At 41.4% G+C, this 141,962-nt stretch overlaps 2 protein-coding genes across 2 annotated transcripts; both read left to right on the top strand.

Annotated features, from left to right (window-relative positions):
• The first annotated feature begins 21,577 nt into the window (after positions 1–21,577).
• On the top strand, positions 21,578–65,048 carry DSG3 (desmoglein 3). The gene is made up of 16 exons (XM_008261176.5): positions 21,578–21,845; positions 39,377–39,412; positions 39,927–40,058; positions 42,532–42,687; positions 43,126–43,270; positions 44,203–44,369; positions 45,316–45,444; positions 46,055–46,240; positions 49,311–49,582; positions 50,403–50,542; positions 51,588–51,815; positions 54,080–54,337; positions 58,785–58,924; positions 59,230–59,293; positions 60,824–61,065; positions 62,579–65,048. Exons 1-16 carry the CDS (start codon positions 21,798–21,800, stop codon positions 63,194–63,196), a joined length of 2,961 nt encoding a protein of 986 aa, XP_008259398.1. The 5' UTR covers positions 21,578–21,797; the 3' UTR covers positions 63,197–65,048.
• Positions 65,049–78,967: 13,919 nt separating this feature from the next.
• On the top strand, positions 78,968–141,663 carry DSG2 (desmoglein 2). The gene is made up of 15 exons (XM_008261177.5): positions 78,968–79,226; positions 102,525–102,560; positions 103,826–103,957; positions 106,290–106,451; positions 106,875–107,019; positions 107,843–108,009; positions 110,760–110,897; positions 111,009–111,194; positions 115,876–116,141; positions 120,534–120,676; positions 120,945–121,172; positions 131,400–131,627; positions 133,685–133,806; positions 135,055–135,390; positions 138,975–141,663. Exons 1-15 carry the CDS (start codon positions 79,182–79,184, stop codon positions 139,992–139,994), a joined length of 3,354 nt encoding a protein of 1,117 aa, XP_008259399.2. The 5' UTR covers positions 78,968–79,181; the 3' UTR covers positions 139,995–141,663.
• The last annotated feature ends 299 nt before the right edge of the window (positions 141,664–141,962 follow it).

The raw sequence follows: 141,962 nt of genomic DNA, 5'->3' as shown, positions 1-141,962 counted from the left end.
GCACCCCGGGTTTTAGTCCCCCTTGGGGCACCGATTCTGTCCTGGTTGCTCCTCTTCCAGTCCAGCTCTCTGCTGTGGCCCAGGAAGGCAGTGGAGGATGGCCCAAGTGCTTGGGCCCTGCACCCGCATAGGAGACCAGGAGGAAACACCTGGCTCCTGTCTTCGGATCGGCACAGCATGCCAGCCGTAGCGTCCATTTGGGGGGTGAACCAACGGAAAGGAAGACCTTTCTCTCTCTTTCTCTCTCACTAACTCTGCCTGTCAAAAAAAAAAAAAAAGTTGTACTTTTGAAATTTATATTTATTAAATAAAAGTTTTTTAAAAAAGGAAATTGAAGACTACCTGTATTTACTATTGTTGTCATAAAAGTTCAACCATGAGCCCTGAACAAGGTTTTCTTTTAAGGCCACACTTTGGTTACAAATCCATAGAGTGAATTTCTCTGTGATTAGTCAGATGACTGAGTTAAAGGGAAGAGAGGTGCTGAATGTGCACTTACTAGGGAAGCAGTGAATATACGTGATGACTGATGGTGAGGTGTGGGTGCAAAGGCACGGTGCACACATGCGACCAGCATCAGGATCTGATTCACAAAGTCTGTATTACGCATTTTTCAGGGAGGCACTGACTGGGTGGGGACTTTAGTATCAGTGAGATAGACATGAGCAACCAGGTGTGAGGAACGTGAAACTAGATACAGGTTGTGAAAATAGAATAAAATAACAAATATTTGTTATTATATATATAGCACTATGCTAGTTTCTCTTCAAATTCTTTTCTCATTTAGTCTATGTTATGATCTTTTTATAGATGAACAAAATTGAGGAAAAGAAAAAGTCCGTAAGAACCATTGTAACCCAGTTCCAATGCGCATATCCATCCATTTTTTTTTTAGCATTGTCACTATTTGTTTATGAGGCAAGTGCTAGGCAAAGAAAGATAATCTAGGGTTCTTAGCATTGAGACTCTCATCGTCAGATGCAGGAAGAAAACAACTAAAACACAGTTCTGTACAAGTACAGCAGGTGTGAGTGAGCATGCTGTGGCAGGAGAGAAGCGGCATCCAGCCTAGTGGAGCTGGGAAAGGCTCGGCAGATGAAATGACCTTTGAGCCAACCTGGAAGGAACCACAGGAAACAGTCTGATGACAAGGTGAGAGAGCCATTCCAGGTCAATAAAACAACGTGGAAGAGAGAAGGAGAGAGAGGAAAGGTGAAGCAGATTGGCTCCTCTGAAAACTGCTAAGGCTGAAAGAACGAAGGTAGACAATTACACAGACAAGGATTCAGAAGCCTGGATTGGGTGTGACATACTAATAGAATTCTGAAAGTCAAAAAGAACCACTAAAACATTAAAAAGGAACAGTGAATTTGAAATCACTTGGGAAGTTTGCAATAGCATGAGTATAATGGGGATGAAACTGCTGGTAGGGAGATCAGCAAGGCAGTTATTTTAATCAACCAAGGCAACCTGTGCATCTTGAAGCAAATGGAGGTAACCAGTTATGCCAGCTCTGTCCCAAAGATGGCACTGTAATCTAAGAACACCCAGTCCAGTAAACGCCCTCGGAGCTGCAGCGCTCTCCCTGTCCGACTCTGTGCCCACGGAGCTGTAAGCGGCCCTTCCCCTCAAGAATGCTTTATGCATTTATGAAGATTAGAAACAAAACTGAGAAATCACGATGCTAAGAATTCAAGCTAAAACTGATCTTCTGTATATAAAGAGAATCGAAAATGAATCCTCATGTGAATGGAAGGGGAAAGGGAATGGGAAAGGGGAGGGTTGCGGGTGGGAAGGACGTTATGGGGGGGAAGCCATTGTAATCCATAAGCCGTACTTTGGAAATTTATATTCATTAAATAAAAGTTAAAAAAAAAAAAAAAAAAAAAAAAAAAAAAAAAAAAGAATTCAAGCTAGTTTATTTTTGCTATTAGTGCAGCATTGATTATGTCCTAAAGTAAAATTAATGTGTGCTTATTGTAGAAAATACAAAAATTCAAAAATGGAAATCATGTACCATTACCCAGAGGCAGCTACGCCTAACACTGAGAGAGTTTTCCTCAGTTCACACTAACCCAGTTCTACTCTTCAACTAACAACAATGCCTGAGAAAAACCAATGTGTGGCTACTTTAGTCTTTCTCTACACTCTTATTCATTACACGCATTTTTTAAGTTGAGCTTAATATATTTAAAACTACCTGTCTACTTTTTAAGTTTAACATTTTTGGTAAAAAAAAAAAAAAACTTTTTTAAGCTATTTCATTCCATGAATGAACATCGAGGTTTCCCCCACTTTTAGATTCTAACTAATAATGTATTCAATATCAGCCTGATTTATGTGCGTCTGACGTGATTTCCATTGGGACTGAAATATCCCCGTCAAAGACTACATACACATGTAAGAACCTGTGAATGCAATAGATGGATCGAATAATTATGAAGCATATATATATATATATATATATGTAAGGATACCAGCATTATAGAAGAATCTTTAGAGGGATAAGCCCTGAGGCTGCAGCTTTGGTTGTCCCAGGTTGTTTTTGACAGCCGTAAAGCTTATGCCAATTTTGGACTGAAGACAATAACGTAATAATGTAATCCTAGAACTAAAGTCATAGAGTATAATTTTCTAACAAAACAGCATATCACATCTAATCAGGTGGACCATGAAAATCCTATCTCCATCCTCCAAAAGGCAGGAGGAACTCTGAACCATGATGCCACATCTCACCTCCCAGGCACTGTATGTGGGCTGACTGACAGTCAGGTTACACACCCATCTAGAAGGATCTTTCAATTCAAGTGTATGTTTTTATGTTTTAGAGGGAAAAAATAATATTCCCAGCAAAGACAGGACCAGTGCTGACATGATCATGGTAAATCCCATCGTGAGATGGCACTTGCCTTCAACCTTAATTTCGAAAGAGTGGAGGTTTCCACTGTTCAGAGTATAACAAACCACGACTATGCTTTCACAGCTTGTATCCACACTATTCATGTACTGGCCTGTTCCCCACTATTTTTCATTTCCACCCTTCTCCCTGCTTCCCTTCTGTTAGGGTTTTACATTGTCTGTCTCACCTACACTGAGACGCTGGCAGGAAAGCAGACATTATGACCCATGAGTTGAAAAATTATGGTACAGGGGCCCGGCGCTGTGGCATAGTAGGTAAAGCTGCCATCTGCAGTGCTGGCATCCCATATGGGCACCGGTTCAAGTCCTGGCTGCTCTACTTCCAATCCAGCTCTCCGCTATGGCCTGAGAAAGCAGTACAAGATGGCCCAAGTCCTTGGGACCCTGCACCCGCGTAGGGGACCAGAGGAAGCTCCTGGATCCTGGCTTCAGTTTGGCTCAGCTTCGGCCGTTGCAGCCATTTGGAAAGTGAACCAAAGGATGAAAGACATCTCTCTCTGTCTCTCCTTCTCTCTGTGTAACTCTGACTTTCAAATAAATAAATAAATCTTAAAAAAAAAAAAAGTATGGTACGGGTCGGTGCTGTGGTTTGGCAGATAAAGCTGCCACCTGTAGTGCCGGCATTCCATATGGGCACTCCTGGGAGTCCTGGCTGCTCCACTTCCAATTCAGCCCCTTGCTAGTGCGCCTGGGAAAGCAGCTGAAGATGGTTCAAGTGCTTGGGCCCCTGCACCCATGTAGGAGGCCCCAGCAAAAGCACCCGGCTCCTGGTTTCTGATCTGCCCAACTACAGATGCTGCGGTCATTTGGGGAGTGAACCAGCACATGGAAGATCACTGTCTCTCTGTCTCTCTTTCTTTCTCTACCTCTGCCTCTGCGTAACTCAGCATTTCAAATAAATTTAAAAATCTTTTAAAAAATACAAGAAAAAGAAAAAGTGGAATAACATGTTTTGTCTGTTGAACAGAGAAGATTGAAGGCTGTATATGTATGGGAACAATCAGCTTATATAGTCATCAGTTTCAGAATAATTACAAGTTGAGGTACAATTCCCCAAAATAAGTTTTTTCTGATGGCTCTTGAGTATTCACAGAATGGCATAATCACAGCATGGTTAGACATCCTCACCAAAGACTCCAGGAGCCTCCACTGATTGTTGAAATCCAACGGGACCGGGATATCAAGTCCCAAAGCAAGTGCTGTAGCAAGACAATTGGGGAAAGAAATAGAGAGGGCACATCAGGGCACATTGGGGCACTATGGGTTAAATCGCCACTTGCCACAATGGTTGCATCCCAAATTGGGGTGCCAGTTCAAGTCCCAACTGCTCCAATTCCCATTTATTTTCCTGCTAATGCCCCTGGGAAAGCAGCAGAAGATGGTCCAAGTGCTTGGGCCCCTGCCACCACATGGGAGACAGAGGACTTCCGGGTTCCGGACTTCAACCTGGTCCAGCCCCAACTGTTGTGGTCCTTTGAGGACTAAACCAGCAGATGGAAGATCTCTGTCTCTGTCTCTCCCTCTCTCTCTGTCACTTTGCCTTTTAAATAATAAAATAAATGTTTTTTTAAAAGATATTCTCGGGCCAGCACCGTGGCTCACCTGGTTAATCCTCCGCCTGCAGTGCCTGCCTCCCATATGGGCACTGAGTTCTAGTCCCGGTTGCTCCTCTTCCAGTCCAGCTCTCTGCTGTGGCCTGGGAGTGCAGTGGAGGATGGCCCAGGTGCTTGGGCCCCTGCACCCGCATTAGAGACCAGGAGGAAGCACCTGGCTCCGGGCTTCGGATTGGAGCATAGCTCCGGCCATAGCAGCCATTTAGGGGGTGAACCAACGGAAGGAAGACCTTTCTCTCTGTCTCTCTCTCTCACTGTCTAACTCTGTCAAATAAAAAAAAAAGGTATTCTCACTTTTCTACCCACCCCCAATTTCATAAAATGTATCCACTAGAACTAGTTATCTAAACAAATGAAGAGGGGCCGGCACTGTGGCATAGTGGGTTAAAGCCCTGGCCTGAAGCGCCAGTTCTAGTCCCGGCTGCTCCACTTCTGATCCAGCTCTTTGCTATGACATGGGAAAGCAGTATAAGATGGCCCAAGTCCTTGGGCCCCTGCACCCACATGGGAGACCAGGGAGAAGCACCTGGCTCCTGGCTTCGGATCAGCATAGCTCCAGCCGTTGCGGCCATCTGGGGAGTGAACCAATGGATGGAAGACCTTTCTCTCTCTCTCTGCCTCTCATCTCTGTGTAACTCTAACTTTCAAATAAATAAATAAATCTTAAAAAAAAAAAAAAGAAAGAAATGAAGAATGGGGCCAGTGTTGTGGCATAGCGGATAAAGCCTGTGCCTGTGAAGCTGGCTTCTCACTTGGGTGCTGGTTTGAGTCTTAGCTCCTCTGCTTCTGATACAGGTCCCTGCCAAAGGCCTGGGAAAGTCAGAAGGTGACGTTCCAAGTATCTGGGCCCCTGCCAACTGCATATGAGACCCATATAAAACTTCTGGCTTCAGCCTGGCCCAGCCTTGGCCATTGTGGCCATCTGGGGAGTGAACTAATGGATGAAAGACCTCTCTCTCTCTCTCTCTCTCTCTCTCTCTCTCTCTCTCCCCACCCCAACTCTTTCAAAATCAATAAACAAATCTTTCATTAGAAACAAATGAAAAATAAAGGAAAATCCTTTATCCTATTCTGGAAACCTGATATAGTTTAGTTCAGGATGTTGGTGCCTTCCGTCTCCAGCGTGAGAATCTGGAAGAGGAAGCAATTCTCTAGCAGGCCAAGAGGGAACAGGCCTCTCCCACCTCTCTCCAAGGCAACAGCAGTTCCTCTCTGCCCTGCACCACAGGCTATGTGGGCAACAAAACTCACATCTCACATTCCTTCCTCCACTCCCTTCCCTCCCCTAGAGAGTAAAAGGAGGAGAAAGGAAGAAGGCTCCAGAACATCGCATGGCATAAGAATTATGGTTTCCATGCAATGAAAGGTGGTGTTCTTTCTCTGAAGATGAGGGCGTGTTCAGTTCAATGCATGTTTTGGCAAAGCACTTGTCAAGCACCCTAAGCTAAGACAAGAAAATCATGTTGCTTAACAGGAAGAAGGCTGAGAAATGAAACATGAGTTGAAACCACCAAGTTCCATAATAGGCAAACTGGTTAGCAGTGAAGACTTGAGAGAGAAAACATACATCACTTTGTCAACTGGAAAATATCTGGTAAAGATAAAGAGATGCTTTATAATGGGCTTTGAAATTTGGAGCAATTGGTGATTCTTAAGAATGGGTGCATAATTAATTGACCATGCCTCTTGGATTTCCAGGATAGGTCCATGATTATTCTCATCATCACTTTTAGTCTTAAAATCACCTACCATCGCTCCTTTTATTTATTTATTTATTTTATTTTATTTTTTGACAGGCAGAGTGGACAGTGAGAGAGAGAGACAGAGAGAAAGGTCTTCCTTTGCCGTTGGTTCACCCTCCAATGGCCACTGCGGCCGGCGCACCGCGCTGATCCAATGGCAGGAGCCAGGTACTTATCCTGGTCTCCCATGGGGTGCAGGGCCCAAGCACTTGGGCCATCCTCCACTGCACTCCCGGGCCACAGCAGAGAGCTGGCCTGGAAGAGGGGCAACCGGGACAGAATCCGGCGCCCCGACCGGGACTAGAACCCCGTGTGCTGGCACCGCAAGGCAGAGGATTAGCCTAGTGAGCCGCGGCGCCGGCTTCCATTGCTCCTTTATGTACATGTTCTTGTTAGATCAAGTTGAGTTTTATAAAATAATGGGCTTTCATTTGTCAATTTCACAAGAACAATCAGTTATATATAAAATCTTTCACAGCATGGATTGAATTGGCTCCTTTCCTTCTATCCCTGTAGAGCATCTTGATCCCATATTATACCACTATATCACTTATCTTTGCATTTCTAGGTCCAGGATATGCCCAGTACATACTAGCCACTAAATACATGCTTGTGGAATGAACATTTGCTGATTGAATTATGCTTCTTCAACCACTTCTTAACATTGATGTCAAAATTATCTCTTACTATCTGTAGATTATGGCGAAATGTGTCTTTATAAAAGAGAAATCACAAAGAGACGTTACTAGCATGTCAGGGAAAGATGATCAGATGTTTCAATTTCTACCCACCAAGACTTGTCCCTATACTTCATTGCACTGAGCATTCTATTCATATTTGAGTCTAATTCTAGATAAATTACTTGATATCTGTTCACCTTACTTTGCTTCCTTATAAAATTGGAAAATTCGATAAACTCAATGTCCTTCAATACTTGGTCACATCACTAAAAATGTCATGAGGTCGTTTTAATATGCCTATCTGGATAAATATATTTAATGTAATTAAATAAAATATAAAAGGAAATAGCAAAATAAGTAAGGTCCTATGAAACTCTTGTTTCATTTCTACATGCTCGTATGTTTGTGTATCCGTGTATTGATTGATGACATACATTATGCTTTTGATCATGGCTACAGTAAAAGGAAATTTAAAAACCTCTAAACTAGTTCACCTCAAGTTTCCTGGGATATCAAGTGCTATGTTCTATAAATAAGTTGAAAGGGATATAGAAGAATTTTATTTCTGGGATGAGATAGCTCTTACTAACTTCCCCAATAGACATTGGATAGGATCCCAATGTAGAGCAAATGCCATGCATATGAAAGATATCTCAGTGCACTGGTAACACTCACATCACATAAAAATAAGCACATAAAAATAAGGTCCTTTATACAGAATTCCTCTTCTTGGAAAGCCCTGGAAAATACTGAACTTGTCAAATTGGAAGAATTTATAAAAATGAGTACTCAGTTATCTTCATCTACGACAGGCTAACTGTGGTTTTTTTAAGTAGACAGTTCATCTACTTGGAGAAAAATTTGTGGGTTGGAGTTGTATCATATTTCTGCAATTATTTAAATTAAACCTAGAAAACTCCACTCCTTTTTAAGATTCATTTTATTTATTTGAAAGACAGAGTTACATAGAGAGGTAGAGTCAGAGAGAGAGAGAGAGGTCTTCCTTCTGCTGGTTCACTCCCCAGATGGCCGCAATGGCTAGAGCTGAGCTGATTTGCTGACCCAAAGCCAGGAGCCAGGAGCTTCTTGGTCTCCCATGTGGGTGCCGGAGCCCAAGGACTTGGATCATCCTCCATTGCTTTGCCAGGCCATAGGAGAGAGCTGGATTGGAAGTAGAGCAACCAGGACTCAAACTGCCACCCATATGGGATGTCAGCACTACAGGCGGGGGCTTTAACCCACTATGCCACAGCAACAGCCCCACAAACTCCACTCTTGAGCATCTCTGCTTTGATCATTGACTTCAGAGTACTAAATAGGTTACATTTTGTAGAGATTTATAACTATGACCATGATTCAGTGGCAGTCTGTCACCAAAATCCAAAAACTGGGAATGGAGTTCTAGATGAGCCATGTGATAAAAGACCAGTCCCTTCTCTCTGAGCTTCGTGAGCATCACCTGTAAGAAATGACTTTCGTAGACAACATGGTCTCTGAGTATGAAATTCTTACCAGTTCTCACCTACTCCTATTTAACAAAATAAGCCCTATCAGACACTAAATCTTTCCTACAATGGTAGTGAGTTCAAGCATTCCATACTGTTGTTCAAGAGGAAACCAGTCCTGAAGGACCCCCATTTGTGAGTAAAGCCCTGGTATGTAACCTTAGGGTGTTTATGGTCAAAGGAGGAGGAGAGGGAGAGTGAGTGGAGCCCAATGACTGACAGCTTTTCTGAAAGGAGCTCTAGAATTCCCTGGGATTTTGTGATACCCTCACCACTTTCCCTATGTTACCCTTCTTGATTGGTTGAGAGTGAGGGGAACTGAACTCCAGCACTCCCACCTTGATTGAGATCAGGCTCCAGGGAATTGCCTCACATGCAACTCCCACATACAGTAGCTTGGTTTCTTCATGCTCTAGCATAGGGATCTTATTTAAACCTAAGTGAATATGAAACAGTTTAAGTGATCTTTTAGGAGTGAAAAAATTACTTGGGGACATTTTCTTTTTCAAATGAAACTACAAAACTACAGTTTCCTTTGACAATCAGATTAGTACAAACTTCGATCTACGTTCTGCCCAGAGACAGTGAAGAAGAAGGAAAAATGGGCAGGGAGGAATCAATTGCAAGGGGAAAAGAAAAATCTTAGAAAGAGAAGAGGAATAGTGTTTAGCTTAGTGGTGAAGACGATGCTTGGGATGCCCACATTCCATATCAGAGTTCAAGTCTCAGCTCTGTTCCCGATTCCAGTTCCCTGCTAATGTGTACCCTGAGAGGTGATAGGTGCTGGCTTAAGCACTTGGGGGTCCCTGCCACTCACATTGGAGACCCAGACTGAGTTCTAACTCCTGCCTTCAGCCTGGTCTAGTTATGATTATTGCAGGAGCATTTGGGGGGAACGAATCAGCTGATGGAAGATATCTCTCTCTCCTCTCCCCTCTCTTCTCACTCCCTTCTTCCCTCTTCTTTCTCCCTTTTCAAATAAACAAGAGTGTCAATTTGTTAAGTCAACAACAGGAGTCACTGTGCACTTACTCCTCATGTAGGATCTTTGTCCTTAGTGTGCTGTACATTGAGATTTAATGCTGTAACTAGTACTCAAACAGTATTTTTCACTTTATGTTTCTGTGTGGGAGAAAACTGTTGAAATCTTGACAATGTATGCTAAACTGATCTTCTGTATATAAAGAGAATCGAAAATGAATCTTGACATGAATGGAAGGGGAGAGGGAGTGGATAAGGGGAGGGTTGCGGGTTGGAGGGACGTTATGGGGGGGAAGCCATTGTAATCAATATTCTGTACTTTGGAAATTTATATTCATTAAATTTTAGTTAAAAAAATAAAAAAGAGACAGTTGGATAGACAGAAAGGTGAAAAATATCTGGAGCATCAGGAGGAAAGAGAGGGAAGGAGAGAAAATAAGAAACATAGAGAGCATCAGCAGCAACTAAAGAGACCACAGGGAAGACACACTCTGAAGGGCATTAGGAGCCCCTGCTCACCTTCCTGGAAGGATCTGTACACTCTGGACCCAGCCACACTCACCCAGACTTCCCCAGCTTCACCAGGAAGGCCAAGCAAGCTCCAGCAGAGATAGTCCTTGTTCTAGAGCAGACATTCCCCGATGTGGAGCTGATCAGCTAACTGGGAGACTTCTAAAGGTTCATGGAAAATAAAATTAAAAGGTAAGTTGGAAGTTGGTGATGTTTTTGGTGCAGTTGCCTGGGATACTCACATCCATATCAGAGTACCTGAGTTCACGGCCAGGCTCCACTCTCCTGCTAATACACAGCCTAGGAGAGAGCAGCTAGTGTCTCAAGCACTGGATTCCTGCCATGCACATGGAAAACATGGATTGAGTTCCTGGCTCCTAGCTTCAGGCTGTGACCGCTCCTTCAAATGCCCAGTTGTTGTGGGCATTTGGAAAGTCAACCAGCAAGTGGAAGACCTCTCTCTCTGTGTGTGTGTGTGTGTGTGTGTGTGCACCTCCAAATAAATAAAAATAAGCAATTTTTGAAAGATACGTCTATTTTGATGCATAAATATTTTGAAATACAAGCATACAGAGGAATTCAAAAAAGTTCATGGAAAATGTGTATTTTGAAAATTATACATTAATTTCAAGAAAAAATTTTGCAGCAAAATAAATATCTTTTAGCTCATTTTTCATGAACATTTTGATCTACCTCATAGCCACCTATTTTGATTGCTCCTAATTTGTACTCCAGTCTTATTTTATGTTTTGTTGTTTTCTGGAGTTTTTTCCCTCTGAAATCTTGACTTTTATTCTGAGTATGTCTCCCTTTACACTTGACTTGGATTTCTGAATACTAACTTCACAAAAATCTTTTCAGACACTGAAACTTGAGCACATCCTACAGGTGGACGTAGTATCTCAGATCTTGATCTTAGATTCTCTCCCAAATATCATAGTCCTGCTCTTTGATGAAAGATTGCCTCAGAAACATGATTCCGACCTTACATTTTGCTCAAAATCCACCACTTAAGTAAAAAAAAGAAATATTTAGTAAGCTAGGTATAGAGGGGAACTTCCTCTATTTGATTAAGAATATCTACCTAAAAAGTTTTATGGATCTAGATAACATCAGACTGGACACTAAGAAATTCTAAGCTTTCCAACCAAGATTAAGAATAAGGTAAGTGTGTTCCCCTCACCGATCCTTTTCAACACCACACTAGAAGTTCTAGATGATGCAATAAGAAGGGAAGAAAAATAATAGACTTGGAAGGAAAAAAAAAGCTATATTTGCTTGCAAATGGCATGAGTGTCTACATAGAAAATCTGAAAGAATCTAAAAAAAATGTATAGCAAGAGTGTGGGATACAAAATTAATATACACAAATGTGAAAAGTCAATAGCTTTCCTACACCAGCAATGAACAAGTGGAATGTGAAACTTAAAACACAATTATCATTGACATTAGAAACCTCCCAAATTAAGAACTTAGGTATATATCTAAAGGAAATATTGTTGTTTCAGGACTCTGGTTAGTTCTTGTGAGAGGATTGTTAAGAAAGAGCAACTATGGCCGGCGCTGCGGCTCACTAGGCTAATCCTCTGCCTTGCGGTGCCGGCACACCGGGTTCTAGTCCCGGTCGGGGACACACCGGATTCTGTCCCGCTTGCCCCTCTTCCAGGCCAGCTCTCTGCTGTGGCCCGGGAGTGCAGTGGAGGATGGCCCAAGTGCTTGGGCCCTGCACCCGCATGGGAGACCAGGAGGAAGTACCTGGCTCCTGCCATTGGATCAGCGTGGTGCGCTGGCTGCGGCAGCCATTGGAGGGTGAACCAACGGCAAAGGAAGACCTTTCTCTCTGTCTCTCTCTCTCACTGTCCACTCCGCCTGTCAAAAAAAAAAAGAAAGAAAGAAAGAAAGAAAGAAAAAAGAAAAAAAAAAAGAAAAAAGAAAGAGCAACCTGGCCTGGCCCCTTCCCCGTCTCTCTCTGGCTTCCTTTCATGGCGTGTGATCGCTCTTACATGCATGTGCTCTCATCACCCTGAAGCCACGTCCCAGGAAACCGTCACCATGAGTTAATGCTGACTCTGGCCTTGAACATCAAAAACTGTGAGCTGTGGCTGGCGTTTTGTGGCACAGCAGGTTAAGCCACTGACTACAATGCCAGCATTCCATATGGATGCAGGCTCAAATCCAGGTTGCTCCACTTCTGATCCAATTCCTCACAAATGCGCCTAGAAAGGCAGTAGAAGATGATTCAAGTGCTTGGGCCCCTGCCAACCAAGTGGATGGAGTTCTTGGTTCCCGGTTTCCTGAATGTCTTTTAAAAAAAGTTACTAATTTTTCCATGCATTATATAAAAATCAATCTTTAAGTTTCTAAGGAAAATATTACATGCAGATATGTGATAATAAATTCGAAAGCACTAGAAATATATGAATAATTTCCCAGCAAAGTACAAATTATCAAAATGTAGCTCATTCCCAAAATAAAAGGAAAACCTTGATAGACCAATTTGATAATTGAGGAGCTTCAGTATAATTAAATCTAGCAACTGGAGGTAAAATTTCATAAGATCAATACACTTCCTTCAGATGAAGTCTGACCAACCCAAATTAGTATAAATTGCATCACTTCAAGCTCTGAAGAATGAAAAGGTGTTTTTGAAAAACTGTCAATCTTGACATAATCTAACATTATGTCACTACATTGCACAAGTTAAGCAAAGATCCATGAAACTAGCCTTGTGTCTAACACATCAAAAATTAAGCCTAAACTGACTCATGCATTTGCTGTGCTAATGAGGAAGAAGACAAGGTGGAGTCCTCTCCACTTTTAATCTCTCTCTAGGTGTACCTTCCAGAAAAAGGCCAAATCTGTTGCGGTTGTGCCAGCCTTGGATCCAACAACATGAATTTGTGCTGCACAGAATGTGCTTTGAGAAACACACCTGTAGTTCAGACTACAGGAACCCATACAAATCTGGGGAGGTCTCAAGGAAGGAAAGTAAATTGGAACAATGTTCCAAAGAAGTTAATGAGAACAAGGTAGGAAAAAAAAAATCTATGGATTAAACAACATTTTGCCATAAGATTTATTAATAATCCAAGTACATAATGGATGCCAATCCTCATTTTAATATCAATTAATGATCATGCTTATTCAACCAAATGCCAAGTTGACATGTCCAAAACTGCAGAAAAAACATGCTCATGTGCTTCAGCTTCAAGTTCTGCGCTTTCCTGAGCACTAATAAAAAAAAAATAAATATTCCCATGAGGTGCAAATATCATTTTTGCCTTCTGAAAAATGGCAGCAAAAAAAATATACTTGAAATTTCTGTTCTGGAGCCAGGGTTGTGATACAGTGGGTTAAGCCTCTGCTTGCGGTGTTGGCATCCCATGTGGGCACCAGTTCCATTCCTGGCTGCTCTACTTTTGATCCAGCTCCCTACTTATACAGGGAAAGCAGCAGAGAATGCCCTGGGTCCTTGGGCCTTTGCACTCACGTGGGAGACCAGAGAAGTCTCCTGGCTCCTGGTTTTGGACTGGCCCAGCTCCAGCTGTTGTGGCCATTTAGGGAATGAACCAGCAGATGGAAGATCAGTCTCTCCCCCTCTCTCTCTGTAACTCTGCCTTTCAAATAAATAAAATAAAATTTTAAATAAGAAAAATTCTATTCTTTCTAATTAATCTTTTCACAAGTTTGACAGGGTATTAATAGTGCAGTACAAATTACAGCAACTCCAGGCTTGACAAAATTACTTGGAACTACTGATTATGCAAGTGCCAGCACAGGATCACTAGGTAATCCATGAATCCTTCCTAGAAAAATGCACTGACTCTGATGAACAAAGAATGACGAGCTTCTACTTCTCAGAAGCATACCCATCCTCACCATGCTAGAGCTCATGGTTCTGCATCACAGCCCTTCCTGAAATCCTTGCAGGTGCTTTCTTCTTACCATTCAGTGCTATTTCCAGGTGTTGTTCTCTTCTCAAAATGTCTTATTGTATTTATTTATTTGAGACCCATAGAGATAGATAATAATGATAGATAGATAGATAGATAGATAGACAGACAGACAGACAGACAATACAGATCAATCCAAAAGTAGGGGAAGTTCCCACCCTCTGGTTCAGCCCCCAAATGCCTGCACAAGTGGGCAGAGCTGAAGTCAGGAGCTGAGAAGTCAGATCTAGTTTCCCATGTGCAGAGTATGGAAATAGCACCGAACAATAAGAAAAAAAATGGTCTCCAAGTTTTCCAGGAATGGCAGAAGTTCAGGAACTATCACCTGCTGCCTCCAACGGTCTGCTTTAATCGGAAGCTGCAATCAGGAGACAGAGGTGGGACTCCAATCCAGGCACTCAGCTACAGGACAAGGGCATCTTAACCACTAGGTCCAAAGCACATCCCAGGATTCCTTCTTTCCCCAGACAGAATCTGCTTCCTACAGTGCTGTGTGGCCATTGCCGTGGGCAGCCATGGCTCCTGGCATGTGGCATGAGAGGCAGTGGAGAATTCCATGTATTGTTCCCTCCCATGAGTAGAGTGGTATTTTGAGATTTAAATTTTAACAATTATTTTTCAAAACATCCCCATCCTCAGGAATTACCAGGAATAAAACTGTTACAATTTGATTACTAGAGTAACAGAAGTCACATCTCTCACAACTGGAAAATACTTGAGTATTCTGTGAAATGTGCTCTTCATCATCAAAAGGGAGATTTAAAACGTGCAAATGAGAAGCAGTGTTGTAAATAAGTGAATTAACACTAATTTTACAGCCTGGCTCTCACATTTTTTCAGGTCATATCATCATCTCACCTGAGATGGTGGAAAGACTAAAATGGTGTTAGGTCCAGAAGAGATGCCAGAGACACCGGCTGGCATTGTGATGCAGCGAGTTAAGCCGTCACTTGCAACGCCAGCATCTTGTATCAGCATGCTGGTTGGATAGCCAGCTGCTTCACTTCTGATTCAACTCTCTGCTAATGTGCCTGGAAACACAGGGCATGATGGCCCAAGTGCTTGAGCTTCTGCCATCCACATGGGAGACCCTGATGGAAGTCTGGCTCCTGGTTTTGTTGCGTCCATTTGGGCCATGAACCAGTGGATAAAAGATCTCTCTTTCTATCCCTTTCTGTCTCTCCCTCTATCTTTTTGTCTCTCTGCTCTTCAAATAAAGAAATAAATGAATCTTTAAAAAAAAAATAGGACCAGGACCTGCTTAGTTCTGTGTCTGGATCCTTAAATTGATATACTTAGGATTGTAATCATATTTTCATTTCTTACAGTCTAATAAATTGTTAGCACTTAAACAACACTTAGATCTCAGAGCTAAAATATATTTTATGAGTACATGCTATTTTCTCATAAAAATGCAGAGGAGAATTATCTGAAACAAACTTTATGAGAAGGTAGGGAATGGGGAGGAATGACATCAATTAGTTGACAATTTATTGTCAGACTTTTGGATGATAATCTATTAAAAATTTGAACTGGATGTTCCCTTTGACCCTATAGAAAGATTTGTACATTTTTTTTTTTTTGACAGGCAGAGTGGACAGTGAGAGAGAGAGACAGAGAGAAAGGTCTTCCTTTTGCCGTTGGTTCACCCTCCAATGGCCGCCGCGGCCGGCGCGCTGCAGCCGGCACACCGCGCTGATCCGCAGGCAGGAGACAGGTGATTATCCTGGTCTCCCATGGGGTGCAGGGCCCAAGGACTTGGGCCATCCTCCACTGCACTCCCTGGCCACAGCAGAGAGCTGGCCTGGAAGAGGGGCAACTGGGACAGAATCCGGCGCCCCGACCGGGACTAGAACCCAGTGTGCCTGAGCCACTAGGTGGAGGATTAGCCTATTGAGCCGCGGCGCCGGCCTGTACACATTTCTTGATGATATTTTCGTTTATTCACTCTGCAAAATCCTGCAGATATTCTAGTTAAGTGGAATAGATACAATTCCTCTCTGATAGAGTTTGTAGTGGAGTGGCGGAGAAAGGTAATATAAGTAACCCAAGGTAAAAATAAATTACACCAGGTGTTCTAAAGCTGTATAAAGGAAACAAATTGGAGTGAGTAAAAGACAAACAACGGTAATGGGGATGAGGATGCACACGTGCGGGGGGAGGTAATAATGACCTCTCTAAGAAGTCCACATTAGCTACCACCTGGTGAACGGGAAGAAGCCAGCAAGTGTAGAGAGGAACTGAGTGAAGACTAGAGGCAGAAAGAGCCCAGGGTTTTGAAAGAACTAAAAAAGGTGCATGTGAGAGGCAGAGGGTGTGTGACGAGGCTGAAGAGGGAAACAGCACACGGATCATCAGGCAGTGCCCTGGAAGCCGTCGCAGGCAGTGTTGATTATGTTCCAAGTACACTGGAAGCCATGATCTTTTTAAAACAAGAAGCAGAAAAGGATCAAGTGCCCACATGTAAGACATTGCCTGGGCTTCGTGAGAGATGCTATGAATTTGGCTAGTAAGGAAGCTAAGAAAGAGAACTCTAAATGGATTCAGCACACTTTGTGTAAACAGATCCAGCTTTGTCACTTTTACCTCCAAGAAACCATAAGATCCAGACAAAATTTTTTCCCTAAAAGACTTTATTGAAGTGAGCATAAGGTTGGTCTAGAAAATTCCACATTCACACATTCCATGACCTTAAAAATTACTTCCTTTGGGCTGGCATTGTGGCATCGTGGATTAAGTCACTGCCTGTGATGCCAGCGTCCCGTATGAGTGCCAGTTTGAGACCCAGCTGCTCCACTTCCCATCCAGTTCCCTGCTAATGAGCCTAGGAAAGCAGTGGAAGATGGCCCAAGTGCTTGGGCCCCTGCACCTACATGGGAGACCTGGAAGAAGCTCCTAGCTTCGGATTGGCACAGCCCCAGATCTTGTGGTCATCTGGGGAGCGAACCAGGGGATGGAAGATCTCTCTCTCTCATTCTCTCTCTCTCTCTCTGACTTTCAAATAAATAAAAAATGTTTTAAAAAGAAAAAAAAATGCTTCCACAAATAAGCAATTATCCAGAGCAAAAAGAATTTGGCACTGGCCCAGAGCATAAGTAAAATTGTTCAAGGAGCACATGTTTACCTTTCTGAAGCTTGTGCCTGAATGAACATACCTCAGAAAGTACGCAACTCATTTTAAAGAAATAATTTCAGGACTTGCAGAAACATGGTGAACCATGTTACAAATCATCTAAAAGGAAATTGAGTCAATAGCTCCATTTTCACTAACTGTTAAAGTTACTTCTTTCCTGATGGAGAGTTATTACATTTTGGGACATCTCTGAATGTCTTTGATGGAAGAGATGTATGATTTTCATTACCGTTAATAACAAAAAGTGATGGATCACCACTTTTGCATAATTGTATGATTTTGGTGATGTTTGATTTGTAGAATTAATATCTCAAATCATGGATTTTTGGACATCCAGGAACAATTAAATATCAAAAGTAGTGATGTATGTGGCATATAACATATATGAGGCATGTTATGCATATAACATATATGACATACACAGTCCTAGTCAAAACAAACCAAAGCCAATGAAGGAAGGCTTGCCAGTGAAGGCAAAGTTTAATTAACATGCTCTACTTGGTAGACAAGAGGACTGCTGTAGGTAATGAGCGCTGGAAACAGCAGAGGAACCGCTGAAGTCACTGTCCATTCTTAAGTCTTCACTCCTTGTACCACGGTATAATTTGCAGCCAAGAAAGGCGTGATTTCTTCATCCTTTAAAGGCTGTGATGTGCTGTACCTATTTTCCAACTCTTATAGATTCAATACAGGGTACTAATTGAAACACAGTACACATATACAGTGGAGGTCCCTTTTAATGATTGTGATTATTATTGGTATGACTCTTGTTTTTATTTCAGTCTCTTGAGTAAGAGCCAGTTTCAAGTTGGGCTCTGGTTTCCAAAGCCATCATCCTGAGAACAATAACATAACCACTCACCAAAAACCAGTGGAAAAATCCTCCCTTCTTTCTTTGCCCCAGACATAAATGGACTAGCAAGTGAGCACATAACTTAGTCCCAAAGGCATTATGCAAATGTGCCCCCCAGCAGGGATAACTCCAGACCACCTTCCTACTGCTGTGGCAATGTGGCTGTGTGTGATCTTCAAAAAAAAAAAAAAGAAAGAAAAAAAGGAAATTTGGACCTAACGCACTATTAAGGGCACACAGAAGATTCGAGAGTCCTGTCTTTCTATGGAGTCCGACAAGAAATTTGGGATTGCTTCCTGCAACCTCCTTGACAGCAGCTGGAGCCAGCCTACCTCAAGCCAAGTACACTGTTTTAGTTTCCAATCAGAGGCATCCAGGCCTTTGTATACCACCCCACCAAGACCCCTTACAAATCTGAAGAATCAAAAAAGTCTTCAGCTTGTGTTCAGTTAAGGAAAGAGTGAAGATAATTACTATTCTTGAGCCCTGAGTTATTAAAATTATCAGCAAGTTGGAGTTTTTAAAAAGTAAATCAGAATAAAATAAGCCTATCTAGAGTTTAGTCCACAATGAAACAAAATGAGCCAACCTTCAACTATCATATTCCTCCGCTGTCATTGATTGAATCCCCTTTATCTTTTGCACAATAATCCTCTGAAGATATTTATTTTAATAACAAGTATACAAATTATCAATATTTAATATATGAAGATATTTATTAATTTATTAATATCTACAAGATATTAAATTATGGAAAAGAATTGAAAGTTTATTGTTTGTCTCTTATTTCCTGCTCCAAACTTTAGACTGTTATGTGATTCACAAAGGATTTTTTTCTCACATTGCTTTTAAATAACTTTTTTAAAAAATTATAAAATTAATGCATTCTCATCATAAAAAATAAAAAAGAATATAAACATTATGAAAGACATAAAGTATATCTGTAATGTTCTTATTAAAAAAAATGAGCTCTAGTATATTTTTGTGGTTTCTACTGGTCTTAAGCCATTCTTTTGTATTTTCTCTCAATACACTACTATGAGAAAAAGTTCAAATATACATCCATCTAATCCCTGACCTCTCACCACTGTTAATCAAATTAAAACACTAAATTTATAAAGGTCACTGACATTATGCTCACTGGATTTCACAGCATATAAATCCCTAATAAATTCAATAATCCCAGCTTCTATTCACTTTTGTTTGCTAACTCATCTTGCCACACAAAAACTGCTTCCAAACTCAGAAAAGACCTTGTCTACACCTCAGTTATTCCATATTGGAAAGGATTCAGTAGTAGTTCACCTTCTGATTCTAACCAAAAACTGTATAAGATATGATTTATGGAATTTAGCAGGAACTCTGCAAAAAATATTAAATGTGAATTTTGAATTTTTTTCCAAGTGGAAGCAAATTTTAAAGATTCACTATTTCTTTCTTAGGATCAACATCCAGCAGATTCATCATATACAGTGTTATCCAGGGGGTCAGTAAATATTTTTTTAAAGAACAAGATGGTGAATATTTTTGACTTCAAGGCCATATAGTCTTTGTCCATCTACTCTCTCCTTCTTAATTCTCCCATTGTAACCCAAAAGCAACCATTCACAATTCAAATGTGTGGGACTGTGTTCCAATAAAACTTATAAACACTTTAATTCAGAAAAAAAGAATTTTCTGGAGATGGAAGGTGATAATGGTTATGATTGTACAATAAGGTGAGTGTGTTTAATGCCATTGAACTATACACTTCAATATAATTAAAGTGGTATATTTTATGGTATGTGTATTTTAACCACAATTTAAAAAGAAGCAAAATTTTCCCTGTGAAACGTTCTTTGCAGCTCTGAGACTATGTAATCCCTTCTGCCTAAATACTCTGTGATCAAATGGTTTAAAACTAACAAGCTTCCAAAATCCGATGCACAAGTACTTCCAAAGATAAATCACAGCCGGCGCCACAGCTCATTAGGCTAATCCTCTGCCTTGCGGCGCCGGCACACCGGGTTCTAGTCCCGGTCGGGGCGCCGGATTCTGTCCTGGTTGCCCCTCTTCCAGGCCAGCTCTCTGCTGTGGCCCAGGAGTGCAGTGGAGGATGGCCCAGGTGCTTGGGCCCTGCACCCACATGGGAGACCAGGAGAAGCACCTGGCTCTTGCCTGCGGATCAGCACGGTGCGCCGGCCCAGTGTGCCGGCCGCGGCGGCCATTGGAGGGTGAACCAACCACAAAGGAAGACCTTTCTCTCTGTTTCTCTCTCTCACTGTCCACTCTGCCTGTCAAAAAATTAAAAAAATAATAATAATAAAAAAATAAAAGATAAATCACTCTCCCACCAAACCCTTCTATTGACATTCTGGAATTTTTAGAGTGCTTTTAACTTTAGTATTGGAAGTAAACCTAACTAGGGATCTGTGCTGTGGTCAGCAGGTTAAGCCATTGCTAGTGATGGCATCTCATATCGGTTCAAATCCGGTCTGCTTCGCTTCAATTCAGCTCCCTGCTAATGTGCCTGGGAAAGCAGCAGAAAGTGGCCCAAGTGCTTGGGGCCCTGCCACCCATCTGGGAGACCCAGATGGAGATTCTGGCTCCTGGCTTGGGCCTGGCTCAGCCCTGGCTATTATAACTATGTGGGACATGAACCAATGAATGGAAGACCTTTCTCTCTCTCTCTCTCTCTCTCTCTCTCTCTCTCTCTTTCTCTCTCCCCCTCCCTCCTCCCTCCCCACCCCTACATCTTCCTCTCCTTCTCTCTCCCTGTCTCTGTCTCTAACTTTCAAATAAAATGAATAAATCTCTTTTTAAAAAATAACATAAACCTAACCAAAATGGTGTTAGTAGTTTTTCCCCTATCCAGTAACTAGGGTTTAGGGTCCAAATGTTTGGGAGATTATGAAGGTATTTCAAAAGATTTTTGGAAAATGGAATTAAAAGATATGTTTAGTTTGCTGCCAAAATTTTTGAAATACATAAATTTTAATGACACATTTCCATTAACTTTTTGAATATTCTGCATATATAATTTGAAATTTTTTCACCAAAATAAACATCATTTAATTACATATTCTACAAGCTTTTTGAAGCACTTTTGTACAACTGATTGCTCTGAGAAAAATGTCTTGAGTAATTAAAAAAAAACATGAATATAACCTATCTTATTCATCAATGTAATTACTTTAAGTTAAAATTTAAAAACATACAATTGGGAAGATGTAACTTGAGCATAGTCAGATTTTATTTGGTGGTGCATTATTTTATTTATTTCAAATATCCAAATTGTTTACTGCAATTTTATTTCTAATTGTTTTTCTTTACAATCTGTGTTAATAACTGCCTGGTGTGATGTATTTTTATTTTTGTATTTGCAGTTGCTTTCAATAAAATACACTGTTCTTTAACACCTACATTTTGCATAACTTTAAATCTGCACACACATACTCAGGCTGAAAATAAATGTTCTTCCACAAGTTAGATTTGGGGGAATTTTATAGGCTTTGTTTTCTTTTTCAATTTTAATTGTAACCAAAAGAAACCAACCAGATTCTTTTTCAGTGTGGTCAGGACTAGTTTTTGCACTTCCACATTATGATTAAAGTGTTACTCATCTGGTACCTTCCCATTAAACTTTGTCTGTAGCCTGTGAACTTTTCATTCAGCTTCCAACAATGGAGTTCATTGCTTTAGGAATTGAGGTGTGTCTAAGTTTTTACCTGGGAGCAAAGTGATGCAAGCGTTTCTGGTGAGACCAATCCTCCCTGCAGGGTGGGGAGGAGCAGCCTAACAGTCATCTGTAGACTCCTGGGGAAGACTACAGTGAGGCCTCCGGACAGGCTTGGTTGAGACACCTTCTGCAGACGGTTGAGAGAACAGACACTGGGATTGCTCTTTGCTCACCAGGGAAACCAGAGAGGATGGCTTGGCTCTTCCCCAGAACCACAGGGGCTCTGGCCATTTTAATGGTAAGTCCCGTATTTTTCCAATAATTGCAAACTTTGTGTTTCCAGTTAGAGAATATTACACTTGATTGCTAACTCCCTATCATAAATGCTAGAGTGTACAGTAGAAGTAAACAATATGAGATCGTAAAGATTACCAGTTTCCTCCATTTGCTGTTCTTCTAACGTATTTTACATAGAAAAATAAACCACTGAGCAATGAATTTTTAAATAACCAGTTAGTATTTCTTTGTCTTACAAACTCAGTTATCCTAATCTCAGATATTTTCTACAGCACTTTCCTTTCCTTCAAAGTATTGCTTTTATTCATTTTCTTTCATGCAGACAAAAACACACAAGAGAAAGTCACTTCAGTGTTGCAAGGCTACATGTCTCTTAAGCATATGGCTAAGAACTCTGCATGCCTGGTCTTGACACCTGACTTGTTTTTAAACTACTCAAAAGCCATTGCAATGTTTCACTTTAATGAAGTTGAGAGGATTATTAAGCAAATTGTGTAGATGTTTAGTTATTATGTATAAAACATCCAGTCAGGAAATAAAAGTACATAAAACATTGTATAAGCCACTTTTTGGGGGAGTAATATTTGTGTTGGTTGGAAACATGTATGTAATGTTGGCTAAAAGAGAAGTAGAGTCTGAGAGCAAAGATTAGCCTTAACTATGTTGCTTTGGTAAAGAAAAAAACATATATTACAGTCTTGTCAGTTACATGAAGGTGTAAGATTAGCAATATGCCATAAATGAATGTCAAGTGAATATCAAAATGCTAATTCTCAGATTGTCAGTGATGAGTTTGGTTGGTCTAGGTCTCAGTTTACCTCATTTCCTCTTCTTGAAAGGTTGAGATAAGTGGACTTCAAGAAGTTACAGGGAGATGCACCTCAGGAAAGACCTTTCTTAAAAATTAGAATGGTCTGATGTTAGAATAGGGGGCTTTGCAGGCTAGAATTTCCCAGCCTTCTTTCTCAAGACAATGCTCAAGCAGAAAATGAGCGGCACCCCTTCTTACTACTCTGCTTCACTAGGACACTGTAACTGTCTTGGTTATATGATGGATTTATTGGACCTAAGAATGTTGCAAAGAGAAATGTGACAGGTGAAGACTACTAAACCTTTCCAGTGGGACATTTCTGGACTAAACGGCAAGTAGCCTGATAACACAGATATGCAAGCCAATAACCATCTTGGGAAGCTAAGGGATGGCTGGAGGTGTCAGAAAAGCAGTGCTAAAAGACATAGAATTGGACCAACACAACTTAACTTCCCTGCTTTATCAATCCCTTCTAATTACTCCTGTGACTCTAGAGTGACCATGCAGTCCTCCCATTAAATCCTCCTATTTCATCTTGTATCCTCAGTACCTACTATAATATCCTTCTTATAGTAGAAACACGATTATTCCAATGAATAAATGAATGATTGAATGAGCTGCTTTAAACTATAAAATTCCTCACAATCACCCTATAGTGCTAGTGACAGGGGAACTGTGACAGGAAAGGTATTTTCCTAATCCAAGAAAATTACACAGGGGGTCAGCGCCATGGCTCACTTGGTTAATCCTCTGCCTGCGGCACCAGCATCCCATATGGGAACCGGGTTCCAGTCCCAGTCGCTCCTCTTCCAGTCCAGCTCTCTGCTGTGGCGCGGGAAGGCAGTGGAGGATGGCCCAGGTGCTTGGGCTCCTGCACCCGCATAGGAGACCAGGAAGAAGCCCCTGGCTCCTGGCTTTGGATCAGTGCAGCGCCGGCCGTAGCAGCCATTTGGGGGGTGAACCAACAGAAGGAAGACCTTTCTCTCCTGTCTCTCTCTATATATCTATATCTCTACCTGTCAAATAAATAAAAAAAAGAAGAAAATTACACAGACACACAAACACACATATACATAAGCTACTTAAACAATATTGCTTCATACATAATTGTTAAACAAGATGACCTAGAACTGATCTATCCAATTTGGTAGCCACTGGGCACAAGTCGTTCTTAATCAATTGGTTTGAGATGAGATGAGCAATTAAGTATAACATCTATATCCCATTTTTGAAAACCTAAACAAAAGAATGTAAAATACATCATGAATGATGTTTATGTTAGTTAGATATTGAAATGATAGTATTGAGATATTGTTAAAATGAATTTTACCTCTTTATAACTTTTTTAATGTCACTGAAAAATTTTAGATAATATACATGGCTCACCTTTATGATTCTTGTTATATTTATATTAGACAATGCTGGTCTACTATTTATGCTGTTAGTGAAAGGTAGTTCCAGTCAGGAGTGAGGCAGGCAGATGAGGCACCATGAATTCAGTGAGAGCTGAGATTTGCTAAGGAGAGATAGGCCAAAGGGAGGTATCTCCAATTGTCAGACTAGCATTAGCAAAGGCAGGTGCAACCATGGCATTTGCCTGGGGGCTATGGACACACCGGTTTGACTGGAACGAAAGTTTGCATTAGAGAATCAGAGATGAATTGGAAAGGCAGACAAGGGTGAGACTAAAAAGTACATCCTGTGAAGGCTAACCGGATCCTTCTAGAAATGAGGAGCCACCCAGAGTGTTGAAATTGTGTGGTTATGGGGAAAATGCAATGGCTTTTAAAAACATTGTCAGGTAGGAATGTACACCTTTTGTTGTTGAAAGGTGGGGTCTGAAAGTTGGAAGACATGCTTAGAGGCTTTGAAATAATTCCACTATCCAATGACCACGCAAGGGTTGCCTAGCAAAGTCATAGACTTTGATCTATAGCTGCACTGTTGACTCACTCCAGGTCTTGCTGCCTCAGCTGTCAAGTAAGAATAACCATATCCCACCCCTCATCCAATGAAAATGTAGTAGTGAGAATAAAGCAGCATCGTGTACAAAGAAGCACTTTGAGAAATATAAAGTGTTTTATAGCATTCTAATTTGTATTAATTGCAAAATTTAATAATAGTGATGATTCTTAATAACTTCTTAACATTGGGTCTTATTGTTTCAAATAATCACCAACATAAGTTTTAAGTTAAGGAAAATCTACATTTTTCTTGAGCTAGAGGATATAAAAAAGAAGTTGTGAGATTTTTTTAAGTAGAGAGAAAAGTGAAAAGCTATATTATAAATGAATATAATAATGGGTATGGGGAAATAATATGTTTTCAAACTTGGAAATTCCTTCAAATTTTCAGCTGTCCTGTCTCCTAGATTAATTATTTAGGAGGAAGAGGAATGGGGAACACCTGACTATTCTTGAAGAAAATATGTAATATTCATCAGTTTCTTGTACTTGGTTGACCCATTTCACACAATACAAATAAGAAATTTGAGAAAAGGGTTTATGGGTGAAAATGCTTATCTTTGTGATTTAATCTTTAAAAATTTTCATCTTAAAAGGATACTACTGTATAATGTCTTCTAGTTTACAAAATACAAAACACTGCTTGTCATATAACATTATTACAAGCATTTGGATAATAAGCTATTTAAATTTGTGTTACCATATTATGTAAAAAATATTGATTACAAAATTAATAGAGATGTTTAAAATTCAAAGATTTTAAAGTGAAATTTTTAAAAAACAATTTGGTGGTAGTAGAAGAAAGAGAGTAGCTTTAATATTTATTTCTGATTTAGAACATGATCTAGATATAGAGGAACTATTTTCAACTATCTTCTAAGGAACATGCAAAAAGTGAGCATTTATAAAAGAATGTTAGCCGAAGTGTCCTAAATTTTTAATTAAAGGAAAATCTTCAAGCTATCCTTTCTCCACCAATGAAACCATCCAGTTTCTTGTGTGATTAAATACATGAAGACAAATTTCCTATTGAATCTCTCCAGAAGTTAAGATTCTGTATCAGAATTACCTTGCCAAGTGATTCTGCCCAGCCCTGCCTGACTCGGGCATAAATCAGGAAAGGCATAATTACTTCTACCAATTAGCACTCCTACTTGCTTAATACCTGAAACCGGTTTTCACCCGGAGCCAGAACAGTCCGTGTCCATGAGGATTCCTTCCAGTAAAGACTCAATCTGATAGCCTAAGGTGAGGGCTTGCTTTGGGAAGCTCCTTATAGACAATTGGTTAGTATCTACAATTATATGATGATAATGTGAATCCTACTAAAACACACATTTTTCTAGCAGGGCCACTGCGCGTCTGGCCAGAGAGTGTACTACACAACTCTAGGAGGTGCAGTCATTCAAACGACCATGTGAACAGTGCCCCCTGGAGTTGTGCAATGAGCAGCCTAAATAACTGTACACTCGAGCACTTTCTTTTCTTTCTAATGCTCAAGAAAAAGAGTTCTTATGTACCTTGAATTAAATAAGAAGTCAGTTCATATCAATCAAATTGGGCTTTTATGCTTTTTTTGTTGGCAGAAGTAATTAATATATTATTAAGCATTTACTATGGGTTAAGGCTCATTGAGGTGCTTTACACCTACTAATTTGTTTAATCATCATAACAAATCTGTAAGGTAAATTATCCCAATGTTACAGATTATTATCCCAACATTACAGACAAGGTCACTGAAGGATTAACTAACATTCCCAAGTTATATCAGTTGGTGCAGGACTGGGCCTGGGATTTAAGTTCAGGGATTCAGGAGACAGTGTCTAATTTTATTTAACTGTACTTGACCTCATGCATCCTACATTGCTTTTAAAATAGTGTTTCAGTATAAACAACAGTGTTTTTCTTAGAATATCTATCATTAAACAAACTTTGATTTTCTAAATTTAATTTACCCAAAAAAATCAGTTATTGAAAATAGCTGCTGTCCTAAATTAAATAATAATTCTAAAACATGTATCATTTTTATTCAATTGAGTTTACCTTGACGGATAAAATATTTATTAGAGTATGTTGGGGTTATTATATTTAAAATTTGAAATTTTATATATATTCCCTAGCTAAAATGATACGATTTACACTTTTTGCTTTTATACTGGTGCAAGAGTATACCCATACAACCATTCTGGTTTTCAGTTTCAGTACACTATTCAATAAATTACATGAGACATTTGACACTTCAATATAAAATGAGCTTTTTTTCCAAATGAATTTACCCAACTGTAGGCTAATGTAAGTGTTCTGAGCACATTAAGGTCAACAAGTCTAAGCTACGATGTCCAGTAGATTAGGTGTGTTAAATGTGTTTTTGACATGATATTTTCAATTTATGATGGATTTATTTATGATCACAGCCAATAAGAATCTGTATATAGAGAAAGCTATGAGATACCTGGAAAGATAAATATTCTTCTGAATTTTACATATACAGTCATTCATGAAACATGTTTTTTGAATAATCTCTAGGGTCTGACACATTCACAATCATTGTATATCAGCAATTATAGGAATAATAACACCAACCAATATATATTTTATACCATTTTCCCAAAAAATTAATAAATACAAATTAATGCTTATAGCTTAAAATAATTTCTTGGAATCACGTAATTTATTTTCCAGTTTTCCCAGAATGGAGTGATGTGACCCACTCTCAGCCCCATTCTAGAGATGGGAAGAGTAACCATGCACAGGTCCAAGCAAGGAATGGCTCCCTGAATCTAATCCAGTCTAATGGTCTGTCCTTCCCACACTAAAGTTTGAGGTAACTCTAAACAAAATCTTTGGCCAAACTCAGTTAAATAGAAAGTGTTACTACAAATGCTTTTTTAAAAATCTAGCCATTCATATCCTCAAATTATATGTGTTGCATATCTGGCATATTCAGAAGTACCCTTAATATACAATTATACTCATCTTCATTAGCAAATGTGTCATACAGATATCAAATTATTTCATATACTATTGCTCTAACTTAATAACCAATTTGCTTCTAGTAAAATATTTATAATTTCTATTTATGCCAAATTACTTGGACTGAACATTTGAAAAATTGTATAATGAAAATTCTAATAAGGAAAGAAGAAATTTTCAAGACAAAGAATACTTTTTCTACATTGGTATTTTCAAGTCAGGCCACAAAAACAAACAATTTAGTTGATTTAAATTGTTAGAAAGTAATTTAAATATTTATTGGATCAACTGAAGCACTCCAGAATGTATTCATATTTCAGAACAACATATTATACATGATAATTATATAATATCTATTTGTCAATTTAAATATAGTTTTAAAACATCAAATAATTATTTAGGAATTTAAAACAAGTAGTCATTTTATTAGTATTAATTAAAATGACATTTTATGTAAATATCCAGAGTATTGCATAATTCAGAAATGTTTCTTATCAACTACTCCGTATTCTCCGAAGCAAAAAAATATGTTTTCCCAATGTTTCTAAAATTAGCCAATAGTCTTGGTGGTCTGCCTGTAAAAGAAAGGATATGAAAGAGCAAAAACTAAGACTGAATACCTTCTCTAAGAGCCCTGATTCTATGAAAAAATTGAGCAACCAAGAAACACAGCTCTACAACGTTAATTCTCTAGTTTGAGGCTGGTCCTTCCTTTGCTTCCTGGGAAAATAAAAACCACGCTTTAACTATGAGAAGAATCATTCTCTGCGGGACTAGTACAAACATGATTCATGTTTTCGGGCTGACTCCTTCCAGTTTTCCCATAAAGGGGATCATCCCTGGCCCATCCCTCCCATCACGTGTGTCTGACTCGCTCTTCTGAACTGAGAAAGAGTTGTTCAATTACTGCATTGCTCTAGTCTTTTATCCTGAGTACTTCACAGTATTGCTTAATAAAGAGCAGGAATGCTGTAAAATTCACTCTGAGACATGTTATAGCCATGTTTAATTCTTTGTCACAATTCGACACACACTCTGAAATCGGGGTTTCAGCTGAAATGTCCGGAGCAGCCAGGGCTGATATCCTGTGTCTGACATGGACATCCCTTTAGTTTAGACTTGGATTTACCTATTCATTATAACGTCAGAAAATTACCAATGTAATAAATCTTCATTGTTTCAGGAGCAACCAGTCTTTGGCTCAGTAGCAATCTACGTTGATTTTCATACAACTGTCCTCCCATCACTAATTTTTCTATTGATTTGTGCTAGATATGGTTAGAATCCCGTGCAGTGGTAATACTCATGCTCTCTAGTCAGGCTTCAGAGATTCCAGTCCTGGCTCTACCAGGGCTGTTAAATGTGAGTAAAGCCAACGCCGGCCCTATGGAGCAGTAGGTTAATCCACCTGTGGCGCTGGCATCCCATATGGGCGCCAGTTCTAGTCCCTGCTGCTCCTCTTCCAATCCAGCTTTCTGCTATGGCCTGGGAAAGCAGTAGAAGGTGGCCCAAGTCCTCGGGCCCCTGCACCCATGTGGGAGTACCGGAGGAAGCTCCTGGCTCCTGGATTCGGATCAGCGCAGCTCCAGCCGTTGCAGCCATTTGGAGAGTGAACCAGTGGACAGAAGACCTTTCTTTCTGTTTCTCCCTCTCACTGGCTGTAACTCTACCTCTCAAATAAATTTTAAAAAAAATGTGGGTAAAGCCTTCACTATCTCATGTCAGCATTCTTTCATCCATAAAATAGGAATTATAATAGAATCTTCTTCAGCTGGCTATTGCCAATATTAAATAAGTATAAATCTCTATGAACAGCAACCAACACAAAAGTCATGTCATAAACACTAGCTACTGTTATTACTTTTCTGATGCTTTTTCTTCTGAAATATTTTTACATCAATTTATTACCAGATTCTTTTTGGATCTGATAATCAGTGGCTAAGCAAATAGTTATTAAACACCTGCTGAAGGACAGGTATTGAGAGGATTGCAAAAAAAAAAAGTATAAAAGCAGTGATTTGGAAAGTTCCCAATTTTCTTGGCTTAACACAGAAAATTTGTAATGGGCATATGCAATAAGAAATACTAAGTTACGGTAAACTAAATTTCACAGTGCAGAATGTGTATTGTACACACTCAGGAAAAGAGACGGTAGTAAAGGCAGTTTCATGGAGATCATTGGAATGTGAATGTGCCTGGGAAAGCAGCTGATGGTGGCCCAACTGCTTGGGCCCCTGCGCCCAGGTTGGAGATCTGGAAAAAGCTCATAACTGCTGGCTTCAGCCTGGCCCAGCCCTGGCCATTACAGCCATTTCATGAACGAATCAGTGGATAAAAAATTCTCTCTCTCTCTCTCTCTCTCTCCCCCTCCCTCTCTCTGTAACTCTAACTTTCAAATAAGTAAATTGTAAAGCAAAGCAAAGCAAAGCAAAGATGAATGATATTTCAGCACATGGTAGGAAGAATGCATTGCAGGTAGAAAACCAGATGAAAAGTCATGCAAATGAGTGCCTCATACATGCTTGAGAAATTGAAGACCCTCACCTCCCTCCCTGAATTCAATTTATTCTCTTTAACTTCTTGTACCAGTACAAAAATTAAGTTCAACCTTTTTTTAAAAGATGTATTTATTCATTTGAAAGGCAGAGTTATAGAGAGGCAGAGAGAGAGAGGGAAAGAGGTCTTCCATTTGCCGGTTCACTCCCCAGAAGGCTGCAATGCCAATCAGATCTGAAGCCAGGAACCAGGAGCTTCTTCCAGGTCTCCCACATGGGTGCAGGGGCCCAAGGACTTGGGCCATCTTATACTGTTTTCCCAGGCCATAGCAAAGAGCTGGATCGGAAATGGAGCAGCCGAGACTCCAATAGGCACTCATATTGGATTCTGGCACTGCAGCCAGTGGCTTTACCTGCTACACCACTGCGTTAGCCCCCAAGTTCAACTTTTAAATTGAAGTAATAAAGAAGAGAGTAACAGATCCTTGTTCCACAGCAAAAATGTTTGTGGTTCCAATAGCATATCCTCATCCTTTATTCTCCATTCTCTAAACGAGACTAGCTCCATTGCATTAGCCTCACTGTCATAAAGCGGAAAACAATGTCCTGTTATTGCATCTGAACAATACAGACTGCCCTTGTACAGTCAGTTGAGAGGTGATAGTTTCTATTAATCCCTGACAGCCACTTTCAGAAGAGTATCACAACGCTGCTCACTACTGTTTCCCCAAACAGTGGCTTCCATAGTTTCTGGCAACTGCTAGGGAATAGCCAGGTAAGAAACTTCTGGTTACTACAACCAGCTGTCAAGCATGGTTATACAGTCATTAGGTTTCTTTATAACATTAAAATTCTGCAGTCAGGGGGCCAGCGCTGTGGTGTAGCGGGTAAAGCCGCTGCCTGCAATGCTGGCATCCCATATGGACATCAGTTCAAGTCCCGGCTGCTCCATTTCCAATCGAGTTCTCTGCTGTGGCCTGGGAAAGCAGTAGAAGATAGCCCAAGTCCTTGGGCCCCTGCACCCACGTGGGAGACCCAAAGAAGCTCGTGGCTTCTGGCTTTGGATCGGCACAGCTCAGGCCTTTGCGGCCAGTTAGGGAGTGAACCAGCAGATAGAAGACCTCTCTCTCTGCCTCTCCTTCTCTCTCTGTGTAACTCTTACTTTTTTTTTTTTTTTTTTTTTTTTTTATGGCTTTCCACTGTAGTGGCTTAATTTAATATTAACATTTTTTTTTAATCTTTTATTTAATGAATATAAATTTCCAAAGTACGACTCATGGGTTACAATGGCTTTCCCCCCCATACCGTCCCTCCCACCCACAACCCTCCCCTTTCCCACTCCCTCTCCCCTTCCATTCACATCAAGATTCATTTTCGATTATCTTAATATACAGAAGATCAGCTTAGTATACCTTAAGTAAGGATTTCAACAGTTTGTTCCCACACAGAAACATAAAGTGAAAAATAATAGATGATTTTTTTTAAATGATGATGAAATCAGATCAGACCTATTGTCATGTTTAATCCCAGTGAGAGTCAAGTTGGGAATTGATAATTTCTTTTTTTTTTTTTTTTACAGAAGATCAGTTTAGTGTACATTAAGTAAAGATTTCAATCGTTTGCACCCCCATAGAAACACAAAGTGAAATATACTGTTTGAGTACTCGTTATAGCATTAAGCCTCAGTGTACAGCACATTAAGGACAGAGATCCTACATGAGGAGTAAGTGCACAGTGACTCCTGTTGTTGACTTTACAAATTGACACTCCTGTTTATGGCATCAATAATCTCCCTATGCACCAGTCATGAGTTTCCAAGGCTATGGAAGCCCCTTGAGTTCTCCGACTCTTATCTTGTTTAGACAAGGTCATAGTCAAAGTGGAGGTTCTCTCCTCCCTTCAGAGAAAGGCACCTCCCTCTTTGAAGACCTGTTCTTTCCACTGGGATCTCACTCACAGAGATCTTTTTGCCAGAGTGCCTTGGCTTTCCATGCCTGAAATACTCTCATGGGCTTTTCAGCCAGATCCGAGTGCCTTTAGGGCTGATTCTGAGGCCAGAGTGCTATTTAGGACATCCGCCATTCTATGAGTCTGCTGAGTATCTCACTTCCCATGTTGGATCACTCTCCCCTTTATTTATTCTATCGGTTAGTGTTAGCAGATACTAGACTTGTTTATGTGCTCCCTTTGACTCTTAGTCCTTTCATTATGATCAATTGTGAACTGAAGTTGATCACTTGGAATAGTGAGATGGCATTGGCACATGCCACCTTGATGGGATTGAATTGGAATCCCCTGGTATGTTTCCAACTCTACCAATTGGGGCAAGTCAGCCCGAGCATGCCCCAAATTATACATCTCTTCCCTCTCTTATTCCCACTTTTATGTTTAACAGGGATCACATTTCAGTTAATTTTCAACACTTAAGAATAACTGTGTGATAATTATAGAATGAAACCAGTCATATTAAGTAGAACAGACAAAAAAAAAAATACTATGAGGGATAATATATTAAGTTGTCCATTAGCAGTCAGGGCTATGCTGATCAAGTCACCATTTCCCATAGTGTCCATTTCACTTCAGGAGGTTTCCTTTTTGGTGTTCAGTCAGTTGTCACCGATCAGGGAGAACATATGGTATTTGTCCCTTTGGGACTGGCTTACTTCACTCAGCATGATGTGTTCCAGATTCCTCCATTTTGTTGCAAATGACTGGATTTCGTTGTTTCTTACTGCGGTATAGTATTCTAAAGAATACATATCCCATAATTTCTTTATCCAGTCAACCATTGATGGGCATTTAGGTTGGTTCCAGGTCTTGGCTATTGTGAATTGTGCTGCAATAAACATTAGGGTGCAGACCGCTTTTTTCTTTATCAATTTAAACTCCTTTGGGTAAATTCCAAGGAGTGGGATGGCTGGGTTGAACGGTAGGGTTATATTCAGGTTTCTGAGGAATCTCCAGACTGATTTCCATAGTGGCTTGACCAGTTTGCATTCCCACCAACAGTGGGTTAGTGTCCCTTTTTCCCCACATCCTCGCCAGCATCTGTTGTTGGTAGATTTCTGTATGTGAGCCATTCTAACCGGGGTGAGGTGAAACCTCATTGTGCTTTTGATTTGCATTTCCCTGATTGCTAGTGACCTTGAACATTTTTTCATGTGCCTGTTGGCCATTTGGATTTCCTCTTTTGAAAAATGTCTATTGAAGTCCTTGGCCCATCTCTTAAGTGGGTTGTTGGTTTTGTTTTTGTGGAGTTTCTTGATCTCTTTGTAGATTCTAGTTATTAACCCTTTATCTGTTGCATAGTTTGCAAATATTTTTTCCCATTCTGTTGGTTGTCTCTTCACTCTCCTGACTGTTTCTTTTGCAGTACAGAAACTTCTCAATTTGATGCAATCCCAATAGTTGATTTTGGCTTTGACTGTCTGTGCCTCCCGGGTCTTTTCCAGAAATTCTTTGCCTGTGCCAATATCTTGAAGGGTTTCTCCAATGTTCTCTAATAACTTAATGGTGTCAGGACGTAGATTTAGGTCTTTAATCCACGTTGAGTGGATTTTTGTGTAAGGTGTAAGGTAGGGGTCTTGCTTCATGCTTCTGCACGTGGAAATCCAGTTTTCCCAGCACCATTTATTGAATAGACTGTCCTTGCTCCAGGAATTAGTTTTAGATCCTTGATCAAATATAAGTTGGCTGTAGATGTTTGGGTTGATTTCTGGTGTTTCAATTCTGTTCCACTGGTCTATCCATCTGTTTCTGTACCAGTACCATGCTGTTTTGATTACAACTGCCCTGTAGTATGTCCTGAAGTCTGGTATTGTGATGCCTCCGGCTTTGTTTTTGTTGTACAAGATTGCTTTAGCTATTCGAGGTCTCTTGTGCCTCCATATTGTGGGGAGCAGCCCGGACTAGACTGAGTTACTGGAATTAAGACTTATTCTATGCATCTGCTCTCCCACAATATGGCGCTGGGAGAGAAGTAAACAGCTTCCGCACAGCTGCCTCCAGTTCAACCAATTAACTGTAGGACTTGCTCCTGATTGGAGGAGAGCAGCGTACTCGGCGTGTGGGCAGCCGAGTTGGGATTGGCGGAGGAGGACTATAAAGGAGGAGAGAGACGGCATGCACCAGGAACATCTATGGGGAACATCTAAGGGAACCCGTGCAGCCCCCGAGAGAACCGGCCGGCGGTGTGCCGCTCCCCTGCGGAAGTGGGGAATGCGGCCAGGGGGAACTGCCCTTCCACGGAGGTGGAAGGGATAGTAGCCAACCCGGGAAGAACCAGCAGCAAACCCGGGGAGGGCCGAGCAGACGAAAGAACAGCGCAGGGTCCTGTGTCGTTCCCCCACGAAGACGGGGAGCGACATAATGGTGCCGTGACTCGGATATGAAGCCTAGGCAGGGTTTAGTGTCGTTCCTCCACGAAGAGGGGGAGCGACACATATGAATTTCAGCATCATTTTTTCTAGATCTGCGAAGAATGTCTTTGGTATCTTGATTGGTATTGCATTGAATCTATAAATTGCTTTTGGGAGAATGGACATTTTGATGATGTTGATTCTTCCAATCCATGAGCATGGAAGATTTTTCCATTTCTTGGTATCCTCTTCTATTTCTTTCTTTAAGGTTTTATAATTTTCATCGTAGAGATCTTTAACGTCCTTGGTTAAGTTTATTCCAAGGTATTTGATTGTTTTTGTAGCTATTGTGAATGGGATTGATCTTAGCAGTTCTTTCTCAGTCATGGCATTGCTTGTGTATACAAAGGCTGTTGATTTTTGTGCATTGATTTTATATCCTGCCACTTTGCCAAACTCCTCTATGAGTTCCAATAGTCTCTTAGTAGAGTTCTTTGGATCCTCTAAGTACAGAATCATATCGTCTGCAAAGAGGGATAGTTTGACTTCTTCCTTCTTGATTTGTATTCCTTTGATTTCTTTTTCTTGTCTGATGGCTCTGGCTAAAACTTCCAGAACTATGTTAAATAGCAGTGGTGAGAGTGGGCATCCCTGCCTGGTGCCAGATTTCAGTGGAAATGATTCCAACTTTTCCCCATTCAATAGGATGCTGGCTGTGGGTTTTTTATAAATTGCTTTGATTATATTGAGGAATGTTCCTTCTATACCCAATTTGCTTAGAGTTTTCATCATGAAAGGGTGTTGAATTTTATCAAATGCTTTCTCTGCATCAATTGAGATAACCATATGGTTTTTCTTCTGCAGTCTGTTAATGTGGTGAATCACATTGATTGATTTGCGAATGTTGAACCATCCCTGCATACCAGGGATGAATCCCACTTGGTCTGGGTGGATGATTTTCCTGATGTGTTGTTGTATTCTATTGGCCAGAATTTTATTGAGGATTTTTGCATCTATGTTCATCAGGGATATCGGTCTGTAATTTTCTTTCAGTGCTGCATCTTTCTCTGGCTTAGGGATTAAGGTGATGCTGGCTTCATAGAAAGAATTTGGGAGGATTCCCTCTTCTTCGATTGTTCTGAATAGTTTGAAAAGAAATGGGATTAGTTCTTCTTTAAATGTCTGGTAGAATTCAGCAGTGAATCCATCTGGTCCTGGGCTTTTCTTTGTTGGGAGGGCCTTTATTACTGTTTCAATTTCTGTTTCAGTTATGGGTCTATTTAGGTTTTCGATGTCTTCATGGTTCAATTTAGGTAGGTTGCATGTGTCCAGGAATCTATCCATTTCTGATAGGTTTTCCTGTTTGCTGGCATACAGGTCCTTGTAGTAATTTCTGATGATTCTTTTTATTTCTGTGGTGTCTGTTGTTACGTTTCCTTTTTCATCTCTGATTTTATTGATTTGGGTCTTTTCTCTTCTTTTTTTAGTTAGTTGGGCCAATGGGGTGTCAATTTTGTTTATTTTTTCAAAAAACCAGCTTCTCGCTTGGCTGATTTTTTGTAATGTTTTTTTGGATTCAATCCTGTTAATTTCTTCTCTGGTTTTAATTATTTCTCTTCTCCTACTTGATTTGGGTTTGGTTTGCTGCAGTTTTTCTAGGTCCTTGAGGTGCGCTGAAAGCTCATTTATTTGGTACCTTTCCAATTTCTTGATATAGGCACCTATTGCTATAAATTTGCCTCTCAATACTGCTTTTGCTGTATCCCATAAGTTTTGATATGTTGTGTTGTTGTCTTCATTTACTTCCAGAAAGTTTTTGATTTCTCTTTTGATTTCTTGAATGACCCAGTGTTAATTCAGGAGCATGTTGTTCAGTCTCCATGTGTTTGCATACTTTCTGGGGTTTCCTGAGTTGCTAATTTCCAGCTTCATCCCGCTGTGGTCTGAGAAGCTGCATGGTATGATTCTAATTCTTTTAAATTTTCTGAGACTTGCTTTATGGCCTAGTATGTGATCAATCCTAGAGAAAGTTCCATGTGCTGCTGAGAAGAATGTGAAGTCTGTAGATGTAGGGTTGAAAGTTCTGTAGATATCTGTTAGATCCATTTGGGCAATAGTGTCAATTAAATCTGCTGTTTCCTTGTTGATCTTCTGTCCGGATGATCTGTCTATTTCTGAGAGTGGAGTATTGAAGTCCCCCAGTACTATTGTATTGGAATCTAAATCTCCCTTTAAGTCCCTTAACATATCTTTTAAATAGACCGGTGCCCTGTAATTAGGTGCATATACATTTATAATAGTTACATCTTCCTGTTGAATTGAACCCTTAATCATTATATAGTGTCCCTCTTTGTCTCTCTTAACAGTTTTTGTATTAAAGTTTATTTTGTCTGATATTAATATGGCTACACCTGCTTTTTTTTGGTTTCTGTTGGCATGGAATATCTTTTTCCAACCTTTCACTTTCAGTCTGCATGCCTCTTTGTTAGAGAGATGTGTTTCTTGTAGGCAACAAATAGTTGGGTTGTGTTCTGTGAGCCAGTCAGCCAAACGGTGTCTTTTAACTGAAGAATTCAGACCATTAATGTTCAATGTGACAATTGATATGTAGTGACTTTGCCCTGCCATTTTCCCGGAAATATTTTCTAGTATATGCTTTGAGCTTCCCATGCTCTTTTACTGGTAGGTGTTCTTCCTTTCCCTTCTTTCATATTGATGGCCGTGTTTCTGTGTTTCTGAGTGTAGCACATCTTTAAGTATCTTTTGCAGGGCCGGACGAGTGGCCACAAAGTCCTTCAATTTCTGTTTGCTATGAAAGGTCTTTATTTCACCTTCATTCACAAATGAGAGCTTGGCAGGATATAATATTCTGGGCTGGCAATTTTTCTCTCTTAGCACCTGTGCTATGTCTCGCCATTCCCTCCTGGCTTGTAGGGTTTCTGATGAGAAGTCAGCTGTGAGTCTGATTGGAGATCCTCTGAGAGTAATCTGACGTTTCTCTCTTGCACATTTTAGGATCTTTTCTTTATGTTTCACTGTGGTGAGTTTAATTACCACGTGTCGTGGTGAGGATCTCTTTTGGTCATGTTTATTGGGGGTTCTATGAGCTTCCTGTACTAGGATATCTCTGTCCTTCTCCAAACCTGGAAAGTTCTCTGCTAGTATCTCACTAAAAAGGCCTTCCAATCCTTTCTCTCTCTCCATGCCTTCAGGAACTCCTAGAACTCGAATGTTGGTTTTTTTAATAGTATCCTGTAGATTCCCAACAATATTTTTTAGGTTTCTAATTTCCTCTTCTTTTCTTTGGTTTGACTGTATGTTTTCCTGTGCTCTATCTTCTAAGTCCGATATTCTCTCTTCTGCTTCACCCATTCTGTTTTTAAGGCTTTCTAATGTGTTTGTCATTTGATCTATTGAGCTCTTCATTTCATTTTGATTTCTCTTGACTATTACACTTTCCTGTTCTACTAGTTTCTGAGTTTCATTTTGACTCTTCCTTAAAATTTCATTTTCACGAGAGAGATTTTCAATCTTGTCCGTTAAGGATTTCTGTAGTTCAAGGATTTGCTTTTGAAAACTTCTAAATGTTCTTATCATAAATTTTTTGAAATCCGTATCTTGCATTTCTTCTATCTCATCATCTTCATACTCTTGGCTTGGGGTGTTTTGCTTATTTGGAGGCATCATAGTGTCATCGTTGATCTTGCTCCCTCTATTTCTGTGTTTGTTACTCGGCATAGTTAATTCTTCTTGCGTCACTGTGCGTTTTTTTTTTTTTTTTTTTTTTTTTTTTTTTATACTGTGTCCCTGTTAAGTGGACTGCCTGCTGTTGGAGGAGCCTTGGAGGCTTGAGATGGGTGTGGCCTGAGAGCTCTGCCTGGTTCTTCCTGGTTAAGGGTGTGCAAAGGTGACACCCTCAGGTTATGCGTGGTAAATCTCTCTCTTTTTATTTATTTATTTATTTTATTTATTCAGGGGGTAAGTAACACCGCAGGGCAGGGCTGTGCAGCATTGATGGTATTTAGCTTCCAGTCTTTGGCTCCTCTGGACTCCCACTGGGTTGCCTAGGCTACTGAATTGTAGTGACTCAGTTCCTTAACTCTCCCCCATTGATATGTAAATCCAAAGAGGAGGCCTGCTCTTTGTCTCTTGGGAATTCTTCAAGTGTTGCAGCCTTCTAACCTTTGCAAGGTTAGGGGGAAGAGAAACCCTGAAGCTTTTTTTTTTCCTTCTTTCCGGTAGTGAGTTTGCTGCACTTTCCGGCCCCCCTCTAGATTCTGACCCCTGTTTCCCCACCAATGTCTCGGGTTATTGAGCTCACCTCCCCTTCCAGCGCCGATGTGTGGACTCGGAGTCCTGAGCGTCCCAAGTCTCCCCGCTGTTGTCTGTGTGGCGTGCACTCCCCTTGGAGCACTGTCGCGTAGACCCTGGGGCTTCTGCGGCTGGGTCCCGCAACTTGGCTTCCGCGCGGTGGGCGACCTTGTTCTCCCAGTAGGTCCTCCAATTCACGCCTGCTCCATCCAGAAGGGTTTCCCCTGCAATTTTTTGGTTCCATTTTCTGCGGCTACCGTAACTCCCCTTTTATTAAACTAAATTTTCCCGGACTATCGGTGTGCGCCCTCACTATTCCGCCATCTTGGCTCCGCCCCCTCTAATATTCTGTGTAACTCTTACTTTCAAATAAATAAATAAATATATTTTTTTTAATTCTAGTCAGATTCAAGAACTGGAAGTATTTATTTATCCTGACAGCAATAGTTCATTTCCTGGTAGGAACTGACTATTTAAACATTGCTTCTCCAAATGTACTTCTTTTAAAATACAAACTAACTGTAATATGAGTAGCAGATGTGATCATCTGGATAATTAGCTTTATGCCATTTCTTATTTGAAGAATTCACATTAATCTGACTTTATTTAAATGTCTACAGGTGGTTGTATTGGTTCATGGAGAACTGCGAATAGAGGTAAAGTATGAAAAAATCTTTTGTGATTAAAACAAGTAGTTTAGCTTAAAGATTAAAATTGTGTTTTGGAGAAATAAAAATTTAGTGTTTAAAATTGATTGCTAATGTAATTGTGAAAATATTTAAGATGAGATTCTAACAACTAACCCAGCAATATTCAAAAATTAGTCATCTATAAATGTCATTAATGTAATTTTATGTCCCATGGTTTTTTCTTAATAAATAAATCAATGGCCAAATTCTATGTGTCCAGAACAGTTAGATAGTGTGATATATATAAAGGAAGTATAAAATATGATTAAATGTTAATATTAAAATCATATAGCTTCATAATTGTTTTAGTTATTTAACATTTCTTTCTTTCTTTCTTGACAAAGTCAAGACATCATGTCAGACATCAGCAACAGTCTTAGATAGCTTGAGACATAAGGGGTTCCTCAACCTAGCTGTCCATAATCAGTAGTTAAAATAAAAATCGCCAACAATGTCCATATGGTATCCCTTTTGACATAAGATAAAAGGACAACATGAGGAAGATGGGGCAGCAACGCAGCAAGCCAGAAGAAGGTATAAACGTGAATGGGTGAAATTCGCAAAACCCTGCAGAGAAAGAGAAGACAACTCAAAAAGAAACCCCATTGCCAAGGTGAGTTGTATGGGCAAGGGCAATGTAGTTAGAATGAGTTTACAAGATGTTAATTAGAAGAACATGGCAATTCCAATGGGCAAAATGCATATTGAGGACTCTACGGAACAAATGAACTGGTATCTTCAAGAAATACTGTAACAATAATAACGCCCCCCACACACCCCACCCCCAGTATTACAGCTTAGCCAGTAAAGCCACTGCCAGCAATGCCAGCAATGCCAGCAACCCATATGGGCACCAGTTCATGTCCTGACTACTCCACTTTCAATCCAGTACCCTGCCAATGGCCTGAGAAAACCAGTGGCGGATGGCCCAGATGCTTGGTCTCCCACTTGGGAGACCCAGAAAGGCTCCTGGCTTTGGTCTGCCATTGTGGCCTTTTGGGGAGTGAACAAGCAGATAGAAGATCTCTCTCCTTCTCTTTTTCTGTAACTCTGACTTTCAAATAAGTAAATAAATATTTAAATATTAATAATAGGAAGGAGAGGGAGATAAACTTAGCTTCTAGAGTTATAAAAAAGAATTAAGTAACATATTGACCAACATTATTTATTTATCTTTCAACTTTATTATGGAAGCCTTATTTAGATCCAGATTATAAAATACAAATATATTATATATATATATATATAAAACATTGATGGCCGACGCCACAGCTCACTAGGCTAATCCTCCGCCTACGGCACTGGTACTCCAGGTTCTAGTCCCAGTTGGGGTGCTGGATTCTGTCCTTCTGTCCCAGTTGCTCCTCTTCTAGTCCAGCTTTCTGCTGTGGCCCAGGAAGGCAGTGGAGGATGGCCCAAGTGCTTGGGCCCTGCACTCACATGGGAGACCAGGAGGAGCATCTGGCTCCGGACTTCAGATCAGCACAACGTGCCATCCGCAGCGCGCCAGCCATATCGGCCATTTGGGGGATGAACCAATGGAAGGAAGACCTTTCTCTCGCTCTCTCTCACTGTCTAACTCTGCCTGTCAAAAAAAAAAAAAAAAAAGAAAATTGCTAAGACAATTAGAAAAATGGTTGATCATAAATACTGGATTGGCCAAAGTATTGATCATTGTTGAAGTTGGGTGATAAGATGTATCAGGTTTATTAAATTATTCTAACTTTGTATATATTTCACATTTTCCCTATTAAAAAGCTTAAAATTATAAAAAAAAAGCAATTCATTATAATATATACTTTGTCACTTACTATATAATCTCTTTCATTTTCCTCCCCATTTCTCCCTAAACTTAAATAAACATCTATTTTTAAAAAAAATTTAACTTTTAATTCCATTTTCCATGAACTTTTTGAAATACTCTCCTAGAGCTAGATCTTTATTTGATTTTGGTGAAAAATTTCTTGAAGTCAGGATTTTTTTACACTTAATGAAATCAGCTAGTACCAAAAGGACAAATGCCATCTGTTTCCCTTGATCTGTGGTAACTAATAGAGCACCGAAAAGGTAATCTATAGAAGTGAAATTGACACTATGAGATGCAATGATTTTGAATAGCCCTTGTCTGGACTATTGAGAAAAAGATTTTTTATACTATTTGTTGAACTCTTTTCTTAGTATAGAGTTAATCTTATGTGTATACAATTAATTGAATGTAGATCTTAGTAAAAATAATCAGAATGGGAATAGGAGAGGGAGGAGGAGGGGTGAGAGGGCAGATGGGAGGGTGGGTAGGATAGGAAGATTCACTATGTTCCTAAGGTAGTATTTATGAAATGCATGAAGTTTAAATACCTTAAATAAAAGGTTTCTGGGGGAAAGTATTAAATGTTTAAATTTTTAAACAGACCATGAATAAGATTTTTATTTATTTTATTTATTCGAGAAGCAGAGACACAGAGAGAGAGAGAGAGAGAGAGAATTCGCTCCTACTGTCAAACTCAAATGTCTGTAATGGGCAAGGCAGATCAAGCCAAAACCAGGAGCTACGAACTTGGTCTACGTCTCCCACTTGGGAGCCAAACTGCTTGAGCTGCCTCCCAGGGCGTGCAGTGGTGGGGAGGTGTAATAAGCAGTGGAGTAGGACTCACCCGGGCAGTAACTATGGGGTGGGAGCAACCCATGCAGCATGCTAAGTGCCAGGCTAACAGCTTGCCTCTCCCCACCTTTTTTCAAAAGTTGTTAGGTAAAGAAGGACCATTCTGAAGTAGACTTTTCAGTAGTAAGTGTTAAGTGTCCTTGACTTCCTCTCAACATTCTAACATCACCAGTGCAACCGTCCAAGCAAATATTTGAAAGCCAACATGATTAATGTATTAATCAGTTTATGAGAATCAACATAAGCAACAATTTGGATTTATTTCACATTCTTTGTGTCTTTTAAGATCAAAAAAAATAATAAAGTAAATGGCAGAAAGAGAATCAAATGAACAGATGAGTTTAGACTCTGGAAGTAGATAAAGGCAGGGCAGTGAAGAAAAGCAGAGTGGTGATCACCTTAACATTTTGGGTATTTTTGGCTACAGATTACTTCAGATTTCCAAGCAACTCAGAAGATTACCTACCGAATCTCTGGGGTAGGAATTGATCAGCCTCCTTTTGGAATCTTTGTGGTTGACCAAAACACTGGAGATATTAACATAACAGCCATAGTAGACAGAGAAGAAACCCCAAGCTTCCTGGTAAGTTTGGATCCTCAAAACTTGCCTACTCTTCTTATTCACACGGCTTTGGAAGGTGACACTCTTCTGTTGGTGATTTAGAGGAGAGATCACCACTGAAATTGATTCCTCAACAAATAACAAATAACCTGCACTTTATAATGGGTACACCTGCAGAAATCTCCTAGGAGTGTGTATGAGTGAAGGTGGAAGTCCAGCACCCAGCTTGCCCAGAGCTTTTCCTGCCATGACATCCACCAGCTGGAGGAAGGGGCTGCTTTCTCAGTTGGTCTGCCAGGAGTGGGCTCCTATTTCCACTTTGTCTACCATTTGGAGAAATATTTTTCTTCTTTGCATGAAAGTTCAGTACACGCCACCGAAGACCTTCATTCTACAAGTCTTAATAATACGCAATTTAAGCTTATAGAGCAATAATTGATACTTTCCTTTTATTCCTAGATCACCTGTCGTGCCCTAAATGTCCTGGGACAAGATGTAGAGAAGCCACTTATGTTAACAGTGAAAATTTTAGATGTTAATGATAATTCACCAGTATTTTCACAAAGAACATTCGAGGGTGAAATTGAAGAAAACAGTGCTTCAAGTAAGTCTCTTACCACATCTATCCCTTCCAATGTATCTATTTTTCAAATATGAGTATCACTGTAATGTATAATTCTTATAAACTAATTTCTCAGAGTTTCCTCAATAGCTTTGGAATAAAATCCATAAAGATAATCTAGCTCTGCTTTTCTAAAAATTTTAGTTGAGCTAATGATCCATTACAATTGTATTCCTAGGATTTAGTCCTCTAAGCTGAGCAATAGTATCTTATTCTATACATACATATGAGCATCAGGCAGTCACAGAGATAAACGGGGAAACCTTAGTAGCACAGATGTCTGAGGTGGGTTTTTTTTAGATTATAAAGGACAAAGAAATACTCATATTTCTTGGTTAATTGGGAACAGGAGAGAATTAGAAGAGCATTCATTAAGGGAAGAGATAAAGCCACAAAATAGCCTTGACTTCAAGAAAGTCAAGTCTTAGGAAGAACTAAGGATCTTTTAACAAATTTTTATTTGAGAGGCAGAGAGACAGAGAGAGGTAGACAGAGCTACCACCCCCTGGTTGATTCCCCAAATGGCTAGGGCCAGAGCTGGGAGGCAGGAGCTAAATCTGGGTTTCTGACATGGGCAACAGGAACCCAATTACCATTACAGGGTTTACATTAGCAAAAAACTGGAGTCAAGACCCAGGAGTTAAATTCAGCTATTCCGATGTGAGACATGGGTATATTAACCAGTAGATTAAATGCTTGTTCTATAACTGAGGATACTTATGGAAGACATCAAGGCTCTACTTAGTTGAGAGAGACAAAAAGAGAGAACACAAATGACATGTAGTTTGTGTTGAGCATGCAGACAGTTTTAATATGTTAAAAATAGGATCAATGTGAAACTGTGTTGAATATTTAATGTGAACATAAAGTCAATCTTTACATATTCTTTAATGAACATTTCTCTGTGTTCCTAGACTCATTGGTGATGATACTCAATGCCACAGATGCAGATGAGCCAAATCATTTGAACTCTAAAATTGCCTTCAAAATTGTCTCTCAGGAACCTGCAGGCGCACCCATGTTTCTCATAAGCAGAAACACTGGAGAAGTCAGAACTTTGACCAATTCTCTTGATCGCGAGGTAAATAAAAGCACTTGGGTGCATACCATAATAAAGAGCTTGATTGAAAGATATCCAAAAAAGGTGACTCCATTTGACCTAAGAATGAAAGGCGCAAAGAAAAGAGGCTTCCATACTCACCTAAGCCAATTTAAGGAAATTCTATGCATTCTGGAACGTGATTCAGGGAGATGAGATATGTATTTGGGTTCTTTGCGATCCGTTGTGTCTCAAACCTACAAGTGGATGTCACAATGGGAGAGTTAAAATGGCATTGGTTTAATGCAGATGGAGGATTTTTCCCTTTTTTGTTGCTTTCTTCCTTCTCTTCTTTCTCCCATCTCTTTGCCTTTCAGATAAAATTAAAATAAATAAAACACTTTAAATATAAAATAAAATATAACAGTTCAGTGACTAGCAGACAAATATTGAACTGTGACTAATCCTTCATATGGTGGAAGAAAATAAAACTTCTTAGAAGGAAAGCCAAAGCCTTCTTCACTTTTTACCCCTGCTTCCCAAACACTAAAGAAGCCCCTTCCTCTTTTCTCCCCAACATCGTCCACTACCACCATCTACCTCCACCACCAAAAACCACCCTGGCCAACTCCATACTATTTTTTGCACAAATGATTTTCCAAATAGATGAACAGGGAAGTTCCATAAGAGAGCTCTCCCCACATAACCATCCTACCATACTCATTGTCCACTTTTGTTTTGAATATCCTGTCTTGCCACAAGAAGATTACAAAAAAAAAAAAAATATTCTAGCACCTTCAAGACTTCCATCCAGTCATCCAGAGCCCCACAAATCTCCTCTAGGATGGACAGTCAACAATGCATGGGATCCTTCCCGGCAATGACCACGAACTTCAATGTTTTCACCTTCTTACCCACAGGAAGCAAAACATCGCCATTCCTATTCTTGGAAGATTAATTAATTTTTATTTATTCCCTCCAAATTTAGCAAATTAGCAGCTATCGTCTTGTTGTGACTGGTGCAGACAAAGATGGAGATGGACTATCCACTCAGTGTGAATGTACTATTAAAGTGAAGGATGTCAACGACAACTTCCCAACACTTAGAGACTCTCAGGTATACCCGCTGCTCCTTAAAAATCATTTTAAACATTTTGCCATCCTGATTCAATATTTGCCAGCTTACTGCCTTTAGTTTTCTATACCTTTCTTTTAAAATAACCGTTCATAAACTACAAGAATTCTGCAGTAGGCATTTAGTGCAGCAGCTAAAGACACCACTTGGGACACCTGTATCCCATGGCAGTGTCAACATCCCATATCATATGTCCCAACTATTCTGCCTCCTATCTAGTGTCTTGCTAATGTACACCCTGGGAGGCAGCAGATTATGGCCCAAGTACTTGGGTTACTACTATCCACATGGGAAATGCTCATTGAGTTCCTGACCTCCGGCTTCAGCTTGGTCCAGCCCTGGCTGTTGCAGGCGTTTGGAGAGTGAAGCAGCAGATGGAGGATTTCTCCCTTTTTTGTTGCTTTCTTCCTTCTCTCCTCTCTCTCATCTCTTTGCCTTTCAGATAAAATTAAAATAAATAAAACACTTTAAATATAAAATAAAATATATTAATTCAGTGACTAGCAAGAAAGCAACACATAATCTGGATAAGTAATGATTAATACCACTTATAAACCCTGCCATTGAGTCTTATATGCTGTCTCTCTTTCAGTATTCAGCAAGTATTCAGGAAAACACTCTAAGCTCTGAGTTGATTCGATTTCATGTAACAGACTGGGATGAAGAGTTCACAGATAATTGGCTTGCTGTCTATTTTTTTACCTCTGGAAATGAAGGGAATTGGTTTGAAATAGAAACTGATCCCAGAACTAATGAAGGCATCTTGAAGGTGGTGAAGGTAAGATCTGATTTCCCTTTATTGGTAAAAATAGTTAATAAAGCTATCGCTTCTACAATTAACTTTATTCATTGCATCATAATAGAAAACTAACAATTGAAAACTTTAAAAACACCTAAATGTATATATTTTTTAAATCATCACATAACCCTATTACCTAAACACAACATCTCTCAACATGTTGGTTTTTGAGGGTACTCCAAAGTTTATGAGTAAGTGCAATTAGAAGACAAGTTTGTTTGGCACTTTGAAACCTACACAGTTTTTTCATGATCTGTGTTTTCCATGAACTTTTTGAAGACCCCTTGTGTTCCCTCCCAGGCTATTGTATTTTCTCTAAATACAAAGACACTGATACATATGTGTTTATGGGTAGATGCATTTTAAACACAAGAAAGCAAGATAAAGTTCTCGACTTAATTTAATTCATTGTCTACTGTTGGATTGAAATTAGGAAAAGGTAAAAATAGATGGAATTACAGCTTGTGAATACATCAATCTGTTTTCAATGCATTAGCTACAATCATCAGAGAAAAATTATTGCAACTTTTCCTAAGAAAGAGGATTACACAAAATCTTCAAGAAAATTTTAAAAAATTAGCAAAGCTTCTTCCATTTAACATGCTTTGCTATGACTGATTTCTATCTGGAATTATGTAAGGATAGTTCTATTTGGATATGGCATGGACTAGAAGTAATCACTATTTGGAAACATTCCTTGATATGCGACTTCAGGCTATATAGGAGCTGCTTTCTTTAACTCTTTGAGTCCTATGTAAGCACAAACCCATAGCATTCCCTTAAAAGGAAACTTCTGAAAGCTGTGAAAACCATATTACTCTGCTTCTCAAGGGGATGGTACAAAAACACCTCCACTTGCAAAATTTTGTTCTGATCTCCCAGCAATGCCTTGGCATGAGATGTTTTCCTTCTGTCTTGGTGTCATTCAGTCTCCCAAACCAGAAACCTGGGTCTTATTCTTGAATTACAGCATTTCCAGACAACATACAGCCAGCCACAAAGTTCTGCTCTAGAAGTTACCTTTTTAAAAAAAAAAAAAAAAGAATTTATTTATTTATTTGAAAGGCAGAGTTACAGAGAGGCAGAGGCAGAGAGAGAGAAAGAGAGAGAGAGAGAGGTCTTCCATCTGCTGGTTCACTCCCTAGATGGCCACAACAGCTGAAGCTGCGCCGATCCAAAGCCAGGAGCCAGGAGTTCTTCTGGGTCTCCCATGCAGCTGCAGGGGCCCAAGGACTTGGGCCATCTTCCACTGCTTTCTCAGGCCATAGCAGAGAGCTATATCGGAAGTGGAGCAACTGGGACTCGAACCAGCAGCCATATGGGATGCCTGCACTGCGGTGGCTTTAACCGTTACGCCACAGCACTGGCCCCCATATTTTTCTTAAGAGATCATTTGGATCACTCATTCTTTCTCCTCTTTTAAATGCTCCCTGGCTTGGCCAGCACCGTGGCTCACTAGACCAATCCTCCGCCTGTGGTGCCGGCACTCTGGGTTCTAGTCCCGGTTGGGGTGCCAGTTCTGTCCCGGTTGCTCCTCTTCCAGTCCAGCTCTCTGCTGTGGCCCAGGAAGGCAGTGGAGGATGGCCCAAGTGCTTGGGCCCTGCACCCACATGGGAGACCAGGAGAGACACCTGGCTTCTGGCTTCGGATCGGCGCAGTGCGCCGGCTGTAGTGGCCACTTGGGGGGTGAACCAACGGAAGGAAGACCTTTCTCTCTCTCTCTCTCTCTCTCTCACTGTCTAACTCTGCCTGTCAAAAAAAAAAAAATGCTCCCTGGCTCTTCATTCACTGAGAAAGTGATCCTTAACCTTGACTGCCTTTTCGAGTAACTTGCAACTTTTCCTAGACAGTGAGAATGTAGGAACTGTTTACTTAGTGGATCTGTGTAGAAGCCCAGGCAGCAGTGGATCTTAAAGGCTCCTCAGTTGACTCAAGTATGCAGCCAAAGTTGATAACCACTTACTAGTTTAATTGACCCTCCTCACATTTGTGTTCAAGAGCATTGACTACCTGCAGTTAGCCCCCTACCATCTGTTACACCTCTGGGTATCTGCAACACTCAGCTCAGCTGAAAACCTCCCAGAAGTCTTTCCTAAGTCTTCCAAGTAGAACTTCACCTTGCTTTCACTGGAGAGTCTATCATCTTCTTTGTCTATCAAGTAACCCTTATATTGACATACTTGTTTACATATCTTCATCTACCTCTGCATTGGGAAATGCTTGAGCACATGAAACCAGTCTGCAAAGTTACCACTCAAGTCTATGTCTCTTACCTTAATTATCTTCAGTAATAAGCAAATGTATTCAAAATGAGCATTTCCTTATCCCTAAATGACTAGTGGATGAAAAGAGCTACCCTGGGATTCCCCAGGCCTTGATTTGGGCCACCTCAATGGAAGAGTCAAACAGTTACTACCCAGGACCACCTGAAAATAACTCCATGAGAACCTGGTGAACCACCCACCCATTGCTTTGCAGGGGTCTTTTTGCCCCCAAGGTTATTAACATAGTTTGCCTTTCTACCTGAGAATCTTAAGAGTTGGGAAAGATTTTTCACATGAGTCCAAGGAATATGACATGAATGAGCATGGCTGCCAGACACAGGAATAGCTTACATGATAGTTCAGTCCTCACAACAACCCAATAAGGGAAGATTTTCAGCATGAAAACTTGAGGTTCAGAGAAACTGAACATTGTTGCCTGAGTCATGCAGCAATTCAGCAATGCAAGCAGGATTTGAGCTATGTTACCATAACAAATTGGGATTCTTTCCATTGCCCCTCACAGCCTAAAGAAACTATAATGATTTGCTATTTTTAAAAGCACATACCTTGCTTTGTAAGTACATATCAGTTACCAAACTTACATGTCACAAGAATCCAATAGCTTTGTCTATCAATATCACACTGATTTCTGAAACCATTTTGCTGTGTAGAAATCAGCAAATCCATTCATAACACTTGGCATACAATTCTCTCATCCTCTACTGGATTTACCAGGTTGTATTTTTGAAACACTTCCTTATGTCTGATTTTATTTTTAACTCTAGGCTCTAGATTATGAACAAATACAAAACATGCAATTTAGTATTGGTGTCAGAAACAAAGCTGAATTTCACCAATCAGTAATCTCTCAATATCGAGTTCAGCAAGTCCCAGTCACAGTTCATGTAATAAATGTAAAAGAAGGAATCGCATTCCGTCCTACTTCCAAGACATTTACTGTGCAAAAAGGCATCAGTAATAAAAAATTGGTCAATTATGTCCTGGGGACATATGAAGCCATTGATGAAGACACTTGCAAAGCTGCCACATCCGTCAGGTAAGACTCTTGAGGTAACATCTTATCCCTTGATATATTTTTAATCTATAAATGATTATAACATCAGGCACGGACGAGTATGTGCTAAGAATAGAAATACAAAGGTGACAAAGAGAAGGACCCAACATAGCCAAATCATTAGAATACACTGTGCTGTGAGCAAACATAACCAAAGCATTGGTCAAAGCTAGAAACCAACAAAAGAATACCTTAGCTTCACAGGACTGTAGAACCATTTTTTCTGCCCAGGGTCATTTGGTTATTTATGACATATTTTGCAGATCATACAAAATCATTAACTTAAAAATTAGCCTACTATAGATTTATTGAATATCGAGCCTCACCTGCAGTTGCCCTGGCAGGGCCAAACCAAATGATTTTGTGGGCCTTATATGGCCCATGGGCCAGATGTTCCCCACCCCTGCAAGGGAGATCAAGAAAAATATTCACGAAAACTTCCAGCTGCGTCTAACAAAAGGGTAGAAGTTCACCAAAAGACCATGTTTTGTTCAGACAAAACAGCACATACAAAGACAAACACACCTAAAATATAATAGCACTGTGCAAATCATTGCTATATCAAAAAGAGAAAGGATACAAATATTTTATTGCACAGAGCAGAAAATTGAATAATCAAGCTAATACATACTTAAAGATTATGAAATACTGCTTATCAACGTTATGCTTTCTGTTACTTTTAATAACTCCATGTTTCTAGGTTTTACATTACGTTTAAATGCATTAAAGATAGAATGGGTCATTTTAATTCAATAAGTAATATTCCATATTTGAAAAAAATTATTTTTCTCTTGTGAAACAGATATGCTATGGGTCGTAATGATGGTGGTTTGCTAGTTGTTGATTCAAAAACTGCTCAAATCAGATTTGTCAAAAACATTGATCGGGATTCGACTTTCATAGTAAACAAGACAATCACTGCTGAGGTTCTGGCCATAGATGGTAAGAAAAATAAAGTGTTATTCTAACCGACATTCCCTTCTGAACAGATAATCATGATTATTTAACATATGAACTTTGTCACAAGCTGAAGATAATTATCTTTGGTACTTTGGATCTCAAGTCTAAGGCAGGTGAACCCAAGAGAGAAGACAGAACTCCAGCTTCTCAGATGAGTTTGCAATAGCAGCGCACTCTGTGTTCAATCTCTCTGATTTGCTGTGGCTGAGGCAGGAACTTCTTTTGACCCATAACAATTCCTGGCTTTGAGAGGTAGCTATAGATCGGTAGAGCAAGCCCAACAGGGAAGCTCAGCTCAAATGTAAGCTGCCTTCGTGACTACCTATAGAGATTTCATTTTATTTTCTCCTTGAACAAGACATTTTCCTCATCTGGAGGGTTATAAAATAATGTTCATTCAGTATGTTTCTTCCTCAAGTATAAAATTAATTTATGCTCAAGACAAGTAGACAAATACCAAAAAGGAACCAAAATAATCAACACCAAAATATTACCATTTGAGAAAACAACAAAAACCACTGAAAAATTCAATCCCCCACAGAGGTGCCTTTTTTGTTTTATTTTGTTTTAGTGTGTTTGATTGTCAGCATTTTTGATTTTTTCAATTAACTTTTATATCTTCAGAAATAAAAATAAGTAATCGTTTACTCTGAATACTTTGACTCAAGCTTTAGAAGCAAAAATTATTCATTCGTTGATTGCCAGTCAGCATAAAAATAAAAGCTTTCTTAAATGAATTGATTTCATTTATAATCAATGAATTAATCACCTTACAGATCTTAATTTCAAAATAACAGCCCATGCAATAAAAAAATACTGCTAGAATTACTAGCCAATTTGATCACATTTTATTTTTACAGTATGCAGAAACAGGATGGTACCTTTTTGTTTCTGAGAGTAACAAGTACAATTTTCTCATGAGAAGATGCACTGACTGGGTGGCATGACAGAGCCATATAAAAAATTGTCTTTTTCTATTGAACTTTGTTCTATGTATCTCTTTAACCCCAAAATGTTATTCTTACAGAAAACACAGGTAAAACTTGTACAGGCACCATATTTGTTGAAGTACCAGGTTTTAATGAAAATTGCCCAGCAGTTGTCCTTGAAAAAGAAAGAGTTTGTAGTTCCTCACCTTCCGTGATTGTCTCAGCGGGAACACTGGACAGGGATAAATATGCTGGCCCCTACACATTCTCACTGGAGGACCAACCTGTAAAGTTACCCGTTATGTGGCGCATCACAACACTCAACGGTGAGTTATTAGTACAGTTGCTCCCACCAATCAAAGTTGCTGCCTCTTTATATTCCCAGCGGGATAGGATAGCTCCTTTGAGGGCCAGGCATTTGGCACAGTGGTTAAGCCACTGCTGGGGATGCGTGCATTCCAAGTAGAAGTGCCTGAGTTCAAGTCCATCCTCCACTACCGATTCTAGTATCCAGGTAATGTACACCTTGTGAGACAGCAGCTGATGGTTCAAGTTCTTGGATTCCTCCCATCCACAAGGGAGACTTGGATTGAGTTCCAGGTTCCTGATATCATCCTGGCCCAGTTGCAGCTGTTGCATATGGGAAGTGAACCAGTAGATGGGAGATATCAGGGTTCACACTCATTCTCTCTCTCCCTCTCTCTCACTCTCTCTCTCCTTCTCTCTTTCTCTTCCCCTACCCCCAATGCCTTTCAAATAAATTAAAATTTTTTAAGAAGAGGTCATTTGAGGGGCTGGCACTGTGGCATAGCAGGTTAGACTAGTGGCCATAGTGCCAGCAGCCCATATGGGCACTGGTTTGAGTGTCGACTGCTCCACTTCTGATCCAGCTCTCTGCTATGGCCTGGGAAAGCAGTGGAAAATGATCTAAGTACTTGGGCTCCTGCACCCACATGGGAGACCTGAAAGAGACTCCTGACTGTTGTGGCCATCTGGGAAGTGAACCAGCAGATGGAAGATATCAGGACTCACTCTCACTCTCGCTCTCGTTCTCGGTCTCTCCCTCTCACCCGCCCCCCCCACCCCATGCCTTTCAAATAATTTTTTTTTAAAAAGAGGTCATTTGATAACAATTCCTTTCAATTAATAATTGAAAACATTCTTTGCACTGGAGATGTGATCTTAGCTTTGTGAATTCCTTCTCTCTTCTGAAGAGAAAAGAAATATGATGTAGTATATTTTCTGTTTTTCATTTAGTATTTTTGTCTTTTTAGTATGTGTATTTCTGGCTCCATAGTGCATCCTTCAAAAAACAATATTCAAGTCAGGCATCTATTATATCACAGAGGAGTGGCCTGGGAGCAGACTTGGAGCACTGGAGGAGTTGGCCTGCACTCTGCTCATAGGAAGTGGCCACCTGCTACTGTTCAGCAGCTCTGAGGGCACAGTGGACCGGAACTCATAACTCTTCTAGCCCATAGAGAAGAATTAATCCATTCTACTTTCCTCCTAACCTTTTTTCTGCTCATTCTACCTTTTCTGGGTTTTCCACAAGCCTCATAGAAGAAGCCTCATAGAAAGAACTATTAGATTTTATAAAAATCTTCTCCCTTTCTGGGTTTTATGATGTCCATCAAGCTACTTCAAGTCCTTGGTAAACTCGCCCCTTTTCCTGAGCTCTTTTCTGAACCAATCTTGTTTCCTTTCATGAATTCCCTTCTAGTCATGTATATCAGCCACTGAAGGGGTTTCTCTGTCTTTGGCATTTGGCCATAAGGCTTTTCAGGTCCAGATGAAAGGATCCAGCTCCAAATTCTGCACACAGCCTTTGGCTCTGAAGGATTTTACCAAATGCATGGCCATTGAAGAGGCTACTAAGGCTAGATCAGAGAGAGCAAGGATGTGGCTCCAGACACAGCTGCTCGGACAAGGCTGGGCAAGACAACAGAGGCTGGGCTGGGTGGACAAGACACAGCGTCAAAGGGCATGGCAGGGGCAAGGATGATTCAAATGGCACAAGGCTGCTATGGGATGCCACTGAGAAAGGAGCAACATAGCAACAGAGACAGAGAACAATCGATGCTCAGGGAAGAGGCCCATCACCTCAACGGACCTTCATTCCATGGGATGAAAATAGAGAGGAGCAGTGGAGGGGGCAGCAGCAAAAGCTGGAAGTCAGTCTGGATAAGTCAGACACAGGAACACAGAGCTTGGGGACAGCAAACTCTCACAGGGCCATGTGAGTTGGACTGGTGCAGATGTACAGGGGAGTAGGTAAGCCCCAGGAGAAGGGACCCTGATATTTAAATGATGCCCACCCACTTCCATCCTCTTTGGTGGGAAAAGTAAGGTAGGACTGAACCTTCATGGAGGAGGAGAATGGGCCCATCTGGGTCAGAGAGGAAAGAAAGCAGGTGTAGAAAGATTTACCCAGTTGAACCCCTTACGGCGCCCATCACTGCTCTAATCGCATCAGCCCCACTATGTGCAACAGTGCTCTCTAACTCCAGCTGGGCTGACGAAAATCCGTCATTTTAAGAATCAGAGACATCTCATGCCGCTGTTGATTTGTGTGATTGTTTCTCTACAGCTACTTCCGCACAGCTCAGAGCCCAGCAGCAGGTGTCTCCCGGAGTGTACAGACTCCCCCTCGTGCTTACCGACCGAGAGGACAGGCAGTGCGAGACGCCGGAGAGCCTGACCCTGGAAGTCTGTCAGTGTGACGACAGGGGCATCTGTGGGACTTCTGGACCAGTCAGAGACCCCACAATCTACAGAAATCCTGCTTCCTGGAGGCTGGGACCTGCTGCTATAGGCCTGCTCCTCCTGGGCCTGTTGCTGTTGCTGTGTGAGTATGCCGGTGGCTCCTTCTGTGTTGACCGTCCTCATTTGCATGGGCCAGCCTACTGCCTGTGCTCACTGCTCAAAGCAGGAAGAACCATTCTCTAATTGTTCACAGGCAAATCCAGGGAATGGCATTTTCTGGAAGAATCGAATATTTAATTTTTTTTGCCAACAATCTATGATTATAATATAGCGAAGTAAATCATATGTGTCAGACATTTTGAAAATAGCACAAGAGAATCAAGAGGTATTAAAAATAATCATGAAAACTCCCCGAATACTGCTAGTTATGGTTGTGGTCAAAATTATGGCTTTATCTGGGAGTGCAGCACTTTCTAAGATGCCTTTTTTCATGTTCAAAACTCATGAGATTCTAATATAAAAAAAAGAGAGAGAACCATTGTCAAACAAACTTAAGGCAAATATATAAAATATCGTAAGTTTTGAGTTTTACAATGCAGGTTAACACAGCATAGGCTCTGAGAAGTTTTTGTTTCATCCAACATTTCCTCATAATAGCTTACCACTCAAATACTCATTCCCTTTAAAACTTGCAGACTTAACATGATTCAGTTTATTAAACACATCTAGGAAAATAATGCACATGTATTATTTTTCAGTAAAAATAAAATTTGTTATTGTCAATGAATAAAAATTTATAACTAAAATTAATTAAAATAAATAATTAATATTTGAACAAAAATATGAAGAATCAAATAGTATCTTAATATAAAAAAGTCTGTATTTAAAAGAACTTTCTGTCAAATTCTCAAACAAGAGGAACCTTTAGTAAATTCACAGCTATTTCCCCAATTTATTATAGAATTACAGCCTTTAGTGTTAAAGTGAATTTTCATGATGATGAATTCGACTTCCACAACTTCATTCAAATTTCATTTAATGTATGAAATATATTTATAACACAAAATAGTACAGAAAGTTATATAATAATCACACATATCACCATCATTCAGACATAATATATATTAACGTCTTGTAATATTCACTAAGGTCTCTTGAAAGAAAAAGAAACTTCTATAGATGCAGTTTATGCCCCCCACACACATGCACCCCATATTTTCCCCTTCATCTGTCTCCAGGAGCTTTTACTATTATGAAGTTATCATGCATCCTTTAGCTTAATTGTTGAAATTCACATTCACAGAGTTTCAATTTTTACCATCATATTAGTCAAGTTCACCAACGAGGATTCTTCAAGGACCTATGTGAGTTGCTATGCCTGCTTCCAACTTGACTCTGAATTTTACACAGTGTACGCACTTATACATGTCTAAGTGCACGGGAAAAAGAAGTTACTACACATGGGGTATTGCAGAAGCTCCATGGGATAGGGGAATCATCCAATTAGCCCTTGGAGATTGAATAAGATAAAAGAAGTGCAAAATGAAAGGAAAGTTGCCAAAGAGTAACCGTGTGAATAAAAGCCAACAAAAGCTGGCAAGCTGGGGAAACTGTGGAGAAGGCAAGATGACACTGAATAGTGCACTGGGACTAATTCAAAAGGACTGATGTGCACTTGCTGTGCTGTTCTGTAAGTGTGAAAAAGGAAGTTGCCAAAGGCTATCAGAGAAAGATACTATGCTATCCCCACAAAAATATCTGTTTTATGTCATCTTGCCATTTGCAAATGCAATGTTTTAAATTTTGTGAATGAGAGGATATGTTTTTCAGACTGTAGAAATAGACTCAGCATTTTGAAAACTTTCTCTGGATACACATGTGAAATCTAAATGTGCATGACACATATAATAATAGGTAATATTTCTGAAGGATTAGTGTGTTCATCTAAAACAACTGATCACCCAGGTTTACATTCACTACCTTTCCAAATTGCTTTGTTAACTCACAATGTTTAATCTCGCCCAAATATTTAACAAAGCCATAGAATTGAAAATGCAATCGAGAATGCCTTTAGAAGTATGATTTATGTGAGCATTAAATTAAATTGTTGAGAAAGTATATCAGTATGGCCAACCTATTTTATATACTTGGTCAACTATTCTTCATACCATATATAAAAAGGCCTAGCCTAATTTGCATAATATTGCCCATCCTAAAAAGACTGTCAAATACTCATAATGTTCACCACTGTTCTTTTTTTCTTTTTTAAGATTTGTTTATTTATTTGAAAGTCAGAGTTAACAGAGAGAGAGGGAGAGACAGATTGAGATCTTCCTTCTTCTGGTTCACTCCCCAGATAGTGGCAATGATCAGCCCTGGCCAAGCCGAAACTACGAGCCAGGAGATTTTCCAGATCTCCCACATGAGCAGCAAGGGCCAAAGCACTTGGTCCTTCCCCTGCTGTTTTTCCCAGACCATTAGCAGGGAGCTGGATTGGAAGTGGATTGGTTGGGACATGAACTTGGACCCATGTCCTTTAAGTATATTAATCAATTAATCCTCACAACACCTATAATGTAGTTGCTACTTATTCCCCCATTTAATGGATGAGTTAACTGAACAGAGAAAGATTTTATAATATGCCCAATGTCAAATAGCTGGTGAATGGTGGAGCCAAAATTCAAACCCTAGAAGTCTGGCTGTGCTCTTCACACCCCCCATCCTCCCACCCCATCTCTCCCTAAGCTATCTGTATGAGGACAGAGTTCAAACATCAGAATTGGAGTGGCCTTTGCAGGCCAGAGGTGCCTGTGGGGTCCTTGACAACAGAGTGTGGGAAACACCCACTTTTGAGAAGTCTCTCTCTTGTCATTAGCATGAGAATGACATTAACCTTTATTATCAATTATATGCAAATGGAGAACTGTATTTACACTGTCAGAAAGGTACCTCCAAGCTCAAGTCATAGATAAGCGATTCTTAAATCACAATTAAGAGTGTATCAACAGGCATTTATTAGGGCATCTCCCTAATTGCTAAAGGAGTTTTCTGGTTAATTGCTGTTTACTAAGAAATTATTAAGACTGTATATCTAAAACATTACCATGCACACCTAAAATCTTGACCATACAGTTATGTTAGGGCACTTCAGAAAGTTCCTTGAAAATGGAATTTTGGCATGCCAAATTTTGAAATCTGAGTTGTGTTTGGCTTGGGGACTCAGACGCTGGGTGGGATGCCTGAGGTCAAGTCCTGACTTCACTCCCAATTTCACCTTCCTGCTAATGTGAACCTGGCATGTAGCAGCTGGTGGCTCAGGTAGTTCCTGCCATCTGCGTGGGAGAGCTGAATTGAGTTCCCAGCTCCCTTCTTCAGGCTGATCCAGTCCGGGCCAACTCAGGACATCTGGTGAGTGAGAGAGTGGCAAGAGTTGTCTGTGTCTCCTCTCTCTACTTCTCAAATAATAAATAAATAAAAATTTAAAAATATTTTGAAAACCCTGTATATAAGGGGTCTTCAAAAAGTTCCAGGAAAGTGCATATTATAAAAACTATGTATGGATTTCAAAAATTTTTTCACCAAAATAAACATCCACTTTTCCACAAGTTTTTTTAAAGTATTCTCATATAGACATCTGTATGTTTATCTGACAGAATATCTACAGCCTCTACATACACAAATAAAGTCTACAATTATAAAAAAGGATTGAAAAATAGTCACCATTAGCATTGAACTAACAGTGCCTATTCTAAGACAATAATATGCATACAATGAGAAATCTGATCTTTCAGTTTCATAACCACATGAAATTTTTTTAAAGATTTATTTATTTATTTGAAGGTCAGAGTTACACAGAGAGAGAAGGAGAGGAAGAGAGAGAGAGAGTCTTCCATCCACTGGTTTACTCCCCAATTGGCTGCAACAGCCAGAGCTGGGCCAATCCGAAGCCAGGAGCCAGGAGTCTCTTTCAGATCTCCCATGTGGGTGCAGGGGCCCAAGGACTTGGGCCATCTTCTACTGCTTTCCCAGGCCATAGCAGAGAGCTGAATCAGAAGTGAAGCAGCTGGGACTTGAACGGCGTCCATATGGGATGCCGGCACTGCAGGCAATTGACCAACCTGCTATGTCACAGCGCAAGCCCCCACATCAAATTTTAATGTGCTTAATTACTGAATTTTATTTTCTAGAGACTAATTTTGCATTTCACTAGGAATTTTCTATATTTACAGTGCTTAATTTTCCTTTTTCAAAGATTTATTTTATTTATTTGAAAGGCAGAGTGACAGCAAGACACACACACACACACACACACACAGAGCAATCTTCCATCCACTGGTTCATTTCACAAAAGGCTGCAATGCCCAGGGTGTAGCCAGGCCAAAGCCAGAAGCCTGGAAGTCCATCCAGGTCTCATACATGGGTAAGAGGGGCCCAAGAACTTGGGCCATCCTCTGCTGCCTTCCCAGGCACATTAGCAGGGAGCTGAATTAAAAGTGCTGTATTTTGTTTGTAACATTTCTGATCGTCGGCATGTCAAATAATATCTAAGTGACTCAAGTATTCTGATTTTCTGTTCTGGTTTTCACTAGTGGCCCCACTTCTGCTGCTGACCTGTGACTGTGGGACCAGTCCTATTGGGGGAGGGACCGGAGGTTTTATCCCAGTCCCAGATGGTTCAGAAGGAACCATTCATCCGTGGGGAATCGAAGGAGCCCATCCTGAAGACAAGGTGAGGGTCCATCTTGGGAAAACGTTATCCCACTGGCAATGAGAAAAAAATTGATTTGTAATGAGATAGGAAAGGGGGGACAGAGGCATTAAAAATAAAACTCTTAATCCTCAATTTGAGAGTCCTTGCTAAATAGGAAACTTCTACAACTTTAGTTCCTCAGATATCAAATCATAAAAATGATTACTCTTGCAAGAATTTTGGATTCTTATAAAATTAACATTTGCAAAGAGCCACATTTCACCTATGTTTCTCTAACATCTGATTCACTTTAAAATGTATTTATTTTTTAATATGGTTTCCAGGAAATCACAAATATTCGTGTGCCACCTATAGCAGGCAATGGAGCTGAATTCATGGAAAGTTCTGGTAAGTGAATATAATTTTTTTCTTTAAAGATATGGTTGTTTAAATGGAACATGTTCAAAATTGTTTTCTTAGTTATTTGCATATGCATGCATGTCGGAACCATTACCACTGAAATGGAGAAAAGCTGGTCTGTGATATTCATGTCTCAGTCACACATCTGGCTTCAGTAAGCTAATTTGTCCACTAAAGGCACCATTTTTAATATCTGCAGATTTGTAGTTTTTCCAGATTTTAACAAATTGAAATATAGCTCTCAGGCAATTAGTTACCAATTTTTAATTAGGAAAGATTTCACATGAAGGAAAACATAACCACCTCTGTATCTCCACAGTTCAGTTGTGTCTGTTCTTAACATTGATCATATTTGCAGTTAAATTTCCACAAATGCACATCCTCAATCCTCTTCCTTGCCAGGACCAATGGCCTGACTTAAGTACAACTACTAAAGCTTATACTCAATCATAATGGAACATGATAGCTTATGTTATCATATAAGGGAATGTCTTTCTTTCATTTTACCAAGAGATTATTTCATTCATATTATCCTAATGCCACAACTTTGCCTTAAACTCAAGAAATAAAAAGAACTTGATATCTAATATAATATTTTCTTAATTCCATAGAATTAAGAAATAGATGGTCTTTAAGTTTGCAACCTGAAAAATCTGCATATGTAAATCACTGTCTGTCCTCATCAGCCATTCCAGTCATTGTTTGCCTCTCCCATTATAATTACAGAGCAAAAACTCTTGTCAGAATTCTCCAAAACAGATAACTTTCCAAGCGAGCATAATGTGAAGGTCGCAGGAAGAACAGTCATAATTCCTTAAATTTTCGCTAGGTAGCAAGACATCAAACGCGCCTCCGCTAATTTGCACGATTACATTTTGTATGCTTCCTCATTGGTTCTTGTACTGAGCCAATCTCTCTTTCATGAAAACAAGCAAGCACTGCATTAGAATCTTTCCAGGCTGGCGCCGCGGCTCACTAGGCTAATCCTCCACCTAGCAGCGCCGGCACACCGGGTTCTAGTCCCAGTCGGGGCGCCGGATTCTGTCCCGGTTGCCCCTCTTCCAGGCCAGCTCTCTGCTGTGGCCAGGGAGTACAGTGGAGGATGGCCCAAGTACTTGGGCCCTGCACCCCATGGGAGACCAGGAGAAGCACCTGGCTCCTGCCTTCGGATCAGCACGGTGCGCCGGCCGCAGCGCACCAGCCGTGGCAGCCATTGGAGGGTGACCCAACGGCAAAAGGAAGACCTTTCTCTCTGTCTCTCTCTCTCACTGTCCACTCTGTCTGTCAAAAAAAAAAAAAATCTTTCCATAGCTGTTACTGCATATTCTGTTTTCCTTACCATTTCCATTGTTGTCACTGAAAATCTATTTCCTTTGTACACTTGTCACACAGTTGTATTTTCTCCCACTTAATTGATTTACATGGCAATAGCACAGGTAAAAGTCCAGTAAAAACAGCAGCAGCAGCAACAAGAAAGCACAACACGACACGTTACAAAATTTCCTCCCCTGTTTTTAGAAGTCTGTACAAATATGTATGCTGGTGGGACAGTGGTGGAAGGAGCTTCGGGGATGGAACTGACCACCAGGCTGGGAGCAGCTGCCGGATCTGGAGCCACGGCAGGCTTTGGAGCAGCAGCCGGACTTGGTTCCACTGGGCAGTCTGGGACAATGAGAACAAGACATTCCACTGGCGGAACCAGCAAGGACTATGCTGACGGGGCAATCAACATGAACTTCCTAGATTCCTACTTTTCTCAGGTAATTTGGTGGAAAAACCTTTTGACTTTGTTTTCACATCAGATTTTTTATTTGATTATGTACTTCAGTTTTGCAGTTCACATTTTTATGGCTTGTTAAAATGTAAGAAAAGAAAGATTTCCTTTTGCCAAAATAATATGGATAACCTAAGGTGGCTCTCAAAATTGGGTCACTGGTCAAAAAAGAGAACACAGAGATAGCCACAAATTGAGAGAATAAGGTAGCGACACCCCATGCCCCCAACTGCAAAAGCAACTGAGAGAAAAATCCTTTGTATTTGGGGGTCAGCAGCATCCCTTTAAAAACACGAAGCAGACTCTTTGGTATTTCCTAAACCATAAATGATGTCGAAACACATGTGTATATATTTTTCAAAGCAGTCCATGTCTAAAACAATTGAAGGGGGCCAGCACCGTGACTCACTTAGTTAATCTTCTGCCTGCAGCACTGGCATCCCATATGGGCGCCAGGTTCTAGTCCCAGTCGCTCCTCTTCCAGTCTAGCTCTCTGCTGTGGCCCGGGAAGGCAGTGGAGGATGGCCCAGGTGCTTGGGCTTCTGCACCCCCATGGGAGACCAGGAAGAAGCACCTGGCTCCTGGTTTCGGATTGGTGCAGCGCCAGCCATAGCGGCCATTTGGGGAATGAACCAACGGAAGGAAGACCTTTCTCTCTGTCTCTCTCTCACACTGTCTATAACTCTACCTGCCAAATAAAAAAAAAAAGTTGAAGAACCCCTGAATTAGTGGCCCAAAAACAAATGAGAAAGAAGGGTTGGGATTGAAGACCAATGATTGGAGGAATGTGTGACAGGAAGCATGGGGCAGGAATGGGACAAGGGAACCAGAACACAGAAGACTTCAGGAGGCAGGTTGCTTGCCTCTTGTTTGGTGACCAACAAGTAGTGCGATGAGAGGCATGGTTAGAATGGCTCTCACATAGAGTTTTGGTGTGGGAACTGTTACATGCCAGGTCGACATGATGTCCCAGCAGCTGAAGGTTGACATTGAGTTTGAGTAGACTGACAATGGAGACGTGTTTGGGATGAAGACTCTTGGGATAGTTCACGGTGTGCTGTGGGCCCTAGTTATTACAGGTCAGGCTCCCACAGGATTGTAGTGTCCACACAAGACCTCATTCACACAGTACACAGTGAGAGGTATCTTCCCACCAGCCCAGACACAATGACATGCATTAACACAGGCATACACAGAGTTTCCCACGCCCAGTCCAGTGGAAAACCTCCAGGCACCACACCCATTTGCTCTGTAGACCTAAATCCAAATAAGTGCCTTAGAATCACAAACGAAAACACATGCCTAGACTCAATTTTGAGTCTGTCAACCATAGCACTGCCAAACACTGGATTATTTTTAGAGCAAGATTGTTCGTGTGAAGAGCGCGCCTGTATCTCTCTGGAGATCCTCCTAATTTGGGGATTTATATGAACAGTAATATGTTGCTGAATTGACTCTTCCTTAAAATTCCTTTATTCCCACATTTCCTCCATCTTTAGAAAGCGTTTGCCTGTGCCGAGGAAGAGGATGTCCATGACGGGAACGACTGCTTGTTGATCTATGACAATGAGGAGGACATGGCCGTCCCCAGTTCTCCCGTGGGCTCCCTGGGCTGTTGCAGCTTTATTGCCGATGACCTGGATGACAGCTTCTTGGACTCGCTCGGCCCCAAATTTAAAAGACTTGCAGAGATAAGCCTCGGCATGGATGAAGAGGCCCAACGGGCTCGGCTCTCCTCTCAAGACAGCGGGGCTAGGAGCGAATCCAGGGGGCCAGCCCCGGACACGCAGCAGGCAGGAACGATGAGGGGCCAGACTCTGTCGGGCAGTCAAGGAGTCTTTACTTTGTCTGCTTCAGGGTCTATGCAACCGGCCATTTCCATCCCTGACCCCCTGCAGCACGCTAACTATTTGGTGACGGAGACCTACTCGGCTTCTAGTTCCCTCGTGCAGCCTTCCTCTGTTGTCTCTGATCCACTCCTCACGCAGAGCGTAACAGTGACAGAAAGGGTGGTGTGTCCCAGGGCTGCTGTTTCTGGCAGCCTCATTGTTCCGACAGAGCTACGAGGGTCCCGCAGTATCCTCTGTACAGAAGACCCTTGCTCCCGTCTGATATGACCGGATTGAACTGGAGTAACTCAATGGTTGAATGTAGAAATTTGAACCAAATTCTTCAAATTAGCATGGCCAAACTCACTGTATTGGGCTAATTTGGCACTTACTAGCTACTCTCCTCCAAACTAAACATGATTGTAATTTAAATTTACTGGTTCATACCCCAAAACTGGATATGTCATCACTCCTAATTCTCAAATACTTCTCAAACTAGAGTAAACCCTAAAATTTGACCCCCAAAAAATCCTTAAAGTGATATTAGGAAGGAAAACTCCTTAGACATTTTTAAACTTGTTTCTTCCAGTGCCAAAACAAGGTATCCATCACTTTGAAATGCAATGTGGGTTAGCGGATTAAGCACTTGGAAGTGGAGAGCCCCACTTTTTGTCTCACTTTTCTTATATCACTAGTACTGGTTTAAAAATCACGAAGTATTTGCTAAAGCATTATGAGCTGCTTGGAAGAAAGGAAGTTGTTGCTCCTTTTCCCGTCTTGGTGCTGGGAGACCATAACTGCATCTTTTGCTCAAGCTAAGGGCTATGGGCTTATGCATTAAACTTCCTACATCTTTATTCCACATAATCCCACAATAAGACTATTTTGAAGTAGAAATATCATGGAACATGTAATAAAGCTTAGCAGGTGTAAATATTTGATATGTATTAATCACCTGATCTATCCAAAGAAGTTATCTTACCTCCAACTCCTTCCCTACACATTCCTCAGGAACAAATCCTGCACTGGTCTTTAAAATAGCTTCCTTTTCAAAATGTCAGTCAGTAGATGAGTCATGGGTTGTTTATTGTGTTACCAATGTCTGCAGCTTTTGTGGAAATTCACAACATAGGTTTATCTCATAAGCAATTGAGGCTAGTAACCAGAAATGGGGTGAAATTTGTGAATATGTATTATAAACAACATTGGGGCAAAGAGTTGGTGAAATAATTTTCAAGTCAAAAAGGGATATGGAAGAGGTTTATAGGTAAATTATTTTTAAAACCTTATTTCTAAATTAAATAGCTACACCAGTTTAATGCTTGAGATTAGCGATATTAGGTTAGTGAATGTTTAGAATATATTATTTCACACATGCTACTATGGTGGTTATATGGCTCTTCATGTCATTTCTGGTCACTCAAGATTTTCACCCCCCATCCTACACAGAACACCCTACATCACCTGCTTACAGATATGACTGCCATAGCTGTCTTTACAAGGTCATTGTCCAGCTCTGGTCTTTCCAGTTGTATATAAAATACAGGGTTTTAAATCATCCTTTCTGATGTTTGTTGCCATATTCACAACCTAAATTTGTTTTTCCAGATGGACTGCAAAGTAATCAAATGTTTTGTGTTTTAACCAAGAAAGGTGCAGTCCTGATGATACCTGAGGGGAACAGATCCCTAAATATCCCATCCCTAGTGCTCTTCCCTCTTCTAGCACAGGCCAAGACCTGCAGCTGCCAGAGCAAGGCGTTCATGGGCCCAGGCTGGAGGTGAGAGGAATCAGACTCTGCGGAGCCAGCTGCTGGGTCCTGAGGACGCTGTGTTGCTCTTGTCCCGGCTGCTTCTTGCTTCTGAATAGAAGCTTGCTCAGGAAGCCGGAGCACAGTCTGTGCCTCTGTTTGCATGTGAGGACTAAATGAATAATCATCATAACCTCTTTTCAAAGCTCAAAAGTGTATTCAGGACCCTCAAAGCATTTTAACTTTGCCTCTTAAAACTCAACTATCATGAAATGGGAATTTTTGCTGCATCATTAAGCTGCAGAGGAATCCATACGATACTTGTAAAGATTATAGAAGGGAAAAATGGAAAGTATTTTATTTTTCCTGATTCTCTTTGTTGTTGTTGTTGTTAAAAAATACATGTCATAAACTTTATCACCTTAACTAATTTTCAGTTCGGTAGTGTTAAGTATGTTTACATTGTTGTTAAACAGATCTCCAGAACTTTTTCATCTTACAGAACAAATATATTTTTAAACAAACAAAAATTGATTTGCCATGTAAAATGTATTTGCACTTTTTCATCAAAAATAAAAATTATTTTAAGCAGAAGAAAAATTGTAACCGTCCTTCTACTTGATATGTTATACATTTTACAGAGTATTTATTAAAATGCTAACAGTGTAACATTGTTAAATAAAATTGTTTGACAATACATTTGTAAGTATTTCCTTAACCATTTTGTAAAAGCTGAACTATTCCCTTAATAGTTCATTAAGAACAACAACATAAAAAGTGACTTGCATGTGTGTTTTTATTAGTATTTTTGTCCCTAGCTGACAGCTTTCTTGCATCCTCCAGGCAGAAAGGAAGTGTCTGGGAACTCAGCAGCACTTCAGGTGGAGAAGGTACTAGATGCCAGGCTGGACAAGGTCAGAGCAGAAAGACTTTACCAATTAACTGCTTTCAATCACTTACTGTTTATTTGGAAAGTTGGGATGACATTCCAGGATGACAGAAGAGATCATCTGGAATAAACAGAAGGCATTTTTTCTACTCTGACATGATGAAAAGTGTTCTGTGGCACAGGTAAAAGCCATCAGACCCATCTGGAAGGGAAGTGAGGGGAGGGGAGGGAAGGGTTGTCTCTCAAGTGCTTGAACCCCTGTGTCTCCTCTTAAGGAATGCCACAAAGTCAATGCCTTCAGAGCATCAGAACTAGCAGCTGGCTGACAGTCCTCCTCCTCCTTAAATCTGGACAATGAGGCTTGGGCCCAGGTTTTGGAGAGAAGAAGCTGGGTTAAAGTGAAGCATGGTGAAGAGTGGAGAGGAAGGGTTGGTGATCTCCACTCAGAGGCTCCAAAACAATTCCAGGGAAACAAAAGTCATGCAGGTAAGTGCCATAAAAATTACCACTTCTATTCATGGAAAAGGTAAGGAATTCATAACTCTATTCATACTTGTACTCATAAAAACGGCAAAATTTGTTTAGCTCCATTCAAGTTCCCTCAAAGGTCAGGTAAGAACATAAAAGCTTCAATGCAACTAATGGTTAAGAAACAAGTCAAAGCTAGGAGCCTTCTTGTTCTTGGCAGTCCAGCATTTTCTCACAGCCTTTACTGGATCTGCAAGAAAGAATTCTGAATCAGAGATTATGTGTTATGGCTAACACTTGCTCAGTAACATAGTCTGAGAGTTTTATGAAAGTTTTATGTAAGAAAATTTGTAACAAAAGAAAACAAATGGTCATTTAAATTCCAGGCATCACAAACCACACATTTCCATGGCAGGTACTGAGATTCTGTCCACTTGGTCTGGTCCAGAGTCCCTACAGGATTATGATCGAGACATCAGCCATTCTCTGGGTGGTGTCTTTACTACTTTTTCCTTTTATAAATTGATTTTTGTTTTACAAATTGAAAATAAAGAAACTAGACACAATAGAGATGTAGTTAAAACTCAAGAGAACAATTTTGGGAAAAACAAGGGCAACAGATACAGTTATGTGCAGAAAGAGGATGAGAGCTATCAGGCAGCTGAGAGAGCTATATTCTCTCATTTAATTCTCATAGTAACAGCAGCCTTTAGACAATGGCATGAAAACAGAGACTCAGAGAAGTAAAGAAACTTCCTCAAAGTCACATACTAAAGTGGCAGCTATATAAAATTCATCTTTAGTCATCACAATAGTAATTATTATCATCAGAATAATCGTTTGCTTGAGTAGAACATAAAAAGTAGACTCCAAAGAAAACAATCCAAATTATAAAAAGTATTAGAAGTTTATATATAATTCTAAAGATTAAAGAAACAGTGCAATGTAGGAAAATGTATAGAGATGATTGATGGTAGATAGTTACAGATATAATGTTAACACATGAATGGATTTCATTATGAATGTATTTGGGATTATTTTTCAGGGGACAATTACCAGTTCTCTTCTGTATTTAATAAATATGAGTACTAAAGACAGGGCAAAGGTTTAAATTGCAGAACCAAGTATTTTTAAGCTGAAATTTATATTACAATTTCTTTGTCAACTGATATTACAAGCGCAGAGACAAGCAAACTGAGACTGGAGACTCTTCCATTGAACTCCATAAGAATTCTTTGGCTAGCTAATAGTATACAAGAAGTTATGTGAAATGTGTCTAGATATAAAAATTGTAGCCTCACATGGGGCCTGTCAATTCAACATTTCAATGATTTGTGGAACAGAACACATTTTAACAAGTACAGCTTTCTCACTTCTTGAAGTCATCTTCATTTCTACTTTATTCTAGTGAAGTTCATGGGAGCACGACATTTTCAATTCTGTGCTTTAGAACATCTCTGATGTTTGCTGTGTGTTAGATTCATCATTATTAAAACACAAAATAGTGCATTTTACGTGAAAGCACAGAGCATCAGGCAATGATAACACAGGGGCAAGCATTTAGCAGCTGAGAGGCCCATATCCCCTACCAGGATGCCTGGGTATAATATCTGCGTCTGACACCTGACGGTATTTTCCTGCTAATGCAGACCCTGGAAGAGCAGATGATTGAATTCCTGCTACCTGAGGGGGATGTTAGGATTAAGATCCCAGCTATGAGCTTTAGCCTTGGACCAGCCCTAGCCATCGTAAGCATTTGAGGAGTGACCCAGCAGATGGCGGAGCTCACACTCCCCTGCCCTAAGTAAATTTTTGGAAAAAACTGGAAGATAATATAAGCAGAATCTTGAAAGTGAATAAATGTGTATGTGCCCCTTTCCTTAGAAGGCAGGAGTATTTATGTTCTTTCATAATCCAAAAAAAAGATGGAAAAGAACTGTCATTTTTGAGGACCTTTTAAATGTTAAAGCAATAAAGAATCATGTAAACTTGTATTTATTTAAGAGACCTATTGACAGGTTTCCTACTCCCATAAGGAGGCATTACTAAGCTAAAAGTGAATATTCAAACAAAATTTGGGATTAACTTCAGTCATGTCTTCCCATGCCAAGCTGATTGGTTTTGATATAAAATTTATATGGTCCTGTTTCCAAGGTAAATTCCAGGCACACATACTCAGCCATCTCAGCAACCTCATAGTATGGTAGAGCTGATGCAATGTATTTCCATTATCAAATCCAAGGGTGAGACATTATTTCTTCATGTGTATTGAGAATACAAAGTGTCTACACTCAATGGGTCTGCTCTCTAGTTTTATTATTTAAAAATAAATGATATTCACCTAGGTTTTCCAAATAACTTTCTTTTGTCAAGGAATAATGGAGAGGTCAGACTTTACTCTCATAAAGAATAGACATCTTCAACTTTTCATTAGCAAAAAAATGGATAATATATCATCAGTCTATTAAATTCAACAGGATTTACTTTGCTGCATCATCTCTTGACATCTCAGCTGTTAAAAATTAGTATGGATTTTTTCTCAGAAGAGATTTGATGGTTGATAACTATCTGATATGCAATTTGACTCTCTGACATGCCACTCTCTCTATATTATACCCGTGGACCCTGGAAATGCGCCCTTTAGTGCAGGCCTTTCATTATCCAGTCAAAGAAGCAAATCAACAATGAAGGCCGATGCTGCCAAGATGGTAGCAGACCTTCTACTCCAGGCCACAGCGGCTCTGCCAGGGCTTCTACAACAAGCCAGTGCGTGTTATTGCCGGCTCTAGGTAGGAAACATCATCTCCATGGAAAGAACAAGTCAGGAGATGTTCTGGAATATGAGTAATAATGAATTATCAGGGAAAGAAAACCCAGTCACATCTGGAGAAAATCAGAGCTACTACAGGAGGGCCACAGAGAACACATTTATATCTTATCCGCCTATTAATGAATCAGAAATAGCTGTGTCATAGTCTGCAGTGATTAATGAAAATTAAACTTGAAAATGTTTTTGTTTCAGTCTGTCTTTTGTATATTTTAAGTTAATGACTAAGAGTTCAGTTGAAGACAAACAACTTGAGTTCAAATCCCAGCTTCGCCCATTAGCCACAGGGCTTTAGACAAGGTAATCTCTCTGGAGCTTTCTGGACTATCATTTTGGAGATAATAACACTCTCTGCTTCATGGGGTTTCTGTAAAGTTAAAAGAATACATGTTGGACACGTAAGTGCTCATGGAGATTTGCTTTTTTATTCATTCTTATTATACTTCATTTACTTGAGAGACGGAGATTTCCTATCTGCTAGTTCACTCCCCAAATGCCTACTACATCTGGGGCTGGGCCACACTGTAACCAGGCCAGAACTCAATGCAGGTCTCCCACAGAGTTGGCAGGGATGCAAATCCTTGAGCTGTGACCTGATGCCTCACAGGATGCACATGAGCAGGAAGCTGGAACTGGGAGCAGAGCTGGGACTCAAAGTGCGGGCACTCTGCTCATGCACACCCTGGGAGGCAGCCAGTGATGACTCAAGCACTTGGGTGCCTGACACCCACACTGCAGACCTGGATTGAATTCATGCTCCTGGATATTCAGGAAGTGAATCAATGAATGGGCACAGTCTCTCTCCCTCTCTTTCTCTCTCTTCTCCCTCTATCTACTCTCTCAAATAAAATGAACTTCTAAAAATTTACCAAAAAAAAAAAAATGCTGATTGACCCCAACTTCAGTAGCATATATGCAAGTAGCTTCAGAAAATTCATGGGAAGAAATGAATTAAAAGATGATTATTAAAGGCCTGCACTGTGGCTCAACAGGCTAATCCTCTGCCTGTGGTGCCGGCACACCGGGTTCTAGTCCCCATCGGGGCGCTGGATTCTGTCCTGGTTGCCCCTCTTCCAGGCCAGCTCTCTGCTGTGGCCAGGGAGTGCAGTGGACGATGGCCCAAGTGCTTGGGCCCTGCACCCCATGGGAGACCAGGATAAACACCTGGCTCCTGCCTTCGGATCAGCGCGGTGTGCCGGCTGCAGTGCGCCGGCCACGGCGGCCATTGGAGGGTGAACCAACGGCAAAGGAAGACCTTTCTTTCTGTCTCTCTCTCTCACTGTCCACTCTGCCTGTCAAAAAAAAAAAAAAGTTTGTAAAAAAAAGGGATTATTAAGTACAAAAATTGAAATCCATGCATAGTTTTTTTCCATAATATGCATTTCCATTAATTGTTCAAAGGCCTCTCCTATGTTAGATAATGTTGACAGGATAATGATTAACTGTATGGAAAAAATGATTATGCTTTCACATGTAGCTTTTATATGATTTATGGTGCCAAGCTGCTGGCTAGTAGAAAAAGAATTGTATTTATAAGAGTTAGTTGACTCAATGTAAACTGAACAGAAATGAATTTGCCTTTATTTTTATGCTTTTCCTTATTTCTAGCACACAATATGCCTAATGTCTTCAGATTCACTACTGCCTGCTTTCTCTAAAAACTTCATGGGTTGATGAGTTTTTAAATTGTTCAAGACATTAATTCACAGTAAGGTATAAGTCACAGAAAACATCTTGTCATTTTCCTTGGAGCATGTGCTTTCAAAACTTGGACAATCTGTTGACTCAGTAAACAAAATGAAATTCCATTATCATTAAGCATTAGGTCAGGAGAAACCCTGTGGTTTCCCTCAGATCACATATTTGGCCTCTGCCATGTAGGGCCGCCTCTGTGTGCATAAGCTCATGTGCGTCTCAGGTCTCACAGGAGAAGGCTCCGTGGAAGTTTCATTGTTTTGCTATTCCTGGAAGCCTAGAAGCCACCAGCTTCCCTTGGTTTTGCTCATTGTAGGGGTGGGGCTGATTCCTACTTTGAAAATGGAAATCTAAGATATGAACAATGAACTGTATTCTGTTCCACCTGCGTGAGCTGTTCTCAAGATTTCCATACTGAAAATCCTGAAGAATAGACTACTTCTCTCATAATGCCGAGCTATAAACACTCACCGTGGCACTTTTTTTTTAAAAAGATCTATTTATTTATTTGAAAGAGTTACACAGAGAGAGGAGAAACAGAGTGAGTGAGAGAGAGAGAAAGAGAGAGAGAGGTCTTCCACCTGCTGGTTTACTCCCTAATTGGCCACAATGGCCAGAGCTGCGCTGATCTGAAGCCAGGAGCCAGGAGCTTCCTTTGGGTCTCTCACCCTGGTGTAGGGGCCCAGGGACTTGGGCCATCTTCAATTGATTTCCCAGGTTATAGCAGAGAGCTGGATGGGAAGTGGAGCAGCCATGTCTCGAACCGGCACCCATATGGGATGCCAGCACTGCAGATGGCGGCTTTATCCTCTACACCACAGCCAGGCACCACCACGGCGCCTTTAAGACCCACACAGCAGCCCTTCACCTGAGTTTTCATGTGGATTTGACCCTGCCCAACTCTAAGATGTCCCTGTTACACTGCTCTACTAAACTAATTTGAGTTGTCATCAAATTTACAGATGACTTCAGATGAGTGCTCTGATCCCAGAGTCAAGGCAGGAGTACAATGATACACTTTCTTCCTCTTTCATACTCCTGGAAGAATTAGTCACAAGTAATCTTGGTTAACTGACCTATCATTTTTAATAGCCGATTCTGCATGAGATGGGTGTGGCTCCAGGAAGGTCTGACTTCGCTCAGGTATTGCTTCACTGGGAAGGCCTTGGGGTGGGGCGCTGTGGATTCACAGACAATGGCCTATCTAAATAAGACTTCTGCTTTCAAGGTATTTGGTAATGTTCTTAAAGCACATCATGATGTTTAAAAGAAAATCCATGGTCACAGTTGTCCTCAGACAGCTGCTAAGGGTCACTGTGACAGCTAAATGTAAGTTATAATCTATCCAGAGCACTTTTCTTCCATGAGCTCCTTTGTATCAAATTTCTGCTTCACTGATTTGCTTACAATTTAAACATATTTCTGTCTAATAAAACCTCTCCTTTGAAGAAGAACTAGAGCAGGTGATGAAATTAAAACAAAGTCCTCTTGAGAGAGAAAGACAAGTGGGTGGTAGGTGCTTCTTGGGGCACAGGAAACCCAAATCAGAGTATCTGGGCTTGAGTCCCGCCTCTGTCCCCGATTCCAGCTTTCTGTTAATGCACACTGGGAAGTGATGTCTCTAGCGCTTGGGCTTCTGCCTCCTACGTAGGAGACCTGCACTGAGTTCCAACTCCTGGCTTTGGTCTGGCCCAGGCTCAGCTGTTGCAGGCAGCTGGGGGTGTGAACCAGCAGATAGGAGATATCTCCCTCCTTCTCTGTCTCTCTCTAGTTCTCACTCTCCATCTCTACTGAAATGAAAAACTACCCCCTACAAAATACTAATTTTTAAAATTAAAATAAATGATGTAATTTACTTGAATCCTTGCTATTTCTTTGGAATAGAAATTATTCATTTTTTAAAAGATTTATTTATTTATTTGCAAGTCAGAGTTACACAGAGAGAGAAGGAGAGGCAGAGAGAGAGAGAGGGAGAAATAGAGAGAGAGAGAGAGGTCTCCTATCCTCTTGTTCACTCCCCAACTGGCTGCAATGGCTAGAGCTGTGCTGATCTGAAGCCAGGAGCCAGGAGCTTCCTCTGGGTCTCCCACCCTGGTGCAGGGGCCCAAGGACTTGGGCCATCTTCTATTGCTTTCCCAGGCCATAGAAGACAGCTGGATCAGAAGTGGAGCTGCCGGGACACGAACCGGCGCCCATATGGGATGCCAGCACTGCAGGCAGCAGCTTCACCCACCACAGCACCGGCCCCAAAATTATTCATTTTTGAGATTCTGTAGCTCTCCACTGAAGTGTTTGCAATCATCATTCTAGATTATTTTGAGAAGCTGTTCACAACCAATACTTTATTTCCAAGGGTGCTCTCCAAAGTATTGTACTGCTTCTGATCTTTTCCTTTTACCCCACTTAAGAACATTGTTTGCTGGCAGATGAAGACCATCACTGCCAAGAAGCCAGTATTATTATTATTATTATCATAATCATCATTAGTATTATTATTGGCTTCTGAAGGATTTCCCCCTGTATCTCCCTAGGCTCATCAGTCACATTGGGTCAGCAATGGTTTCTGACACCCTGCCTGCCCTGTCACACTACTGATGGATTCCAGTCCTGGGCTGCTGTTAGCCAACAAGTACTCCCCTCCCCTCTCTCCCCACCACAGCTACTTCCCTTATCTTTCTAAGAACTCCCATAAACAAATCCTAGAGCGAAACCAGACCATGAGTAGATTAAATCAGCCCTCGGAGGGGAAGGCTGCCGTTCCATGTTCTGGATGCTTTGTCTTGCTTCTCCTAGCAAGAAAGAGTTGTAGAGGAGAAAAAGAAACCAAGTGTTTTCCGTGGGCCTCCAAACTCCCCCAGCTTCACCCTGGTCAGGCATCAGCAGTGCACACCTTGGACAAAATTAGGAAAGAGGTGGTCCACAGTGAACCAGGCCTCCCACCAACCCCACCCCACCCCAGGACAGCTCCTCGGCTTCTCCCAGGAATCCAAAGTCTTTTTGCCCATTCCCCTTTTACCCTCATTGCACACACGAACACACACACACGCGCACACACACACTATCCTCCAAAATAACTTTGAAAATTTACCCACTTATTCATCTGCACACTCAACTGACAGTATTTACTAAAAGCCTATGATGCAGCAGGCACTGTTTCAGGTATGAATACACAACTCCTCACACAGATAAATCCCACCCTTCCTGAGGCTTACACTCCAGGGAACGGCAACAAGTCACAAAAAAGTGAACACAGGTTTTGGATTGTGATGTCCTGAGAAGAAAAAGGTAGGGAAAGGGCCTAGGGAGAGCTCAGTGTTGAGGAGTAATTGCGATTTTTAAAACACTGCTCAGGAAAGGGTCTCACTGAGAGTATTTAAAAATTTTTTTTTAATTTATAGGAGAGACAGAGAGTTCGCATCTGCTAGTTCACTCCTAGGGCTCGGCCAGGCCACAGCTGGGAACCAGGAACTCAATCCAGTTCTTCCACGTGAGTGGTAGAGACCCAAGTACTTGGCCATCACTACTCCTCCTAGGGTCCACGGTCACAGGAAGCTGGAGTCTCCAGGTATCCAGCCCAAGCACTCTGGTACAGGACGTGGGACTCCTATCCAATAGGCTAAGCAGCTCTCAAGGACAGACAGATGAGGAGTGACAGATACTACAGCAGAAGCTGCCACAGGAAAGGGAGGTGGAGGGCAGCTGGGGGCGCTGCAGCCCGCCTGGTGTGTGTGCTGTCAGAGAAAGCTGCAAATCACCCATCCTGGATTGTTACAGTGCCACGCTCCCAGCACCGAGGGAGCCTTCAGCAAATGGGCTGCAGGCATTCCTGCGCAGGAAGAAGACGCACTCTTCACTGTGGCTGCAAGGCCTGGCCTGAGTTTCCAAGGCTGCCTGTGTTCCACCTGCCTCAGTGCCTCATTATTGTATTCTGATCATCATTCAAAACCAGTGTGACTTTCTAGAAAAAAAAATCTTAAGAAACGGTCTACACTGTACTATATTAAGTATAGACCAGTTTTAGTTCTTTCCCTGATTCTCCTCTGCTCATGGGTCGTGTTAACAATTTCCTTACAGCATTTTGACTGACTGGGGAACTTTGCCTCCGGAGTCCTCGGTCTGGTCCAGTGACTCACAAGGACAAGCCTGCGGGGAAGGGCTATGTGAGGCCCGGTGACTAACGGCCTCGGGGCTGTCACCCTCTTTCCGGCTGTCCTGTGGGTGTGCTCTCAGGTCTGACTGCATCTGAGTGGAGGGAGGGATTGCTCCTTGCTGGTGTGCTGGCTTCTCTCGGCTACACCACAGGGCCTGGAGCCTGCTGAACTTTCACTGGTCCTCTCAAAGTTTTCTTTCTTTCTTTTTTTAAAGATTTATTTGTTTATTTGAAAGTCGGAGTTACAGAGAGAAAGGGAGAAATGGAGAGAGAAAGGAAGAAATGGAGAGAGAGAGAGAGGTCCTCCATCAACTGGTTCATTCCTCGTGGCCACAATGGCTAGGACTGGGCCAGGCCAGAGCCAGGAGCTTCTCCCACATGGGTGCAGGGGCCCAAGGACTTGGGCCATCTTCTGTTGCTTTTCCCAGGCCATTAGCTGGGAGCCGGATCAGAAGTGGAGCAGCCAGGACATGAACCGGCATCCATATGGGATGCCAGCACTGCAGGTTGTGGCTTTACCTGCTACACCACAGCACCAACCCTCAAAGTCCTTTTTTGTTTTCTTCCTAAGCTCCAGCAACAGTTATGATCATGATTTCTTTTTTTCATTTTCATTTGTTTATTCAATATACAGAGATACAGACAGAGTGAGAGGGACAGACAGCTTCCATCCACTGGTTCACTCCCTAGATGCCTGTAATGGCTGGGACTGGACTGAGGCCAAAGTCAGGAGCCAGGAACTCAACACAGGTCTCCCACATCGGTGGCAGAAGCTCAGTTACTCGAGCTTTCACCACTGATCCCCAGGGTCTGCATTAGCAGAATTTGAAGTTGGGAGCTGGAGGTGGGCATCAAACCTAAGGGCTCTGATGTGGGACAGGCGCGTCTTAGTCACCAGGCCAAAGATCTGTGTCTGCTCTGCGAATTCTGTCTCAGAAAGGCAATGATGCAGCTCTCTCATGCTGTTAGAGGCCGCCGTACTCCCAGGTCTACCAGAGTTCCTCTCTCCTTACCTAAAGCAGAGACGCTCTGGGTCCATCCAGCAGGAGAATCGATGGGAACTTCAGGATCCTGACTCCTAATGCTTGCGAGGGCACCCAAACCTTGGCTTCCCAGGGACGGGACCAGGGCTCCCTCAAGATTAAGGGAGAGGACAGTCTTCTCCATTTTTCCCCACCCAGCACGATCAACTGGCCCCTGAACTCCTCAGCTTCAGCTTGTCCAGTAACTCCTGACCATGCTCAACTCCATGCGTGCCTACAATGCTTAACTTCTCAGCCGGGCCACCCTTTGTCCCTGACTCACACCTGCCATCTGCTGTACTTGTTCTGCAGTGTTGGGGGAAACACACTCACATAACATACACACATGTATGTGCGGGCATGTATGCCTGTACATGCACACACACATCACAGGCCAACATTTCATGACCCCATTCACTATTAATTCTTCGTCCAAGTTCAAACTACTTGCTAGCCCATTCTAATCAGATTCAAAATATTTTCACCAAAAAAAAAAAAAAAAAAGGTTTTTACTTGATTCTCCTGTTTGCATCCATGTGGTGAAAAGCAAGCTTTCTTCACAGATAAAGCCGAAGCCCCTGACTCTTCAACCACAGCACCTAAAGCTTTGACGTCCTCTGCCCTCGCAGGTTCAGTGTCTCATCCCAATTACTCATCCTTCAAGAATCAACTCATCACACCTCCCCCAGGAAGGCTTCCCTGGTCCTGTGGTTCAGAGCGTGAGTAAGAGCCCTTCTTCACCATTCACATCACCCTTGCCCAAAGCGCTGCCATTACAGCTATCTGGTGCCATAAGGAGTTATAGCTATATATAAGTATTTATTTCTGTTTCTTTGAGTACAGGCCCACTATTAATGTCTGTATCCCCAATTTAATGTTTATTGAACAGGAACAAACTGAGTGTTGAATGAGGGAGTGGAAGTAAACAAGAAAACACAGTTCTTTCATGCTCTTCTCATTACCTGGAGGTATTTCCTATTTTCGTCCTGCGTCCATCTACCTTTTATTACTCAGGGTCTGTGAGTAAACCCCACAGTAACCTTCATTTCAAAACAGCCACACATTGCTATGATTCGGCTGTAAGGCATTTTAACAGGACAGGCATCAGATTTAGCTCTCACTTTTCACACGTTACTTCTAATGTATCTACTCCTTGCAATTATCAGTGGACTAACTGGTCAGCTATCAGTTCCTTAGCAAGAACTGTCAATTCGTAAGCATTTCTTTAATGCTAGGATGTGATTATGGAAAAGGAGGTCATTCATTTTTACTGGTCTTTATGAAACTTAAAAAAAAAACAACTTTGTTCTAGATAATACTAAGAGGTGATTCTCATGAACTAATCACTTGAAGATTATTCTCACCTGTGTGAGTATGGGATGTGATGCAGTGTAGAAAACAGTAACTCAGATATTTTGAATATATCTGGATGTCAAGGCTAATTATTTGCACAGAATATGTTTTGAACTAATTTATTCTAAGTGTCTTAAGAAAGGCACTCTTATCATAACGTTCAACCAATTTAGGAACAAAAGCCTGTACATTAAATCTCTGTAAAGCAATCCATTCTTTGTTGGTAGTGGCGACATTCTCTTTTGTGCACAGAGGTTTATGAAACAGATTTGCTCCCTGCATAAAAAAGTCAGGATCTAGAGATCTGGCTGTGAGTCATTTACAATCCTCAACAAGTCCCTTCAGTTCTCTGAGTCATAATGTTAGGATTTTTAAAGTGTAACTAGCTCGGAGATGAAATCCTAGGAGGTGCAATGGTTTCTGTATCAACACCGTCTCTCACTGCCTTGTCTTTTAGGGTACAAGGAGGTCCACTTGGAGGCTGAGTTGGTTGCCCCCAAGGGTGCCTGAATAATCCAACAGAAATAAAATGTGTGTTATCTGCCACCCTGAAAAGTACAATTATCTTCATTGCTAGAAAACAATGCCTGGGTAATGAGGCATGAATACTCGCCTACAGGACTCAGGTGCTGGGGCTCTAATTGAGGCAGGGCTGATGATAAACAGCTCCTGGGATGGTTTGTGAGAGGGTTTTGGTGAAGCCTGGTGTCTTTAATGAGCAGTTTCCCCAGCATGATGGAGAACGGGAATCATCGCCCACGTGTGCTGCTGGCCCAGGCCAGCTCAAGACAATGGTTTGGAGACCACAGATGTACTTTGCCCAATTTAACATTTGCTGGGAGTCTCCCACGGGCACACGAGGCAGAAAGATAAGAGAAGCAGAAACTCTTCCTGGACCCCCAAGCCCACCACCACCTGGCCAATAACAGGGCAGGTAAGTCTTAAACAAGCAGAGGAGAAGGTGTCCCTCCCAGCTCACAGAAGGGGAGGCCCTAGGGGCCAGGGAGAAGAAAGGAACCAGTCAGTTTACCAGATTGTAAACCGGCAAGACTGAAATCCGGGTGGAGGGGAGGGATGCACTTTGACCCACAGAAGAAATCCTGTTCCATTGGTAAAGTCAAACTTCCCTTTATAATCTCCACTGCCTTCCATACTTAGTATCTTCCACTAAAACTACACGTCAACTTCCGAGTTTCCCAATCTGGTGCTGCCTGCAGTGTTCAGCTGCCCATACACAGTGCCTGCTTTCCAAGAAGACTTCAATTTTACGTTTGCCCCTTACAACACTATTGTAATTTTCACAGCCATCATTTGCGGAACCCTCAAGTGCTAGACCTGCAGAATGCTTCACGCGGTGCCTGATTTCTCACAACAGCACTTTGTGTTGGTCGCTGATAAACAGGTTTAACAGATCTGGAAACTGAGGCATGGAGAGGCTTGTCCAAGCCCCTACCGCTGGTCAACTCCGGGAGGGGGACCTCTGATCGCTAACGATGCGCTCCATGTGACATGTGCAAATGATCTCCAGCAGTATGCGTGTCCCTCCTAATACTCTACAGAGAGTTTGCTCCACGAAACTCCAGCTGTCAAGGGACTAGTTCCCAGCAAGGGCTTCTCCCCGGCCAGATAAGCCGCAAACCTGTTGGAAGCGAGGAGGGGTGGGTGGGAAGCGGTCCCCACGCACCGCCGCGGCCGTGGCTGCCGTGAGGTCGCGGGTCGTGCGCTCCCGGCACAACCGCAGCCCCGCGCGCTGGATCCCCGCAGGTCCCGCTCCCCGGAGCCAGGTTTGTTCCAGTGCCGGGCAGCCGCCCAGGCCGGGCCCAGAGGGTGGCCGGGAAGTTCCCCCTCCCCGGGCCATTCTCCTAGGAGGAGTGGTTGGGAAGCGGAGAACGGCTGGGCGGGGCCTGCCACCCAGAGTCCCCAAGCCGGGGACGTCACGGCCCAGGTGCGTGCACCGCCCTCCTGCGCCGAATTCTCCTGCTCCGTGCGAGCAGCTCGGGCGCGCCCCCGGCTCCATTTTTCTCGCGCCCGCCACACCTGGGGCCGCGCCTCTGGGCCGGGGAGCGGGAGGCGCGGAGCTGGTGCCAGCGGCCGGAGGCAAGGGCGCGGCGAGGGCGCCATGGCGCGGAGCCCGGGACGCCCGTGCGCGCTGCTGTTACTCCTGGTAAGTGCCGGGAGCGGGGACGCGGAGCCCGGCGGCTGAGAAGGGCGCCGGCGGGCTCAGGGCCCGCGCCCCGACCTGCCCGCTCCCGCCCGGAAGGTGCGCGCCTGCCCGGCGCTGCGTCCTTGGGCCCCGCGGAGGCAAAGGGCTTAACGGGCGGCGGCGGTGATCCTGCCTGGGGCTTCGGGAAAGTGGTTGGGCCGGGACGAGGCGGTGGCTGGAACCTGTCGGAGCGCGCTCTGGTCCCGCCACGCAGGCCCCGGCGGCTTTTTCTCACGGTGTCCCGTGGGCGCAGCGAGCCCCGGGGCCCAGCACCCCTTTGCTGGGGGGGCCGGGACTTTGTTGCGAGTGGTCCGGGAGCGGAAACTGGGAGGCAGCACCGCGCCTGCCTGCGGTTCCTGGAAGCTATCTGGTGGCCCAGGTCCGCCCGTGGCCACCCGCACGCACCAGTGAACCGGGAAGGCCGGGGAAATACCCGTGTTCTCCGAGTGCGAGGAGACGGCTCAAAATAGCGCCTTCTAAACGTGCCTGTTCACGAAGCCTAACGTTTGTTTTTTTAAAAAAGCTGTCTGTCAGCTCAGAAGATCACCCGCAGAGTCTTTACTTAGAAAGAGCACAAAGTTGGGGTTTTAAAAACACTTTCCAAGTATGGAAGATCCTAAATGCGGGTGTATGCGATCGTCTAAAAAGTGCAGAGCCACCCTCCGGCGGCGTTTTCAGCGATAAGCGTCTTAAAGTTGAGAGCAACGTTTAATCCCTAGCCTCTCCCAGCGCTTGCTGTCCTGTGCCCAGAGTGGATCTTCAGCTGTTGGTTTTTTGTTTGGTTGGTGAAGAGACTGTGCATAGTTAGGCTATGTATCCGGCTTTGTGGGGGCTGGCTAAATGGATTTGGACGGAATGACAGTCACACTGCTGATGATGAGCCTTCGCAAATGTCTGTTGAGAGACATGACATATAAAATCATGCTCAATTTCCTTGACGGTTAAAAGTTTTGAAATACTAGAATATTCACTGTATTAAAATACTGAAAGTTCTAACATCCAAAAGATGAATTCGATAGACCAGGGTTGAGGGGGAAAGGGAAATACGTAGAAATGGGTACTTCTAAAAGTTCATGGAAAAATAAGGTTCAAAGATAAGTTTATTTTGGTGCCCAAAATTTGAAAACCATAGGTTTTTTTTCCTAATAATGTATTTTCAGTGAATGCTTTGAAGACCCTCTCCTGTAACAAAAGAACAAAAGAGAAAACAGGACAAAGTCAGATCTAGAGATTTTAATGCACTCTCTTGCAACAACGTGATAATTAGGGCTTCCACATCTCTGGCACTCACGTTCATTTTCGTGCTGTATTTATTGATTTCATTTTGCCCATGTCATTGAGATAAGTTTCAATTGAAGTTCATTTCCTTAAGGAAACTTTCCTAAGGCATACTTTGGGGCTTGTGGTGGGGTCTCCAGAACCTCAGAGCGAGTCATTCCTTCCTCTTGATGCTTCCTGGCTAAGGAGAACACCAGACCAGTGTAACATCTGGCCCCCTTTGAGAGTTAACATTAAATTCCCTGCATATAAGAAATTACCTTTACTATCCGTTGATGTAACAAGCAATTTGTAGGCTCGCTCACAGAGAAATAGTCAATGATTTAGGCATTTTTTCTACTTTACTAATTGAATATGTGTATCTTAGTGGCTAATAATGGACTATTCACAAAGCAACTATAGACAAGTAGCCAGAAACAGAATTCTTGCAGTCATTCTACATATTGCCTATAATACTTCCACAATTTAAAGTTGGGTATGTTTATGTCTGGTCAAATAGTGGGCTGTTCCCCATTCTGCCCCCAGTGTGTTTTGGTTTTTTGTTTGTTTTTATTTGTAAGGCAGCAGTGAGACAGAAAGAGACAAAGAGACATCTATCCTCTGGTTCATTTCCCAAGTGCTCCCAACAGCCAGGACTGGGCCACACCCAAGCCAGGAGCCCGGAGCTCAGTCTTCCTCGTGAATGGTGGGGACCCAAGTACCTGAGCTATCTGCTGCCTCCCAGGTTGCACTCCAGTGTGGGATGCAGGCATCCCAAGCAACAGCCACTTACCCCCAACCCCAGAGTGAGGTTGGAAGTGGAGCCTTTTGGTAAAGACTGGAAAGCAGTTCACCTGGGGCAACAGGTACTTTATGGGAAGGAATACATACTGTAGTCTGTTGGGTCAGGGTTCAGTTGCAGATAACAGCTTTTCATCCAGGCAGTTAAAGCCTGAAGAGTTTTATTTCAGGGCATTTCTCTGACTACGTAAGCCTGAGAAGGGCTGAGGAAAGAGACTGTGGTCTGAGATGGCAACACCAGCAGCAGAGGGGATCAGCAGAACCCATCCATTCTGCTGGGATCAGGATCCCAGGACCACCCCGCCACTGCTACAGTCTGGCGACTGCTGGGGTCAGAAGGCTGCCTTTGCTGCCAGCTCCAGACCAAGGCCTCACCTGCTAGGGGGCCTAAGGAAGTGGATGCCTCTTCCTACCCTCGAATTACGTTACTGGATACTAGACCCATGGTCGGACTGCTCCAAAAGCAGCACATGGCTTCTGCTTCACCTCCTTCTTTTAAGTCCCCTGGAAATACTGGTTGAACACCCTAAACCCAAAAATCTAAAATTCAAAATGCTCTGTAACTTGAAACTCTTTAAGTGTCACATTGGCACTCAAAAAGCTTCCAATTTGGGGGCATTTTCATTTTGGATTTTAGTAATTAGGCTTGCTCAACCAGTAAAATTATGCAAATATTCCAAACTCAAAAAAAAAAAAATGCTGAAATCTGAAATGGTTCTGGTCCCAAGCATTTCAGATAAGGGCTACTCAACCTCTACCAGTTAAACTCAGAACTGAGCTGTGAGAGTCCATAGTGTGTGGTCTTCAGCTTTCCTCTGCAGTACAGGTGATCTGAATGTCACCCACATGGCTGGCACACAGTCCATCAAAGGGGAGAAGAGACAGGTTTTTGTTGTTGTTGTTTTTAACAGAACCAGAGAATCTTTCCCCTTCAAGGTTCTTTATTTCAGATCCGTTGACTCTCATGTCTACAGATAAGAGCTCAGGGGATTCCTAGAGGTGATAAGGAATTAAAGAAGTATTTTCACAAATCTTTTTAACTGGAATTTGCCATTTCCTTAAATTATGAGTGTAGAAAATAATTGCTGTAGTGTTAGTAGTTCTTAGTAGTTAGTTGGGTTCATTCATAACCCAATATACTTTATTTCATACATTCAGAAACATTCTTAGAAGAGAGCTGTGGGCTTTGCCATACTGCCAAGGAGAGCACTAGGAGGAGGGATTTCCTGTTGGATGCTTCTGTTTGGCCCTTGACTGATTAAGTTTGTCCTTTAAAATCCAACTGCATTTTAAGAATTCAGTGATAGGGGTCAGCATTGTGGCCTAGTGGGTTAAGCCGCCACAACAGCACTGGCATCCCATGTGGGTGCTGGTTCAAGTCCCAGCTGCTCCACTTCCAATCCAACTCCTGCTCATGTGCCTGGGAAAGCAGTAGAGAATAGCCCAAGTGTTTGGGCCCCTGCTCCCATATGGAAGACCTCAGAAGAAGCTCCTAGCTTCAACGTGGTACAGCCCCAGCCATTATACCATCTGGGGAACGAACCCCTGGATGGAAGACCTCTCTCTGTGTCGATTGCTCTCTCTCTCTCTGTCTCTCTCAACTCTGCCTTTCAAATAAATAAAATAAATCTTTTAAAAAAAATTCAATGATAGCAAATTGTGTAGTGAGCAGGTATATTCAGTAGTGTATTAGATGGCCAGGACTGCATAACAAAGGGCCAGAAGCTGGGTGGCTTAAAAATAAGAAAAATGTGTTGCCTCACAGTTCTAGAGGCTAGAAGTCCAAGATCAAGGTGTAGGCAGGGCCACACTCCCTTTGAGACCATGGATTTCTCTCCTTGCCTCTTCCTGTGGCTTACTGGCAGTTGGTGGCACTCTTTCTCCTGTAGCTGCATTACTCCAGACCTCCGTCTCCAGTGGTGTTCTTCCTTTGGTCTCTTTACATCATCTTACCTCTGTGCATGTCCGAATCTGTGTCCAAATTTCCCCTTGTTAGAAGAGCACCAGTCATATTGGATTTGGGCCCAACCTGATGAGCTCAACTTGATTAAATCTGCAAATGAGAACAGGTTCTGAGATGCTGGCAATTCAAACTTCAACATACCTTTAGGGGACACAGTTTAACCCTTAACAAGTAGGGTCAACAATCTATAAATTGATAATATTAAAGCTATGCTAGAAACTTTGCAGTTGCTCTAATTATCAGACAGGTAAAAGAATGAGAATTACTGGTCTCCATTTCCCAAGATAGTTTATTCATAAAGAAAACCTAAAAATATTTATATGGAAAAATCACATTGAATTGGTATTTTTGAAAACTGCAAAATTGTAGTAAAAATCAGAAATCTTATTTGAGTCATAAGTGACCATTATAGATCTCAAAGCATTTCTTAAGCACAGCTTTTCTGGTTTTCATTGTGCCACAAGGAAAATGTCAGTATTTTTGGTAATACTTTTCAAATTCAGATGTAGTCTGTATATGATGAAAGATTGTTTTCTTGGTTTATTTCATATTCAGGTATCAGTAGAATACCCATATGACATGCATTTCTTAAAAATTTCAAATTGTTGACAAAATTTGGTAATTAGGGTGAAGGAAAGTGGAACCCCAGGATTTATATCTCAATCTAATGGTAAGATGAGAAATGCTCACAAGAAAAGAAACCAAGCATATGACCACTATTTAGTGAGTGCTTAGTTTTTGTTTTTTAATTTGAAAGGCAGAGAAACAGAGAACACGTGCTAGCTCCCATATACTGGTTCACTTCCCAAATGCCTACAAAAGCTGGAGCTGAGCTGGGACAAACATCGAGGACCCAGGATGCAACACAAGTTCCCCACATGCAAGGCAGGAACCCAAGTCCTTGAACCATTCGTTTTCTGCTGCCTCCAGGGCCTGCATGAGCAGGAATCTGGAATCAGGAGCCAGGGCCAGGGTCTAACCCAGGTTCTCCAATACAGTGTGTGTGCATGTTAACCTTTTTCTTAACCCCTACCTGAATACCCATCTCTAAATTCCTGTTTGATACCAATCAGTGTGGTATAGGCTGGGGGACAGAGAAAATGCCAGACTTGTTCCATCTGCCGGCTGTGACAGTCTGCTGAATGATACCACCATCATGGCTAATTTCCAAAGGGGTGGTGATAAAGAGACAGGGATCGTACAGAAGAAGCAACCAGCCCAGCAGTGGGCATCCAAGCAGAGATCTGAGAATCATTAAAATCAGTTGGTAGGAGGAGAAAAAGGGAGGAGAATATTCAGGTGGAGAGAGGAGCATATGCAAAGTCCTGAAGACAAGAGTGCATGGTTCTTTGGAGGAAGTAAAAATGGTCGCTGTTGCTTCAAAGTAGAATGTGAGGCAGAGGAGTCTCCAAAGGTGAGTCTTTGGCCTTCAAGTCCAAGTATTTTTAGGGAGCTGTTCAAATCACTGAGTAAATGAAAAGAGGATTTTTGGTTGAAATGGTCAGAACAGGGTCAAAAAAGAGGCTTTGACTGAGCACAGCTTTGTGTGGATGGGCCATTGTTTGGCCCAGCAGTTGAGACTCCACGTCAGGGTGTCACATCCCATATAAGACTGCTTTGGTTTGAGTCTCAGTTCCGCTTCTGATTCCAGCTTCCCATTAATGTGCACCCTGGGAAGCAGCAGGTGATGACTCAAGTACCTAGGTCTCTGCCAACCATATGGGAGACTTGGATTGAGTTCTGGATTCCTGGCTTTGGCCCAGCCCAGCTCCAGCTGTGGCAGGAATAGGATGGCTGGGTCATATGGTAGATCTGTATTCAAATTTCTGAGGTATTTCCATACTGTCTACAATAGTGGCTTTACCAGTTTACATTCCCACCAACAATGATATCTTTTTCCCCATACCCTCACCAGCATTTGTTTTTTGATTTCTGTATGAAAGCCATGATAACAGGGGTGAGGTGAAACCTCATTGTGGTTTTGATTTGCATTTCCCTAATGGATAGTGATCCTGAGCAGTTTTTCATGTGTCTATTTGCCATTTGGATTTCCTCTTTTGAGAAATGCCTGTTAAGGTTCTTTGCCCACTTCTTAACTGGGTTGTTTGTTTTGCTGTTGTTGAATTTCTTGATATCTTTATATACAGTTGCCTCTTCATTTTGCTGAATGTTTCTTTTGCAATACAGAAGCTTCTCAGTTTGATGTAATCCCATTTGTCAAATTTGGCTTTAATTGCCTGTGCCTCTGGGGTCTCTTCCAAGAACTCTTTGCCTATGCTAGTGTCTTGCAGGGTTTCCCAAGTGTTCTTTAATAATTTGATGGTATCAGGTTGTAGATTTAGGTCTTTAGTCCATTTTGTGTAAGTTGTTAGGTAGAACTCTTGGTTCATACTTCTGCGTGTGGATATCCAGTTTCCCCAGCATCATTTGTTGAAGAGACTGTCTTTGCTCCAGGGGTTGATTTTAGCTCTTTTGTCAAAGATAAATTGGTTGTAGAAGCATGGATTGATTTCTGTCATTTCTGTTCTATTCCATTGGTCTGTCCATCTTTTTTTGTACTAGTACCAGGCTGTTTTGATTATAACTGCCATGTAATATTGTCTTGAAATCTGGTATTGTGATGCCTGCAGGTTTGTGTTTGTTGCATAAGATTGCTTTAGCTATTCATGGTCTCCTTTATTTCCATATGAATTTCAGCATCATTCTTTCTAGATCTGAGACAGATGTCTTTGGAATTTTGATTGGTATCGCATTGAATCTGTATATTGCTTTCAAAGAATGGACATTTTGATGATGTTGATTCTTCCAATCCATGAACATGGAACATTTTCCCATTTTTTTGGTATCTTCTTCTATTTCTTTCTTCAGTGTTTTGTAATTCTCATTTTAGAGGTCTTTGACATCCTTGGTTAAATTTATTCCAAGATATTTGATTTCTTTTATAGCTATTGTGAATGGGATTGATCTTAGAAGTTCTTTCTCAGCTGTGGTATTGCCTTTGTATACAAAGGCTATTGATTTTTGTGTGTTGATTTTATATCCTACCACTTTACCAAACTCTTCTGTGAGTTCCAATAGTTTCTTCGTGGAGTCTTTAGGATCGCCTTTATATAGAATCATGTCATCTGCAAATATGGATAGTTTGGCTTCTTCCTTGCCAATTCGTATCCTTTTGATTTCTTTTCCTTGCCTAATGCTCTGGCTAAAATGTCCAGGAGTATATTGAATACCAGTGGTGAGAGTGGGCATCCTTGTCTGGTTCTAGATCTCAGTGAGAATGCTTCCAACTTTTTCCCATTCAGTAGATTGCTGGCCAAGGATTTGTCTTAAATTGCCTTGATTGTGTTGAGGAGTGTTCCTTCTATACCCAGTTTCCTTAGAGTTTTCATCATGAAAAGGTGTTATATTTTATCAGATGCTTTCTCTGCATCTATTGAGATAATCATATGGTTTTTATTCAGCAGTTTATTAATGTGCTGTATCACATAGATTGATTTGTGAATGTTGGACCATCCCTGCATACCAGGGATAAATCCCATTTGGTCCAAGTAGATGATCCTGCTGATGTGTTGTTGGATTTGATTGGCTAGTATTTTGTTGAGGATTTTTGTGTCTATGTTCATGAGGGAAATTGGTCTGTAGTTCTCTTCCTCTGTTGTTATGTTTTTTAGATTTAGGAATTAAGGTGATGCTGGCTTCTAGGAAGAATTGGGAGGATTCCCTCTTTTTCAGTTGTTCTGAATAGTTTGAGAAGAATTGGAGTTAGTTCTTCTTTAAATGTCTGGTGGGATTCTGCAGTGAATCCATTTGGTCCTGGGCTTCTCTTTATTGGGAGGGTCTTTATTACTGATTCAACTTCTATCTTGATTATTGGTCTGTTTAGGTTTTCTGTGTCTTCATGGCTCAATTTAGGTAGGTTGCATGTGTCCAGGAATCTGGCCATTTCTTCTAGGTTTCTCAGTTTGTTGGCATACAGCTCTTTGTAGTAATTTCTGAAAATTTAAAAAAAAATTTTTAAAGGTTTTGTTTATTTATTTGAGAGGTAGAGTTACAGACAGTGAGAGGGAGACAGAGAGAAAGGTCTTCCTTCCGTTGGTTCACTCCCCAGATGGCCACAATGGCAGGAGCTGTGCCAATCCCAAGCCAGGAGCCAGGACTTCTTCTAGGTCTCCTATGCAGGTGCAGGGGCCCAAGGGCTTGGGCCATCTTCCACAGCTTTCCCAGGCCATAGCAGAGAGCTGGGTTGGAAGAGGGGCAGCCAGGATTAGAACCCGGTGCCCATATGGGATGCTGACACTGCAGGCGGAGAATTAACCTACTGCGCCACTGCACCGGAGATTTTTTAAAAATTTTTGTTGTGTCTCTTTACACATTTCCTTTTTCATCTCTAATTTTATTGATTTGTGTCTATTTGCTTTTTTTGGTTAGTTGGGCCAATGGTGTGTCAATTTTGTATATTTCTTCAAAAAACCAACTCTTCATTTTGCTGTTCTTTTGTATAGTGTTTTTTGTTTCAATTTTGTATATTCTCTAATTTTAATTATTTCTTCTCTGCTACTAGTTTTGCTACTGTAGGATGAACAGTTTTGTAGATATCCATTAGGGCCTTTTGATCTATAGTGTCAATTAACTCGTTTCTTTGGTGATTTTCTGTCTGGTTGATCCGTCATTGCTGAAAGTAGGGTATTGAAACCCCCATTACTATTGTATTGGAGACTGTGTCTCCCTTTAGATCTATTAACTTTTCTTTTAAATAGCCAGGTGCCCTGTAATTAGGTGCATATACATTTATAATAGTTACATCTTTCTGTTAAATTAATCCCTTGATCATTAATTACATAGTGCCCTTCTTTGTCTCTTTAACCAGTTTTGGTGTGAAAGTCTATTTTGTCTGATGTTAGGATGACTACACCAGCGCTTTTTCAGTTTCTGTTAGCATGGAATATCTTTTTCCATGCTTTCATGTTCAGTTTGCATGCGTCTTTGTTGGTGTGATGTGCTTCTTGTTAGCCAGTCTGTCTTTTAACTGGAGAGTTGAGGCCATTTACACTAAGGTGAGTATTAATGAGTAACCGTTTGGCTCTGCCATTTTTCCATAAATATTACTATTTTTTTTACTTTGGATTTCTTTTTTGCTTTTATTGGGAGATTTTCTGCCTTCACTTTCTTTTGTACTGGTGACCATGTTTCTGTGTTTCTGTCTGTAGCACATTCTTAAGCATCTCTTGTAAGGCTTGATGAGTAGTGACAAATTCTTTCAATTTGTGTGTTATGAAAGTTCTTTGTTTCACCTTATTCATAAATGAGAACTTCTCAGGATACAGTATTCTGGGTTGAAAGTTTTTTTCTCTTGATACTTGGAATATATATCACCATTCTCTCCTAGCCTGTAGGGTTTTTGATGAGAAGTCAGCTGTGAGTCTAGTTGGAGATCCTCTGAAAGTCATCTGGCATTTCTCTCGTACACATTTTAGAATCTTTATGTTTCACTGTGGAGAGTTTGACTGTAATGTGTCATGATGAAGATGGTGAAGATCTTTTCTGGTCATGTCTATTAGGAGGCCTATGTGCTTCCTGTACTTGGATGTCCCTTTCTTTCTCCAAATTTGGGAAATTCTCTATAATTATTCCACTAAAAAGGCCTTCTAATCCATTCTCTTTTTCCATGCCTTCAGGAACTCTTAAGCCTCATATGTTGGGTCATTTGATAGGATCCCATAAATCTCCAACACTGTTTTTTAGTTTTCCAATTTCTTCTTCTTTTTTTGGTCTGACTGTAAAATTTCCAGAGATTTGTTTTCTAGCTCATATATTCCTTTCTTAATGCTTTAAGCGTTGTTAATGCTTTCCACTGCAGTCTTTATTTTTTCTATTGAATTCTTCATTTCCAAGATTTCATTTTGTTTCTCTTTAAGATCACAATTTCATGGGAAAAATTTTCTTTCATATCTTCTATAGATTTCATTAGTTTGTGGATTTCTTCTGATTATTTCTAAGTAATTCTACAGTCAGTTTTTTTTTTTTTTTTTTTTGAATTTCGTTTCTGGCATTTCTTTAATCCCTTCACATTCTAGTATTGAAGTGTTGTATTCTTTTGGGGGCATCATGTTGTCTTCCTTATCTTTGTTTCTTGAATTACTACATTTATTATTCAGCATTTGTAAAGATAACTTTTTAGTTTTGCTTTGTTTTTTTTTCCCCTTGGTAGCTTTTATCTTTGGACTATGCCTCTGTAGCTTAGTGGAGTGTCTGCTTTTTCAGTGAATACCCAGAAGTTTGTGGTGAGTGTGGCCAGGGAGCTTTGTTTAGTACTTCAGGGTGAAGCGATTGTCCAAGGTGACACCAGGTTGAATGTGGTAAATCTCTCTCTCTCTTTTTTTTTTTTTTTTTTTTAATCAGAGAGGAGGTTTGCTCAGCTCTCTTGGTATAGTCTCTTGCTCACCTCCTCTCCTCATAGGAGAATAGTGCATGAGCACCATCCCCAGCAGGTACAATATTTGCCCATGCTGCCCCAAGAACCACACAAAGGATCTGTACAGTCCTTGGTGTTGGCGTAAATAACACAGCAATGACCCTCACCAAGGAATCGAGCCCCTAGCATGTGGAGCCACCTACAGTGACTGCCCCAAGTCCTAGCCGCACCCTGCGCCCTCCCACGCATCCACAGTGTTTTCACAGTCCTGGCACACTAGCCCCCTGTCACTTCTCCCAGCCAGACTCAGGCATCTCCACTTGGCTGGTTGTTGGGCACGCAAACAAGAGCTGGCGTAGCTGTTATGTATGCCCAAAATGGTGCCCGCCTTCTCTTGGCTTGTTAAAAGATGTTGGTGCTGGTAGGGGAGAAAGAAACATGCTCCCTTTTTCCCCCTCTGGTTTGGCAGATACACTGTCCCACATGGGGCTCCAACCTGGGCCCACACCAAGCTCTTCCTGCAGTTTTATCTCCAGTGGCTTGAAGTGCTGCAGACTGGTCTCACCCCACTCTCCAAAACTGTTGGTGAGGCTTTTGGCTGCTTGGGTCCTGAGTTATGCACATGCACTCCCTCCACAAAGGTCCACAGTGTCTCTAGTTTGCGTGAAGTTTCCTCTGCTGTTTTCTCCGTAACTCTTCCCTGAAATTGCACTCTCTTAGCTTATTAGAAAAAAAAAAAAAAAACAAAAAACTATCTTCCCTTAGACTAAAGCAATAAGCTCCCTCCCTATTCTGCCACCTTGGATCTGTCTCCAGTAATCTGGATTTTAATACTTTCATGCACCCAGCAATCACTAATTGTATATCTGTATACCTAGCAGTCTTCTATGTATATATAAACTCCCCCAGGATTATGGAGCTTACAGTAGAGGAAAGTGGGATGTAGGAAAGAGAATATCCTTTTCATTCATTCATTCATTTATTTTTTGAGCAACCACTGTTTGCCAGTCACTGGATTTAAGGAATGTTAATAATGGATGAAGCCAAATAGAACACAAATTCACCTGTCAATACAGAGACATTACCCTACATTTCCCTTATAGCAGTTTTCTATAGTTAGTTGTTAATAAAGTCTTAATTTCTACCACTAGATAGCTGGTACAGTTCCATTACAAGTAATCATCCTAAAAAGGAGGAAATATAAAATATGATTTACCTCAAGGACTGGCATTGTGGCAGATTAAGCTTTTGCAGAGTGCCTGGGATGGAGTCCCGCCTGCACTGCTGATGCTCCTGGAGGCAGAGGATGACGATGGCTCAAGCGCTTGGGTCTCTGCCACTCACACACAATGGGAGACCTTGATGGACTTACTGGCTCCTGGCTTCAGCCTGATGCCTCCTTCTCTCTCCCTCTACCTCTCCTCCCTTTCTCCCTCCCTTTCCTTCTCTCTCTGTTACTCTGCCTTTCCCATAAATAGTCTAATTAATGTTTAAAATAAAACAAAAGATTACCTCCTTTCACAGATAGTCCTGCAAATGGATTCATACAACTTCCTTAAGCTCTTGATTTTCCTGGGTTTCATTTTGCCTGTCCACTTATTTGAGGACAATTAACAATGCCTGTTTTCCACTGTGGCTCTTGGAATCCATTGCTGATGAGTTCAAGTAGGACCTGAAGTTTGTCTTCCTGACAGACCACTGCCATCTTATGGTAGGAACGAATGACCTGAAGCTCTTGGTTTGCTTAAACTTCTTAGTGGGGAAAAGACTTTTACTTCATTTTATTTTTTAGTGTGATTTTCAGAGAAACATTGCAGAAAAAAAAAATTGGATATAGCCCACAGTTTTTGTCCATTAATTTATGTGTAATCTATTATACAGATTTACTTAGATTTTGCCCAGTTCCAAAAGCACATGTGGCTATTCTAGAAAACACAAATCAAAACAATAGTAAAATATTTAAAAAATGATACACTTAGGATCAATAAAACTTGAACTGGAAGAAGAGGTATAAATCAGATAAAATCTGTGGTTAAGTAATGCTGATGAGGTTGATTAGTTCTTATAAATTGCAGTCTTATGAGGAGCAAAAGTCACAATTCCTGCATTTCCACATTGGGAGGACATCTGTCCACACATCCCTCATAATGAAGGGCTCTTGAATGAGTCATCCAGGTTCTCTCCTTTCTTTCCCTTGCTAGTCTGTGATTTTACACGATGGTTCCCAAAAGTGATCCCTGGACAGTCAGCATCAGCATTACCTGGAAACTACTGAGAAATGCAAATCCAGGTGCCCCACCCCACCACTTCTGAATCACAGACTCTAAGGTGGAGCCCAGCCTTTTGTTTTGTAACCAAGCAACCACCCAAGTTTGACAACCACTGTTAATTCTGAGTAGAAAAGTATATTAAATATTAGGAAGTCTAGTTTTAGCTATTTGTTAGCAACTGTGATTTTTTAATGGTTCAATGCCTAAAGAAATTGACACTGAATAAAATAATGTTGGTTTTTCAACAAATAAAATAATGTTGGTCTGGCATTTGGCTTAGTGGTTAAGCCACCAATTAGAATGACCACATCCCACATCAGAGTACCTGGATTCAAGTCCCTGTTCTGGCCCCTGGAGGAGGGCAGTGATAACTCAAGTAATTAGGTTCCTGCCACCCACATGGGAGTTCTAGACTGAGTTCCTGATACCTGGCTTAAGCCTGGCTGAACCCCAACAGCTACTGTCAGCATTTGAGGAGGTGAACCAGCAGGTGGGAGCATATTCTTTCTCTGTCTCTCTGTGCCAACCATCTAAACAAAAGAGATCTCCGAAGAATGATGTTTATTGGGGAATTACACTGCATTGCAGTGAGAATACGCACATTATAGTAGACTGTGGGTATGTTTAGAGAAACTGAGGCAAGACACAGTTTTAAAAGGCAAAAATGAAGAGGATTCCATCAAGTATTCTGAAACAATAATTTCTGGCCACAGTGACTAACAGCCAGGGTGACGACGTTCGTCTGAGGTTAAGCAGACAGTTCCTGGCAGTTTCTGCCATGTAAGGTTGTGGTGACCTCTGTGGAGACTCTGATCCTGGTAAAGTCTTTTGTGATACGTGGGATCACACGGTAATCATAATGTCTGGCTTTACATATTTTTTGTTAGGGTTGACACAAGTGACTCCATTTTGATTCTGACAACTTTCACATTCCTTTCACAAAACCAAGGGAGAGGGGATATAGGAGCTATCCATACTTACACAAAACTGAACCTGAAATAAAAATTCATAGCATGATGCAGCAAGTCAAGTGTAGCACAGCATTGCTAAATCCATGTTTTAAAATTCTTTGCATCAGTAAGGTATCAAAGAAAATGCCTTCTTCTTTGAAGATAACTTCAGTATAACTCGCTTGAAATCATAATTGTTACTTTAAAATTAGCTGAAACTTCTAAAGAGCTGGCAAAAGAATATAAACCATATACTTTGTTGTGGCCAGATGTTAAATATTTACTATCTGAAATTCAAATTCAGAGCTCATAAATTAAAAAACAGAGTCCAAAATACTGCCTTTCTTGATTGGTTGGGGGCTTTTTAAATTAGCAACTATGAAAAATATATTTATATATTTAAATCTGCTGTTGAGTGACATTGCTATCTGGGTCATTTATAAACACTACTTTTAAGTTGGGATTTCCCAAATAAATCATGGTGTTCAACCCTAAAATATGAAATTTTATAAAGACTTTCAGCACCACCACCACCCTGCCACTACCAAAAAGAGGAGTAACTGAGTGTGACCCGCACTGTGGTACAGCGGGTAAAGCCATTGCCTACAGCGCCAGCATCCCATATGGGCACTGGTTCAAGTCCCAGCTGCTCCACTTCCCATCCAGCTTTCTGCTATGGCCTGGGAAAGCAGTAGAAGATGGCGCAAGTCCTTGAACTTGGAAGACCCAGAAAAAGCTCCTGGCTCCTGGTTTCAGATCAGCCTAGCTCTGTTATGGCCCCAGTTATGGCCCCAGTTATGGCCATCTGGGGAGTGAACCAGCAGGTGGAAGATATCTCTCTCTCTCCCTCTTTCTCTCTCTCATTCTTTCTCTTTCTCTCTGTAACTCTGCCTCTCAAATAAATAAATAAATAATGCCTTAAAAAATAAGAGTTAGTATAGTAGGTGAAATTCTAATGTAGCTGTGGTCTACACTACATTTTTCAGAGTAACTCTTCACGTTCAGGGGCCTCCCTGACTGCACTTGAACTCTTCTGGATGAGTTTCTGTGACTACACACATCCAGCCAAAACCTTTTCTGGCCACAGAAGCTACTGAGGACCAGACCCCCAGCTCTGTAAATACAAGTAGAAAAATCAGGATGTGGGACCAGAGGAAATAAGGAACCCACTTTATTTTATCTCATTTTTTTTTATTTTATTTTTTAAGATTTATTTATTTCTTTGAAAGTCAGAGTTACAGGCCGGCACCGCGGCTCACTAGGCTAATTCTCCGCCTTGCGGCGCCAGCACACTGGGTTCTAGTCCCGGTCGGGGCGCCGGATTCTGTCCCGGTTGCCCCTCTTCCAGGCCAGCTCTCTGCTGTGGCCAGTGAGTGCAGTGGAGGATGGCCCAAGTCCTTGGGCCCTGCACCCCATGGGAGACCAGGATAAGTACCTGGCTCCTGCCTTCGGATCAGCGTGGTGCGCCGGCCGCAGCACACCGGCCGTGGTGGCCATTGGAGGGTGAACCAACGGCAAAGGAAGACCTTTCTCTCTGTCTCTCTCTCTCACTGTCCACTCTGCCTGGTCAGAAGGGCAGATAAGAAAAAGAAATAACACGAATGTTAACAGGTGGTTGGGCATGATGCCCAAGAGCAACTGGTCCTCTCTGGCGTGTGAGACGTGAAGAGCACCCATTGTGACCCAACTGCTTGCCTTCTCCTCAGGGTTACTTCTGAGTGGAAATAATAATAAACAATTGCAATGCCTCAGAATTGAAATGATATTTAAGCTACTTTGCGAGATCTCCTCTGTGTTGACGAATGTATTGGTATGAGATGTTAATGTTAAGAAATTACCTCACCATAGAATCACATAGTAGGACAGTAGGAACTGTGACGGAGAAGCTGTTGGCTGGGAGGAGCTGCTGTCCAGGGACTTGTGACCCTTCTTGGCTTCTGCGGGTTCAGCTGCTCAAGGTGACTGCAGAACAGGAAGCTTTCTCTACAGATGCTGATCTGGAGAACAAAGAGCCATTGACTGGATTTATACAGTCATGTGCGACCTTCTCCCTTCACCTCCCAAAAATAATTTTTCCTTGCCAGTCTGTACAAGATGCACAGGATCCAACAGTAGAAATTTTTACAATAAGGTTAAAAAGTTTTTACAAGGGGCTAAATACAATATTACAATAAGGTTAAAAAATTTTTACAGTGGGTTAAAGCCCCAGCTTGTGGTGCTGGCATCCCATATGGGTACTTGTTCAAGTGCTGGCTACTCCACTTCTGATCCAGCTCCCTGATAATGCTCCTGGGACAGCAATAGAAAATGGCCTAAGTCCTTGGGTCCCTGCACCCACAGGGGAGACCCTGGAGAAGCTCCTAGCCCCTAGCTTTGGATTGGCTCAGCTCTGGCCCTTGTGGCCATTTAGGGAGTGAACCAGTGGATTGAAGACCTCTTTCTCTTTATCTATACCTCTCTCTGTAACTCTTTTCAAACAAATAAAATAAGTCCTTTAAAAAAGTTTCACAGATTGGAAAGGCTTTTGGAGGATTTTTTCTGGTTCACCTAAAAACACTTTTTTGGACATAGGGCCTGTAAGCTTGTTTTTCCTCTTCAGACTCGTTGTACCTGATGGTTTTCTGTCACCAAGTTCCTGATGAGAAAAAAAGTCCTGGATTTTATGGTTGGGAGAAACCATAACAGCCACCATGTCCAACCAGCATCCCAGTGCTTTTACAACATCCTCCCAGGTGGGCACCCAAACATGCAGAGTAGAGATGTGCCGAGGGAGGTGCCACGAGTGGAAGTGGAAGATGGGGCAAAGTGCCAGCTCGCTCCATTCACATTGACCAGAATACCCAACCGGTTGGGAAGTGAACATCATCTCCAGGGCCCTTAGGAGTTTGTTTGACCATCAGACTCGGAATGTGTTGAGCAGCATCTGGTCACTGCCCATTAGGTGCCAGGAGGAAACATCTCACCTAAAATCCCTGATTTGACAAACAAAAATATTTCCAGACACTACCAAACAGCCACAGTGGTTTGGGGACGGGTGAGTTGGCAAAGAAAAGTCACCCCTGATTGAGAACCATTGTTCTAAATTATAATTGTGTTCTGGAAGGGCACACATTTGCTCTAGCATTAAGAGACCAGTTGGGGTGCATACCTGCAGTATCAGAGCACATGGGTTCAATTCCCAGCTCTATTGCAAGTTCTTGGTGCATAGCTATGCCTCAGCCCCCAGTCATCGCAGGCATTTGGAGAGTGAACCGATGAATGGGAACGTTCTCTCTCTCTCTTTCTCTCTCTCTCTCTCTCATGTGTCTGTCTTAAGGAAAGAGACTTAAATTGTTTAAAGGATCCACATTATTTTAGTGTAACATACAGGCAGAAAAGTACACATAAACAAGTGCATTGAGTCTTTACAAACTAAAAACTCCATGTCACCAGTATCACCAGCAATCTGGTGCTCCCTGCAGTCTCTCCCCAGCCCTGTCGGTGGCCACTGTCATGACTTCAGATAGCATGGATTAGCTTTGCCTGTTTTCCACACATCAGTTTAAAAACAGCTCTTTGGAAGAAAAAAAGATACATGACATTAAAAGCACACAGTCTTTTACATGTGTTCCCATCCTAGGACTAAATCCCGCTGATCACTCCCAAATTTATATAAATTTTTGTCTCCAAACAAAGCCTCTTTCCTGAGCTCCACACACTGGGGCTAGTTTCCCAGGCATTGGTCTCCTTTGAGTAGAGAAGGTGATTGTGAAACTATGCCAACAGAGCTGAACAAACCTCCTCTCTGATTAAGAAAAAAAGATTGACCACGCCCAATCTTTGAGTCACCTTGGACACTCCCCTCACCCTGGAGCACTGAGCAGAGCTCCCTGGCCTCACCCAGCACATGCCTCCCAGTATTCACTGAAAGAGCAGACACTGCACTGATCCACAGAGGCATAGTCAAAGAGAAAAGCCATCACAGGGAAAAAAAAATAAACCAACAGGTAACTCCACAAATGCCTAAAAATAAAGGGAGCAACTCAAGAAACAAGACTAAGGAAGACAACATGACATCCCCAAAGGAGCACAGCAATACTTCAATACTAGAATGTGAGAATGAAGAGATTGAAGAAATGCCAGAATTGGAATTCAAAAACTTGATCATAGGATTACTTAGAGGTAATTGGAAGCAAATCCATGAACTAAAGACACTCATACATGACATGAAAGAAAATTTTTCTCATGAAATTGAGATTTTAAAGAGCATCCTAATATCTGACAGAATAGACTTTAACACAAAAGCTGTTAAAAGAGACAAAAAAGGCCACCTTCCAATGATTAACAGATCATTTCTACAGGAAGATGTGACTATAATAAATATATGTGCACCTAATTACAGGGAACCTGGCTATTTAAAAGATCTGAAACATAGACTCCCATACAGTAGTAACGGGGGACTTCAATACCCCACTTTCAGCAATGGACAGATCAACCAGACAGAAAATCAGCAAGGAAACAACAGAGTTAATCAACACTATAGACCAAAAGGACCTAATGGATATCTATGGAACTTTTCATCCTACTCGTGCAGAATACACCATCTTCTCACCAGTGTGTGGAACTTTGTCTAGGATGTACGTTAGGCCATAGCATAGCCAAGTCTCAGCAGATTCAAAAAAGTTGAAATCATACTATGCAAATCCTCTGATCACAATGGAATAAGATGGAAATCAACAACTCAAGAATCTCTAGAACGTATGCAAACACATGGAGACTGAACAACATGCTTCTGAATGAACAGTGGGTCATAAATAGAAGAGAAATCAAAAAAAAACTGTTGAGCAGTTTTTTTTTTCTTTGATACTATTTGTTGAACTATTTTATTTTATTTTATTTTTGACAGGCAGAGTTAGACAGTGAGAGAGAGAGAGACAGAGAGAAAGGTCTTCCTTTTTCCGTTGGTTCACCCTCCAATGGCCGCTACAGCTGGCACATTGCGGCCGGTGCGCTGCGCCGATCTGAAGCCAGGAGCCAGGTGCTTCCTCCTGGTCTCCCATGCAGGTGCAGGGCCCAAGGACCTGGGCCATCCTCCACTGCACTCCCAGGCCACAGCAGAGAGCTGGACTGGAAGAGGAGCAACCGGGACAGAATCCGGTTGCCCCAACTAGGACTAGAACCTGGGCTGCCAGTGATGCAGGCGAAGGATTAGCCTAGTGAGCCGCAGCGCCAGCCAAACTCTTTTCTTAGTATAGAGTTAATCTTCTCTGTATTAAGTTAGGTGAGAATTGGAGAGGGAGGAGAAAGAAGAGTGGGAGTGGGAAGGTGGGTATGGTGGGAAGAATCACTATCACTGTATTCCTGAAGTCATATTTTTTTTTAAGACTTATTTATTTGAAAGAGTTACAAAGAGGCAGAGAGAGGCAGAGATCTTCCTTCTGCTGGTTTACTCCCCAAATAGCCACAACAGCCCCAGAGCTGGGCTGATCCAAAGCCAGGAGCCTGGGCTTCTTCTGGGTCTCCCACGTGGGTGCAAGGGCCAGGGACTTGGGCCATCTTCCACTGCTTTCCCAGGCCTTAGCAGAGAGCTGGACTGGAGTGGAGCAGTGGGACTTGAACCAGTGCCCATATGGGATGCCAGCACTTCAGACAACAGCTTCACCCACTACGCCAGAGTGCCAGCCCCATAAAGTTGTATTTATGAAATGCATGAAGTTTGTATACCTTAAATAAAAGGTTTATGGGGAAAAATAATAAACTAATCTCAAAACACAGAACAACAAAAACAGAACATTGTTTCTTGGAATATTATAGGGTTTAGAAAATTGAGGTTATGAATAAATCTGAATTTCAGAAATCTTCTTTTGGAGGCTTTATAAAGGTACTTATTTATTTGAAAGGGAGAGTTACAGAAAGAAGGAGAGACAGGGAAAGGTATTCTTTCATTCATTGGTCCACTCCCCAAATGGCTACAACAGCTGGAGCTGAGTCTCCAAAGCGAGGAGCCAGGAGCTTTCTCCAGGTGTCCCACATGGGTGCAGGGGCCCAAATACTTGGACCATCTTCTGCTTTTACAGGAGCATTAGCAGGGAGCTGGATTGGAAGTGGAGCAGCCGGGATTCAAACTGGCACCCACCGCAGCTTAACCTGCTATGTCACAATGCTGGCTCCCAGAAATCTCAAGATGAGAACTATGAAAGACTTGTAACAGAGGGAATTCTATTTATTTTATGCCAGTCATGGTTATAGTTACAATTCCTATGTTATCTCTTTAATTTTCACAACAACCCTGTGAAATGAAATATCAGTTATGTTTCTTTGAGAGGCAAGTTTCCAAACCCAGGTTGGATAAGTAGGCTACTCACTGTTTCATAGGAAGAGGTCCACGGTGTGCCTACTCTTTGGCCAGTCTGCATCACAACTCAAAGGTATTATGGTTTCAGTTTGTCTGCTCTAGCATTTTGTTAGCTTGCTTTCTCCTCGTGGGTATAAGATGGCCATGGCCATTCCTATGTCACATCCTTGTTCAACAGTCTCCAGATTCCCTTACATGGGAAGGCTCTGCAAATGCTTCTCTTCTCAGTGAGGAGAAACTTTTGTTTTCCTCTAAAAAAAAAAGTTTATCTTTTAATTCCATTTTCCACAAGACTGTGAACCTAGCCCTAGCCCCCTACCTATGCTTTGTCATATACCAGCCAATCATTGTTCACCTTCGTAAGCTGGCCAGGTCTACCTGATACCTTAGCAAGATGAAGTACGTGACCCCTGAAGATGAGGGGGTGGGGACATGCATTCTACATCCCATATCAGAGTGCCTGGTTTGGGTCCCAGCTGCTCCACTTCTGATCCGGCTTCCTGCTATTGTGCACCTCGGAGGTAGCAGATGATGGCTCAAGTATTTGGGACCCCAAGATTGAGTGCAGGGCTCCTGTCTTCAGCCTTGTCCCCATCCCTGGCTGTTGTGGGCTATTTTGAAGGACAACATTTTAAAAATTGTGTTGGGTGAAATCCCACAGAACAAATCCGAGTCCATACTGATATAAATGATTAAGTAAACAAGTGCAAGAAAAGAGACCAGTCTTTCTGACCAAATAATTCTAAATAACTTGTGTTGATGCTCCTTCCCACCCAGGAGATGGCGCTTAGTGGGAATTATGATAAAATCTGAGCATTAACAACCGGGACTTAGTAAACACTATATTAAATTACAGATGTTGATCTTTTAATTTTGACAGGTATGTCATACTTATTTAAGACATTAACATAAGAGAAATTGGTAAAGGGCCTCTTTTTTATTTTAAGATTTTATTTATTTATTTGAGAGGTAGAGTTACAGATGGTGAGAGGGAGAGAGAGAGAGAGAGGTCTTCCATCCACTGGTTCATTCCCCAAATGGCCATGACAGTTGGAGCTGGGCTGATCCAAAGCCAGGAGCCAAGAGCCAGGAGCTTCTTATGGGTCTCCCACAAAGGCATAGGGGCCCAACCACTTAAGCCATCTTCTACTGCTTTCCCAGGCCATAAGTAGAGAGCTGGATCAGAAGAGAAGCAGTAGAGACACAAACCAGCAGCTGTATGGAATGCCAATGTCATAGACAGAGGCTTAGCATACACTACATCACCAGCCCCCGAGGGACCTCTTGATGCTGTCTTTGCAACATTTACGTAACCGTGTGCTTCTCTGCATGTCTAAGCAAGTAACTTCTAGAAAGTAAATTCCAGTAAAAATCAATAGATGCTCATGGTAAATTTTTTTACTAGAAAGCTATAAATTGCTCCCTTACATCCTAGTAAAACACATGAGATTTGGTCATAATAATAAAATTACTTAAAGTAACTTGTAAATATTTTTGCTAGGGCCAGTAAGATTATAGGGAAGAATAAAAGGTGGTAGATAATTCAGTCCAGTCACTCCCTCAGTGTGGCCCATACCAAAGAGAAGAGACTGATGGCTGGACAAGAAATATATTAAATTCTAGGAATATTCCATGATGATGTGACCCTGAGGAACCTTGGGTTCAGGGATTAGTCTTTCCTTTTTAAGATTTCCACCTGAGAAACATGCAGAGGTGTTGCTGTCATTGGTTTCTCCTACCACATCACCCTTGAACATACATGAGGTTTGCAGAACACAGCTTTGCATCTCTAGTCAGTGCTACCACCTGCGATGCCAGCATCCTGTGTGGTGCCAGTTCATGTCCAGGGTGCTCCACTTTTGATCCAACTCCTGCCATGTCCTGAGAAAAGTAGCAGAAGAAGGTCCAAGTGTTTGGGTTCCTGCCACCCATGTAGAAGACCAAGATGAAGTTCTTGCCTGCTGGCTTCAGCATGGCACAATCCTGGCCATTGTGGCCATCTGGGGCGTGAATCATGAAAGGCCACCACAAAACATACCAAACACCAGAGTGAAAGGAAAGGTTTATTGTCAGATGGGGGAAACCTGACAGGGGGGAGGGAGAGGACGAGAGAGGGCAAAAAGAGTAGAGGGGTCGAGAGAGAGAGAGAGACAGACAGACAGACCACAAGCGCAAGCACACGTGTGTGGGGAGGCAGGTCCTGTTATAGTCTCGCAGGGAGTAGTGACGTGGGAGCAGCGAATCCTATTAGGGTAGGGGTGGGGCTGACGCTTGTGGTTGGGCCTTTTGATCACCTGACTTCTAGGAAGCCAGACTGGGCTTAGGACCAAAGCTTACTGTACAAGATGGCAGCGGGGGCCAGAGCCTAAGATGGTGTCTGGGGCTTAAGATGGCGCCACAGATAAGATGGTACCATTGTGGCTCACTTGGTTAATCCTCCACCTGTGGCACCAGCATTCCATATGGGTGCTGGATTCTAGTCCCAGTTGTTCCTCTTCCAGTGTGGCCTGGGAGGGCAGTGGAGGATGACCCCAATGCTTGGGCCCCTGCACTCACATGGGAGACCAGGAGGAAGCACCTGGCTCCTGGCTTTGGATCGCCATAGCTACAATTGTAGTGGCCATTTGGGGGGTGAACCAACAGAAGGAAAACCTTTCTGTCTCTCTCACTGTCTAACTCTCAAATTAAAAAAAAAAAAAAAAGATGTTTTACTAACCAGTAGACGGGGGATTTTTCTATGTCCCTCCCTCCGTCCCTCTGTCTCTGTAACTCTGACTTTCAAATAAATAAGTTAATCTTTAACAATAACAACAAAAAATAACAGTTGGTCAGACTAAGAAAGTGAGAGACCAGAGCAGCGTGGGCAGTCATGTGTGCCCCACGGGATGATAATGGTTACCTAGGGAGGCTCATCTCACACCGATGGCCTGGGGGAAAGGCACGGTGGGCCCTGGGCAACATGAAATGAAACCCATGGGGTGAGCACACAGGATCAGGGAACGACTAAGAAATCACAACGCGGACTATTTTGATTTTCAGCACATTCGTTGTTTTCCAGAGCAGGTAGTGTGCATCAAGGAAAACGGAGCTTCTTCCCTCTGGTCCTGGATGTTGAAGGAAGGCAATCATTTATTATTATTATTGGCATTGACAGCTAAACATTTTTCCTAAGCATCTGTGGTGTCCTGGGTGTTAGATTATTCATCAACAATGTTTCTAAATGGAACTGAGTGATAAATTGTGTTAAGTATTACATAATTTTGTTTTTACAGGTCTGCTTTAACTTTGGAAATGGACTTCATTTTGAGGTAAGGAACCAAAGGTATTCATTCTGTCTTCTGGACTCAGCTGTAATTTCATGGCAGGCAGTTTGGCTGTGCTTGGCCAGATGAAAGCCCAAATGGCATTGGAGTTACAGTTCCCATTGAAACAAGTGCAGAGGAACAGATCCAGAATGTTCACTGTATTAGGACAGCCCAGAAACCCATCACTATGGGAATGCTAAGACAGTTTATGGTAGCTGGAAGAATTTCCCTGATGAGGTGCTGAGCAAATAATCAAAGAGCAAAGTGAAAGAAGGCATAAGTCCATTTGAATAGGAAGATGGCCTTGGGGCAGACCCTTGGCACAGCAGTTGAGATACCACTTGGGCTTCTAGCACCCCATATCAGAGGGCCTGGATTTGAGTCCCAGCCCCTCTGCTTTCGGTTCAGCTTCTTGCTGATGTTTACCTTGGGAGGCAGCAGGTGATGCCTTCCATGAGGGAGATAGGGATGGAGTGAGTTCCTGGCTCCAAGCTTCAGCTTCAGGCTGGCCCAGCCAGCTGTTGTGGGCATTTAGGGAATGAACAAACAGATGGTAGCGCTCTCTCCATCTCTCTGCCTTTCAACTAAAGTAAATACTAAATTTTACAGGAAAAAGACCTTTGTATATGTGTTAACATATGCAACTATCTAATCATAAAAGATAATAAAAGGTATACATCAAGCTGTTAACAGTGAGTACTCTGAAATATGAGTGAAAAGTAGGAGGAAATTTATAGAGTAATTTTCCACCTAAGATTCTGGGGAAAAAAAAGTGATGATAAATTTGATGTTAATTAACTAATCTGAAAACCATAAACTTGTTCCAAGGCAGCTTCACCAGTCTGGTCAAATATTTATATTAACAGGCCACTAAGATTTAGTGTTAAAAAATGTACTAATTTCCTTTTAAACCAAGCACCACCACAGAAAAGCAAAATTGCAATTTCAGTTTGTTAGAAAAATTTTTAACTTGACAGTTTGTAAGGTCATTAAATTCTTCTCTAGCCTTTTGACCTCTTCTCCCTGGGAAACCTTTTCTTACTATTAAAAACAAAACTCTACTTGTCTGTCTGTTTAGAGGCAATCCGTTGAATGCTTCGAGTTTTTTTTCCAGAATATCTACATTTGTTCTTTGAAAATGTAGCCTGTTAAGAAATAGAAGCAATACCATAAAATTTGCACTACTTTTAAAGTTTGGTGACTCTCAGGCTACCATTCTCATATTTTAGGATACATAGTAATTTTTTGATAATATTTTATTGTCATAGGCCCTAAATACAAGGAATGAAAATAAACCACTCGCTAAGCACGCTCACGCAAGGTACAAACGGGCCTGGATCACTGCCCCAGTGGCTCTTCGGGAGGGAGAGGACCTGTCCAAGAAGAATCCAATTGCCAAGGTACCCTGTAAAGAGGAGCATGAAGCATATTCACATGAGTAAAACACTTAAAAATTTAAGGAAAATTATATAATATACATAATGAATATTTGATATTGGGATATGTTTGAAAAATGCCATCTTTAAGATCTTCCTTCATATTCCAGAAGATGCAGCATCACTGGCGAAAATGTATATAACTTTGGGTTTTGATTAAATGAGGAGCTAAGGGACCTGGCTCTAGTCCATAATAATATGAAATGGTAGACTACTTAAAAGAGGATACTATCTTAGAAAAGAGTTTTCAAATGAAAAGAAGTGACGTCCACTAGGTAGGGTGACTGTAAAATCTCTTTCACCAGGGCTGTCCTGATTTATGCTTGTTTTCCCCTTTTACATTCAAACAGTCCCAATTTTTTTTTTTGCTAAGTCATGTTGTATTCCTACTAGTATCACTCTCAAAATTAGCATGTAGAAGTCTGAACACTAGATTTTTTTTTTCTTCCCTAGAGCTGCACTCCATAAGTTCTACCTTTTCTGGAAATGGCACCATAATTCCATAATTCCATGCAGTTTCTCAAGCCAAAAGTGTAGAAACTACTATCGGTTCTACTATAAAAGGATATTCCAGGGGTGGACATTTGTCATAGCAGTTAAGATGCCACTTGGGATACCCACACATTTGAAATACCTGAGATATTCGTACATTCTTTCAATAGCTTTATCCAAATGGATTATTTCTTTGGTGTTTAATAATGTTAGCTATTCTTATGACTTTTAATTATGTAAATTGTCAAGAGCAAAATTTACATAACAAGCAACAAGATTTACAGAATTTCCCCAACTTCCCAAATTCCCTTTCTAGAGGTCAACACTGTCGACACGTTAATATTTTCCAGACTTTGTGAAATACAAAAGTGTATATATCCTTACATACTCTTAACTTGCAACACAAACCAATAGTGTTGTTCATACAGTTTTTATTTCTAACCTAAATAGCATTATATGTCAATACATAAACATTTAGAAAGTTATTTATAAGTGCCTCATATGTAGGGATACATATACATATATATACATATGTATTTGTTTATGTGCATGCACTTGGCAAAAAGAGAGACAGAAATTCAGTGAAAAGTCTGCTCCAGGCTTACCATTTCATGCCAAGAGCAGAGCTGGTACAGCAGGACATTAGGGGCCCCATCTGCTGTCCTGTGGTTTATCCCATTACAGCCCCAGCCTCAGTACATGTTGGAAAACTTCTGGAAAGATGACGTAACCAATCCTGAAGTTCCAGGACAAATAGCTGGCCAGGCAGGAAGGGAGTGATGACTTCATCCAGGCCCGAGGGAAGAAATCAAGGCACCAGTCAGGTCCACAGAGAAACTTTTACTAACAAAGAACTAGAGATAAGAATAAAATTGCTTATAGAGAATAAAGGTAATTAGAGAAGACCTAGCTGGTTGAAGTATAATTATGTTGCCAGAGAATTCCAAACAAGAAATGTGCCTGACTACTTCAGTCTTCCTGTAAAAGGATATCTTCTTCATGCTGTCCTGATGATTAGAGAGATTTGTGAAGCTGATGTGACTCTGCAGTTTTTAGTATATGCTAGATTTAAAATCTGCATCCCACAATCTCCATACCACAGTCTGCCCAGCTCTGTCTTAATTTCAGAACCCTTAAGAGGTAAGTTGTATTATCTTTCTCACTTTGCACATAAGAAGATTGAGGAACAGGGAGCCCAGGTAACTCAGTATCACAAAACTGAGTGCAGGATCAGAACCCAGGGCCTCTGACACCAGCACATGTGCTCATGAGCCCTGTGCTGTGCCTCATCCCTGCCATCAACATGGTGACAGTTTCAGAGGGAAACTGTCCATTAACAGTATTTCCATGTCGAGGCTTGTGTTGTGGTACAGCAGGTTAAGTCAGTGCTTGTGATGCCAGCATCCCATATCCCAGTACCGGTCCCAGTCTTGGCTGCTCAGCTTCCAGTCCAACTTCCTGCCAATGCACCTGGGGAGCAGTAGATGATGGCTCAATTACTGGAGTCCGTACTACCCACGTGGGAGACCAGCATGGCTTTCCTGCTCCTGGCTTGGGGCTGGCCCAACCTTGGCTGTTGCAGCCTTTTTGGAGGGTGAACCAGTGAGTGGAAAAAGATCTCCCTCTCTTTGTGTGTGTGTGTGTGTGTGTGTGTGTGAGAGCGTGACTCCATCTCTCCACTGCCATTCAAATAAATACATCTTTTAAAAAATATTTACTTGTAAATGATAAATAAACCTTTAAAAAGTATTTACTTGTGAATGATAGAGTATAACATGAGGCATTCTTCTGTATTTTCTGTTAGATACATTCTGATATTGCAGAAGAAAGACAACTAAAAATTACGTACAAATACACTGGAAAGGGGATTACAGAGCCACCTTATGGTATATTTGTCTACAATAAAGACACTGGAGAACTGAATATTACCACCATTCTCGATCGAGAAGAAACTCCCTTTTTTGTGGTAAGAAGAATTTGACACTTCAGAGCTAGTCGTTATCTTTGGCAACACAGTCAACCTCTGTGTCCAGGGGTTCCACATCCATGGACTAAAGCAAACCACGGAACAAAAATATTCCAGGAAAAAAAATGGCATTTGTACTGAACATATACTGACATTTTTTTTCTTGTCCTTATTCCCTAAACAATGAAGCATAACAACTATCTGTATGGCATTTACATTGCATTAGGTAGCGTATGTGACCTAGCAATGTTTTAAAGTATCCTAGAGGATAAGTGATTTGAGCATCCACAAATTTGGGTATCAATAGGGAGCCTAGACCCAGAGGGTGACTGTGGTTATGATTCGTGATTTTTTTGATAGTAGAATAATTCAACTGCCTGAGCTTAAATATAATCTTATTTATTATTTATGTCATGATATTAGCTAACAGGTTATGCCTTGGATAGCAGAGGAAACAACCTGGAGAAACCATTAGATCTACGTATTAAAGTTCTTGATATCAATGACAACGAGCCAGTGTTCACCCAGGATATCTTTGTTGGGTCCATTGAAGAGCTGAGTGCAGCACGTAAGAGTCTATTATTTTCCATAAATGAACACTCAAAGTCATGTTATCTCCGTTGTGTAAAGAAATGCTAAATCCCCTATCTTGATGGGAGTTGAGTATTACCACAGGACAAATAATAATTCTGTGCTCAGTTTGTAACAGTTTTTCTTATGATAAATTCAAAGGACTTTACACACCATTTTTTATACCCTTCAAATAGATTGATGTTTGAAGATAGTTTCCATAACAACTACTCAGCACTGCCCTGTAGCAGAACAACCATAGACACTGTGTCAACAAGTAAATGGGAGTGGCTTTGTTCCCATAAAACTTTATTTACAAAAGTGGGTGATTGGTCTGCGTTGGGCCACTGGGTGTGGTTGCTGACCTCTGACTTCTATTACTTTAAGGTTTATGGACAGCATTGTTCAACACAGTGCTTTATATGAGGACTTACATTAGAGATTTCTGTTTGAACATAGGATAGTTCTTCTGATTTGTTTGTATCTTCATAAACATCAGGACTGTGTATCTGCTCAGCTTCTTTGATTGTGTTGGCTTCGAGAACTATGTGAAACAAATATGTAGCACTCCAATAGCAGTATTTCAAGACACCCTAACCCCAGCCTTGCCTTCATCTGGTTTTCCCATCTCCATTGTTCAGCTTACTTACTTACTGATCCAGGGAAATTTTGTATTGTAATAAACTGTGATGTTGCTAAGCACCTGAACTCTATATGGAATAATGTAAAATATTATTTATTTTATAAATAAAGTCATAACATATGTAGTAAGTGTGCTAAATGTTGAATTTTATCTTGGATGTTTTTATTTCTAATGCCAGATACTCTTGTGATGAAAATCAATGCAACAGATGCAGATGAACCCAATACCCTGAATTCTAAAATTTCCTATAGAATCGTATCTCAGGAACCTGCTAATCCTCCCGTGTTCTACCTAAACAAAGATACAGGGGAGATTTTTACGACCAGCATTGCCTTGGACAGAGAGGTAAATTAGCATTTTATGTTTTCTGTCTTTTAAGCTCTCTACTGTCCTTCACATTTTTCCTCAATTTTGCTTTTCTACTTTTAAATTTTGTTCTATATCATCAAACTCTTGGAATTATCCTCTTTTCAGCACGAGCTTTCTGCTATATGGCTGTTGAGCACTTGAAACGTGTCTAGTCTAAATGAGATATGCTGTATGAATATCGAGATATAGAAAATATGCCCTAGATTTGGAAGACTTGACATGAAAAAGAAAGAATGTTAAATGTCACCTTCACATTCCTTTTGCTGATTACCTGTTGAAATGATAGTATTTTGGATAGCATGGGTTAAATAAAATGTATGTTTGACATTATTATCACCTGTTTGACTTTACTTTTTTTTTAAATGCAGCTACCAACTTAAAACTACATAAAGACAGCACCCTTTAGGGCCTCTGCAGCCAGGATGCTGTTGGCCAGAGAGCCCTGAAGCAAATTCCTCAGTTTACAGCTCTCTAATGCAATGTCAGGAGCCGAAACCTATATGAGGGTTGGGCCGTGGGAAACAGGAATCCTAGTTAGGGTATACAAGTATTTGTAAAGGAGACAGTTACTATAAAGCCCAAGTTAAAGGAAAACTTTGATAGAGTCTACTAGAAAGACTATTCCATCAAACATCTCACTTTTTTATTTCTAACTGGAAGGGGAAAAGAGGGGGGGAGAGGAATAGAAGATTTTTTTAATGCTTCATACATGAAGGTTTTAAAAGTGTACAAGGGTAAAAGAACATGATGCTAGGGCCCATGGTAAAGCTACCACCTGAGATGCCAGTATCCCACGTGGGCACCAGTTCAAGTCCCAACTGCTCCAGTTCTTGTCCAGCTCCCTACTAGTGCGCCTGGGAAAGCAGCAGATGATGACCCAAGTACGTGAGCCCCTGCACCCACATGGGAAACCTGGATGGAAGTCCATGCTTTTGGCTTTTGCCTGGCCCAGCTCCTGCTGTTGTGGGGAGTGAACCAGAGGCTGGAAGGTCTCTGTCTTTGTAATTCATCCTTTCAAATAAATAAAAAACACTGTGCTGCTGTCAGATATAAATCTAGGTATTGAGTATCACTTGGAAAAAAGACTTCTGTGCCCAGACCCAGCATTTTTATTAGAACCTTTGTAAAATTAAAGAATATGGCTATTCCTAAAGGTCTAGTTTTTACTTTTGTACATGAAATTTGAGTACTCCCTGAATTTGTGGTGTGAATTTTAATAAGCTGCTGCCTCTGAAGTCTGGGAAGTTTAGTCAGTAATCATGACTGTCAGTCAGTTACCAGGTATTTATTGCCAAGTGCTGCTCCAATCCTTGTATGTGGATCAACCCATTTAATCCACATAGAAACCCCATGAAGCATATCAAGTTATTACGCCATCTTACACCCAAGGAAGGAATTGAAGGTCAAAGGGATTCTGTGTGTATCCAGTGCAGCAAGTGAGTCACAAAGGTGGAATTGGAGCCACGGCAGCTGGCTCAAGAGCACTGTTGGTCTTGCTGTTCCCTGAATCACTCGGTCCCACCCAGTATGGATGCTGGCTGCCTTCTTAAACTCTAGCCTCACTGAATGGAGACAAAACATAAGGGTATCCCCTGGGAGAGAATAATATACTTTTTTTTTTTTTTTAAGATTTATTTATATATTTGAGAGGCAGAGTTACAGATAGAGAGGACGAAAGACAGAGAGGCTTTCCATCCACCAGTTCACTCCCCAAATGGCCACAACGGCCAGAGCTGGGCTGATCTGAAGCCAGGAACTTCTGGGACCTCCCACGTGACTGCAGGAGTCCAAGCACTGGGGCCATCTTTCACTGATTTTTTCAGGTGATTAACAGGGAGTTGGATCAGAAGAGAAGCAACCGGGACTTGAACCAGTACCTATATGGGATTCTGGTGCCGCAGGTGGAGGCTTAACCTGCAACGCCACAGCAATGGCCTCAAGAGTTCCAAGAGTTTACTTTTGATTGACTTGCGATATCATCCTGCAGACCTGTTCTTTGAGATTCTCATACCTCTGGGGAAGACCAGGCAGAGTTCACAAAGTCTGATAAGAACCAATTCTGCAGTCCTGGCAGCACTCCATGGTGAAATAACCAGATTTTGAACAGTGCTTCTTTGTGCAGACTCTTTTAAGGAGAGAATCATCGCTTAATAATTATCATCAATGACATATTCAAGACTTTTTAAAAAAGATTTATTTATTTATTTGAAAGGCAGAGAGAGTTAAAGAGATATCCTCCATCCACTGGTTCACTTCCCAAATGGCCACAACAGTCGGGGCTGGGTCAAGCCAAATTTAGGATCCAGGAGCTTCTTCCAGGTCTCCTACATGGATGCAGGGGCCAGAACAATTGGTCCATCTTCTGCTGCTTTCCCAAGCACAATAGCAGGGAGCTGGATGGGAAGTAGAGCAGCTGGGACTTGAACAGGCACCTATGTGGGATGCCAGTGTTGCAGGCAGCAGCTTAACTCGCTGTACCACAGTGCCAGCCCTGACATGTTTAAGGATCTATGAACAACTCTCCTAAATTTTTCAGCCCTTCTGCAAAAGCTCTATCTACAAATGAGTAGCATTTTCACTAGAATAACTCCATAACATGAAATTTATGTACATGAATAAGATACACTGTGGTCCATTTCTTAATGATAAGGTCAGCTAGAACCAGACAGACAGACTTGGGAGCAATTGATTTTCACCCCAGCTGGATATTTTTCCTTTCTCTGCAGGAACACAGCAGCTATACTTTAACAGTAGAAGCAAGAGATGGGAATGGACAGATAACAGATAAACCAGTAAAGCAAGCTCAAGTTCAGATTCGTGTTTTGGATGTCAATGACAATATACCTGTGTTGGAAAAGGAAATGGTAAGTATAATTTTAGTGGTAAACCTACCTACTCAGATTTTAGTCCTAACTAAAAATTTTTCACTTGAGGCTATTACAGTAAAATAATAACCGTGCGCTCTTGTTTTGCAGTATGAAGGCACAGTTGAAGAAAATCAAGCCAATGTGGAAGTGATACGCATAAAAGTGTTCGATGAAGATGAAATAGGCTCTGATAATTGGTTAGCAAATTTTACATTTGTGTCAGGAAATGAAAAGGGCTACTTACACATAGAAACCGACACTCAAACGAACGAAGGGATTGTGACTCTTGTTAAGGTAAGTACTGAGTGTTCAAGACTGGGACAGGACAGATCGGCTGTCAGTGAGAAGATCAAACACTTACATGTTCTCTGCATACTCAGCTGGCAGCACCACATTTACTTGATGTCGGGCCTACCCCTTTTGCCCAAGTTCTATCATGAGTGAATGGTCCCAGTGCAGTCCGTATTCAGAGCAAGGGACTCTGATCCTGGCCAGAAAGCATAGCACCGCCATGCCAGAAACACAGGTTCTTGGGCCTTACCCTCAAAAAATGATGAAGCTATGATGAAGCTCAGAAACTTGCCTTTTAACAAAAGCCTACTTATGATTCTCAAATAAATCATATGAGAGTATTCTAATCTCTGATGCTTGATTGAATCAGTGAAGGAAAGTTGAATCGAATAATCCAGGCAGATGGATTTTATGCATCTGGATCTCATAACCCCCACAGAGCTATTTAAACAAAAATTACAAAATGGATTTGTAGGTCACAAAGTAAATCAGGAATAATATCAATGTACTTTTGAATAGTTTATGTTAGAATTATTTTACTGGCCTTTAAAATAAAATACAAAACCATAACTTGTAAGATGCTGTTTTCATTAAGTCTCACATAGATATAAATTGATTCTAGAAGTTTTCACATTTTTACAAAAACTTTATATATGACAGGCAAGGGGAATAATTTTGATTTAACAGAATAGAAAAGAATAAACAATGAGCTTTTAACTATAGGTTGCCATGTGCATTTGAACTACTTTTTAAAAGCAGAAAAAATTGCATAACGTCATGTTTAAAGGGAAGACACATTTTATGATTCTTAAATACTTGAACAGTGTCATCAGAGAAAATGCAAACTTTCTTCTTTTATGAAAAAAACATTTATAGGTACAACCATGCCAGGTGATTTAGATACAAAAACCAGTAACACACGTAAGAAGAAACGGTTACGTGTTGATGAATAAGAAAGGTACTAGAATAGAAGTATTCTTAATGTACTGTGGTAACACAAAAAAGATGTAGTTATTTCTACCAAGAAAGTATAGATGAAACATAGTAAAATTAGTATTACATTGAAAGCAACAGATAAAGAAACTGCTTTCTCAGTTATATAAAAGATTACTTCTAATTTTTTTAAATGTAAATTTCTATCTGAGGTTTTCCATTTTTAAAAAATATTTATTTATTTGAAAGGCACAGTTACAGAGAGAAAGGGGGAGAGACAGAGACAGAGAGAGGTTTTCTATCCGCTGGTTGACTCCCCAAATGGCGACAATAGTTAGGGCTGGTCCAGGCCAAAGCCAGGAGCTAGGAGCTTCCTCCAGATCTCCCACTTAAGTGCAGGGGCACAAGCATTTGAGCCATCCTCTGCTGCTTTCCCAGACATATTAGCAGGGAGCTGGATCAGAAATGGAGCAGCTGGGACTCGAACTGGTGCCTATATGGGATGCCGGCATTGCAGATAGCAGCTTAACCTACTACACCACAGTGCTGGCCCCTGCTTCCAAATTGTAAGAGCAGTAATCAGACTCCATTATAACAAAGTTAGATAAGATATATAAATAGAAAATATGCACATGAAAAGTTAACCCTCATCATCATTCATTAGGGAAAATGCAAATTAAAACTATGAGAGATTCCACTACTCACCCATTAGAATGGCTAAAATCAGTGTTTAGTCTATTTGGGCTACTATAACAAAGTATCATAAACTGGGTAGCTTATAAGCAAGATCAATTTATTTCTCATGGTTCTGGAAACTAAGAAGTCCACAAGGGAAGCAGATTTGGCGTCTGATGGGGCCCTCTTGCTCTATCCTTACGTGGTAGAAGAGGCCAAAAAGCTCCCAGAAGCCTTTTAAGGGATTTAATCACACATTCATGAAGGCTCCTAACACTCCTAAGGCTTCTCACCTCTTAATAGCATCATTTTGGGAGTTTGGATTTCAGCATATGAATTTTTTGAGGACCCAAGCATCCAAAGAAAAACTGAAAACAGCAAAAATTGGAAAAAAACCAGAGAAGTGAAACCTTTGTATACTATTGGTAGAGACATGAAATGATATATCCAGTTCATTGGTTTTATTAAACAGTTAAGCATAGTTACCTTATGACCCAGCAATTTTATTCCTAGGTATTCACCCCCTAGAAAAGATGAAAAACATATGTATTCAAAAACTTGGTACAGATTTTCATAGCAGCGTGATAATAATCAAAAGCTGATGATAATCCAGATGTCCCTCAGTTAACCCTGAGTAGATAAATACAATGTGCTGTATCCATTCAGTGGACTACAACTGAGCAATAAAAAGGAATGAAGAAGTGCTGATACCTGCCACAGTGTGGATAAACTTCAGAAACATTGTGCCATGTGTGAGAAGTCAGACACAAAATATGACATACTGCATGATTCTGTTTTTGTGAAATTTCTGGAAAAGGCAGAACAGTGAGGGTGGAAAGCAGATCAGGAATTGGCTGGGGCTGGGGGTGTGAGTGGAGTGTTCTAAAACCATGATTTCAGTGATGATCCCAAATACTAAAAATCCTGGTGCTAGACACCAAAAGGGAGTGGATGTCGCTGTATATAAACTACACCTCAGTGAGGCTATCAATGAAAGGATGAAAAGATATGAGCAGATCATTTTAAACTTGGAAATAGGGATAGTAAGTCATCACATGAGGAAAATTCCCAACTTGGCAAGAAATTACCAAGTAAGTTTAAAATCTTTAGTGGTATTAAAACATGGCAAAAATGGAAATGATAAAATATATGGACAGAATTGTCAAAAATAGAAGTATATGCCCTCATATGTTGCTTATTTGTTTTCATTCTCTTAGGAGCATTGTGGCTGTTTAGTTTTTCTGAAAATTTATTTGAAAGGCAGAGTGACAGGGAGAGACAGAGAGCGGGTTCTTCCATCTGCTGGTACACTCCTCAAGTGGCCACAACAGCTGAGACCAAGAGCCTTCAGGAACTGCATCCTGGTCTCCCAAGGGAATGGCAGGGGCTCAAGTACTTGGGTCATCCTCCACTGCCTTCTCAGGGTGTAGAACATGGGGTTGGAAGCAGAGCAGCTAAGATTCCAACTGGCACTCCACTGTGGCAATACCAACCTGCATTATGGCTATTTATGACAAACACTCAAGCAATTTTTGTGGCACAACTACCTAGCTCATTTTTATATTTTACATTGTCTTAACCCTAGAACACTAAAGTCATCTGGCTGGAAGATTTTATTTCTCATTCAGCACATATCAAGCTGTCAAATTAAGCATGTTAATTGCAAGAGCAACTTCAAAGAACTTTCACAAAGATTTTACAGTCACAAAGAGTATATTTTCTTTAGTATCCTTGTCCCGACACCATTAAGATTCATATTTTAAATGAGGCAGAAGTTGTTACGCATAGAGAGGAAAACAAAATTCATGACAAATCAACTGAAAAACAAATGAACAGCATTGCTGTCATTCATACAGACATGTCACACAATTAATATTATATTGAAGAAATAAGCAAAAATGGTCAGAGACAATGGATGTACCCTGACTCCTTAGTTCTTTTAGTAAAAAGCTAGCAGGTCAACAGAGGAAAAATGACCTGTATAAAAATGTATGGAGCAGTACTAATAAGAAATTGCAAATAGCCCACCTGCCTAATATAAACAGCAGGCTGTCTATCTAAATAAATATAAATCTTGAAGAACATTACAAAAATATTTATAGAAAGAAAATGGAAAAAAAGTTGGAACATAAAATATATAGAGAGTGATGGATTGATTAAATCAAATGGACATTATTCTAACAGCCACAGTCCACAAAGAGCTGTTTGAAAGGAGGCTACTCTTTTATGGAATTAACAGCAAGCCAGATATTAATAGAGATGCCACATAGGAGGGGAGTAAGTTCTTTGTTTAGACCATGCGAAGGTCCCTAGGCTGTTTTTCTTTACTCCAGGAATTCTTGATTTTCTAATATGTACAAATCTTACAGGGATAGAGCTGATGGTGCTACCCCTACTTGAAGCTCTTCTCTAATGAACCTGTGGGTCACGTTTTCAGAAATACTAATTTACATTCAATGTCCATTTTTATTAGAAAAGGAATCACATGAGATTGTTGAAGATAAAAATTTATATAAAGGATTTATTTATTTATTGAAAAGCAGAGTCACAGAGAGAGGGAGAGACACAGACCTTCCATCCACTAGTTCACTCCTTAAATGGTCGCAGTGGCCAGTGCTGGCCTAAGCAGAAGCCAGGAGTCAGGAGCTTCATCCAGGTCTCCCATGTGGGTGCAGAGTCCCAAACACTTGTGCCATCTTCAGCTGCTTTCCCAGACAATTCTCAGGGAGCAGCTAGAACACAAACTGGCCCCCCTATGGAATACAGGTGTTATAGGCAGCAGCTTCGCCTCCTACACCACGACACTGGCCCAAAAGTGTATATTTTTAACAGTGATTTTGACCTTGAGAAAAACTAACTGCCATACTTATAGCCATCCTTAAAATTTCTAAGTATGCAAATTGACAGTGTTTTTAGTTGTTTGGTAATAATGTAAGAGAGCTCTATATTTCCCATGTGTTAAATGATCATGTCTAACATTTAAATTTTGTGTATGTATGCATGCATGTATCTATGTGTGTGTTTATGTTTTCTAGTTGTTTTCTGTTTTGAAAGAATTCTTCCTTTGCCTTGCTAGGAACTAGATTATGAAGAAATGAAGGCTCTTAACTTCAGTATTATTGTCACTAATAAAGCAGCTTTCCACAAGTCAATTCGTAATAAATTTAAGCCTGTAGCCATTCCCATCAAAGTAAAGGTGATAAATGTGAAAGAAGGCATTTATTTTAAAAGCGACACCATCCACGTTCGCGCCGGTGAAGGCATGGATATTACGAGCCAGAGCCAGACACTTGGGACATTTCAGGCTTTTGATGAAGACACTGGACAGCCAGCCCGTGCGAAGTAAGAGATAGTTGTGATTATATTTCCTCACTTTCAATAACCTTAACTGATGTGTTTTTTTTTTTTTTTTTTTTTTTTTTTTAATGTATTCTCATGTTTTACTGGAAAGAGAAACATACAGAGGGAGATCTTCCCTCTGCTGGTTCATTTCCTACAGATGCCTGCAACAGCCAGGGCTGGACCGAGACAAAGCCAACAGCTCAGGGCTCGGTCTAGGAATCTCACTTAGGTGGCAGGGACCCACGTAGTTGGGCTGTCACCTACTGCCTTCCAGAGAGCTGGATCAGAAGCAGAATCAGGTACTTCATTATGGGATGCAAGTGTCCCAAGCAGTATCTTAACTATTGTAACAAATGCCCACCTCTTAAGTGACGATTCTCAGAAATCATAATTAAGTTTCAGCCCTTCATTCCTTCACACCACAGAATTTTACTGCCCCAAGGGTCGGTAGATTAAATTTCTCCAAATTGTGCCTGTACCTGAAAGATGAGGAATGTTCATCAGAATCCCCTTTTTGAGACCATAGGAAGCTGCGTGAGGATGCAGCTGGGTGACTCAACAGAAAATGTTCTGATAGAGATGGCTAAAAAGTAACAGAAGCGGAGGTTTAGGCAACAACTGTCTAGAATCCGCCATATCCCAGAAGAGTCCTGGAGGGTAAGAAAGTAGGAGATAAAATTGACCCCACGTTCTACCGTATATAAATTTGGACGTGGGAAATAGCTGCATAATACACTGTAACCTGGGGAAAGTACATTTACATCGGAGATTACAGAGCTGCTGTTTGCGGAGCTCTAGGCTCTAGTGGCAGTTATTCTCGCTGAATTTCCAGAGTCTCACCTGCTGCTCCAGACATGCAGCTCTTGTGCCTTCTTGTTCCCTGCCGCAGCTGCTCAGGTGCTTGCCCGTCCCTGTGCTCGCACCCCCCCCCCCCCCATCTCAGTCCTGCAGTCTGCTCTCCCTCTGGGTAACTTATGAACAACAGAGATTGCCTGCTCACAGTTCTGGAAGGTACAAGATCAAGGTGCCAGCCAGGAGATTTAACTTAGTGTCTGCTGAGGCTCACAGGAAGGGGCAAACAGTGTTACCTCCCTAGGGAGCTTGCCTTAGCTCTTCCTAGTGCACGTGCCATTGAGGCAAGGCCTTAGCCTCTTCTATAGGGACACTAAGCCCATTCAGAAGGATGGTGCTGACATGATGCAGCCACTCCCTGAAGGCCCCACCTTTTAGTAATATCACATTGGACAGGACAGTAGGTCCTAACATAGGCTTTTGGAAGCAGCACCAACATTGAGAGCATAGCAAGCCCCCTGGTTGCCTGTACTTCATAAAACATTGCATTTAGATGCATGGCAGACTAGCAAGAGTGGGCACATGGAGGAAACACTTCCATAACTACTTTCCATTCAGTTCATCTCTTTTCAATGGAGATCATCAGTCAGTGGAATCAAATCATCTGTTTACAGAGCTATTAACAGCATCCCCTGTGTTTTCTGCAGTCTTGATGACCCGTTTTTACCCACCCTTTCTGTAGGTGTCAGCACTGCTCCTCTGCAGTGGTGTGATCTAGTTTCAACTTTCATGGTTCTGCACCTAACAAAGTAGTCCCTGGCTGAATCCCCATAGTTGGGGATTCTATATGATGAACATTCCATGTTGTAATTTCTCACTGCTGTTTTCTGAGAAACTTGTATGTTCTTTCTATGAAAATTTGGGGACTGGTGTTGTGATGTATCGGGTTAAGCCATTGTGTCCCATATAGGCACTGGTTCATATCCCGGTTGCTCCAGCCTCCTGCTTAATGTGCCTGGAAAAGCAATGGAAGATGGCCCAAGTGCTTGGGCCCCTGAACCCATGGGAGCCCTGGAAGATGCTCCTGCAGCCATTGCAGCCATTTGGGGAGTGAACCAGTGGATGGAAGATCTCTCTCTTCCTCTGTAATTCTGCCTTTCAAATAAATTAATCTTTAAAGTATATATATTGTGGCTCTATAGTTAAACTTATTTTGCCTGTTTATTTAATTATGGCTCCAGTTTTTATTAGAGGCTATGAATATATCAACAGGTTACATGTTCTAGCAAGTGTTAGGTTGGCCTAGTGGTTAACATGCTGGTTAGGAGACATGTGTTCCAGATAGGAGTACGTGGGTTCAAGTCCCAATTTCAGCTTCTTGCTAACACAAACCCTGGGAGGCAATAGTTGATCGCTGAAGTAGTTGGTTCCCTGCCACTCAAGTGGGAGACCTGGATTGAGTTCCAGGCTTCTGGCTTCAATCTAGCCCCGCCTCGGCCATTGTGGGCATTCGGGGAGTGAACCCGCAGTGGAAGTTCTCTATTTTTATCTCTCTCTGTTTTTCAAAAAAATTTTTAAAAAAGTGATAATGTGTTCTGCCTAGAAGAACAATGAACTATGTGCCTTCTCAAATGTATTTAATTTTTTGGCATACAATTTCAAAACTTTAGAATTAGAAAAAGCCATATAAGGAGTGGGAGGCATAGCTAAATTAAATTACTTTCCGATATTCACCTTTTGAGTAGTATTTTTTTTTAAAGATTTATTTCTGCCAGCGCCGGGGCTCAGTGGGCTAATCCTCCGCCTGCAGTGCCGGCACACCAGGTTCTAGTCCCGGTCGGAGCGCCGGATTCTGTCCCGGTTGCCCCTCTTCCAGGCCAGCTCTCTGCTGTGGCCCGGGAGTGCAGTGGAGGATGGCCCAAGTCCTTGGGCCCTGTACCCGTATGGGAAACCAGGAAAAGCACCTGGCTCCTGGCTTCGGATCAGCGCAATGTGCCGGCCGTGGCGGCCATTGGAGGGTGAACCAACGGCAAAAAGGAGGACCTTTCTCTCTGTCTCTCTCTCTCTCACTATCCACTCTGCCTGTCAAAAAAAAAAAAAAAAAAAGAGAGAAAAAAGAAAAAGAAAAGATTTATTTCTTTGAAAAGCAGAGTTAGGCAGAGGTAGAGAGAGGTCTTCCATGTGCTGTTTCACTCCCCAAATGGCCACAACAGCTGGAGCTGGGCCAATCTGAAGCCAGGAGCTAGGAGCTTCTTCCAGGTCTTTCATGCGGATGAAGGGGCCCAAGGACTTGGACCATCTTTTACTGCTTTCCCAGGTCATAGCAGAGAGCTGGATTGGAAGTGGAGCAGCCAGGACTTGAACCAGTGCCCATATGGGATGCTGGCACTGCAGATGGCAACTTGACACGCTATACCACAGTGCCAGCCCCTTGAGTAGTATTTTGAAATCTTGATAACAGTAGAAGAATCATTCTCTTAAATTTGTCAGAATTTACTATCTTACTGATTGTCCATGTGCATAAATTGTTTATGGACATTTGATATAACACCTGAGCTTTCATCCTACTTTAAACGTTGTCTGACTTTCACATCAGAGAAGAACAGTTGTAAAATGCTTCACGTGAGATCACACAGAACTTTCCCTTGTAAAGTATGATCCTTGTTATCAATTCTCTGCCCTTATTGTAAGGACAAATGTTGGGAAATCCTTACTGATAACATAAATTTAAACGTTAGAATTTCAGATGTGAAATTCAGGAATATTTATGCACATCCAACTGTATTATCATTTACTATGAGATATAATTAAAGGCAGAAAATTATAGTTCAAATGCATAATTGAAATTTTTAAATAGCAGTATGTCCTAAACATCTACTTAATAGAATATAAATTATCGATTTGATTGAAGAAACAGGATACTTACATTTGCCCTATAATTGTGTATGTCAGACTTGATGTTATTCACCATGTACATTTCTGAAAATGTACTGTGGACATTGTCATTACCATCTCCTAGCTGGATCTTTTCATACTAATTCTATGCTTTGAGGGAATAAACCTGATTGATTTGTCAGCATTGATTTCACTTACAATCAATGTAACTGAAAAAACTTTTGTTCCTAATAATTAACAATATTCCAGAAATTTTAGATAATCCCATTTAAGGCAGCCATTGATTTTTTAAGTTGATACTTTTAAATATTGACATCCCAATGTACAGGATAATGAAAGACTGCTTTTTTTCCAACTATTTTAAATATGTAACTAAATTTTTCTCCAAAGGCTTACCTCAAATATAAGAGAGATTAAATTGGTAGTTATAGGACATACTGTAGAGCAACTTAGAAAACCTCCTGGACTCATAGGCCCAGGTGAATCACCTCTGCATATATGTACAGAACAAGGAAGATTTCCAATAAGTCTAATACACTGTGAAGAAAGGCTTTTAGAGTGGTTTCAAGACATTAAAAATATTCAAAACAAATACATGTAACAACTACTTATAAAATGAGGTGAAAATTGAGCTTGAAGGAGTTTAAATGTTAGAAATTCTCAATTTATCCAAAATTCAAAATTAATTTTATTTTTTTATACTAGGTATATAAAATTTGAAGATGCAGATAATTGGGTTTCTGTGGATTCAGCCACGTCTGAAATTAAACTTGTAAAAGTCCCAGATTTTGAATCCAGATATGTGCAGAATGGTGCCTATACTGTAAAAGTTGTGGCTGTGTCAGAAGGTAAGTTGCTAGATACTTCGCTTAGTGTTGTGTATTTCAACTTTATTTTTCAAGCTTCAGACCTTTATTTTGCTTGTCTCATCAGTGGATAGAGCTTCACATTCCCACTTACTGGGTGAATTAGAAGACGTTATTTGGCCTAAATATGAATATATCAAAGTGTCCAAAGTGATTGGGACCTTCTTAGCAAGTTGGCAGGAGTATCCAAACCGTGTACATTGTCATCAATATGATCAGAATGAGTTTACTTTTCTTTCTTATTTTTAAGATCTTCCTAGGAAAACCATCACTGGCACTGTCAGTATCATGGTTGAGGACATCAACGACAATTGTCCCACCCTGGTGGAGCCTGTGCAGACGGTGTGTGATGATGTGCCGTATGTGAATGTTACCGCAGTGGACCTGGATGGCTACCCAAACAGTGATCCTTTCACTTTTGTTGTCATTGACAAACCACCAGGAATGGCAGAGAGATGGAAAATAACAAAGCAAGAAAGTAAGCAGAATCAGTAACTATGTTTAAATCTAAATATTAAGTATGACAGGTGTCTAAAATCTTTATCATATAGGTTCTGTTTTTTCTCATAAATTTTATTTCCAAGATAGTCTTTTAAAGGAGATTGTAAAACCTATAAGCATAGTGTTTTATTGGCTTTTATATGCTGTGGAGAAAAGAAAAATTACCTTAAAATATTCTAAAGGTATCTGGGTATTCTCCAAATAGATCTTGGACTAATTTTGCTTCCTAAGCTGAGGAGGACTGAGGCTTCCTAAGTACAGCAGTCCTGATAGGTGGCTTCCAAAGATCTTGAAGTATAGTAGCAATAATTGCTTTCCAGATAAGGTTTATCAAGCACTTTCTATGTGCCAGCACTCCGCTAGCCAGCCCTTACCTTGTATTTTCATATTTAATCCCTATTTGATAACATCTCTCCCTGATTACAGCTGAAGAAAGCTTACCTGGAGTTCAGTAACTCACTCAGAGTCACAAAGCTAACAGTCACCACTCAGTATCCATAGGAAGCTGGTTCCAGGCCCTCTGAGGCTGTGGAGTACCTTATGTAGAAAGAATGTTTTTGTACATATCCTCTGCACATCTTCCTATGGAATTTGCATCTCTATAAACTACTTTTTTTTATTTCCAAGTCACTCGAAAGGCTACAAAAATTTATGCTTCCATCAGTCATTCATAACAAGGGCAGTTGACTGTATGATATTTAAAACAGATCATTCCAAACGTGATAGGTTCTTTTGATTTTTTTAAACTTTAAAAAATTTTATTTATATAAAGGGAACAGATTCCATGCATTTCATATATACAGGATTTTTCTGTTTGGTTGTTTTTTTTTTTTGCTTTTTGTTTTTACCCAAATGAACCTTTTATTTAAGGAGTACAAATTTCATAAATGCAACTTTAGGAATATAGTGATTCTTCCCACCATACCTGCCCTCCTGGAGACCCCAACTCCCACCCCACCTACTCCTCCCTCTCCCATTCCCAGTCCCATTCTCCGTGATGATTCATTTTCAATTAACTTTATACACAGAAGACTACCTCCGTACTTAGTAAAATTTCAACAATTTACACACACACACAAAACACAATTAACTGTTTACAGATAATTCTCATATTACAACTCATAGAGGAGAGAGGTCCTGCATGGGAAATCAGTGCACAGTGGCTCCTGTTGTTAATTTAACAATTAACACTCTTATGTATGACGTCAGTGATCACCCGAGGCTCTTAACAAGAGCTCCCAAGGCTATGGAAGCCTTTTGAGTCCACAAACTCCGTCAGTATTTACACAGGGCCTTAAACAAAGTGGAAGTTCTCTCCTACCATCAGAGAAAAGTACATCCTTCTTTGATGGCCAGTTCTTTCCACTGGGGTTTCACTCACAGAGATTCTTCATGTAAGACATTTTTTGTCACAGTGTCTTGGCTTTCAATGCCTGAAATGCTCTCATGGGCTCTTAAGCCAGACCAGAATGCCTTATGGGCTGATTCTGAGGTCAGAGTGCTATTTAAAACAATTGTCATTCCATGAATCTGCTGTGTGGACTGCTTCCCATTTTGAAACATTCATTCCTTTTTAATTCTGTTATTATTGCCAGCCACTTTATCCTATTTATATGATCACTTTAACACTTAAAATTATATTTTTACCATGCAGCTTAATGGGATTTGGGGTTCCATGGCAAGTTTTTAAACTGTACCCTTAGAAATAAGTCTGTAGGAATGTATGCAAAATTATACAGCTTTATAAACTTGCTCCTCCCTCTCTTATTCCTACTCTTATTTTTTACTGAGATCAATTTCAGCTGATTTTACACATGTATGAGTAACTCTGTGTTAAGTAGAGTTCAACAAATAGTATGAAGGAAAAAAAAAACTGTTCCTCGACAGTTGAGACAAGGGCTGTTCAAGTCATTGCTTCTCAAAGTGTCAATTTCATTTCTACAGATTTTCTTTTAGGTGCTCTACCAGTTATCATAGATCAGGAAGAACATATGGTATTTGTCCCTTTGGTACTAGCTTATTTCACTAAGTGTGGTGTTTTCCAGATTCATCCATTTTGCTGCAAATGACCAGATTTCTTTTTTTTTTTTTAACCACTATTTAGTATTCTGTAGTGTACATATCCCATAATGTCTTTATCCAGTCTCCAGTTGATGGGCATTTAGGTTGATTCCATGTCTTAGCTATTGTGAATTGAGCAGTGCAAATAATTCTTTTATTTGCTGTTTTCATTTCCCATGGGTAAATTCTCAGGCGTGGGGTGGCTGGGTCATATGGTAGGTCTATATTCCTATTTTTCAGGTATCTCCATACTGTCTTCCCTAGTGGTTTTATCAGTTTACATTCCCAACAACAGTGGATTAGGGTAACTTTTTCCCCACATCCTTGCCAGCATTTGTTGTTTGTTGATTTCTGTATGAAAGCCATTCTAACAGGGGTGAAGTGAAACCTCATTGTGGTTTTGATTTGCATTTCCCTAATAGCTAGTGATCCTGAGCAGTTTTTCATATGTCTGTTGGCCATTTGGATTTCCTTTTTTAAAAAATGTGTACGTTTTTGACCCATCTGTTAACTCAGTTTTTTTTTTATTGTTGTTTCTTGATCTCTTTATATATTCTGGTTATTAATTCTTTATTAGTTGCATAGTTTGCAAATAATTTCTCCCATTCTGTGGGTTGCCTCTTCACTTTACTGAGTGTTTCTTTTGCAGTAACCCCATTTGTTAATTTTAGTTTTGATTGCCTATGCCTCTGGGGTCTTTTCCAAGAACTCTTTCCCTGTGCCAGTGTCTTACAGGGTTTCCCCAATGCTCTCTAATAATTTGTATTGGAGTCTATGTCTCATTTAGATCCATTAGCATTTCTTTTACATAGCCAGGTGCCCTGTAATTAAGTCCCTATACATTTATAATAGTTATATCTTCCTGTTCAATTGATCCCTTGGTCATTACATAGTGCCCTTCTCTGTCTCTTGAACAGTTTTTGTGTTAAAGTCTGTGTTGTCTGATATTAGGATGGCTACAACAGCTCTTTTTTGGTTTCTATTAGTGTGGAATATCTTTTTCCATCTGTTCACTTCTCAGTCTATGTGCATCTTTGTTGGTAAGATGTGTTTCTTGTAGGCAACAAATAGCTGGGTTTGTTTTTTAATCCATTCAGCCAGTCTTTGTCTTTTAACTGGAGAGTTGAGGCCATTTACATTCAAGGTGACTATTAATAAGTAATGACTTTGCCCTGTTGTTTTCTCATAAATAATCCCATTGTTTACTTTGGATTTCCTTTGTACTTTTACTGGGAGATTTTCTTCTTTACCTTCTTTTGTAGTGATGACCGTGTTTGTGTGTTTCTGTGTGTAGCACATCCTTAAGCATCTTCTGCAAGGATGGATGGATGATGACAAATTCTTTCATTTTGTTTGTTATGGAAGGTATTTATTTCACTTTCATTCATAAATGAAAGATTTGCAGGGCATAGTGTTCTGGGTTGACAGTTCTTTTCTCTTAAAACTTGGAATATACCTCATCATTCTCTCCTAGCCTGTAGGGTTTCTGATGAGAAGTATGTTAAATGTCCCTTTCTTTCTCCAAATTGGGAAAATTTTCTGTAATTATTTCACTAAAAAGGTCTTCTAATCCTTTCTCTCTTTCCATGCCTTCAGGAACTCCTAGAACCCATATGTTGAGACACTTGACAGTATCCTGTAGATTACCAACAGTGTTTTTTAGTTTCCTAATTTCTTCTTCTTGTGTTTGGTCTGACTATATAATTCCTGTGCTTTGTCTTCTAAGTTGGATATTCTTTCTTCTGCTTCACTGATTCTGCTGTTAAGGCTTTCCACTGCATTTTTTTTTTATTTATTCTATTGAATTCTTAATTTCCAAGATTTCATTTTGATTTCTCTTTTTTTTTTAGAAGGTAATTTTTTTTATTTTATTTTTTTGACAGGCAGAGTGGACAGTGAGAGAGAGAGACAGAGAGAAAGGTCTTCCTTTTGCCGTTGGGTCACCCTCCAATGGCCGCCGCGGCCAGCGCGCTGCGGCCAGCGCACCGCGCTGATCCGATGGCAGGAGCCAGGTACTTCTCCTGGTCTCCCATGGGGTGCAGGGCCCAAGTACTTGGGCCATCCTCCACTGCACTCCCTGGCCACAGCAGAGAGCTGGCCTGGAAGAGGGGCAACCAGGACAGAATCCGGCGCCCTGACCGGGACTAGAACCGGGGGTGCCAGCGCCGCAAGGCGGAGGATTAGCCTAGTGAGCCGCGGCGCCAGCTCTTCTCTTTAATATCTCAATTTGGTGGGAGAAATTTTCTTTCATATCATGTATAGACTTCATTAGGTCATGCATTTTCTTCTGATTGCTTCTAAGGAATCCTATGATCAGCTTTTTGAATTCCATTTCTGGCATTTCTTCAGTCTCATCATTTTCACAATCTAGTATTGAAGTGTTGTGTTCTCTTGGGGGCATGATGTTGTCTTCCTTATTCTTGTTTCTTGAATTGGTGTGTTTGTTATTCAGCACTTGTGGAGATACTTGTTGGTTTCTTCTTTGTTTTTTTCACTGTGGTGGCTTTCACCTTTGTACTATGCTTCTGTAGATGAGTGGAGTGTCTGCTTTCAGTGAATACATAGAGGCATGTGGTGGGTGTGGCCAGGGAGCTCTATTCAGTTCTCCAGAGTGAAGGGTGTGTCTGAGGTGACACACCCAGTTTTGGTGTGGTAATTCTTTGTTTTTTATCAGAGGGGAGGTTTGTTCTTGTCTGTTGGCATAGACTTAGCTGAGCTCGTCTCCTCAAAGGAGACCAATGCTAGCACCCAATGGGTGCGAGCCCCAGTGGATATATTATTCATCTGCTCTGCCACAAGGACCACACAAAGGATCTCTGCAGTCCTTGTGTTAGCTCAGATTCCCCAGCAATGTCCCTCACCAGGTAACCAGGCAGCCCTGAGCACATGGAGCTTCCCACAGTGACTGCCCAATGTCCCAGCCACACCCAGGGCCCTCCCATGAAGCCACAGTCCTGGCACATAATCCTCCCACAGTCATGAGCACCCAGCCCCTGTCTGTTCTCCCCACCAGACCCAGGAGTCTCTGCTTAGCTGGTTGCTGGGCATGGACACAAGCTAGCACAGTAGTTACATATTTCCAAAATGCTGCCTGCTGTCTATCAGCTTGTTACCGGAGGGTGATTGGGGAAAGAGAACAATGTGCCTCCCCTTTGTTTTTTCTCCTCTGGTTTGGCAGGTACACTATCCCCCATGGGGCTCTGAGCTGGATTCCCTCTAGGCTCTTCCTGCAACTTTTTTGCCAGTGGCTTGGGCTGCTGCATTCTGGTCTTACCTCACTCTCCAGAGCGGGTGTAGTGGGTGCTGCTGGGGCCCTGAGTTGTGGGCACCCACACCCTCCACGTAGGTTCACTGTGTCCTTCTAATTTACATAGAGTTTCCTCTGCTGCTTTCTCCCTAACTCTTCCCTGGGACTGTAGTCTTTCTACTTTTTTAGAACTATCTTCTAATCTAGAGCAGTCTCTGGATTACTTTTCTTTAAAAAAAAAAAAAGATATATTTTATTTATTTGAAAGACAGAGAAGCAGTGGCACACACAGAGAGAGAGAGAAAGGTCTTCCATCCACTGGTTGACTCTCCAGTTGGGCACAACGGCCAGAGCTGTGCCAATCTGAAGCCAGGAGCCAGGAGTTTCTTCGGGATCTCCCACACACATGCAGTGGCCCAAGGACTTAGACCATCTTCTACTGCTTTCATAGGCCATAGCAAAGAGCTGTATTAGAAGTGGAGCAGCCGGGACTCGAACTGACGCCCATATGGGATGCCAGCATTGCAGGTGGCAGCTTTACACACTATGCCACAGTGTCGGCCCCTCTAGATTACTTTTAATGCCTAATACAATGTAATGTTACATAAATAGTCATTATACTGTTATTTAATGAATAAAGACAATATATATATATGTATTCATTACATATGTAATTTTTAAAAATTTTTTTAAAGTTTCATTTATTTGAGAGGTAGAGAGAGAGATTGAGAGAGTTGTTCCATTTGTAGGTTCACTCCCCAAATAGCTGCAACGGTCAGGGCTGGGCCAGGCTGAAGCCAGAAGCCAGGAATTCCACTCAGGTCTCTGATACTGGAAGTGGGAACTCAGATACTTGAGGTATCCTGTTGCTTCCCAGACACATTAGCAGGGAGCTGGATTGAAAGCAGAGTAGGCAGCACTTGAACTGGTGCTCCCAGTTTAGAATGGAGAAGTCCTCAAAAAGGCTTAACCTTAGCCCTGCACCCCAACAATTTTCCCCTTGTTAAAATATTTTTGATGCATAGTGGTTTGAATCTGCAGGTGTGCATGGAACCCATGGGTGTGGAGGGTCAGCTGTGTGATGGAGACAGCATCACAAGGGGTCTGCTGACCTCCCACACCTCCTTGCCAATGGACACATCCAAATGCCTATACCTTGGACACATCCCTCTTGCTGATGTGAGCTTTTGGGTGCACAATACAAAAAAGACTAGTTAGAAGACTATTTTGTTTTTAACAATAGTGTTCATTTAAAAAAAATTCAAATAGAATTCCCAATCTTTTTTTATAATGATATTTTAAGCATAATAAATATTTATACTTGTTTTTAAGAGGTTTTGAATAATGTTTGGGTCAACTAAAATATCTTCAACTTTTCGCTCTGTATTTATAATTGTTGTGTTTTTGGTTTCCTGTTTAATGTGTTTCAATAATCTGGGTTGACATGTAAATCTTCCCTGTCGTCCTTACACTCTAAAATCCCAGTAAGTTGAACTTTTTATAAAATGCATTGAAACTAAAATTTCTTTAGTACCTTAATTCTAAATAATGATATTTCAACTAAAAGCACAATTCTAAATCAATAACACAATTATCTATGGTTTTTCCAATAGGAATTACAAAGCTGCCATGCTAATTTTCCCAAAATAGGGCTGATTTTTAAAAAATTATTTGTTTATTTGAAAAGCAGAATTAGAGAGCAGGAGAGACAAAGAGAAAAATCTTCCAACCACTGATTCACTCCCCAAATGGCTGTAACTACTGGCACTGGGCCAGGCCAATGGCGGGAGCCAGGAGCTTCTTTTGCATCTCCCACATGGGTGCAGCATCCTCCACTCCTTTCCCAGGTGCAGTAGCAGGGAGCTGGATCAAAAGCGGAGCAGCTGGGACTTGAGCTGATATCTATACGGTGGCAGCTTTACCCACTGCACCACACAGCCAGACCCAGAACTGATTTCTTAAAAATGTTGCAGCAGCTGTATCATCAAACAACAAAAACAAATCCTTGACGATACAAAATACTGAAACTATGTGTTTAATTTGCTTAAATATTCCTATACTTAATTCTAAATCTTCTTAGGGTTTATGTACTCACCTGAAGAAAGACGATTATGGCCTTGATGAACTTGAGTTGCCTCCTACTAAAGGTGACAGTCACCACTGAGATTGACTGTGGGTCCTTGATCCCATGTCCAGCTGTCATGAGCCTGGTCTAGCAGACATCCAGATGATTCCTCTGGTAATCAAGTCACAGGGCTAGAAACCTGGGAAAGCAAAAAATACCCAGTCCTGTCTCAAAAGTCTGGGACTCCCTTGCCCCCACCAGCCTGAATGCCTGGTCGAAGTTTTGCTTTTCTCTGACTGGGATATATAAATGTATTTTGCCATGAACGTGCTGGGATTCCAAGACTTACTTATTTTATCTAAGAAACACGTGGTGTTTAGGATATGTGAGACGTGGTTCCAAGCACTTTACTAACATTAACAGCCCTAGACAATATTGGTACCAGTGTTGTCAACATCTCACACAAGAAGAAGCATGCACAGAGTTTTATTGATTTTCCTCAGGTTACAGAAACAGAACAGAGCTTGGAGCTGGGCTCTGAAGTCTGCACCTTACATGGCTGCCACTCCAGGTTTTTGCATGGATCTTCTGTCTAAAAGATGCTTAAGCTTGATGAGTTTGTGAATTTTTTTCATAGTGTTAGAAACATAAATTTTTCAGAATGTACAAGTTGGAGGGTTACAAGAAGTCACTGCCATTGTTCTTTATATAACTATACAATGCAAAGAAAGAAGATTCTGTAAGCCAGGCTTTCTTCTCTCTTGTTATATCAAAAAATGATTATCCAGCTGTCATGGTAAGAAATAGCTTCTTTTGTTTTTATTTCTACTTATCTAGAAAAATGTTTAAATACAGAAAGTTCCAGAAACCGATAAGTCAGACACCTTTGTACCTACCACCTGAAATTCAAAAAGCAATGTTTGTCATATTTGAGTCTGGCTCCTTTGTTAAGTGATAACCAATAAAGGGGAAATTTTCTGTGCCCCTCCTAAGGTGTCCCCCTATCCTGCGCCCCTCAGAGCCAATCGTGAATTCCCTTGTTTTCATCCAGGCCATGTTTTTTCAAGCTCATAGTCCTGAAATGAATGATTAGATCCTTTCTTCACTTTCCCAGAGTTTTCATGCTAAGTTTAAAAGTGTATTTCTAGGGGCTGATTCTGTGGCATGGTAGGCTAAACCTCCTCCTGTGGTGTTGGCATCCTATATGGGCGCCAGTTTGAGTCCCAGCTGCTCCTCTTTGGATCCAGCTCTCTGCTGTGGCCTGGGAAGGCAGTGGAGGATGGCCCAGGTGCTTGGGCCCTGCACCCGCATGGGAGACCTGGAAGAAACTCCTGGCTCCTGGCTTTGGATCAGCACAGCACAAGCCGTTGTGGCCATTGTGGGGTAGACCAAGCAGATGGAGGACTTCTCTCTCTGTCTCTGGCTCTGCCTCTCAAATAAATAAATAAAAATCTATTCTTTATTTTTTTTAAAAAGTGTATTTCTAGACATGCAAATCAAGTTCTATAAAATGTGGAGCTTAAAATGAAAAGAAGTTATTTACTTCATAAAAAAAGCAAAAACACTTACTTGTGCTTTTTGTTTCCCTTCATGTCTTACAACTAAATTAATTTGTAATAAATGTTCCACATATGTCAGATAAATTTTGAGCTGTTTAATTGGCCAGGTGAAAACTATTCATTTTTATTCATGTGTAAGAAAAATTTTGAATAGATAAGATAGTTATTTTGAAAGTCATCAAGAGATCATTCGCATAGTGTTTCTTGTGTCATATTCCTGCTAAAAATGTATAACCTGAATCCAGTCATGAGTGGACAATCAGATGAATTCAAACTGGGGAACTTTCTTTGAAATATGGCCTTCAAAAATGTCAAGGTCTTGAAAAGCCAAAAGAGAGAGTGAGAATGTTCTAGATTAGTAGAGACTAACTTGATAGCTAAATGCAATGTGTGGTCTTCAGAGGGATCCAGGATCAAAAAGAACTCTAAAGGCCACTATTACAGCAGGTGAAAGGCATTATATCAATAACAGATATCTTAAAGGTGCTAATGCCCTTTGGTTTTTAAGGGTCCATGTTGGGTAAAATTATGCTATATCTGTAACTTACCTTGAAATGGCTTAGGAAAAGTTCTTTTTAAATTGTTCACAGAGGGGCAGACATTGTGGTGCAGCAGACTAAGCCACCATTTGGGGCACCCACAGCTCTATTGGAGTGCCGGGTGGCATCCAGGCTCCTCCACTTCTGATCCAGCTCCCTGTTAATGCACATCTTGGGACACAGCAGATGATTTACTTAAGTAGTTCACTCCTTGTCACCCGTGTGGGAGACCCAGATGGAGTTCTGTGCTCCTGGCTTCACCCTGGAGAAGCCCAACAAACAAATGTATGTTGCATACATTGGGAGAGTAAACCAGGATATATAAGGTGTGCCTGTCTCTCTCTCTTTCCAATAAAAATAAAATACATTTAAAATTTTTTTTTACAGAAATGGTGAAATAAAAGTCACTCCATGGAAATGTTTTTAGCTTACCCCTTTGTCACTGTGCTCCTGGTACAGAGAATGATTCTTAGCGTTTGGTAGACCACATACATTTGTTAAAATCAGTCATCACGGAAGTAGGTGTCCACATCCAATCCTTTGCTAATTAAAGTGCGTATCTGGGGGCCATGGGCAAATGTTAGCAAGCACACAGTGTGAATTCAACGAGAAGGAAGATTAAGTCATCTAACTGGAGCTAAGTATCAGCCAGCCATCAAAGAACAGTCTGTAACTCAGTTTTGCCTCCCTGGTAGGCACTCATTTTCCTTTCCTCTGCCTCCTCGCCTTACAGGTACTAGCGCGCTACTGCAGCAAAGCGAAAGACAGCTTGGAAGAAGTGAAATTCAGCTCCTGATCTCAGACAGTCAAGGCCTCAGCTGCCCCGAGAAGCAGGTCCTGCAGCTCACCGTGTGTCAGTGTCAGAATGGCCTGGGCTGTGCCGCGATGCAGCGTGATTCCTATGTCGGCCTGGGACCCGCAGCCGTTGCACTCATCATCTTGGCTCTTCTGCTCCTGCTGCGTAAGTCTGTTCACAGCCGCTCTGTGGTCCTTACGTATTTCAGTGAGTGCCCTGCCAGTGATTTGTTACTTTCGTAGTCACTGATTTTATTCCTCTTTTGTTAAGAGTTTTTTAAAATAAATTACTTATTTATTTGAAAGGCAGATAGAGACATAAAGGGAGTTAGTCTCATCCTCTGGTTCACTTCCCCAGTGCCTGCAGGAGGTGAGAGCTCAATCCTGTGGCCCAGCTACTTGAGCCATCCTGCTGCACATGAGCAGGAAGCTGGAGTCAGGAGGGGAACTGGGATTCAGACTCAGGCGTTCCTGTATGGATGCTGGCATTCAAGCAGCATGTTAGTTACTATGTCAAGACACCCATCCCTGGCCGGCGCCACGGCTCACTAGGCTAATCCTCCACCTAGCGGCGCCGGCACACTGGGTTCTAGTCCTGGTAGGGACGCCGGATTCTGTCCTGGTTGCCCCTCTTCCAGGCCAGCTCTCTGCTATGGCCCGGGAGTGCAGTGGAGGATGGCCCAAGTGCTTGGGCCCTGCACCCCATGGGAGACCAGGAGAAGTACCTGGCTCCTGCCATCGGATCAGCGCGGTGTGCCGGCCGCAGCGCGCCAGCCGCAGCGGCCATTGGAGGGTGAACCAATGGCAAAGGAAGACCTTTCTCTCTGTCTCTCCCTCTCACTGTCCACTCTGCCTGTCAAAAAATAAAATAAATTAAAAAAAAGACACCCATCCCTTTGCAGACAGCTGCCCCGCCTCCTCCCTTTTAAGATTTATTTTTTATTTATTTGAAAGGAAGGTTACAGAGAGAGGGAAAGACAGCTAGAGAGATCTTAACATCTGCTGGTTCACTCCCCAAATGGCAACCACCGTGAAGTCTGGGCCAGGCTGAAACCAGAAGCTAGAAACTCCATCTGGGTCTCCCACGTGAGTGGCAGAGGCCCAGGTACTTGGGCCATCTTCCACTGCTTTCCCAGGCCATTAGCAGAGAGCTAGATTGGAAGTGGAGCAACTGAGAGCAGAACTGAGACTCATGGGATGCCCTCATCACAGGCGGCAGCTTAACCCACCGCACCACACAACACTGACCCCTACAGCTGTTCTTAAACCATACTAGAACCCTCATAAGGATGAATAGGAGAATAATAATTGATGATAACTAAATTCATCAAAGCTTGATTTTATATTGTCAGAATGTATCATTTTCTGATTTAAATAACTGAGGTTATGTATGTTCCTTTTGGCCTAAACCCTGTGAATGTCCCCATTTGGATGAACTCAAGAGACCTGTATTGCATGCTCAAAATTCTACTATAGATTGAAACATTATGGCAGTTTCAATGTTCTAGAATACTTGAATGCATGAAAATTTTTCTACCTTTAGGAGTGTTTGGACAGTGGTTTAAAAGAGTGAACAAGGGAACAGGCATTGTGGTGTGGCAGATTAAGCTACCACTTGAGACACTCACATCCTACATCAGAGTGCCTGGGCTCAAGTCCCGCCTCCTCTTGCAGTTCAGCTTCCTGTTAAAGCACCTGGAAGGGAGCAGATGTGGGTTCCTGCCACCCACATAGGGACCTGGATGGAGTTCCTGGCTCCTGACTTCTGCCTGGCCCAGCCATGGCTGTTGCAGCCACTGGAGAGTAAACCAGCAAATACAAGATTTCTCTGTCCCTTCCTCTTTATCTGCCATTAAAAATAAAAAGTGAGAATGAACAGAACAGTTTAATCTTTAAATTGGTGTGTTGAATTGGATATTGTCTAATCTAATCCAGTCTTGCCATTCTACTCAGTAACTATAGGTACCCTTTTTGCAATGAACAAAGCCTTTTAATTTGTAAGTATCCCTATTTCTGCCTTCAGACTCTAGTGTAACTCATCCAAAAAAAGAAAAAAAAAAATGTGGTGAGGTAGGATCAGGGCAAATAAAAGAAAGAAAATAAGACTGTAAATAAATGAAGACTGAACTCCAGGAAGTGATATGCATATTCCAAAATTCTGCAGTGTGGATATAGAAAAATGTCAGGATTAACTTCTCGGCCCTCCATTGTGTTTCTGTGCAGTTGTCCCACTCTTACTGCTGATATGCCATTGTGGAAACGGTGCCAAAGGCTTCGCCCCCATCCCTGGCACTATAGAGATGCTGCACCCCTGGAACAATGAAGGGGCACCGCCAGAAGACAAGGTCAGTGCACCAGATGGCCACGTTGCTTGTCTTTCCAGGTTTTGAGAGCACCTGGGAAATGTGTCTAAGGTTTTGATGGTGAGAGGTAAAGTATTTCACTCACATGCCTTTGGGAGCAAAAAGGTGCAAACCACAGCACGTTTTGTGTGTGTTGTCAGGGCAGAGTTGAGGTGGTTTTACTCTACTGTTTTATGTGCTGTGTTACAGAGAAGGGCCAGTGTGGGTTATGGGGTGGCCTAGAGAATATAGAGCAAGGGTCAGGGAGAGTCAGAGTGCAGAGATTTAGGATGGAAATACTGGTCCTGATAACCGACAGACAGTCTTTCACAACCAGGAACTCCTCCATTTCTCCATTTCCATTGCTGCAAGGTGGGGTCAGCAGGGGTAACTCTACACCCTCCGCAATAACAGTAAAATGTTGCAAAATCACATTGCTAACTACTTAATGGCCATCTCCCCTGGTCTCTCTGTTGCATCACCTGGTTCTCATCCCCATCTGCCAGGAGCATCATCTCTACTAGGACAGGATTTAGTGTCAGGTGTCAGAGAACTCAGAATAACAGTGGTGTAAGCGTAAACGCGGCCCGTCCGGGTTCACCACGAGGATTCCCCCACAGCGCTGCCTCAGTCTGCTCCTGTCTTGTTGCTCTTCGTTGAATGAGTTCTGTTCCCACCCGTGTTCCAGACCTCACTACTCTTCCTGCATTCCAGCCCACGGATGGGAGAGAAATGAAGAACTGCCCAGCACACTTCCCAGGAGCTGCGTGCACCATTTCTGTGTGACTCACGTTGGCCAAGGGGCCGTCCCTAACCAAGTAGCTACAGTAGAGGCTTGGAAATGCGGTCTTTATCTTGGGTGACCTTGTTTCCAGAGGCAGACAAAATTAAGTGCTCTATAGTCCTGGGAGAAGGCATGAAACCATGGAGGGAAGTTGAAGTGCAGTTGTTGCCAATACTGCAAGTAAGCTAAGAAAAGTACAGGAAGTGTGACTTTTAGTTTTTTCTACAAAAGTACTTTTCCTGTACTTTTTTGTACAAAAGTACAGGAAAGTGTGACTTTTAGTTTCTCCTTGGCTTATAATCAGCCATGAAAACAGGAAGGTAGAAGGAAGATTTTCCTTAGACCAAAACAGAAGTTATGCAACCCAAAATATTTTTTCCTAATTTGCCTGTATGGACAAAGCACAGGCCCTTCTTGCAGCCATGGTGACCTTCTGACACAATTCTCGACTCTATTTGCTCTCACAGGTGGTGCCGTCGCTTCTGGCAGTGGACCACGGGGAGAACCTCGCAGCGAGAAACGGAGTAGGCAGTATGAGCACCAAGGAAGCCACCATGAAAGGGAGCAGCTCTGCTTCCTTCACCAAAGGGCAGCATGAGATGTCTGAGGTGGACACCAGGTGGGATGAGCACCGCAGCCTTCTCTCTGCCGGGGCCACGCAGGTGACGGGGCCGGCAGGAGCCGGGCTGGGCACTGAAACCATGAAGACCGTCAGAGCCACGGGGGCTTCCAGGGACGCGGTTGGAGCACGAGCGGCTGCAGCTGGGCTGAACGAGGAATTCCTACGAAGCTATTTCACCGATGTAAGGATTGGTTTTTACGGCTGGGGAGGAAGCAATGCATTCGTATATGAATGCAGTAGGGTAATCACTACCTTGTGTCTAAATTGGATGTTGGAGGTTTTCTGGGTTTTGGGTTTTGTTTTGTTTGTTTGTTTGTTTGTTTTGCGGGGGATGGGGGTATGCTTACAGGCAGTGGACAGAAAGAGATGTAACCCATTGAATGAGCCCGTATTAGCTACGTTATTCTGTGATAACAAATAGCCCACAGTTTCAGCTCTCACAAAGGCTCATTTCTCACTTCCATTTGTGTTTTGGCCACTTGGCTCAGCCCTGCCCCACCCTGCTCCAAAGCGCACGCTGAGCGTGCAGGGTTACGTCCGTGCCCGGGAAGCTGCTGTCAGCCCAGGAGAAGAGCCATGGCAGGGCTGGGCAATGGCCCTTAAGGCCTCTGCCTTTTACACACTCAGCGTTTCATTGGCCAAAGCAAGTCATACGACCACGTTAAATGTCAGTGGGTCAGAACGCACGATCCCCCTGAGGAGTATGCTCTTTAGGGATGAGCCCAGTAGGGAAAGCAGAGAATGTATAACCACACACACAGTCGATTCAGTCCATTTACATGTCACCTCCTGTATCAGGGACTTGCTACATTACTTGATACATTGGTAGCTCCACTACTAATGGGATATTTACACAAAAAATGATGAGAAAAGTTGCAGGAGACATAATCAGATGCAGGCAGAAGCTCATGCCTGGAATTCGGAATTAGAATCAAGGCTAAAGATAAAAGCGTTACCTAGAGACAAACTACATTTCAGAACAGGGATTACTACCAGGAATCATTGAAATACTTATTTTATAATGGAAAATGAGTCAGTTCATCAGAAGGTCTGATATACCTAAATATGTCAGGATAATAACAGAAATTCAAAACCTTGAAGCAACAACTGATAGAACTAAGAAATAGACAAATGCATAATTGTATTTGCAAAGTTCAGCCTCTTTTGTCAGTAATTGAAAGATTGAGTAGACAGAAAATCAATAAGGATACAGAAAATATAACAATATTGACTGATTCTAATTGGCATTGGTTGAAAATTCTATGCAACAAAAACAGAGTACTCTTTCTTTGTGGCACAGACAATATACTGGGACATAAAATAAGCTTAAATAAGATGAAAAGAACCACAGTCGTGCAATGTTCTTTGAGAAAAAGAAATTAAACCACAGATGAATAGCAAAGAAACACATAAAATATATTTTGCAAATATTTGTAAATTATACATTTTTAAATAACCTGTGGGTAAAAGAGAAAATAACAGAAGCAATTAGAAAACATTTTTTTAAAGATTTATTCTATGTATTTGAAAGGAAAAACTATAAAGAGAGAGAAGGAAAGGAGAGAAAAGAAGAGACAGAGATCTTCCATCCTTGATTCACTCCTCATATGGCCACAAAAGCCTGGGCTGGGCCAGGCCAAAGCTAGAAGCCAGGAGCTTCTTCTGGGTTTCCCACATGGATGCAGGCCCAAGCACTTGGGCCATCCTCTGCTGCTTTCCCAGGTGCATTAGCAAGGAGCTGGATCAAAAGCAGAGCAGCCAGGACTTGAACTGGTGCCCATGTGGGATACTGGCACTGCAGGCAGAGACTTAACCTTCTATACCACAGTGCCAACCCCAATTAGAAAACATTTTAAACCATTGAAGATTAAACTGCGTTTTATTTTCCAAATTTGTGAGTCATTGCTGAAGCAGAGCTTTAAGCAACGTTTATAGCAGAAATGACAGTGCTTATTCTAGAAGATGGGTCTCGCATCAGTGACCTAAGCAAAGTTACACAAAGAAAAACAAATCAGACCCAAAGCAAGCAGATAAAATTTAATGATGAATTTTAGAGCAGAAATCAATGAAATATCAAAAGGGGGGGGATGCAGTTAAACAAAAAGGACTATTTAAAGAGATCAATAAAATTAGTAAGGCACTTAACTAGTTTAATTAGTATATGAAGAAAGTAAACACATTATCAATATCAGAAATAAGGTAAAGAACACTGCTATAGATCCTACCGACATTATAATAATTTTTTAAAGATTTATTTATTTATTTGAAAGGCAGAGTTACAGAGAGGGAGAAAGATCTTTCATCCACTGTTTCACTCTCCAGATGGCCACAACAGCCAGGGACAGGCCAGGGACAGGCCACATGGGTGGCAGGACCATAAGGAGTTAGGCCATCTTTGCTGTTTCCCAAGTGAATTGGCAGGGAACTGGATGGGAAGTGAAGCAGCTGGGACTCAAACCAGCACCCACGTGGGATGCCGGCCGGCATTGTAGTGACCAGCTCAACCCGCTATGCCACAGAGTGGCCCCAGTTGTTTTTTTTTTTTTTTTTTTTAAAGCAGTACTGGCTGCCTTTCTGCAGCTATTTCTGTCCCCTCGCCTAGATTTGCAAGTTGCTGGAGTGCTTTCCCACGCTGCTCCTTTCCACCCTCCTGTGTTTCATCCCCTCCTCTCTGCCAGCTGCAAGTTCCCTTGACCTGGATGGTGGGCAGTGTCAAGGCAAACCGCTTCTTGTCCCTTCGTTGTCTCAGTGCTAAGCTGCAGTCTTGTGCCCTGTTTGCTTCATTTTTATGCTTTTTCCCTTTCTGCTCTGATCCTGCTGAAGATCAGTTAGGAGTGTAGGTACTCACTTTCGGTCTGGAAATAATTTCAGCATTATCTGAGAATGGTAGAAATTTTGAGCTTATAAATTATCTTTTTTTTAAAGATGTATTTATTTATTTGAAAGTCAGAGTTACACAGAGAGAGAAGGAGAGGCAGAGATAGAAAGAGAGAAAGGTCTTCCATCCACTGGTTCACTTGCCATTTGGCCACCAACGGCCAGAGCTGCACCGATCCAAAGCCAGGAGCCAGGAGCTTCTTCCAGGTTTGCTATGAGGGTGCAGTAGCTCAAGGACTTGGACCATCTTGTACTGCTTTCCCAGGCCATAGCAGAGAGCTGGATTGGAGGTAGAGCAGCCGGGAATCAAACCAGCACCCCTATGGGATGCTGGCACTGCAGGTGGTGGCTTTACCCACTACACCAAGCACTAGCCCCTATAACTGATCTTGATCCAGCTTACTCAGTTACGAACTCTTAGCTACATTTGCTGTTTGCTTTTCCATCTGTCTCTTTCCCTTCCTTCTCTCCCACAGCCCCCCACTTCTCTCACACACACACATCACATCCTTTTACATTCCCACAGTGCAGTTAAAAAGTGTAGAAACTTAACATGACATGGTCCATATTTCAACTTAGCCAGTTATCACAATAATACCACTGCAGCAATGGTTTTTCCTGTGCAGCTTCCTACATTCCATTCAATTCCATGCCACCTTAGTCTCCTTTAATCTGAAACAGTCCACTCTGCCTTTCTTTGCTTTTCATGACATTAATATTTTTTAAGACTGCAAATCTGTTGTGTTGTGTGATGTCCCTTGGTTTTTCGTTCTCTGACGTTTCTTCATAATTAGGTTCAGGTTGTTGCATTTTGAACAAAAACGTAGAATCTTATTTTTAAATGAATTTGTGTTGTTTACTATTTATCTATTTTTATTTCCATTTCAGAAAGTGGCCTCTTACGCTGAGGAAGATGACATCCACATGGCCAAAGACTGCCTTCTGGTTTATTCTCAGGAAGAAACTGAATCTCTGCACGGTTCCATTGGCTGTTGCAGTTTTATTGAAGGAGAGTTAGATGACCGCTTCTTAGACGATTTGGGACTTAAATTCAAGACATTAGCTGAAGTTTGCTTGGGTCAAAAAATAGGTACAGATCTGGAAATTGAGCAGAGGCAAAAACCTGTCCCAGCACCAAGAGTGAACACAGCTTCGCATTCCCTCTATGAGCAAGCAGTGGTTAATTCAGAGAATGCCTACTCCTCTGGCAGTAGCTTTCAGGTTCCAAAGCCTTTGCATGAAGCAAGTGCAGAAACAGTGACTCAGGAAGTAGTCACCGAGAGATCTGTGTCTTCTAGGCAGGGTCAAAAGGCAGCTGCACCTCTTGCTGATCCATTGGCTTCTAGTAATATCATAGTGACAGAGACGTCCTATGCCACAGGCTCTGCTGTGCCACCAAGCACTGTGATCCTGGCCCCTAGGCAACCCCAGAGCCTCGTGGTGACCGAGAGGGTGTATGCTCCAGCTTCTTCCTTGGTAGATCAGCATTTTGCTAACGAAGGCAATGTCACTGTCACTGAGAGAGTCATACAGCCTAATGGGGGCATACCTCATCCTCTCGATGGCACTCAGCATCTGCAAGATGCCCATTATGTCATGGTGAGGGAAAGAGAGAGCATCCTTGCCCCCAGCTCCGGGGTGCAGCCCACTCTGGCCATGCCCAGTGTAGCAGCAGGACAAAATGTGACAGTGACCGAAAGAGTGTTAGCCCCTACTGCTCTGCAGTCGAGTTACCAAATGCCATCCGAAGCCTCTGTCATGACTCGAAAGACCATGGTGTCTGGAGCTGGAGCCTCTGGCCCTTTGCCAACTTTTGGTTTAGAAGAATCTGGTCAGTCTAATTCTACTGTAACCACATCTTCCACCAGAGTCACAAAGCATAGCACCATCCAGCATTCTTACTCCTAAACAGCCATCAGCCAAACGCTGACGCAGAGTTCAACTAGCAGTGACTGAACATGTTTTCCATATGCCAGACATTCTGTGAGCCTTACTGGCGTGCAGTGATGCACACACACTGAGCTTACACTTTGTCTCAGACACTCATAGGCCAAGCACCCCACCCCCACGGTCTCTGCTTCCAGGAGCGTGTTTCAGAAATGCTCTGTGATTTCCTGAGGACTCGGTGCTGATGCTGTTGCTTTTAGTGAGTTTTGCAGACAATATTAACAAAAGGTAAATAGGAAATCTGGCTTCTGAGAATTTACCAAGTTAACACGGTGTGTCCAGTTCATCAGCCAACCCCAAGAGCAACCCGGGAACTGACTGGATCTCACTGCATTCTGTACTTTAGTGCACCTAGCAGATGGTGTGCATCTCATCTGCCCAAAGATACTGGCACAGTCTGGGCTGCCAGTTTTACTGCTGGTTTACCTGAAGCCCTTTTCAGTCTGTGTGAGATTAAATTTTGGGACACTGACATGATAAGAACACACACTGTATGTTTCTGTGCCTGTGAATGCACTCGTGTGCTCTCACACCCTTGTTGTATGGTCTTAAAAGTAGCATTATATAGACCTGTCTCTCAACAATCCTGACAATTTAGGATAAAATGCATAAATAAATGCCTTTTATAGTAATAAAATGCAGCAATAAATGAAAGCTCAGGATACATTATCTTCTGAATAGCTACAGTTTACTACAGCTAAGTTAGCCAACTATATTTCTACTATGGTAGATACTGTGCCTATTTCACTGCTGTATCTCCTGGGAACTAACATGGTACCAAATGAATACTTGCAGAATTAAACTAAGCTTTACAAACCATTCTCTTTTATTGCCAAAATGTCAAAGGACTGCATATTTCTATAATTATGATTTAATCTGATGTCTCAGGGTAGTTAAGTGCTGATAAAGACTTACTCCATGAGTAGTAACCTGACTCGCACAATATCCTTGCCTTTCTTCTTAGAAGTCATTTGGGTTATTTAGCACCTTAAATAGAGTGCATTTTCCTGCTCCTAGAGATAATATTTTAAAATGCATATGCATATCAGTAATTTATATATTTTCCATAACAAAATTATTTTCATAATTCTTAGATACTAATTTCTTGACTTTTAAGATATTTTTCTGCAGAAGTGAAACTTTTTAAATCGACTTTTGTAGACATTTTCTAAAATACTGTTTACCTGAATTGTGTTTGCAAAGGATTTATACAGTGTGCTCCCACTCAGAGTATAGAAGTAAGGGCAAATATTTTTGGCATCAAGAGCTAAGATCATGGCTAAGATGGAAGATACTTTTCTTTGATAATCTAGAATTTTTTACTCTGCATAATAATTCTTTTTTATTATTGACTTAGATATTTTTGCAAAGTGCACAACAGGATTGTCACTGCTGTGTGCAAAATGTAAATATGACCTGTGTACTCAGAACATACCTGGTCTTAAGCTTCCTCTTTGGGCAGGCTTGACAACCTGAGCTATAAGTTGTATATGGCAACCACACTTTCTACATGGTTTCCTGTATTCCTGAAAAGGTGATTTGCATTCATTTTTACATTTGTTCCTTGGAAGCTTATATTTGTATGTGTGTCATCATAAAATATTTAAATAAAAAGACTGCTTTCAAGTGACCCTTTCTCCACATTTTTTTATTGCTCTATCATAGTTTACAGGGAATATAGAAAGCTTGGTGGTTAAACGCCCTCAAAGCAGGTGTTTCTTGGACTTTGTTTTTTGATTAGAATCACTGACTGCTGTTCCAGCCAGCCTCTTTGGAACAGAGTGTGGTTTGTCCCTATGCAGGGTAGAATGCAAGAAGGTCCAGTTAAAATTTGAGTTTCAGATAAACAAGAGTTTTTAGTGGAAGTGTATCCAGTAGTAAAAGGGTACAGTATCTGTTGTTTATCTGAACTTCAAATTTACCAAGAGA

Source organism: Oryctolagus cuniculus, chromosome 10, assembly GCF_051225735.1.
Source record: "Oryctolagus cuniculus isolate XC-2025 breed Fujian yellow rabbit chromosome 10, ASM5122573v1, whole genome shotgun sequence".
NCBI lineage: Eukaryota > Metazoa > Chordata > Mammalia > Lagomorpha > Leporidae > Oryctolagus > Oryctolagus cuniculus.
This window is presented reverse-complemented; position numbering and strand designations above follow the sequence as displayed.

Bases quoted from the DNA above. Each gene is read 5' to 3' on its own strand.
- DSG3 (XM_008261176.5), top strand. From the start codon at position 21,798: ATGGCTTGGCTCTTCCCCAGAACCACAGGGGCTCTGGCCATTTTAATG. The intron at 51,816-54,079 runs GTGAGTTATTAG...GTTTCTCTACAG, and splicing joins GCGCATCACAACACTCAACG to CTACTTCCGCACAGCTCAGA. The intron at 58,925-59,229 runs GTGAGGGTCCAT...TATGGTTTCCAG, and splicing joins GAGCCCATCCTGAAGACAAG to GAAATCACAAATATTCGTGT.
- DSG2 (XM_008261177.5), top strand. From the start codon at position 79,182: ATGGCGCGGAGCCCGGGACGCCCGTGCGCGCTGCTGTTACTCCTG. The intron at 106,452-106,874 runs GTAAGAAGAATT...TCATGATATTAG, and splicing joins AAGAAACTCCCTTTTTTGTG to CTAACAGGTTATGCCTTGGA. The intron at 110,898-111,008 runs GTAAGTATAATT...CTTGTTTTGCAG, and splicing joins CTGTGTTGGAAAAGGAAATG to TATGAAGGCACAGTTGAAGA.